General features: G+C 43.6%; 1 protein-coding gene and 1 long non-coding RNA gene across 10 annotated transcripts; one reads left to right on the forward strand and one right to left on the reverse strand.

Moving 5' to 3' along the window:
- Nucleotides 1-4,485: 4,485 nt before the first annotated feature.
- On the reverse strand, nucleotides 4,486-35,279 carry LOC128851831 (uncharacterized). Of its 7 annotated transcripts, none has more exons than XM_054063625.1 (10): nucleotides 34,978-35,279; nucleotides 24,311-24,370; nucleotides 22,630-22,720; nucleotides 21,116-21,184; nucleotides 19,059-19,274; nucleotides 16,084-17,818; nucleotides 9,509-9,615; nucleotides 8,696-8,815; nucleotides 7,139-7,268; nucleotides 4,486-6,687 (listed from the first exon to the last, which is right to left on the reverse strand). In XM_054063625.1, the coding sequence occupies exons 1-6, from the start codon at nucleotides 35,233-35,235 to the stop codon at nucleotides 17,676-17,678; spliced, it is 837 nt and encodes a 278-aa protein (XP_053919600.1). In that variant the 5' UTR covers nucleotides 35,236-35,279; the 3' UTR covers nucleotides 4,486-6,687; nucleotides 7,139-7,268; nucleotides 8,696-8,815; nucleotides 9,509-9,615; nucleotides 16,084-17,675. The 7 variants fall into 7 exon arrangements, with proteins under 7 accessions (XP_053919600.1, XP_053919599.1, XP_053919598.1 ...); XM_054063624.1 differs by having other exon boundaries at nucleotides 19,059-19,277; XM_054063623.1 differs by having other exon boundaries at nucleotides 21,110-21,184.
- Nucleotides 35,280-70,273: 34,994 nt separating this feature from the next.
- LOC128851881 (uncharacterized) lies at nucleotides 70,274-103,570 on the forward strand. Of its 3 annotated transcripts, none has more exons than XR_008449413.1 (3): nucleotides 70,274-70,662; nucleotides 75,695-75,817; nucleotides 103,378-103,570. It is a non-coding gene; the product is annotated as an uncharacterized LOC128851881 (long non-coding RNA). The 3 variants fall into 3 exon arrangements; XR_008449415.1 differs by lacking the exon at nucleotides 103,378-103,570 and adding an exon at nucleotides 84,696-85,212; XR_008449414.1 differs by lacking the exon at nucleotides 103,378-103,570 and adding an exon at nucleotides 76,771-78,412.
- The last annotated feature ends 29,021 nt before the right edge of the window (nucleotides 103,571-132,591 follow it).

The raw sequence follows: 132,591 nt of genomic DNA on the forward strand, positions 1-132,591 counted from the left end.
AGAAGCAGCTGCAAAAGAATGATTCAGACTCCTTTACTAGCATGACACTGAACTCTTTCCCTCTCAGCAGGTAGGGAAGGAAGGAGTTTCGGTACCATGGTGCTCCTCATTAACCAGACTAGTTAGGGCTTTCAAGATCCCTGTCTAGACAGAAGATTTGAATTTGTGTCTTGAGAAGACCTGGCAATGCTTTACCAAACCCAAATTAGTTTTGAATAATCATATTTGAAAATAATACATGTGATAGCAGAACATTTCAGGTCAGGTAAACGAGAGGCCAGGTTGCATTCTCCTTCAGCTTCTTCAAAAAATTAAGTCCAACACCTGCAGGAAGTCAAAACAATACAGCACCAAGACTGTTCCTTTGCCAATTTCTGTATTTCCACAGTCTCTCCCTTTTGTGCCGTTCTTCAGTCTATCCTTGGCTAAAAGATGTTGGGTTAGAGTGATTCTGTAATCGTTACTTCTCTGTATGAACTGTACTATTGCCAGGTTGTTTGTGAAAGACGAGGTGCCATTGTGCTTCAGCATTTGCTCTATGTGTGTGTGGGGAAACCTACAGACCGTGGGCTGCTAATTGTATGTAACCTTGACGGGCAGAGTTCATATCGCTTTGTAATGAACATGTTGTTATGTTTGGGGTTGGGAAGACTGAGGCACAAGGAGATGAACTGATTTAACCAACACCCCAAAGATTAGTAAAAGTGATAGGAACATCAAGTAAGCCCCTGTCTGGTAATTTCTTTGCCAGGGAATACAGGGACATTTTGGAGCTCTTCCATCCCCAATGGAAGGTGCTTGACTATGAAGGCAGTAACAAGCTACTTCTATAACTTTTTTTCCCATTATTTACTGTATGTGTTTCTGCTACTCTACATTATAGAATAAGAAAAAAAAAATAAGAGGAAAGCTGACTTTACTTCTTGGACTCAGTTGTTTTCCACACCAATGAACCATTTTAAAATTAAAAAGAAACCAGCAAAATTTTTCAAGATCCCAGAGAAATGAGTGTCTTCACTTAGATATCGCAGTACAGAAGACCAGACCCCTTCAACAGTTTTTAGAAAAATCCATGAAACTGGTGCAGAAGATTGGCCTTTTTTTTGGAGTAAAAGCAAAGCATTAACATATCAATGAGGCAGGAAAAGAACCATAAAATAAATTATTAAGGAAGGAAACTTCCCTACTGGTGACTCACAACAGTGAAATCCTAGATATCCTGAAGTTAGTAGTAATGAATTTTGTCAGCCTTTTTTTGCCCAGATGGATTCTGCTAGAAGAAAACATGCTAATCCAGAGATTTGGTGGCTTCCTGTAAAAGACATAAGAACGCAATAAGAATACATCAGGATGAGTTCTGTGGTTATCAGCTTTTACTTTTGTTTATTGAATTAATCAGCATCACTTTGGGATTCCTACCGTAATGTTCTAAGCATCTGTGCTTTTTGTTGTAGTTGATTGCTGTTAACACTGTGCGTTATCTTTTACCAGCAAGAGTCAATTTAACTCAGTTCCAAGTCTTTTAACTTATAACAGATGGATCAGAAAGTCAAGCCTAGAAAAGCAGCTACAAATATGACAGCGTGACGTAAAGCTTTTATGAGCAAAAGCCTGTGTCTCTGGGTTACTTGCTGTGCACTCAGGTTTTCCGAATATCAAACACTGAACAAAAATTCTTGTATTCATTTAGAGAATCTGCCAAAATAAAAGAGCAATGGTTCATTTATGTCAGCCTTCATACAGCTGAGGAGCTATAAAAATGTCTAAAAATAACATAATTTAAAATGGTGCTTGCAGTTTCAGATATCTTGGTACTTTCACATTTCCAGTGAGCGCTGGGAACAGGAAATGTCCTGAACTTATTGGCAGTCTCCCCCTCCAGCCCTCAGTCCAGACTTGTCTCTCCTCCAGTCTTGGCAAGGTGAACAGGAGGAGCCCAAGGACTTGAACAGGATCCTCTAAGGGGAGTAGGAGGACTTACCTTCTGGTAATTGTTTTCTTTACACATTGCCTCTTTGGGTGAGTTTGCAGTTTGGGAGGTTGGGCCAAGATTTCCAGGAGGAACACAGTGGCATGCAGCTGGTACTGCCAGAAGTGCTTGATAAAATAATTTATGATGTGTCTGTGTAACTTACAGTACTCAGGACCACCATGAAAGGAAAATAGTTAATGGATACAGAAATCAAAGTTTGACATAAAATAGTTTGCCAAGTTTCTAGTGATCTGTTGTTGGGACAGTACAAGGGTCAGTTATTGTTACAGTGGCTTTTTTCCAAGAAGACACAGGGAGTTTGTTTCTGAGACCACTGCATTACAGTGTCCTTTCAGCATGGGAGGATGCTTCCTTCGCAGATCAGAACATCTGCAGAGCTGAACATCAAATATGACACATAATGGAATGTTCAATTTCTCTTGAAAAGACCCCTGGGTCTGGTTCAGTACGATCACAGAAGAAAGGTAAGATCTTCTATGTCTCGTCTTTGTGGCCTGTGACTTAAAAACCCTCTCTTTTGACAAGGAACCAGCTATCCTTAGAAAATTTCCGGTATTACGGAGCAGGCCTGTGTTGTTAGCATAGCAAATATGTTATTTTCTGCCAAGCAATTAGCATGTCTACCTGATATTTGGCTCATGCAGATACGTTAGCTCTGCCACTGATCTGCAGATTGGGTGGAACCTTGATAATTATAGATAATTACAATGATCCATTACAGATAATTGTGGAACAGCAGGCCAAATTCCTCTCTGCAGTTGCTCCACTTAACCCTGATGGTGTTAACACCATGGTTTGAGTGTCAAGCGAAGCTTCAGCCTCTGTATCTGCATACTGCAGCCTGCTTGTGAGTAAACAAAACTTTCTAGGTCAGGAGTTCATCAGTTACGGCATCAACCACATCTTAGTGCTTGAGATACTCACGGACCCATTGCTCATGGATATGACCTCATTATTAGGGATGTAGCCAATCTTCCACCTTCAAAAGCTTCCCACAAGAAAGAACACCTTGACAAAAATAGAGCAGACTGTGTTTAGGAGAAAGTTGAAACTTAAAGCAGTGTATTTCGTCTTTTGCAGCTGCTGCTGTAACAGTTAATTGCTTGCTCCTAACCAGGTCATAGATGTTTTCCCAGCCACACTTCATCCCACCTGCCATGCCAAGGCTGCACCGGAGGCTTCATTTCCAGCCACTGGGCCGTCTGCAGGTGCAGGGAAAGCTTTAGCTGTTCCTGAGGCATGTGCCACTCAAGGGACTAGTAAATTGCTTAGGGAAAAGGCAGAGGGAGCCAGCTGGATCTGGCCAATAACTGGCAATTAGACTACTTAGGGTTGATTAATGAGAGAGAGGCTACTCTAGATTTACCTTTCTAAAGGATGAGTTACACCAAAGATAAAGCCATTCAGCTATAGCAGAAGCAACGCTGCAACCTGTTGGAGGGATGTTGAATCTCCTGTCTGAAGACTTACACTACTCTCCAGCTGGTAAAGATAAGAGACTAGGAGAAAGAGCTTATCAAATGCAGTCATTTAACACTTCTCGTGCCAAAAGCACCAGAGAAAGCTGATGATTTGCCCAGAATGGTTAATTCTCACAGAAGAGAAAGGGAGACACATCTTAATAGCATAGTAACCAGGGAATAGCCTGAACATGCAACGATGAAGGGAAGGGTGATTTCATTAGGAGCTCAAAGGTCTGCTTTGCAAGGGTGCTGGCCATCTGCAAAGACTGTTTCTTAAGCTGAGTGATATTTTTTCAGCCTCTGAGGACTAGGAAGTGAAAGAATGAAAGTTAGCAGCAGCTGCTGAGTGCTTTGTGTTTTAGTTTGGTTGGGTTTTTAAACTTGGTCCATTCACTGAAGAACCAGACCCTCTGCACATTTTCCCATCCCTGGGAGCCCGTGTAGCAGCAGCACTGGGGGATGCGGCACCAAAAGGCACCCAGCAACAGCCGTATTGACCAAATGGTACCCAACGTACCCTTCCAAAGTACTCACAGCAATGGTACCGATACAGCAGATGAATCACACAAACAGTACGGTGCCACAATTTGCCTTGAAGAGAGCTTTGCAATCATTCAGGAAAGGCTACAATCAACAGCATTTAGTTGTAGGAAGGTATTTTCTTTGCCTGCGTTAGGATGCGGTATTAAATAAGGTGCTGCTATGAACTACTGAGCTACTGCTGATGTCAGTAAGAGTGGGACTGATGAATTAGGCAGAAAAACTGTCATATAATTTGCTAACGCTTGTCATCAGCACCACAGTCAACTTGGCCGTGTTACAGGTCTTGATTGTTCTTTTATCAACAGTAGAAGAATGTCATGAGGATTTCCTAAACATAAAAGGGTTCAGATGAAGGAATTCTCTTAAAAATCATTTACAGTACCTCGAAGAAGCTTGAATATGAGATGGCTTTAGTCCAAACCATGTGCTTGTATCGACACACATACAAACAAATAAAACTGCTCATGAGTTCTGGGCTTTGGGCAAATGTTTTGATTTTTTATTATTAAAACAATGAACATTTGAAATACTGTAACACATTGAACTAAAACATAATTACACAGACATCAAAAAGTTTACAAGCAGATATAGAGAAAAAAGCAGAAGAAATCTGGAGTTTAACAGTCTTGTGAGCTTCCCTTACTCTCCTTCATTCTTCTTTTTTTTGGGGAGAGAGGATGACAGAGGTTATCTTCAATGCTAAACAAAGACCTGGGGCAACATGCTGGCCCCAGTGAGGTCAATGAATGTTTTTCAACAGCTTCAGAGACAGCAGAACTTCACTCGTTACCCACCTACTCATTAACACATCTTCTAAATCCTTGAACTTGCTGTACTTGTTTCTCCAGCGAAGCCATGTATTTTCTCATTATGCACCCGGTCCAGATCAGTTACTTTGCAGATAAAAGTAGCCCTTTTGGTCTATTCAGTCCATTCATAAACTGGCTATATTTCCCCTACACTGAGACACAAACACCAATTTGTACAGATTCCAGACAACGGGCTGCTGAGTGGTATCAGTTAAGATTACCCCTCACCTGTCTGTCTGAAACAATCTTGCTGTGCTAAATTTCCGGGCACACTCTATAGCTACCCCAAAAATCCCAGCACAAGAGAAATGTCCTTTAGCATATAAGTAGCTAGACTCCAAATGCAAATACATTGCTTCTCTGAAGGATACAGCTGCTTTGACAGCTATGCAACAGATGAAGGCTATCAGGTAAAAGTGTTGAGCTGCAGTTGAGGCTCAGATGAGCCAGCATCAAGGACTGGGTGGCTGCAGTGGCAGAAGCACAGAGCTCTCCTCTGGCTCAATGATGCAAACAGAAGTGCTGCTGTAGCAGTGTAAAGCCAATGACATCCCTGGTTACTCAGTGTTCTCTGTGAAATGAGTTTCCCAGCATCAGCCCGATGTTTATGAACACATACACGTTTAACATGCATTAGGAAGGTAATCTTCCTGTACAATATCCAAAGGCAAAATGCAGGTGGAGATTTGACAATCATTTTCTCATCCTTTGAGGCAGCACTTCTAGGATGGGTCCGGTGGAGGCACTGTCTCAGGACCATCTAAGAAGCCCTCACAGCTACCACCAGAGCTGCAGTTCCTCTAGGGATAAAGGGCTTCACCTTTAGTGGTGTCAGCTCAACGCTATTTATCAACCACAGTATTAAATCGTAACACATTCCCTCCTCCATACTATAGGCCCTCTGACAACAAGAAATACACACTCTTCAGTAAATACTAAAATGACATTTTTAAAAATTTCATTCACAAATTTAGTTGATATCAGAATATTTAAATAACAAAATGATAAAAAACTTCCAAACATCAGATTAAGAAAAATGATTTCAAAAAGTTACTTCAGTCTACTATAAATACAAATGCAACATGCTTTGGACATACAGACTTTAAACTTTAGCCCACCATGAAATCTGAGGAGAAAAAAAGGACTTAGACCCTCCTTCCCTAATAAGTTTAAAACCTCCTCTAGAAATTTTCCCTTGTGGAGCAAGCTAGCGTGACCAAGGGTGAAAAGTATAAATGCATCAGGGTGTGAGGCAAAAGTCTGATGTAGCAGCCAACAAGGATTTCAAAGGTTTAGGAGGTTTGAGAAAGATCTGTGTTATTCTCCCTGTCTCTGAACAGTGCTTCCTTCTGTAGATTAGTAGCCTGTTGATGAGCAGCTCTGCAAAAATGCCAGAGACCAGACCAAGCTGGTGGACCTGCCATAGAACTAAAGTACAATCACGGTCAGGTACCACCCGACCATCTCTACAATTGGCAAATAGCATTACAAGTTGACAAACAACATGACAGTGAAGAACCAAAAGGACTTAACGCAACCAGTCAAAATCCATTCAATAGCTTTTAATCAAGGGCAGCGATTTGTAATGAACAGCCACTCTGTTTCATTGCCACCTCCTGTGCACAGTGTGCTCATTCTCTCCGCTCTGTCACACACTCACTCTCTGTGGCTCACTGCTCCTCTTCTCCTCTTCCTCTCACTGGGAAGTCTCCTAGAGCCTCTCTACTTCGGGCTCAGCGCGGCATTGCAGAAAGCAGAATCCTTGCAGCTCATCGGCATGCCTGCCCCGTTGAGTTGTCACTGGCAGCTGCACAGCTCCCTCAAGTCTCTTTCTTCATTTTCTTCCTCTTCCTCCTCTCCTTTTTTCCAGGTACACCTGCTATAGAAACAACAGGGGCCAGTGCACAAACCTTCCAATCAAATCCCCGGGAACTGTTGGCTTTTCACCTGAAGAAGGGTATTTTGAGGTTTTTAGACACGTTTTATAAGGGCCACCTGCTCAGAAGGGTAATCCAAACTCACAGGGAGGGCTCTGAATGTTTTTAGTGGGCTCTGAGTCACACATACATTTGCTTCTGTTTCATGTTTTAAAGCGCTGTGCAAAAATTATTCCCACTAAAGGCAATAGCGCTTTTGTTCATTAACTCTGGCAGGAGCAGGAACAGGTATTTGTCACAGAAAGAAATATAACGGTCTCTCTAAGAAATAACACATGCAGCTAAAGGAAAAGCATTTTGCATATTCTCTTAAAATTGCATTTGTGAACACCTCTTAGATTATGCATTATTCTGAGTCCAAAATTCATCAGATGTTCAAAAACAATCACTTACTGTTATTGGGTGAATTATTCGCAACGTCCAAGGATTTTTTGAAGGAAGCACAGACAACATCACTGCTACATTTTGTAGATATCAAGTCCCTTGGGCCTTCTTCCAGTCCTGTTTTCAAACCTTGCTGGGGCTTAATTGAAACAATATGCTTCACTAAGCACATGAGTTAAACGAAGCATATGCAAGTACAAAATATGAGAGAAAATGTCATTATTGGAGGGAATTGGGGTATTTAAAGAAACTGCAGGACAAATTACTATTTAAATGGTTAGAATATTCTGGCATGTCATCTATCTACCTCCTGTTCATTTGTTTTAGAAGAGATTAAAGTACTGAAATTGTCTTTCATTATGATCTTTCCCCTCGTTTTCCCCCATGAATAGCAAGATATATTGAAGTGAAAATACTGCAATTGTATGGTAAGACTGAAGGCTGAGATGCGACTTGCAATTGCTAAGTGAAGACAGAAATCCTGGAGGCAGCACAGGGAGCATGATGAACAAATTTGTGTCTGGCTTTATAAGTAATTTCATTTTTTTATGTCCAGCTTTAAAGGATGCGCTTGTACATCAGCAGACACCAGCTCATGTACAGGCTGACCTGTAGCACAAACTTCTTTTGGTCCATCATAAACATCCCAGAGGAGTCTGAACAACACTATTAAGTTTATTCATTAAGGTATCCACAAAGCTAAAGCAACTAATTGGATGTGCCAGAGAGAGAGTGGCCTGGCAGCACTCCCGTAACTAATGGGCTGTCCTAATGACCATGTGGATTGTGGTCAGTGAGTTAGTTAAAAGCTTTTCCCTTAAAATGGGAGCATCAGGAGTTCAAGGAGCAAAATTGTCCCAAGAATCAGGAGAGACCGCAGTGGGTGTGAGGGGAAGATAAATGATACTACACAGCTGTACGAGTCCAGAACAACATATTCAGTGACAAGACACTGAAAAACAATTAAGACATTTTGGGGTTCTGCCCATCCCTTTCTTATTTCACTGAGCAGCAAGGATATCATAGGCAAGGACTGGTCCAAACCCTAGTCAACACTGTGTTCCTTTGTACTTCCCATCTCCAATGAGCTGACATTTTCCACAGCCTTTCTCTGTTGCACTATTTTTCTCTCATTAAGCTTTTCACTGGTATAAGACCGGTCTCTCTTTATCTTCACTGGCTTTTGGGAACCACCTTTGCACTATTATTCATATCTCCAGGTGGCCTTATGCCATAGATAAAACACAGCCTGGTTGTACAGTAAACTTGGATTGCATTTGTCTGAGAAAGCATTTTTTCTTCCATGATTAAAGCCATCTGCTCCTCTCTGCATCGCAAAATCAAACTGTTTAGTAAATGTGTTGGGGAATACCGTGTTGCAAAAATCCCCAGTCACTGGGCTCCCCCTTCCTTTATGGGAGGTCAGGGAGAAAGGAGAAGAGAAGAGGAAGCCAGAAGATGGAGGGGAAGAAAAGCCCCCATCTTAGGTCATGTCATCCTAATGAGAAGACATTCCCCTTTGCTCTTGGAAAACCGAACGCTACTCTGGGAATAAAAAATACTCACATGCCTCGGTCCCACTCCACTCCTTGTCTCCTTCACTTCAATTCTTTTCTTTTTCCGCTGTGTTTTGCTTTCGAGTCCAGAAAGGCAGAAATGAAGGCCTGTTTTGCTTTTTGTCAAGTCCTGAAAGCATGAGATTTTATAAGAGGAGGCCTGGCATGGCCAATTCATGTTTTTTTTGCAGGAAAACTGATTACCTCCAGGAGTGTGCTCTGACAGTGTGTCTCTCTGGATAGGGCGTGCACCTAGGTTTATGACAGCTATTTGCAAAAAGCTCAGGATGCTCTTCCCACTACTGCCAAAGAGGGACACTACCCTGGGCTTCTAGAAAGCATTTAAACAGCAAGCTTTCTGCTCCTGCCTCTCCACCACTGTACCATTATCAGCAAGCCCTCTCACTCGAATAAACACATCCCAGCCACCTCGGGTGGTGTGAAAGCTGGTGTCAAATATGGACTCTACAACTCTTTTAAGCCGCAGGTATTCAGGAAGGTCAGCAGGAGTAGAAAGAGTTCATTCACGAAGGGTGACAAACAGCCGATGTTTGCTGCTCAGGACAGCAATGCCATCCAGATGATGAACCCCAAGAACCAGCCAATTGCCCCAACCCACCTCATACATCCTGTAAATGTATTCCCCAGCTCCAGCTATCTCAGGCAGGTTGGGAGAGTGACCATGCCAAGCACCTCCTCGCCGCGTGAGAAAGCCCCTGTGGGTGGAGGAGCCCAACTCTAGGGCTGGACTGGATACCCCGGTCTGGCTAAGACTGACTCCAGTGAAGCTGGTTCTGCTCGGTCACCAACACTACTGCCTCACCTTCTCTTTCTCATCCTCTCTCTGGTGCTCCTCTTCTCCTGTCCAATTTCCCCACTCTTCCGTGGGAGCCTTCCAGTCAGAGTCAAGGTCAATCGCTGAAGGATCGTCTATTAGGACAAGCATATGAATGAGTTATGTTCTAACCCATACTACTTCCCAGGCTCATACTAGTAACCAAAACACTGCAAACCATATCTGTCATCTTCCTGCTTGCCAATGGGATGTCTGCGTGTGCGTGTATGCACATGCATCTTAAATATATATAAAAAAAGTCTACATTCCCAGCTAATTCCCAATTATTGACTGCACTCTTCAGGACAGGAGGAAAACTAAAGGAAGGCAGAAAAACAAATACAGGAACAAAAGGCCTTCCAGCCTGTGCTTCAGTAAAACAACCTTTACAAAACTAATAGCATGGTTTGGCAAATGTTTTCATTTAATTCCAGGGAGGAGGATTCAGGTGTATCCAGAAACAGTGGCAGTGACGGCAGGCACCCCCACTCGCTGCAACAGACCATCTTCAGGGCAATTATTTGTATGGGAGAATAATCTTAGCAAAGGATTTGTGCATTTGTTAATGCTCTCACTGACTTTTCTTTCCTGTAAAAAAAATAGTACCAAGTGCATTTTTTACTTCATCTCCTTCCATTTGCTTTTCGTGAATGTAAGCCAGAAAGGCACCAACATGACATAAATGTCCAAAGCTCTCTAACATACAACTCTAAATATGCATCAAACAGATAACACCTACCCTGCATCAATTCTGATCATTTCATGGGGTCTAGACAGAAAAATTTTGAAAAAATGTGTATCTGGCCACAAGCCCTCAGCTGCCCTCCACAAAGCACTGGCAAATGATCCTCAGGCAAAAAGGCAAAACAGACCAGCCTTAATTCTTTGCTGAAATTGAATGAGATGCAAAAAGGCAGATAAATCAGCATAAGATGTTGAAAGGACTACTTGATTATTTTTTAATGGTTTGAATGCAACAGTCTTAAGTCTTATCCTAACAGGGAGAAAGCCTTTCAAAACACAATATATAATAACAACTCTTAGCTGATTACATCTCTTAAAACAAAAAAAAAATATTAAAAAACCCAGGCTGGGTGGAAAAACTTCTAGTTGAAGCAGGGCCAAACTCAAAAGTATGCTAGGGGTGATAAATGAAAACTGTTTCCCAAAAAGTTGCTCTTTCCACTTTGCTGCCAAATGTCACAAACATGATTATAAACATTGCTTAAGTTTCTTGGTTTATAGTCCATGCCCTCCATAAAGACAATATTTCTTTCCTTCTTCAAAGGCTACAGGAACAAATATTTTCTCATGTATTCCCTAAAAATTCCAGTGTAGGTATTTCAGGTAAATAAATGGATCTATATTTGAGAGATGCACATTATACATGTGTTCTGTACTCCAGAACTGGAGTATCATGTCCAGTTCTGGAATCCCCAATGTAAGAAGGATATGGAACTGTCGGAATGGGTCCAGAGAAAGCCATGAAGATGACCCGGGGGCTGGAGCACCTCCCATACAGGCTGAAAGAGTTGGGGCTGTTCAGCCTGGAGAAGGGAAAGCTCCAGGGAGACCTTATAGCGACCTCCCAGTACCTGAAGGGGCTACAGGAAAGGGGGGGAGGGACTTTTTACAAGGGCATGGAGTGACAGGACGAGGGGGAATGGCTTTAAACTGAAGGGGAGAGGATTTAGATTAGACATTAGGAAGAAATTCTTCACGATGAGGGTGGTGAGGCACTGGCACAGGTTGCCCAGGGAAGCTGTGGCTGCCCCATCCCTGGAGGTGTTCAAGACCAGGTTGGATGGGGCTTGGAGCAGCCTGGTCCAGTGGGAGGTGTCCCTGCCCATGATTGAGGGTAGGAATTGGATGGGCTTTAAGGTCCCTTCCAAGCCAAACCATTCTATGAGCCTATGATTTACAACTCAGATGTCTGTAGAACAGTGTAAGCTGCAGCATGGGATAGCACCACCAAAAAAGCTTCTGCTGCTTCTCTCCAGTTAGGTTACATGAGGGTCTGGCTCACAAATTCTGGAGGATTTAGCTGTTGTGGTTGAAGACAATCCCAACCTGTGCTCTCCACCACATATCTATGCCTGAAGGCACATCAGGGTGAGGACACAGCAAGTCCCAGTTCTGCAGCCCATGCAGGCACACTGCCTCTCCACTAATATGCTACACATGTGCCATGACAGCAAAAAATATAGGCAAAACCAGGCTGCTCTTACTAGAGAGGAGGCAAATTCTGGCTGCCAGGAAAGTACACAGCATGATGCAGGGACTGGTGAAATGGCACTGAGACTTCAGGAATGACAGTCCCTTCTGAGCTGCCCAGCAGCAGCTCTGCCGATGGATGTTCTCATGGGTGTGCAAGCAGAATGGACTGTAACTTACAGAAGGCACGCTGGAAGCCACGACTATCGTTTTCACTAATTTAAGCTCCAGTCTCTTAAACAGTATATTTATGTACTTATTTTTAAGCTTGAAGATACTTTTAATGGCTAAATTTCTGCAATGGATTTATGTTCATGCTTCACCTCCACCACGCAGGTAGGCATGAAGCTCAGCCAGGTGGCGTGATTCTACCTTATCTCGGAATTTCTCTTCCCAAAGCATTATATCCCAGAGGTGTTAAAATCAACTATAAGTGCAATATAGAATTCTTTACAATTTGCTGGATTTTATGGGAAAATAGGATGAAATGTACTTATCCTAGAGCTTTCGTTTAAAACCTCTCCTGTTGCGTAGCGTGCAGCTGGGTGTAGGAGTCCCTCATTTGACACCTTCCCCTAGAATAATTCAGTAGATGAAAACATATCAACTAAGTCCCAGACTGAAGACTTTTTGAAAGAAGATGCTTATTCCCATGAAACAAAGGAATTAAAATTCATTTTAACCCCAGGACAGAAGAAAGGATGGGAGTCAGGAGACATGGGAGTTTTCTGAAGGTTCCAGGAAAGATTTGCATTGGCAATCAAGAAGGATTCATTGGGAAGATGCCAAGTCACAGGTAAAAAAAGCAGCACTCATGGTCATGAGATGCACTTCATTTGTGAAGCAGAACGTGGGTCTTCTGAGACTGGCGTGTGCTGCTGCCGAAACACAAGTACATTGCATTCAGAAGCAGATGCATGGGATAAAATTAGTATTTGGTTGCCTTGGAACCAGACGCAAGTGCTCTAAAACAGCCCGGCTTGCTGCATTGTGCAGGTTCCACATTTTGTAACAGCAAAACCAGCCACAGCCTATCACGCGTTTTGTGGAACAGCTAAGCATAAGTATATAAATAAAACCAAAGGGCAGCGGCAGACGTGTGGCAGAGGTGCACAAAAGTAGTATTGGGAAACACGTGCAAGCAGTAAAGCTGTTGAGGTACAGCACAGGAGGCAGAGCAGGAGGATCCAGAATAACTCTGCAGAACAAGCAAGAAAGGTGCCTGGAGAAGCTACAGCAGTTCCTGGGTTCAAAAATAAAGTGAATTATGTCAGAAGCAGAAGAGATCCACCCCTCTTTCTTTTCTCTTCGTGGCAGGGATGAAAAGTGTGCAAATACTAATGATGAGCAGGGAAAATGACGGTGAAATAAGTTGCCCATCTTGGGGCTCATGGAAGAGTCCCGACCACCTCAATCTCCCGGTGGGACCGAAGGGACTGCAGCCATTGGTACTAACCATGTGGCTTCAGCTGCAAGACAATGAATACCCTGGCTAATGAAGGCTTATGTTGCTAAGGATTAATTGTTTGAATATGCCGAGACAATGACTGATGACAGAATGAGGATTACAGAATCACTGAGGTTGGAAGGAGTCTTCGGGGGATCTGGTCTTATCCTGCTGCTCACAGCACGCTCAGCTACAGCAGGTTTCTCAGGGATGTAGCTGCCTGGGTTTTGAATATTTCCAAGGGTGGAGACTCCACAATCTCTCTGGGCAACCTCTTCCTCTGCCTAACAACCCTCGCCATAAAAAAAAAAAAAAGAAACCTTTTTCTTATTTATATGTGGAATTTCCTGTACTTCATTTCATACCCATTATCTATTGTCCACTCTCTGGGCAGACCGCAGGCGACCAATCCATCAGGTGTTCATACATGTAGATGGATTCTGCTGGTTCCATACCAGTACATCCATGCCCATCTTGTACTGCAGCACCCAGAAATCGTCACAGAACTCTTGATGTGACGATGATTAGGAATTAACCATCAGCAACATTTATCATTAATGAATGTCAGCCTCTCAGTGTGTTCATTTGAAACCAGCAGTTTATCAATCTTTTAAACACTCCCATATCACAGTGACTGTTTGGTTCCCTAACTTCTTCTCTCCCTATATATATATATGCTTATATATATATATATCTATACCTATATATGCTTTCGGTTGTGACAGCATTTAAGCCTCAAACCTTTTGTGAGTTAGGCTGTTATTATTACTAGTACTTCACAGAAAGATAATCCCAATGCAGAGCCGGGAGCCGGCTAAGGCTGCTCCGTGAGCTGTGGCGGAGGCAGGAGTCCAGCTCCTTCTTCTGCATCAGCCCATCACGGAACAAAGAGATTCATTATATGTACTGATCCAGATTTGATAAAGTGACCGCAGCTCATATTCAGGTTATGAATGGCATTTTTTTTCTTTGTAGTTCACAGGCCTACAAGATCTAACAGGCCTTGTTTAACTGTCAAAGAGCTCATTTTGCCTGCAGCGCAGACCTTAATGCCAACCATTACCTCATCTAAATTCAGGGAATACATGTTCGCGACACTCCCCTCTGCATCAATATCAAGGCTGATGATTCAAAGCGAAAAAAAACTACTACTGGTAAGAAGCAAGCTGTAAGGCAGGCAGAAATCCCTCCACTTCTGCTTTCAATCAAAATACGTCTGCTTCCACATTTGCAAAAGCAAGCTGCTGAATTTGCTCCTGTCTGTTCTGCTCTCAGACAGACGCGACACCGAAAAAAAGGAGAAGCTCTGCTCGGCTTTGCAACTGCAGATCAAACCCAGAGTGTGCCAAGTGTGACCTGTGCTGAGTGGGAAGCTACAGTGCCTCCCTCCTTCCCGCATGGGCGAGTCTGGGCTCAGACGTTACAAAGAGCCGGGCGCTCACCAGCAGCAACGTGGCGGTGAACAAACACCGCGCTAAGGGAGGAGAGTGCTTGAGGCTGAGTTTTTTGTTTGGTTTTGTTTTTTATAAAGCAAACTATGCTATTTATAAAAGCCTCTGAGGGCCGTGCTGATGCATCTGCTGTATCTCAGGGCAGAAAATGACTGCAGTCTTTTCTCCTCAATGCGTTCAACCGCTGCTGGTGCTCCTGTAGTGAAGGCAATCAGCAGCCAGAGCAGGAAGGGATCTGCTTGGCTTGTCAGACATCAGTCCTGCAAGAGCAGGGTAAGGCCTCCTAACAACAGGGATATAAATAGATACTTCACTTGATCCTGACCAAAAGTTCAAGAGCAAAGGCCATCTAACACCCGCACTTTTCGTGCCAAATTATTCCAGCCACTCAGGACTCACACTGGCCTTTCGAGCAGGTTTTACGTGCTAAAAAAAAAAGACAACAACATTATAAAATAATCATAAAAATAATAAAATCCTCTTTGCCACAGTTCACTGGTGCTGGATTCTGCACCTGGGGCTGGATATCACAGAGGAAATTTTAAGTTTGGCAAGGAAATCCCATGCTCTAGCAGCACCCTGTCCTGTCCTCCCCGTGGCTCTTCCCTGGCCACCCCACTGAGCCCAGGCTGGGGGCTGCCTGGAATGGGACCCCTCAGCTCCACCTTCTCCACTCGACAATGGTAGGAAGGGGAACACAATGCTTCAGTTACAAAAAACCAAACCCAACTTTGAATTCGTTTTGCAAATTTAGTAATCTGAGATGATTGCTAACACGTGGTTTTATTTGAAGGACAGAGACCATATTGTTGCCTCAGGCTCAGGAAGTCCCTGACCCACTCTCTGCTGGGTGTGGGGAGGGACGTGGCAGGGATTGCCCTGTGCTTGACCTGTATCTGTGCTTATCTGCCGGCAGCTCCTCGAGGGAGGACACTGGGCTATAGGAGCATTCCAACAGCCTCCCTACAGCTGACCTTGCAGCTCTAATTACGCTTTGCACAGCAGTATCGTAGAATCACAGAATGGTTTAGGCTGGAAAGGACCTTAAAGATCATCCAGTTCTGACACCTCACACTAGAATAGGCTGCTCAAGGCCCCATTCAACCTGATCTTGAGCACTACGGCTTCCCTGGGCAACCTCTTCCAGTGTCTCACCGCTCTCTGTGTATGTATGTGTTGAATAAGACTGCACCAATCACATCCCTTTTTTGTCGCCTTCTAAGTAAAAACATAAATAAATTGCATGTTCTCACCCTTTTCAAGGGTCCCCAAGCTCGCAGCAGCTTTGAGTACCTGCCCAAAACCAGACCCAAACTGAATTTCTCTCTTAGCTCTGCCAGCCTTGTGTCAGGTGGGAAGGGAACCCTGAGTTTTGAAGCTTAGAAAACAGACTGAAAAGGTTATTAGCATTAGTACACTTGTCTTTCAGTAGAAAATGAGCGGATACGTACCCTGCCCCTGCCATGCATCGTCTGCAGGGAGGAATGTCAAGCTGGTGTGCCAACAGCATCTGGAAGGACTGTCCTCAGATGATTTACTCTTCATGTTATCTGCATACAGAAAAATAATCTTTTTTAAAATAAAAAAAAACCCAAAACCAACCCCAAACCTAAAAGATAATCACATATGTATATTCACGTTATTAAAATCAATTAATCATGGCTTTATCTGCTTGCTATGTCACGATGCCTGGATGTTATGCAACTTAAGCCACGCATTAATCTATGCTGCTGGATTTATTAATGAGGGTTGGATGAGGACACTATATGCATAAATTACTAAAAACAACCCGCTCGGGAATGGCTACACTAACAACATTCAGAGATGTGACCTTCTGACACATCTCTGTTGGGGATGTAAGAAGGAGCTGTAGTTCCTGCAGAACAAAAGCTGCGTCCAGCGTATACAGCTCCAGCTCCTACTGACTTCAGTGAGAAAGCTTCTGCTCATTCTGACAGAAATCCATAATTACTGTATTAATAACTGCAAGAAACTGAGGGAAAAAGAAGAGTTAAAGTTTTTCTGATTATTATTTTCAACAACTGAAGCAACCCATCGGATTCCTATCTCCCTGAATGACTTCCCTTAGCGCCTTGCTAAGGTCTGTACATAACAGACCAGTGTTTTCTTCATTTCTTTCTCACACAACAGATTTTTTTTTCATCTCTCTGGTCTTTCCTTTCTGCTAAACAACTTCTTTGTTTACGTAGTTTGGCTTGATTTTGTGCTGTATCGATGCAGATGTTAAATATTTCTCACTGTCGAGTACTTGCAGGTTAGGAACTGCTTCAATCCACTGATGTAGTGTTGGAAAATAGATGATAAAATACGGCGTGTATTTTATTGACTACCCTGCCTGGCTATAGAAGTGAATTTCAGCGTTCTGGCGTACAATGCACATGCTGTTTTGTGAGCAGATGTCTATCTATATGTATCTATGCTTTCCTTTAGCATCTCTAAAAGATTCAGGACCAGAGTTTGCATTCAGCAGCCAGTTGTACCTCCAGAAATATTTGAGTTTCTGTTAGGCAGAGAGCGTATGAACCAGAAATGCTCAGAGCCAGGCAGTGAGAAGGACTGACAGGTGCATGGAGCAAAGGGAAAGCCAGAAACAAGGCTCAACTTCATGCAAAACCAGGAGATGTGCCATTCTTCCCAAGGTCGTGCAGAGAGAGGCTCAAGCTGGAAGTCCCTCACTGTGCTAGGCATCCTCTAAGAGGGCCTCTCAAACCTGGGCACTTGATCCCTCCCTAGATCTGAAATTCACTGAACTTGTTGGTCATCAGAACACAACAGAAATCTTCTGTGTGAATAAACCTAACAGAGAAGGAATTTGCTGGGGAGGCAATTTTTGGTTTTTTTTTTCATTTATTCCAAGATGAGACATGAGTTTGGAAAGTGCTCAATAAAACATTCTGAAGTCACTCCTTAAAACACTGGTAGTGCTGGAATACAGATGCAAGCAAGCTCTACAAGGGAGAGTGACTAATAAAAAGTGGCTGCTCCATAAGAAATGACCCGCATCTCAGCAATGAGAATACTTCTAAACCAAGCATCCAAGAAAGTGATAGCAGAATTCACATAGAAGAATTCCGAAGAGAGACCACTCACCTAACTCCCCAGACAGTTCTTGTAAAGTCCCAAAGGTCACAGGACAGGATTTTACTTCTGCAATGTCCCATGTTCCTGCATTTAAAAACCAAACAAGCTGTAAACTAAAATGCAACATCAGATTCACCGCTGGTGACTGCATTTTCTACCTGACACTCCCAATCTCATTACAACTCTCCCATGTTCTCTCCACCCCAAGCCTGTAGCCATTGTTGTTGCTGGAGAAGAATCAAGCAAGGAGAAATTATCTTCTGTGGACAGAGTCCAGCCCTGTTGTCATGTACACCACCTCAGCCCTTCAAAGTGCACACTATAGCAGCACGGCACTCCTTTGGACTTCATCAAATTCCTCACTCATCTGAACTGATGATCCCTTTATGCACCACTGGCAGAAGTTCTTATCATGCATCAGTTTGGAATTCAGCTTTTTGAAAGCCTTAGAGTGAAAATGGTACTAACATCCTCCTCCCATCAACCCTGTACTTTGCAAAAGAAGGACTCTAGTGGAGAAGGCACCTCGTGTAAGGGCGTCCTAACATCATTTTCTGAATCACCAGAGCACTAGATTACTGCTACTGAAGGTGAGGCATTGTACGGGCTCATATACCAATTAGTTCAGCCATCAAGCTCAATTAATTGGTGAGATTGAAAACCAAATGCTCTTGAAAATTAATCAGAAAGCGGTATTGACCACTTTAACTTTTAATTTGTAACTTCCCACCCCACCAAGAAGTCAGGAAGATAAATATAAAAGAGAGATATTAAAGGTCCAATTACCACCTAGTTTTTAATTATTGGTTTTGTTTTAGAATCTACCGTATCACCCACAGTAGCTCTAAAAGACCTTGCTTGGACACCAAAACGTGGCGAATCAGTTGAGAAGAAGATGGGCAACCTGGCACGAGCAGCACAGCACTGACATGGACAGACTACATCCAACTGTCAAAACCCAGAGTGATTTAAAAATTCCCTGCTTCATACTGCTTTGAAACACACAGATATACCCTGAAGGAAGCCTAACTCTGACCATCTGTGGGCACTCTTGGAAGGAAAGGCTTTGGTTGCAAAATAACCAAACACTAAATACCTGTGGGTAGAAAACAATTTGCACTCACAAGAGTCTGCAACACAGAAGAAATTTTTGCCCTGAAGACCCCTCTTTTCACATTGCTGGAAAATAAATGACTGCCAGCAGGGTTCAGAGAGGGCGGACAACACTGAGTGTGTGCAGGACAAATATCAGTAGGGCTGTACTCTGCTGGCCACTGTAATACATGAAGCTTTCCATCTGCAACGTTTGAATGTCGACACTCACCTATGTTGGAAAACACATCCTCTTCTGACTGAGAGCATGCTGATTCTTCCTGTATTGCTCCCAAGACGTTCAATGCAGTCCCATACTCTGCCTTGGCAATGAGAGAACCTTTTCCACTGCCACTGGTTTCCTCTCTGAGTGACCACACCGCTCCCTTCTCATCCCAGTCAAAGGCTGGCTCAGGTGTTGAGCTACCCAGAGTTGCTCTGCTGGGATCTTCTTGGGAATAAAGGTTATCATAGGGTCGTCATTATTTTTAATTACAATGAAGAATTTTTACAGAGGAAACAACAGAGCAAAGCCTGATCCCAACTCATCAGATGTAATGGCAATATTCCAAGTGACATTTTTTACAGATATGATGACAGTAAAGCAGAGCCCGTGGGATGTTCTACTGAAGCAGCAAATGTGAAGGCCATGTAAGAAGAAAGGCACCACCAAGACCAGCAATGAGTCCCACGGGAGATAATGCTGCATGGTAGAGGCCTTGGTCATCCCTCCTTGACTGCACGGGTAGCTCAAGGTCTCCAGAGTCCAGCTGGAAACGCAGAGCAGTAAAGGGACAGAAAGAGAACAGCAAGACCTGCCAGGAAAATAAAAGCAAGCCTCTTGGATGTTGTTAGTTCAAGGCTGCTAGAGACATCGGCAACAGGCATATGGATATTGTAAATAATGATAATTATCTCCGACATCTTTTGTTCCGAAGGACTCCTAAAGCATTTTATGACACCAGCCTTCAGAATGGCAATGCATTTTCCTGGGGATCTAGTGAGGGGGGGACCACTGCTGACATCAACCCCACCATCACACACCCTAATGCTGCTGCTTCTTTCCTGCTAGGAAACAGCAATCAATCGGCGCTTGGCTGCATCAGGGCTCCTTCACTGCTCTGTAACTATCCACAGTAAACAGGACCACCGTGATCACGTTCAGCCAGCTGCACAACCCAGCATCGCACCAAGGGCTTCTGCTGCTTCAACTGCGACTTGGTCTGCTGAGCTCCCTTCCCCTGGGTCGCCAAACCATTTAATGCCTGCATGGGCTTAGTGTTAAACACTACATTCTACACGCGCAGGTGGCACAGCTGGTGCCAACAGGCCACTTACTGTTAAATGGGGACCCATCTACTTTGCTGGAGGGCAAGTAGAAACCTCAGCACCTTAAGCCCTTAGAGACTGTCATGCAGCTATTTCATTCTTGATAATCCAAGAGTTAAAAATCCAAACTCTCGATATTTAATTCTATAAAATCCAAATGATAAAGTGCTCCCAAAATGTCTGTGTATTTTTAGATTAAAATTTTCTGTTCACTTGCCTTTCGACTTCAGTTGAGCATCTGAAAGCACTTTAGATAGTCTTATTGCAGACAGTGCACAAACACCCACATTTATCCAGCTATGTCTCCCAAATCCAAGCTTATATCGTAGCCTCTAAATTACTCTACTATATTAAACTTACAGGTTTTTCTATTATATTGATCATTTTATCACACATAGTTAAAACATTTCCAAATCCCTTCATTCCATGACCTACTTTCATATAGTGGTTATAATAATGTAATTAATAAAAATGTATTTACGTATAAGTGCATGGCAGTCACTTTGAAATCCCCAGAGGAAAAATGTGGAGTGAGCATAAAGCATTGTTTCATTTTATCTCATTAGGATAAGAGTACGTCGCTATTTTATAGTTGTTTACTCTGGGCAGCTTACATTAAAGAACGTGTTTGGAATTGAGCAAATAACACAGATTTTTATATATCCATTATAAGAAAACTTCTCCTGTCAAGTGACACTAAAGCAACAAATCCACACTACACCAAGCCTTTAGCATGTCTAACAGACATTTGCTTTCAAATTCCTATGGGTGAAAGCCTGGAGTAAAGGAGACGTTTCCAAGTAAAAGCTCCCAAAGCTGTCTTCCTAAGTAAACGCTCTAAATGGGTGTAAAGTTTTGCTGCCAGACGATGAACAGAGCAAACAGAAAGGCAAAATGGGAAATGAGGAGGGGTGGCAAGCCTAGCCAGATCAAGTGCATGAACTGAGCACGTACTTTTACCTTTTTGCTTCAACCTTTCCTTCCTTAAGTGTCTCTTTTCTCGGCTGCTGATCTTGGTCTGCCAGACTCCTACAACACAGAGTAAAGTTCATTTGAAGCTAACAAGAAACTTCCTTTACTGCCTTTATTGCTTAGCAGAAAGGTAAATAGCAATCTGATAGTTTGTAATGCTGTAAAAGTGGCATCAGGGCTGCAAGCGCTGCCCTTGTCTTGTGCAGCATCTTGCCTGTGCACAGCCTTTGCTGTCTCTGCAGAAACACATTACATAAGAAATCCCCACGATAAACCTGTCTGTCATGTGTCCTGACTCATGTAACTGCATGTATTCCTCTGTGCTTTGTTGTCAGCCTGCTGTGACACCCCTTTCCCTTGGGCGAGATGTCACAGCAAAGCATCAACCGCCTTGTACGTCTGACAGCAGAGAGAAGATCGTGAAAATCTTCACTGTCAAACAAGGCTTCAATTTACTGGCTTTCTCTAGCTCTGAACACACCCTAAGACTTGTTCTGCGATGTGGAGACCCTCTGCCATGCCGCTGATTTTCACATGCATTCATTCGCATCAACAGGGCCACGTTCTGCCTCCATTCATGCTCTCCATGACCATGGAGAGTCAGGAGAGGGATTGGCACAAACGGTTAACAAAGGAAAAAACACAGTCCCTGCCTTTCACCAAGACGAACTCTTTCTTTCTCTCAAGCATCCCTGAATAGTGTGTGAAACAGCTCAGCTCTTTCATCCGTTAAAAAAACTAAACATGAGTTTGAAGAAAGCCTGTGTTTCCCCTTCTCCTCTGGCAGCCTTGCTCCTGACACCAGGACCTACGGGGAGGACTCCGGTCCCACAGCAGCGAGGGCTTCTCTTGCTCTCACCACCACACTAATCACCTTATAATCTTTTAAGCCTGGAAAAGCTTAGATTGTGTTGTTTTCAACATGATTCTTGGTGGGGGAGGTGGAGAGGGACTCATGGGATGCGGTGTATTTTCCAGTGAAATTCTAGCTCTAGCTTTGCTCGCCTCTGCCAGATTTCTCAGCTTGTAACCAAAGAAAGATCTTGGCTCTGTTTACAGACATGCTAGAAATTGGCTGACCATTACACCAGCACCTTTAGCAGCCTCGGGCAGGGGCACAACAAAGTGCTGCCTGAGACGACCAGAGCTTCAGCTTCATATCAGCGTGGCAGAGCCCGCAGGATTAGAGTAAGAGCACGAAGACAGGACCCCGCAACCCAGTGGACCTCTGGCCACTTCAGAGATGTTTCCTTGTGCAGATTTGCCATCTCTGTGAATGCAGGAAGGACCTAAAGAAGTGTGGCAGGGGAGCACGTGGTCCTTCTCTGCGTAGTTACCCACAGGTAAGGAGCAGATGATGGAAATAGCTCTCACACTGGCAATTTTTCCCGATAACACAGAACACTGGAATCATATAGAAGACTTCCCTTTTGAAATATTTCATCTCCTGTTACTATTTGGTGACATAAATCAGATAACAGAAGAACCAGATCTTTTGTTACCTTCCTCCTCTTGCAGTTTGTCTTTTTCCACAGAAAGCAGGTCTTTGGGCACCTCCTTGTCTGAGCACTGGGCTTTCCTCTTCTTCTTAGGCTACGGCATACAGGAGATACACGGCAGAAAGATAAAACAGCTATTTGTTATGTTTCATCATGATAAAAAAAAGGGTCAGGGCAGTAGTTTTGAAATGGAGATGTGCAGTTAGACTCAGAGGGAGCATTAGGTCACTGGAGTGGGTGCAAAAGTCTTCCTGAGCAGATTTTATTGCACACTCCAAACAAATGAGCACGATAGCTTTTGGCCTACAAAATCTGACATATCTGCTAGGTTAGAAAGTTCACATTTTAATTCAGGCACTTGCTCTATGATAAGATTCGCATTCATAATTCCTAAGTCCTATTTTTTTCCTATAAAGGAGGAAAACCTAAAATGATTTATTCCCTTTACAATCAGCAATGCTCAAATCAAGAGTTAGGTCTCTGTCTGTGCTTAACCAGACAAAAAACATGTAGCAGTCTATTTTTTAATAAAGGTATCTGTAATTTACACTAATCTGAAAGGGCACAGTAGTGGCCAAGGCCACTGATGAAACAGCAGAGCTAGCCTCAAGCCTTCTATTTCAAATCTTTTAGTTTTAACACAACAGTTCTTGACTTCTCCAAGGTGGGATACCCCTGCCAGGAACACGCTTCCTGCCCAGGCTAGCGAGCTACTCCTCACTTGGAAGTGTCTGTAAAGCACAGGCTCTTTCCTCCACATCAATATACGTGCTTAATGCCCGTGACAAAACCCTTGCCCAGACCAAAAGAAATGTCGTTGCTCAGACAAAAGGAAATGTCTACAGGCTTGGGAAAGAGTGGCTGGAAAGCTGCCTGGTAGAAAAGGACCTGGGGGTGCTGGCGGACATCTGGCGGAACATGAGGCAGCCGTGTGTGCAAGTGGCCAAGAAGGCCAACAGCATCCTGGCTTGTATCAGAAATAGCATGGCCAGCAGGACCAAGGAAGTAATTTTTCCCCTGAATTCAGCATCGGTTGTAACTGGGGTTGTTTAGCCTAGAGAAAAGGAGGCTGAGGGGAGACCTTACCACTGCCTACAACTGCCTGAAAAGAGGTTGTAGTGAGGTGGGTGCTGGTCTCTTCCTCCAAGTAACAAGTGATAGGACGAGAGGAAATGGCCTCAAGCTGCATCAGGGGAGGTTCAGATTAGACATCAGGAAACATTTCTTCACTGAAAAGGTTATCAGGCACTTGAACAGACTACCTAGGGAAGTGGTTATGTCCCCATCCCTGGAGGTGTTTAAAAGACAGGTAGATGAGGTGCTCAGAGATATTGTTTAGTAGCGGACAGGTATTGTTGGACTCAATGAGCTCAAAGGTCTTCCCCAACCAAACGGTTCTATGATTCTATGATTTCTGTCATAGTCAGAGCTGGAACTGAAATGTGAGATCCCAGTCCCCATTTCTGGGCTTGGACCATGAAACCATCCCCCATACAGTAGTAGAGACAAGTATCATAGTGTGACTGTGCCAGAGAGTTACTTGATCTTATGTCCTTAAGTCAGCTTTTATATGCTCCAACAACAGGAACAATTTATCCTTAAAAAGGACTAACAAAATGCAAAAATTCTTGAAACAAATGTCTCTTGGAAGACAATATATAAACTCTTTAGTTTTTGCTGGTACCTTGAGGTTCTTTTTCTCTCTGATGTTGACTGATGTTATAAGTTGGCCATTCACTGGAACCTAGAAGATGTACAATAAAAAATGCGTTATGGAATATATGTGTGTGTGTGTGTGCACATGCAAATATACATATGAATACAGTTATTGCAATACCTTTCTATGACCCTCAATACAAATCTGGGCTAAAATTTGTGGCCTTGCTCCAAGATGAGTTAATTTATTCCAAATTAATTAGTGTTAGCTAAGCCCTTATGAATGTAAATCCAGAAACTCCACATAAACTCCAAAGCAAACGTATTAATGTTTTATGTTAAGATTCATCTATGATTAAAGTTGTTTTTCACATAGGGTAAGCCTGTCTTAAACTCAACATAGGCAAGAGAAGGCTTATTTTAATTCTTGTTTACTGGCTGAGGTGGACGTTATGTTGTTCCCTCTCCAGTCTAGCTGACCAACCGAAAGAATAGCTTCCATCCTTCCTAGATCCTGTGAAGTAAACCGTGAAAGTTCAAGGCGTTTTCAAATTGCAGTTTGGTTAAAGTCTTGTCTGTGTCAGAATTCACTGGCAACGGCCAACTACCACCTGTGGGACGGAGTAAATCTGCAGCTGAGACAGCAAGGGCTGTGCCAGCAAGGGCGAGCTGGTAATGAAGAGGCTTCAGGTGCCTGCAGTCCGCTTGAGGAAGGGCAGACTTCTGATGCTTTCCACTGTCTCCTCCTCCTCCCAACCCTCACAAGTCATCTCTGTCCCTGAAAGGCTATGGCAGAGTTTAGCCACACGGATGCTGGAAGACAAAGCCTGCTCTGATTCAGCTGCAGAGGACTGGTATCCACTCTGCACCCTCACAGATGGGTTAAGAATAATACGTGCAATTAATGAACAACAGAGATAGATAGAAATCAGCAATCTCCATTAAACACTGTACGGTAAATCAGAAAAGGTAAAACCTGGGTTGTTTTTAAAGAAAAAGGCTCACTGGGTGGCCACATCCCTTTAGGTGATGGGGGCACCATCCTAGATGTGAAAGGGGACACCACCCCAGATGTGAAAGGCAAAGCCTTCGAGCCACCTTGTGACGGGTGAGATTACAGCGCTCATGCGGACACACTGGGACGTAAGGAAACTCTTTGCTACTGAGCAACAAGTTTTGTGTGTTATCCCTAAGGCACTCCAAAACGTCATCAGGACTTGAAACAACTTCTTCCAAGAGATGAATCGGAGTTATTTCTTGAGCACCAAGAAAATAGTCTCTGCTGACGTTTGCAATGATTAGTGACCAGCAAATAAAATCCGGTGGGTGATTGCCCATGCCTGTCCCCAGCAAACCCAGTGGGGCTGCTGCCCTTCAGCCTGAGAACATTTAGTTCTTTGGTATTTTGAAGACATTTTAGAACTATTTTTCACAAGTCTCAGAAAGGTCTGATTTGAGGTGCATGTTTAAAGCAGCGCGACAGGCACCAGCACATTCGCAAACGCTTCACCCTTGGAGGTGCTTGCTTGTAAACACGGACCAGTTACAAGGTTGCGATGTACAAGGGTGTAGCATGGACCCAGCAGGATAGTGTTCTACCATTGTTCAGAGGAGGAGCCCCAAAATTGCAGACTTTACAATGTATGACTGTGAACATACAGGCAACACCGATTCTGTGTCTTCCAGTAAAATATCACAGTAACTGGAGCCAAAATCCTTCCCAGATTACATCAGTAATTCTACCATCTTCAAATTACAAGCTTAAACCCAGTGGTCCACGTATCTTTCGTCTTTATGAGCTGTCATTCGGTACGTTTGCAGTTATATTCTTCTGAACATTCACTAGCAAAATACTGACTTGTGTTGAAACAGCACCATTCTGGATTAGCAAGGCCATTGTTTTTCCCCCCAGGTAGTCTTCTCTCTTCTGAGACTCCCAGGTTCATTTACTAGAGGCACTCCATCAAAAAAGAGCCCATTTGCCCTGTCCTACACTTCTCAAAGAAAAAATCCCACTGTGCCTGCAGCAGGGAGGAAGGCAGCCTTTCCAATAGGATGGGAGACAGAAAATACAAAAGCAGGGGAGTATTAGTGAAAATTGGAACCATTTAGATAGGGAAGATCTTGAGCTCACATGATTATTTCTTTCTCAGCATATACTTCTGTCCAATTAAATGTCTGAAAATACAAATAGGTTATGTCTTAGTGAAAAACAATTCCTAAGCAATATAAAATGTTGCACGGGGGGTGGTGGTTTTCCACTTATATGACACAGGACCTCAGAAAAACTGAATTCTATAGCATGAATACACGAAGGGATAACTGGGAGATGCCACATAACATGTAAGTGCAATAATCCTCTTGAATCTTGACAAACCTTGGTGATTTCCAACCTCTCATATTGAAATCTTCATTGTTTTCTAAAGACTTTGTGAATGGTCGTCCCAAATTAAGGCACTTTCAGCGAGACTGTCACCATCAACATTAGAAATGGCAGCACCAGCCTCAGAGGCAAAGAGGAGGATGGTTTCTTGTCTTCTTTCAGACACACACAGAGGCGTAAAAATATCTCACCTCCTGTTCCCTTCTCTTTACTTCAAGATGCTCCTGCAAGCATGAGGGACTGCATGCAGAAACGAGGAGGTGTCAAGATTAAGGGCAGGCAACTGTCTTCCTCCTCCAGGCTGCCATAAGCAAACACAGCCTGAGGGTTTACTGAGCCCTCACAGAGGCAAGTAGACCTCCAGAGGGAAAATATTGAGTGAAACAGAGAATTAAGGAAGATGCAAAGTATACTGGCTCTGACAGACTCATCTCAGCTGGGGCAGGATCACGTTCCTGGACCTTCTCTCCATATAAATGACAGCAAGCAAGAAGAGGAAAAAGACTGCTGCACTTTGTTTTACTGCTATATACTTTTAGCAGACAAGCACAACATTTCCTACTTAAATTATATTTCATCTGCTAGGTAAAAAAATCCCACTCTCTCTCTCCATCACTAACTAAGAGGTTAAAAATATACTGTTGACAGCCATTCTCTGTACCTCAGGGTTCTTCATGCTGACTGACTGGCTATCCAGCCCTAAATACCCACCTGGGACTCCACAACCTTGTTACATCCTTCCTGATGAGCAGCTGAGTGCAAGAAAAACACCAAACCTGACCACTGGCTGTTGATCATCAAACATCCCACCACTCAGGTGATGCTCTTCCTTCAGTCCTGAAGTATCTGTTGCTTCTCCATCACCCTTCAGTAACAGCAGCAACTCCTTTCCTTTCATCACCAAGTATTTTTACTGAGTTCAACTTCCTTTCAGTGGAAAGGTATTATTCTATCTTGACCTTTTGTATTAAATCCTGCCTTTATCCAACCCCTTTTCAGGCAGCAAGACGGCTTTATGGCTGAGGAGCCCCACCCTACTCTATTCTTACCCTTCCAAGCCCTTAGGATACCGCATTAGTCATGCTTTTTTGTCATAGGTTCGGCAGTTCTGGAAAGGGAAAAGGAATTTTCATGATTTTATTGCACTAACCTAATGGACTCATTAAAAAGAAATTAATTTTGTCAGGGTAATTTTTTTCTTAATGAAAAATGTAGTTTGTACAGATAGAACACATCTAAACTCCCCTCATTAAGTGACTACATGAAGTCATCAATGCGATTCCAAATACATTAAATACATGCAGAGAAACAGAATCTGGACTTTTAGTAGAATCAGACTTCACGTATTAATTTCTACTTACATTCGGTGGAACAATAGAAAATTATTTTTAGTTCATGGCCATTTGGTTCGTGAGCCAGTGGAACAGGATTTCCCCCCCACCTCCTGCCTTTTTTTTTTCTTTTTATGTAACCTAAGGTTATATTTCTGATGATTGCTCTGAAACTTTTATTCTCTTGAGCTAGGGTTTAATTTATTTTGTGCTGTTATTATAGTTGCACATGAAGGCACAAAGAAAGAATGCAAAGTGATAGGTTTCCAGGTGTTAAAAAATACAGGATTTAGTCATTTATATGTATTCAAAGCCATAAAACCGCACCCGTAGACACCTACCTTTATGCATTTCAATAGTGTCGTAAGAGTAGTCGTTTTTGCAAAATCAAACACCTTTGTAAGTGTCTACAGATCAGGAAGTCTGCTTTCCAATCTCAGTGCCGACAACCGGTTAAAGGATTAATTAAAAATTACATGAACATTACCTTCAGGTTCACTAACTGCCCTTTGTCCCACTTGGGGAATGTGCTTAAAATTGCCTTCCTTAGGAAGGCATGCAAAGGTTTCCCCAGTAGAGGGATACAAGGACAAAATAAACTCAGCGCAGGAAACCCAACGGGTTTATATGCTTCACACACTGGAAATCAGGGAATTCACTTAAGAACATGAATAAAGATTCAGAAAATTGTTTTCCGCTACCACTTTCAGAAAACTCAAATTAAGTGGGTTTGACACTGGAAATGAAAGGAAGCAAAACTACCCTGTTCTGGCAGGGGGTCTGTGAACACAAAACCATTTCCAGATTTAAGAAATACTTCAATTAAATTGTTTCCTAGTGCTCATTTCCAGTGCAAAAACTGATTTTTTTTTTTCACCTTATGTTACACCACAAGATAAATGTGGTGGACTTGGGCCAAAAGCCTACACTGGTACAACAAAAGCAACACCAGTGTGCACTAAATTAAAAAGAAGAGGGGGGAGCGAGGGAGAGAAGAAAAGGACTTTTTACCATTGCATTAAAGAACCTCTGTGAAACATGGAAACATGTGGTGTTACTACTGAACAACATATCACTGCACTCTTTAGGTTTCTCAGTAGACTTTCAACAAGCTGAAAACTGAGCAGTAAATCACCTCTCTCAGTATCCTCTGGAATATCTGATCTTTGCTCCCTATGCTATGTACTATGAGTTGGATATTTGCAGTACCGCTTGCAGTCTACTGTTTGCTCTCTGAAGGTGGGTTCTTCTCTCTTGTGCATGGAAACAGGCTCAGCCACAGGGTAAGCAGAGCAGAGCTCTGCTGCCAGCCAACAGCTTGCATCGCTCATCAGCAGACAATGAGCAATCTGCATGACAAATGCGTTGAGAAATAAAGCAGCACACTGAGTTTCATTAATTCTGAATCAGATTTTCATAAATGAAAGCAGACATCCTGGCCAGTCTGACTTTGCCACATGGTCCTGGGCCGATGATGATGGACTTCAGCCTGGGAGACTTATTTTCCAAACCAATGGGAACCAGGTGAACATGAAAGGACAAGCTTGCATTTGTCAGAGGAGAAAGGACAGGGTTTAGGCAGAGCAAGAGTCCACTAGGGAGACAGGAAGGCACAGCTTCAAAGAAAATTACTCCTTCAGTCCAAATAGCTGGAGAAAGGATAACACAATGGCAATTTCCGCTAAGGTGACAATGAGAAGCCACGAAAACATTCTGTGCTTGTTAGCAAAGGAAGCAGGCTCTGCATGCACAGCAGAAGAATGGAAGGGCACTTCTTTGGGCCGTGCCCACTCACAACACTACACACATGTACCTGCAGAGGAACGGGGAAAAATAGCAGGATCCTGGTTTGTGACCAATATTGTAGATATTGATCACCCTTATTATAAATAGCTATTATTGGCATGCATTAATACAAAAGTTTCCCTGACAAAATCACTTCAGACCAATGTATTCCCAGTGGGGAAGAAGAGTCTGTTGGAAAGGAAAATGACATGAGAAACACGCACAATGAACAGACAGACTTATATGGGAAATACACATTGGGAATATCTGAAACTGTTTGCTTTGTTTAAGGCACCTGGCAGAGGAAAGAAGGAGGTGGTGCTCCCATCAAGTGGATGCTCCGAGAACCTCAGGAAAAGGATCTGAGCCATTGGGACAGAAAACCTGTTTCTCTACACATAAGCTGCCCATCGGAACCCTTTGAGCACTAACAGCTAACAAATACAGGGTGATGACGTGCAGAAGGAGGCAGAAGTGCAGTTGTAGCCATTCATATCTGAAGGAAATTCCAAGAGAATAATCAGAGAAAATGCTGCTGCCTACATTACGTATCCTCCACTGGTCAGCCTTCCCAGGATACGCGAGAGGCCAGCGGTAAACAGGGGAGCTGACAGGTACCTGCCTCAGCTCAGCTGCTCTTACCGTCTGATGAGACATCTGGGAAAAGAGTTTCCCCATTGTGAGTGAAATAAAAGCACTGTTGCAAGGAGGGATGAAGAAATCAGTTCCCTGGGATTTGCTATTCTAATTAATTAGAGCAGCATTGCAACAAGGGATCACGGCTCCATTTTAAGGACGCAATCATCAAACGCCAACACCTTCCAGGATATTTATGAAATCAATTCTCATCCAAGACAGCTGTATGAAAATATTTGTTTTGTACTGGCATGAAGATTATGGGATAACCAGAAAATGTAGGAAAAAAAAGTCTGTCGGTATACCTCTGGGGTTGGGGTGATTGATCTTTAGTTCTGGTGCTGTTAAGGAACCCCTGTAAGAGGCAAAAAGTATCTCCAGTTTATAAACACACTTCTGGAAAGCAAAAACCTTTCTTTTGGGATATATTAGATAATAAAGAGTTTTGCTTGTTTAGCCTAGAGAAAAGACGGTTCTGGGGAGATCTTAGAGCAGCCTTCCAGTATCTGAAGGAGACCTACAGGAAAGCTGGAAAGTGGCTCTTTATCAAGAATTGCAGAGACAGGATGAGGGGGAATGTTTATAAGCTAACAGAGAGCAGATTTAGATTAGATATTAGGAAGAAATTCTTCACTGTGAGCATGAGAAGGCCCTGGCCGAGTTTGCCGAGGGAAGTCGTGGCTGCCCTATCCCTGGAGGTGTTCAAGACCAGGTTTGATGGGGCTTTGAGCAACATGATCCACTGGGAGGTGTCCCTGCCCTTGGAAGGGGGGCTGGAACTGGATGATCTTTAAGGTCCCTTTAGACCCAAACCATTCTGTGATTTTATGAATACATATTTTTATAAGTTGCCTAGGGAAGATGGTGTCACTGCTTTTGTGCAAAAAGCTGTGATTTTGAACTGACCGATTTGGAAAAACATTGTATTAACACAAACCCCAAAACTCAACAGCACTGTTGATGAGATTGGTTGACTTCCAGCAAGTCTTGTTAGCAGTTTCCTAAAAGATTCTTTATTAGGGAAAAGGCCATCCTGAAAAAGACTCAACACCCTCCAGCATCATTTCTAGAGAGTTTTATGTGACAACAGTCAGAACGTACCTTGTTATGTGTGATGCATTATGAGATCACACTCAAAATGTGCTTGTATCATTGTGTTGAAGCCATGCATCCATTTGAACAAAGTTTGTTCAGCAGACTTACTTCACAACGGCTGTGAAAGCATTTCAAACTGGATCTTGCAGTGCACAGCTTGCTCTGAGACTAGTGACCTCTCCATCCTTCTACTCTACTGTACACAAAGTTAACAAGTAGCAAAATGAAGGGTCTGAAAGCTGCCCAGCAGCCGCACTGGCATTTGGAGAGACTAATATAGTCGTGAACCATTGCATTTTAGTGACTTAGACCTGGTAAGGGTTTAGATGGAGGTTCCTGGGAGGGTTGGGCTGTTGCTGGGAGCTGCAGGCTGGAAATGAGCCCGGCTGAGGGAATGCTGCACCCTCCAGCAAAGGCACGCTGGGCAGGCACTGCCTATTGCTCTGGGGGATAAGGGCATGCAGAGGAAGGGAGATAGTCCTACATCAGAGGAACTGCAGCCCTGAAAGAGCAGATTCCATGGGAAGGCAGACTCACAGCCCACCCATGGGGCAGCAGCTGGGAATCACCGGTAAACACACATTCCCAAACTGAAAAAAAAAATAAAAAAATTTAAAAAAATAATTAAACGCCTAGTTTCTTTTAATTAAGATCTTGACTTATCCACCACTCCAGGATATGCAGATGTTTGGCTGCTGGGATGTATCAACACACCTGAGCACTGGAGGCGATTCGTCTCTTGGCTTCGTACCTCAGCAAGCAGCAGAGAGGAGCTCCCGGGCTGTAATACCTGCACATCCCATCTTATGCCATTGGCCTTGTCTACAAGTGGAAGACTTTGCTATTAATGATATCTCCAATGCTGCCTTGGTAGAGATTTTCATATGTGAATTGCGGCATATCAAAGGTGTTCTGCTGTTCTGGCATTCTTGCATCAGCTAAGTGCCAAAGCGGCATGCAGCGTTTTACACTTACGTAAGGAGATAAAGTTTTTGCCTCAAGGATATGATGTTCTAAAGACAGAGATAACATGATGGGAAATGACAAGGAGCAGTGGAGAAGGGGGGGGGGGGGGAGTAGGGAAAAGAAAACAAAAGAAACAAATAGATAAGAGAAAGGGCAGGGAGGACAAGCCTGATTTTTTCATTTCAGCACGTAAGATGTTTTCTCCAGGTTATCTTTCTATAGGATCTTTTAAGTTATTTTTCTTGATCATCCTCTTCTCATCCTCCACCTCCTTAGGACATGTTTTGCCTCCTCTGCATTTACAGAATAATCAGTGGGTCTGATGTAGCGGATTGATGCTACTCTGTGTAAATACGACTGCTAGAGTCCAGCCCCTAAAGAGCAGAAATCGGCTCAGTGCAGCAAAAGATGAGATTAAAGATGGAAACTGCAGATGACTGTAAACAAATTTATCCCTTCTGTTTATCTCTTTCTTCTCTTCTTTGGTTTCTGTTAGTCAGGCCTGTGAGGTACAGCATCTCGGACCAGAAAATACCTACTCGAACCAGCATCTCCAGCTTGAACTAATAACCCTGTCAGTGTTACAGCACCAAACCTGCCTCGGACAAGGTGGGCATGCACCCCTTGCTGTCCCACGCTGCCTCTGATAACGGCTCTGCAAAACTGTAATTCGTTCTGCAGCCAAGTTATGCACTATTGATGATTGTAAAGCTATAACAAAATTATTACTGAAATCCCTCTTCATCCCTTGACATGGGCAGTTCTGTGTGGATTGCTGTTGTTCTTCTCTTATTCTGGGACATCTGTGCTGTCGGGTTGAGATTCTGCTCTCACTGATGAAAGAGAAAATACCCTAAAGTGGAACAGCTCGTTAAAATATAATTATAATGTAAGTAAAAGTTAAAACTTCCATGACAAAACAATGAAACTCTGAAAACTAGTGTTGTGATGGAAAGCCTTATAGAATTGTGGAATTGCATTAATGAAGAATAAAGCCACTTATTTTGTAGCCTAACCCCCATGTAAATTGAGTTTGTCTGTCTCAGAAATGAAAACTAGGAGACAGCAGTAACAGATGAAAAGGTTCAGAAATGCTCAATGTATAAATTTTAAGTACATACTTAATGATGTTCAGTATGTTCTCATGAAAGCTTTACTTTCCATTTTGCAATAACTTCATTGAAACTGTTTTCAGTAATTTATGCTGAGATTTTCTGCTACAGACACTTTACAGCAAGTCAGAGTGACACAATAATAGTGTCATATGGAAACTTCATCTCAGTGCATCGTAACAAACTCACAACATTTATTCGACAAAGTGGCCACGGTCATCAGCTCACAACTTCTACCACTTTTTAATGCAATAATAACAAAGCTTTGATTCAGAGGAAATGTACATAATTAGCACATTGTATTCACACAGAAGCAGAGATCTTATACATGGGTTCTCCTTGTTAGTATGACAGACATTAACTGGAGTGTTCTTAAATCCCTGCAAACAGGATCAAGCCCATATGGAGTTATGGTGTTAGACAAACCGGCAGAAGAAAGGCCAATACCAGCAATCCCAGACTAGGTGCTCTAGCAACCTGCTGCCTTCCACTGTAATGTTGATGCCACCGCGAGGCTCAGAGAGGAATGTGGAACCCCCTGACACCCAAGGAGAGGTGTGAGATGCGGCATATCTAGGTAGGACAGGTTGCCCTGCATGCGGGATTCAATGGGATGCAATAGGATGGGATAAGATGGCTGTAGCCCAATGGGGCTGGGAGCAAGGGCTACATCCCACGTTGCTCTGTCACATAGGATGCAATGGGATGCAGTAGCATGGGATAGGATGGCTGTAGCCCATCAGGTTTGGAAACAGGGGCTGCATCCCCAGTTTCCCATGTATGTAGGGTGCAATGGGATGCAATAGGGTGGGATAGGATGGCTGTAGCTCATTGGGGCTGGGAACAGGGGCTGCATCCCAGATTTCCCAGTCACATAGGATGTGATGGGATGCGGTAGCATGGGATAGGATGGCTGTAGCACATCGGGGTTGGAAACAAGAGGCTGCATCCCAGGTGTCTCACATGTGTAGGATGCAATAGGATGGGATAGGATGGCTGTAGCTCATTGGGGCTGGGAACAAGAGCTGCATCCCAGGTTTCCCAGGCATGTAGGATGCGATGGGATGTGGTAGCATGGGACAGGATGGCTGTAGCTCAGCAGGGCTGGGAACAAGGGCTGCATCCCAGCTTGCCAAGGCATGCAGGATGCAATGAGGATGCGATAGGATGGGGACGACTGTAGCCCATCGGGGCTAAAAGCAGGGGCTGCATCCCGGGCTGCATCCCAGGGCGCCCGGCGGGGCCGCGGAGGGCAAGACAGGCACGAGGAAAAGACTCTGGAGAGGAGAACGGGAAGGATGCTCCTCCGAGGGAAACCCCGGTGCCGGGGGGGGGGGGGGGGGGGGGGGGCGAGCAGAAAGACAGCCGCCCTCCCCGCCGCCCTTACCTGCGCTGTGAGCCTTTGTTCCTCCCGCTGCGGCGCCGGCAGCGCGCCGGTCCCCGCTGGAGCATCCCCATCTCCATCCTCCTCTTCCTCCTGCATCCCTCCCCGGGCGCGGCGCCGCGGACCCGGTCCCGCTCGGCCCCGCCGCAGCAGGACGAGCAGCGCAGCTGCTCCCAGCACCAGTGCCGGCCAGAGCAGGGCCAGCAGCCGGCCCGGCAGGTCCCCGGCCCCCGGAGCCAGCCGCCCCGCCGGCCCCAGCATCGCCCCGCCGCCAGGGATGCTCCGCGCCGCTCCCCGAGCCGGTGCCGCAGCCGGCGGGCGGGGGGACACGGGCAGGGCACGTGATGGTGGCGAAAACCACGGGGAATAAACTCCCTAAGACTCGGGTTTGGAGTTTTAGAAAGCGAGCATCCTTCATCAGGCCTGGGCGGCACGAGGGAGGGATCTCCATCCATGGTGTGCAGCCAGACACGGGCTGGGGACAGGATGCATTTCCCACTCACGTGCGGATAAGAAATTCTCCCAGAAATCTTATGCGTATTCTATTGCTTTCCAAGGACTAATTTTAACGCTCCTATGAACTTCACAACAGTCAAAACTCTTGCTAATTTGGAGCTGGCTCCAGCTCTCTGCTTGACTTTGCATTTGAGATAGAGAGAGACTCCAAACAGAGGTGCGTTTTCTTTGTTTCAGCCAGACTTTAGAATTGGAAGAGGACTTTGAGATCATCAAGCCCAATCGTACCTGTCCACTACTAAACCGTACCTCTGAGCACCTCATCTACCCATCTTTTTAACACCTCCAGGCGTGGGGACTCCACCACCTCCCTGGGCAGCAGTTCCAGTGTCTGAGAATCCTTACGGTGAAGAAATTTTTCCTGATGTCCAGTCTGAACCTCCCCTGGTGCCACTTCAGACCACTTCCTCTCATCCCGTCACATCAGAGGAGAGGCCAACAACCTCCTCTCTACAACCTCTTTCCATGCATCTGTAGACGGTGATAAGGTATCCCCTCAGCCTCCTTTTCTCCTGGCTAAACAACCCCAGCTCCCTCACAGCTGGTTGGAACTGGAAGATCTTTAAGGTCCCTTCTGATGCACACCGTTCTGTGATTCTATGATCAGTATTAATTTGAGAGCAGCTGTTTGGTTGAGGATCGGGATATGTAAGGAAGTTTTCAAGTGATGCGTTTGTGCAAATTCCTCGCGTCTAGACAGAAGAGGTTTTAGGAAGTGCCATCTGTTCCCAGGCATGGTTACAAATATGTCATTATCCAGCAACATCCCTGTGGTGATGACAAGAATTGCCTGTGTAATGCAGCACAAGATGTGCTCTCATCTAGTGCTGCTGATCCTCAGAGAAATAACACTTTATCACCACTAGCTGAACGCTAAGCGCACTGCTTCAAACCACAAACCTCTCTGCTTTGCTGGATGGAAAATTTCTCCACCCACCTGATGAGTAAGTGCAGGTGATGCTCTCGGGAAGTCTTTTTTTGCAAAGTGGTAGAGTTTCTTTTAAAGTGACAAGATGTATTTTATCTTGGCTGATCCAGAGGGCCAACCTGTAAGAAATAAGGAGTGAGTAGCCATGAAGGGAAGGAACAAGCCCCTAATTGAGAAGTGTGTCTCAGCATGGCCCTGCCTTGTGCAAACTCTGTGGGACTCAACAAGGCTAGTGAGCATTGCTACAAGGAAGGCAGTGTGAAAGAGTGGTCAAGCATTGGAAAAGTGGGTCAAGCATTCCTTCCACAGAGGTGTTAAAAGAAAGTATAGACATGGCACTTTGTGACACGGTTTAGTAGGCACAGTGGTGTTGGGCTGAAGGTTGGACTGGATGAGCTTAGAAGTCTTTTCCAACATTAGTGTTTCTATGTTCTATGATTCTAAGTAAAGTCTATTTGACTAGAAGAGCATAAAAAGTCGTATTGATTGTAAACCCAGTGCAGAGAAGGGGTTGGTAAGGTTCATCTGTCTTGGCTTTATTTTACAACCAGTGGGACTGCTCACTCGTGTGTGGATGAGCACTGGAGCTCAAACCCAAACACATACCGGTGCAGAAGACAGCAATGGGGAAGGCTCATTATCCATCCTTTCATTGGATTACCAGCTCTTCAGGGATGAAAGAGTTATTATTCCTGTGTCCTGGTTCTAATTCCAGTTCATCCTGGCATTCCGATTCATCCTAAATTCCAGTTCATCAACTAGGTTTTGAAAGTACAATAAGATGTCATAGCACTCTGGAAATTTCCAGACAAAACACAGGGAGATTGTCAATGAAGTGGTGTGCTGAATGGTTTTATGGGAAAAAGAGGGTTTTAGGGAGGGAGAAATGCTTAATACATAGAAGAGAGCTGCAGAGGATATGATGGCACTTCGAATGCTGTTGTTGGGATGGGAAGCTTCCATTTAAACGTGGGTCACACAAATTGGCTGTCTTCTGTCTGCCAGTTTCATCTTGCCTGTCTTCTACAGTTCAGCATTTGTGGTCTTGTGGTCTGAAACCTCAGAAATTTCCTAGCCCCGATACTGGTTTCTTATGAGAATGTGCCTACCTTGTACTTATCTGAAGCCCTGAGCTGGTGAGTAGTCGTGTGCAAATGTCAAAGACAGTGGGGCTTCCCCTGGGGTTAAAAGATATCAATTATGTGATTAGTTTTATGACATTTTAATCTGATGCTTGTCTTAGACTTTTTTTCTCTGCCTTGATTTCTCTGTTCATAAAATGAAGATGCCTTTCTCCAGATCTGAGCAGTTTAAAAGCATAGAATCTATATCTCAGACCATATATAAATATCACTGCTTTCAACTCATCTAAATTAGTTTACTTTTCCTAGGGAAACACAAGCTGAAAAACATTTCAGGACTCAATATTACTTAATTGACTATGGGATTACTGCTTTGCACTATTCATTTCTATTTCTTTTTTTTTTCCTCCACAAAAGAAAGGCAATTACTGTGACTGTTCTGAAATGGCCTTTATTTTCAGAGATAAGAATCACCATATTAGATCTTTTTCTGATATTAATACAGGCTTATTTAACAGCATATCACTTACAGCATTGATCTATGAAAATAGCACAAATTGTTATGATGTCACAGTACGTGGAGAGCCTGAAATTTTATTGCAAGCCTGAGAAGATGTTTTTCTATTTATGTGTGACATAAACTAATAAATTAATAGGGAATGGTTCACCATTCGGACTCAGAAAACAAGTCCAAAAATCACAAGCTGGAAACATCTGTTTGTTGCAGATCAAAATGTAGTTAATGTACAATGACAACATAGTGCTGTCGCTAACGCCTGATGGGCTGTATTTGAAGCTGTCTGCTTCTGCATGCAGTCAGTCTTTTGAGGAGCTGAAATGATGAAGGTAGGCTTTGGGAGTGTTTCTGGGGAAAACATCCAGTCTTATTAATGTTTAAATGTTTCATGAAAACGGTTTGATTTTGACAAAACCAGATCATAATCAGAGAAAAAAAACAAAAAAAGCAAAAAACTTCATTTGAGCTGTTTTCATGCTAAAAGCAAAGTGGAGTTTCTAGCTGAAATCAAAACATAAGCCTCTATTTTCTATTGAATTGTAAAAGAACCCCAGATTTTTCTGAAAAAAAATTAGGGAACAAAATAGAATCATAGAACATCCTGAGTTGGAAAGAACCCACAAGAATAATGGAGTCCAACCGCTGCCCTTGCACAGGACAACCCCAACATTCACACCAGGTGTCTGAGGGCGTTGTCCAAATGCTTCTGGAATATAGCCATGACTACTTCCCTGGGGAGATGTTCCAGTGCTCCACCACCCTCTGAGTGAAGAATCTTTTCATAATATCCAACTTAACCTGCCTCTGGCACATCTTCCTGCCATTCCCTTGGGTCCTACCATTGGTCACCAGAGTGAAGAGACCAGCGTCTGCTTCTCCTCCTTCCCTTGTGAGGAAGCAGGAAAGTGCAATGAGGTCACCCCTCAGTCTTGTCTTCTCCGAGCTGAACAGACCAAGTGACTTCAGCTGCTCCTCATACGGCTTCCCCTCTAAACCCTTCAACAACTTCACGGCCCTCCTCTGGATGCCCTCCAGTAGCTTGATAGCCTTTTTGTATCATAGCACCCAAAACAGTAGCTTTTCACAGAAACTATAAGATCTGATGTATTAGCAGTAGACGTAAGGACCCACCCTCAGAAGATAAGAGAAGCGCCCTACAATGACTGAATTATCTGCAGCCTTCCTTGCGCTTAATCAACAGCCGCAAAGGTGACAGAAAAATCAGTGATTTCGCGCAAGTCAGAGAGGTAGAAAGGAAACTTTTAAACTGCCTCAGCAAAAATGAGGGGTAGCGAGAAAACCTCTTGGCAGTGCTTAATACTATTTAATCTGCCTCGCTGCCAGTTCAGAAAGCTGTATCTGGAACTGGCAGGTGAGTTTTGTTTCTAACCGCTGCTCAGAAAACCTTGAGGAGGAGGAGAGAATGACCTGTCTCTTCCCTACTAAAGCAGGCGCTGCCTATCACGGCGTTCAGAACAGACCCTTCTCATAAAATTACAAGGTGTCACCCTTCACTCTCTGAGACTATGGGAATTTGAAGTGACTGCGTGGAAAACAATGGGGTTTTGCACCAGTTTAAGCAACATGGAGCAGCTCTCCTTTCGGTAGCTGGTTTCTGAGCCCTCGGCTGGGATTTGTTTCTGGCAAGCACAGCGCAGACACAGGGCCGAGGATGTTTGGACGTGACCGAGATCAAAGCGTGGGTCTCCATTTCAGGCATTCGTGCGTAATGAAACACAGAGCAAGGACGTGTCCCCCAGGCAACGGCTCCTGCCGCGGGGCCCTGCTCCCGGCTGTGACCCTCTTGCTCGGCTGTAATGAAGCTAATTTACAGGCTGAGATGATGTCACAACCCGCTGCTTATTTATGGGCTCAAAGGGATGTTTGCATTGACTCCTGAGATTCTTCTGCTGATGTGCAGATGTAATCATAACTTTTGCCACCATTTCTCCTGTCTGAAGCCCTGCTGCACCAGTGACTTTACGTGGACACGTGAAGATGATGAACTACAGAGCTTGTTTAGCTTATCAGCAAGGAAACGGAGGCACATGCTAGCTGTATGCCTTGGCAGAAGTGTGTCAATAACCAGTAATGAGACAGGAATGTTCCATCTAGTCAGACTGTTCAGCTCTTTGTACGGCTGCCCACGTGGCCAGGTATTTGCCATTAAATAAGATGATTAATTCCTTGACAAGTTGATATCTGGCCTAGCAGTCTGGCATTTCCTTTCAGCATCTGTGGCTGCTTTGAGGAATGCAGCTTTATAGATTTTTTACTAATTATCTAATAGCTTTTCAATCTCTTGTTTCAGTATGTGGAGCTGGTGTTAATTAATAACAGATCTTCGGCATACCATTCCGAACTGATTCCCCTAGTAAATATGTTTAACACTTGCCTTGGTTTCCTGTACATGATTCATTCAGTTGGTAAGTGATCCATCTTTGTTTGCTGTCAAAGTCTCCGAGTTGGAAGAGGACTTTAATCATGTTACTTGGCTTTTCTGAATAGGAAGAAGAAATGGAGTCAAATAAGCATGGAATGGTAATGCAGTCAAAGACGAACCATGGCCTCGCCTTCTTTCACCCAGAAAAAAATTGTGCAAGTTTCAATTTCCCTTTCATTTTCATAAAGAACATACTGGAAACATCTATTCAGCCAAAGACATGAAAACAAAGAAACAAAAATATCTTGAAAGGAGGAAAGAAGGCACTTTCCCAGCTTATGTGTTAATTAAGACCAGTCAAAGAAAACTGCTTCAAAAGAAAGGAGGAAGCCAGCGGTCAGCACGGCTGCAACTGCTTTTAATAGGCTATAGGAATGACATGCATGGCAGACAAAGTCATAGCAGGCATTAATGCAACAATGTCAGTTCAAAGGGTGCAGCGAAAAAGTTGGAGGCAAAAATGAAGTTACTGAATAGTAAAATTGTTTCACTAGCAGATTTGTAAGCAACAGTATGGGACAAAGGAACTCATTTAGCCAAACAGAGTCGTCTTGAGAGCAATAAACACTGCTGGTTTAAAGATAAAATCAAAGGCTTTGGTAGCAAAGCAGAGGAAGACATAAGCTTATGCGTAGCTGTATTTTCTGAAGGCGAAGAGGTTTGCAACCCTGTCAAACAATTGAGAAAAAAGAAAAAGCTGTTAAGTGCCCCAGGTCACTCTCGCACCCTTAGCACCCACTCTTCCCCTGGATGAAAGCCTGTGCAGAGCTGCATGAATATGCAGCAGCTCTGGTAGGTGTTCCGCACGTCCCATCAGCCGTGGAGATCTGGGAATCTCACAGGAGAATTTATTTACTTCCTCTCTACAAAAAAAAGCTGAATGCAACCTACAACACACCATTATAAATATTTTACACAATAAAAGAATGGATTTGTCTAGCAGTAGAAGACAGGACTGTTATTATGTTCTTTACATATATATTTGTTCTCGGTGCAGATCAGCCTGTCCCTCTGATCCAGCTGGCTGGGAAACCAGCTGGTAATTTTCTATTTCTCTTCACAGGCAGTTCAAGTTCTTGCTGTAGAACCTTCCTGGATCCCTTCATCAGCGATCAGCAGTACACATGCATTTTTTTCAAGATAATGATGACTACACTACAAGGCACTCTCCTAAAATCAAGTGTCTGTCCTTGCTTTATTCCAAACTGACAAACTACACAGTGAACACAGACGAAATTAGTCATGACACACCATTTATTGCTATCAAACCCAGCGTTCAGAGATGCAGTTGACACACTGCAGGGAAACTGTCATCACCCTTAAGGAGGCTTTAGCATCAAAAACGTATAAACACCCATCCACTGATAAATGTGCGGTTTACGCTACAGTGTTCAGACAATATCATACTCTTGTGTGATCTAGGTATCAAAGGCCACAAAGTTCCCTCAGATAGGCTCTGTATGTGAAAAGGATTTTCCACCTGGAGACAAAAAGCTCTGGAAAACGTACCACATCCTTGGGGGTTCTTCTCATGTTTAGGCATTCTCCATGTGAAAACCCATAGATCTTGTTGTTAACTTAATGTTATGTAGTTTCAGTGTCCCACCAGTGATTTCTGTGACTGCCTCTGAAAGAGGTATCTTCACAGATGCTGTATTTTTCCTGAGAAGGTGCTTCACTGTCACAAGCACGTTGCCTCTTAAACTCACTTCTAATATATAACAGATATTAAATCTCTTTATAGTTCTCACCAAGAGGCATGTCTATCAGGTCTCATGCTATTTTTGGAGAATCATAGTTTGCACACGCCCTTGACATCCTTTTTCTGCATCGTCACATGGAGAGGTAATATTCAGCCTTTTGAACCTATTCACTTGTACCTAGCATATATATTGTGGGATCATTTTAGCTCTGCTTTCCACACCAACGCATTAAGGGATCCAGTGGAGCTGCCTGCTCCTGTCTTTCCTGCTTCATAGCCAGTTCACTAGTTTCTATTAAAAATATTTATTGGATTTCTAGAGTAAATGGCATCTACAAACTAGCAGGACTTGTTGGTTGCCAGCAGGTAAGTGCCTTGTGCTTGGTTCTTTCTTCTGCAAAGGTGAAATAATGTTTCTACAGCAGTTAATCTGTCTTGTCAGCTAAGGCTAATCTCATTACAGCACTGGGAAGAAGTTGTTTAATGTTTTCGTGATTAACAGGGAATCTGGAGCACTTAAATATAGACCTTTATGAAGATATGAAGAGATTTATGGTGGTTGCATAGGCTGGTAGCCTTGTTCAAGATGACATTAGCAAGAGAAAACCCTGATGCATCCGCATTGCTTTCAATGGTCTATCCTAGCGTATCTCTATTTCAGGTGTGGTCGGTGGATCAAAATTTGCTTCTGCACTCTTTGCAGCACCACTTTCTGTAATGAAGAATTATTATAAATGCATTTAATTTCTTATATTCCTCACGTACCTTCTGAGAGAAAAGTAGTTTACAGAGCCTGTATTTCCATGGTGCTCTGTAAGTACATGTCTTTTCTGCCCACAGTATAGATGCAACTGTTTACTCAGACATGGTTTGCATCCAGTGTTTTCACACTGGAGGCAGAGAAATTGAGAGTTCACCCGTAAAAGGCCATAGCCAAGTACCCACATCTTGGAACTAGTGCTGCAGAGGGATGGCCAGAAAAGCAGAGGCAAATCATCTCAGCATGAGGAGTCAGCCCTGAGACTTACGGGGTCCCAAGATGTAACCTGGTTGTAGATGACTTATTGCTTTGATTGTCTTCCTTTAATCCCAGGTATCCTTGTACCCGAAGGAGGTCATCCTTCTTGGGCATTACTGTTGAGACTAGCCCCAAAAATTCAGACATTGCTGACTGCTGTGGTCTTTTCAACCCACAGAAATGAGTGCTCAGTCCCTAAATGTCCTGCGAGTGACGCCCGTATGCCCGTGGAGGTCACTGCTCTTTGTGTAAGAGAAAACGCGTGATCCTGGTTTCTTCAAAGGAGACATCATAGCAAAGGGCTGAGTCTCCTCCACGGTCAGTAGTTGCCTGGGATGCAAGTTTTAGCAGAAAGGTTTGTTTTATCGAAGGCTCTGTCCTGTTAGCAGCCAGCTTGAAGGCCTGGAGTCATCACGAAGAAGCTTTTGAATCTGGCTCTGCAGGAGAAATGTCCATTAAAGACTAAGCCCTGAGGTTTTTCAGACTCCTGTTTTGTCTAGATTCCAGGCTCACGTCCCTGAGTTGTGCCCTGAGGATCCAGCCACAGTCAGATCAACCTGCAAGATTTGTTGGGGTTGCTGCTCCTCGGCTCACCTTGCCCCAAAAACACAGCCTTTTGGGATGAAACAAACATATTTTGTTTCCTTCTGTAACCCAGGGGGCCACAATTTCACCATAAAGCATGTGACAAAGCAAGCAATGATGGCAAAGTTTTCCCACTTTATAATTGCCATGGCAACTACATTGTAACTTAGACTGGCAACATTTAATTTTTAGCGTTATCGTTCTTATATCATGACATAATTTAGCATTCAAAGCCATCCCACCATTCTGTTGTTGCATCCACCTGCCGGCCGTGCCACACACACACATTTTGTTGCAATGGCGCTATTGGAGGCTGACATGCATAGGGTTACTTGTTCGTGCACATTTCTTCCCAAACAATACCACTTTTTGGAAGGGAGGGCTGTGTTTGGCAGGTGGTTTTCAGAAAGGAGTATTTTGTAGCTTTCTGAACCTCTGTAGGAGGGTGTCCTTAAGCCTAGCTCGAGTCTTTTAGATGTTCCCTACACTCCAGGTTCCTTAAATATAATATTTTCCTGAATTTAGAATATTGAGATTAAATTTGCTGCATAAGGCATCTCCGAAGGCGAGGTGTCTCTTTTCTCAGCTATCAATAACTGCACTACCCACAGCTTACTGTGGTCTTTAGATACCATGCAAACCGTGCAATTCAACCCATGTAAAGCAGGGAACTACAATCCAATCATCCAGCATGGATCAGAGGCAGTCCTGGCTTTGAGCCTAGCTCAGGAATGAGGGTAGCAAAGTATCTCAGGAGGAAGAAATCCAGGCTGCAAATGGTAGGAAGCCACAGCAAGGCAGGACAACCTTTTTTGCCTGAGCTGTGCCGCTGCCGGGCAGAGCTGTGGTCGCCTCGGGACGGGCAGGAGAGGGGCAAGCAACACCATGCCTGGGTCTAATTGCTGAAGAGAAATAAGAAGCACCAGCTGGACCTCAAGGCCTCTCTCCAGTCATTGTTTGTTCTGGCTGAAGCCCTCTTGGTCAAAAAGTCATAGCTAATTCTGTCTCTTGCCTTCAGCCCTCCTGTTTCACTTGTAGTCCTGTTGTTGATCCAAGGTCTGCTCTGAAACCTCCTAAAGTCAGGGGAACTGGGAAAGGGCTTCAGCATCACATAACCTCTTAACAACTCTCCTCTAATTAGCCTCAGGTTACAGGCAGTGCTGAGGAAGGCATCTCCCATAGAAAAAGGAGCTGGAGCGGATGGTATGTCCTGTGGGAAAAGCTCAAGTCTTGAAAGGAAATGCTGGCCGTCGTTATGTCAAGGGTCTCTGCTGACACTTCATCATGTTTCTATCTGAAAATGAATCATTTGCTGTTACAAGCAAGTTCTAAGCTGATTAAATGAAGCAGAGGAAAGACAGCAATATTAGCCACATTTTCAGTCTGCAAAAGGGATTTCTTTTTATGTTTTTCATATTTTCCATTTTACTTCTGAGCTAGAAACATAGCCTTCTGGTTTACATGCCACTGGGGGTCATGTTCACTGCCCGGCTCTGCCAGGTAACTCTGGCCAAGACATTTCATCTCAGGAGTTAGTGGCTTCACTTTCACATCCTTCATCTGCTTTTCTCCTCAGATCAGCATTCTCTAAACTCCACCAGCCCATGAGCTACAAGAGGCAAGAAGTTTTACAGGCGACACCATATTTTGCTCTCCCTGTGAGCTTCAGTTTTAACTTCTGAATTTCTGAGTAGCATCACTGCAGGTTCCCACAGCCACGCGCTAGCGTGGCCAGCAGGGTGATGTTTCAGTGCAGCAGCTGTTGATGTTAGGATGGGTACCTAAAGCCCCGGGGCCAGTTTTTTGGAGGAGCACTGATGTCATGTCAATGGTGAGTATTAATGACGCTTATCCATCTGGGAGCTCTTCCTGCTGTAGAGAGAAAAATGGGCCTTAAAAACTGCCTAAATCCTGAAGCAGTCCAGAGTTTAAGGCATATGTGTCATAGTATTTCTAATCAGCTTGTTTAAAGAGCATGTTGTGCGGTGTGTTGACCTTTCTCGGTTTGACACTTAGGCGTATACTGCGCCCTCATCATCCAGTCTGGGTGCCAAAGATGTCAAGCCCTACAGCTCTCATTAACTGTTAATGTATTTCCATGTCTAAGGTATAAAACATTTTATTTCCTAATAAATTCACTAGACAAATACGCTGGTGATGTGAGGCTTATAATTATAACAGAAACCAGCAGTGAGATTAAAAAATTCCAGGTCAGTTATGTCTCTTGAAATATGACTTTTTGCCCCTGGAGAGCCCACATGAGCTGGGTGCAGTGCTTCTGCTCCCTGCCACAGATAGGTATGGAGTGCAGAGTGCCTGTTCCGCGGCGACTGCCAGGAAGACGCCCTTTCTTTACATTTTTATATTGAAAATACATTTGGAATGATTTCTCTGACCAGTCCTTCCAGGCAGACCTTTGAGGCCAGAAAGGCTCCTGCTGAGGATGTGGGTTACCCTTGTGAGGAGTCTCACTACCCAAACGCACAGTCGTTTTCAGTTTTCCCAAAGTGGTGTTGCTTTTATGTTGTCAGACAAGAGATACTTGTGGTTAGCAGCGTAATGCAGTTTCAATAATAAATATCTCTACAATTCAGTCTAGTTTTTAATAGCTCTGGGATCCCAGTAGCATATAAACAATGGGAACTAAAGTATAATATAAGGCAGTGGTCAGAGTTCATTCCTTGTTCTCAATCCTCTCATTCTCGTGCACAAGCAGCCACTCTGAGATGCCGATCTACAAATGAGGAGATTCTTCAGCAAGCCCCAAGAACAGAAACTACTACTTTATCTCAATTCTCAGCAGCTAACTTTCAGATTCATTTATCACACTGCTGACCAAAATCATCACTGCTGAGTTAGCACTTAGGGAAGGGCACTTGGATGTGGTGGAGATGGCACCAATCTAAGCCCCAACTAAGGTAACACTCACCTAAGCAGAGTGTTTATTCCAAGAACTAATCTAATTTTGAGCTTTGCTAGTACTTTTTTACTGGGAATTCAGCATGCTCTGATGGTCCTGTCCTGCTGTGTGCTGGCTGTGGCCAAGCCCTGATAAAAATGCTGGTGAAGGACATTTGGTGCTATGTGATTCATTGCCAGTTAAAGCTATTACAGCTTGCTCCAAAAGTACAGATGTGTGGTCTACGCAGGAGAGTGAAATTCTGCCCTGAGATGGTGGACTTGTACTCCTTACTGTACAACTGTACCAGCTCTGCACAATATATACCCCAATTCACTCTGCCTTCCAACAGGACCAGTTAGGCTATTTGTAGCATTATGGTGATGTGTCTGTGTTGTTCCTAGATCAAAAAATTGCTTGTTTGGTGCTAGCCAAGTGGTGCTCTGTGCCGTGTGAAGACACCTACAAACAGTACTGTGTGAGCCTTAGGGACCAGGCATCTCATGTATCAATACATGGCTCTGTGTGAAAATGGACAAATGAGGGGCTGGGGCATCACAGGCTCTTAAGATGCCTTTGCAAGAGTCTGGAAATAACTCTTTGCAAGATCAGACCTTAAATGCAGAGCATTGCCCACAACCTCAGACTTGTTGCCCAGCACAACCCTAAGTCAGATGAAAATTTTGGGGTTCTGAGCACAGGACCTAAAAGAATCAATCTGTGGTCTTAGAAATGTAGCTGGAATAACTGTGTTATTAACTCACGCACCGGTGTGGCTTCCAGGCAAAAGCAGACAGGGATAATGCAGACCAGAGGGCCATATTTTCCACTACCTCGGGAAGACACTGTGAAAAATTGACTTTCTTGAGTCTCAGGGATGGCAGTAGCCCAGCCATGAGGATCAGGTGGAGGCACTGACAGACTAAGCCATAGGACATCCTGGGACGTGTCTTGGTTCTAAGACACTTCTTGAGACCCAGCATGCCCATGCTTCTGAGGGATGCTCCCCCTTTCCCTTGAGAAGCTGTGGTGCCCTTTGCTCCTCATTTGTGGGGTCAGCTTCCAGCATGTGTTTTCCATTCCCCCTCAACTCACCTGGAGCTACAGCCTCACTGCACAACAATCGCAATGGCACGTAGAGCTAGGGGAGGCACTGGCACAGGTTGTCCAGAGAAGTCATGGATATCCCATCCGTGGAGGTTTTCAAGGCCAGAATGGATGAAGCTTTAAGCAACATGATCCAGTGGAAGGTTTCCCTGCCCATCGCAGTGGGGTCAGAACTGGATTATCTTCAAGGTCCCTTGCAACACAAAGCATTCCATGATTCTATGCTGGGAAGCTGAAATTGCACATTCCTTAGTTGCCTGTGCATCTTCTCTGCTCATGGAACTGAGGAGCAAAAAGGAGTTCAAATTTTCTGCTAAAACATTGCAGAATATGACTCTGCATCCCATGCGTGTCGTACCACCTCTGATAAAATTACTTTGAGCAAGAGGGAGAAAGAGAGGCCCTCACATGTCTGTGCTAAAGTAGAGTCCTTCAAAACAGTGGACTAAACAGTTCTGGGAATGTTGAAGCCTCTGACATGGGGCAACAGTCAGAATCGCTCTACAACATCTGTCCCTCACATGGGAACAAATCGCGCACGGACAGACTGTCCGAGCTGGTGGTTGCAGGCTGTGCAGACACAGGCAAATTTGCAATTCCAACGGCAGATGGCACAGTCCTATAGCTAAAATCAGCCTGCGAGGCGGTCACAGGGAAACACTGCCTAGGCTACGAATCTGAAAGCTACTGCAAAAGGATCCTGGGGAATAAGTCTACTGATTTGTCGACATAAATACACCATTTCTGAACATAGTGTATTTTCTCTTCAGAAGACATAGTTTATAGAAGAAACTGCACGTATGGGACAACCTGGTAGCAGTGGAGTTTTAAATTGTTTAAGACTCTAAAGTGCTGCTGACAGCTTAAATGTAATTATACGGTTTTTTGGCATCCATGCCTCATAAAGCGCTCTTTTAATTATCCTTATATGATCTTGAAACAATTTATAGTGGCCTTAGATACAAAGAAATTCTATTTACTGGAAAGAAACTGAAATTCCAAGATGATTTAATTGAACAGCAATGTCTTGAATTTGCTTTCATGCAGACCTAATCCTTTTGTGTTTCTTAGACATCATCCAGGGTCTCACAGAATTAGGCATAAAAACGTGTTCTGTTATGCTTGGAATGTTATAAGTGAGATTTTTGAGAACATCAGCCCCAAGGCCTCCAGTCCTGTACGTTTAAGAAAGGCACTGCAGCAGACTTGGCATTTTGATTCCATTAGCATCCACAAGATTGTTGGGCAAATTGTCCTATTTTGGCACTTTTTCTTTGACCTTGCAGAATAAAACCTAGAGATCTTCCCTCAATGGACCATATGGTAAACCTGAGCATATCATCGAGGACATCCATTTCATGATGTTTAAGGAATTAAGAAATTGATCCATCCTTTTGCTGCACTAAGGTATTGCTTGAGGAATCGTCTAGTGGTTAGTTCAGGAAACTGTGAGTCAAGGCGTCTGTTCCCCTCTTTGTCAGTGAATCATTTCCTCCCACAAAACACCCAGACAGAATCTGTCCCCAAGTAAAATAAACCCTTTATCAGACCTGGTCCCCATGTCTACCCTATGTGTGTTAGAATCAGAAAACTTTAAATGTCAAAAGAAGAAAGATGCATTGTGGTCCAGTACGTGAAATTTCCCTCTGCAGGTTTCACAGAGCCCAGAGCTCTGTTATCAGCTGCCCTGTGATAACTCGTAGAAGCAACAGTCTCAGCATGGCCCTTATTTTGGTAGACTTTGTAGAAATACAGAGAAAAAGACTTTCCCTGTACTAAGCAGGGTGTCATTTAGATTTGTAATGTTTAAGAACTGGACTATGCACTTTAGTTAAGTATCTGGTGACTTTCTTGCAGTTAGAAAGAGGCTGCTGTGTTCAGATACTGATTTAACTCACATATTTCAAAATTTATTGTTGGGACAGAATTAATTGTTTTCTGGAGCTGCCTGTCTTCCTCCACTCCTCACTTACTGCCTCAGTTCGGTGCTTGTATGGGCATCCTTGACTCCTGATGTAGGCAGTAGATGACATGAAGCACCAACACCAAGCACCGACTCTTTAAGTTTAACTAAATATATTTGCTACTGTTGGACTTCCAACAACTACAGTTGCTGCTGTTTTGTTGTTGCCACACTTTCCCTGACTCCCACCCTAGTGCACACCAAGGACTGCTGCTGCGCTTCTGTTTGGGGGTGTTTGCCCGGGAACCAGCATCTTCCCAGAAGCAGCTTGCAGCCGGCAAACATAAACAGTGCGATGCTTTACTGCCCAACACGCTAATCAGTCATCCTCTCCCACTGCTAGTCAAGAAAACAAAAGTATGCGCTCTCAGAGATAACAAGGATTAAAGGTTTTGCAGCTATTTCCCACAGGGATTCCAGGCATTCCCATAATTGCAGAAGTTTATGTCCCAGTTGCCCATACAGGGACAGCAATGGTCTTCAATGTTCAGAGAAACAGGAGTTCTGAGTCAAATAACTCTGCAGTAATGTCTTGAATGTTTAGGATTCCTTCTCCAAAAATATCTTTCTGACACAAGAGGAGTTTAATTCTACCTAGCTGCAGCTTTCTAGAAGTTAGACTGACGAGCAGGAGCCCTCAGAAACCAACGGAGGCAAAGGAGCAATTCCAGACAAGGAAAGTATGAAAGAAATAATGCCTTAAACAAGGAATTCACGGTGGTCTATTCTTTCCTCCCCCACCCCACTGTTTGTCTTAAAAAACAATTAAAATCGTAGCTTTCTCACAAAAAAAATATTTTGGTTTCATTTCTCTGTAAAAAATCAGTTTGCTTTTGCCTGATGCTTTTCAATTGGTATATTTTTCTACTTATCTATCATCAGAGGTTGTTGTGGTTCAGGTATCTGGATTGTAAATGTCCAAATCTGATCTCGCTATTTTAAGCGCTGCTAACAAACATTTCTACTGAATGGTATTTCTCATTCTAAGGCAGAGTAAGCCTAATGAACAGCACCTCAGAAATGCTTGTTTCTCTCCACTAATAATAAGAACAGCCTGCAGTCACTCTCTCTAGTATAGGTATCTGCACTGCAAGCATCTAAAATTAGGTGGGATAAATTTCATGCAACGAGGCTGATACTTTAAGCCCCCGTTCAGCAAAGCACTTACTGACAGCATAAAATGAAGCCTGAGATTAAATGCTTTGCTGAACTGAAGCCTCAATTACTTAAGGAATGAGAAAAGAGTCATAGGGGATCATAGCAGTTAGACTTGCACGAGGCTTATGTTGGATTTTCACCATGCAGTCCTACATACCATTCCAGTCCCCTACAGAAAACACTTTTCTTCCTTCAGTTTCCTCCTCCAAACACATTTCTTTCTGACCTCTCCCAGCGTTCACTCTCCCTGGCTGAGTCATACGGGCAGTGTAACCCAAAACGGGGACAGGCAACCAAGGAGCACCGCAGACTCTTAGCTACTGGTTCTTATCCTTTTATTTTTGTTTCAGTGCTTAGCATCAAATTCTTCACCATTTGGCTGAAAACTTAGCTCCAGAGTAGCAAGAAGGCTTGAGTATGTCGTGGTGAAATGAGTGAGCTTCACATAATTTTGGGCTTAGTTTTTAAACTACTGGAGGCTGATAACCAGGGCTGAAAACCTGGCCTCGTCAGGCGTGTTTGCACTAGCAAACTCCACGCTTGCAGGGTGCAAGTCCAAACATAGGCACCAGCGCCCACTGGTAACTACATCCCACTGCACCATCCAGCCACAAAGTGTGCCATCCGGCCACAAATGCCCTCTGCATCCTGCCACCACCGGGCTACCAGGAGAACCTCGCTTCAGGGGTAATCCTTGAAGATATACCAATTACTTTTTGTAGTTATCTTGTGTCTTTGAAGCAGAGACCTAATAATCACTTCTATGCACAAAAGAAATCACTACGTCCATTTCCTGAGTGTGGCTGAGATGGAGAGGAGAGGAGAGGAGAGGAGAGGAGAGGAGAGGAGAGGAGAGGAGAGGAGAGGAGAGGAGAGGAGAGGAGAGGAGAGGAGAGGAGAGGAGAGAAGAGAAGAGAAGAGAAGAGAAGAGAAGAGAAGAGAAGAGAAGAGAAGAGAAGAGAAGAGAAGAGAAGAGAAGAGAAGAGAAGAGAAGAGAAGAGAAGAGAAGAGAAAAGATATCTACTCCAACTGCCTGACAACCTCAAGGCTGACCAAAATTAAAGCATATTAAGGGCATTGTCAAAATGCCTCTCAAACAGTGACAGTTTGAGTGTAAATAATAAGTAAAGATGCTGTAAAGATGTTAGAGGACATGTCAAGATACTCTAATCAAATTGACGTGCTTTGTTTGTATGCGCCATCTCAGTGCTACATGAGAAGTGGAGAAGTGACATTACTAAACTGAGATCAGCCATCAGCAAGAATTGTTGCAGCTCTGAAGATGTGCAGAGTACAGACTAACTGGAAATCTATAACTAAAAATACAGGAACACCAATGTAATACATTTTTTACCCTGTCACCATAATTTAGGCTCTGTAGTCCCTGCTAGTCAATAAAATTGATGGAAAAGTAGTGCTTCCTATTGCAATATTGGTATTGATAATGAGAGACACCTGAATTCCACGCTTCATTTCAGAGGACTAGTTAACTACCTAATGATCCAAACAGGTAAAATAAACCCAACAGCAGCAACACAAATGTCATTGAGAATACAGTTAAGTCTAGTGACTGTCACTGCCATGGACAAGGTTTCTGTGTCAAGGGATGAGGGAGTCTGGAGTCGGCATTGCTTGAAATGACTTTTCTGTGCTAAAGTGCATTGTGTTTCGTTCTGTATCTCCCCAGATCTGACTTCCTTTTTTTTTTTTTTGTCAAGTGCTTATGCCATGTTTGCAAGTGGAAGGATGAGTCATTACCAAATGCATTTTCACTTGTTTTTCTTCTGGTGTTTTCTATAAAATGAATGTTTGCAGATGTCCCTGAAAAAAAAATCAAATCATTGTGTCTTTCACTCCATTAACACTGAACAGCTTTTAGTGATAATGAGGCATACTTAAGTTTCTGGTTTTCCCTCTTGAAGACATATTTATGAATTTTTAAACTTAAAAAAATAGCTTTTTCTTTCAATTAATCCTCGTGTCAAGTTTGTATTATTTTTTTATACATTTAGCAATAAATATGCTTTTATATTTTCCCCACCTTTTATTTGCAAGAAACTCTGCCAGTACTTCCAGTAAATTGCAGGCTGGAAAATAGAAGTGCGTGTGTGTTATAACTTTCTGAAATGCATTTTAGCAACATGAATAAATACATTAAGGGTTTTTCGAAGTGGGAGAAGCTTTCTAGAAGAAGTAAAAATGCTGTTACGTGATTGTTGAGAAATGTTTATTTAATGTTCGACAAATTTTCAGGAAGAAGTGAGTGAATGTTTCTTTTTCTCTTTCAGTATATTATGTATGAATCAAAATAATACTATAAAATAACCTGTACAACTATGTTTAATTTTCCATTAGTCCGAAAGCAGTATCAAGGACAAATTTACCTGCAGTTCCTATTTCTGATTTTCAAGCGCTCAAAATGTAATGAGTAATTAAAATCTACTAGCTGTGCAAAAAGATCTATAAATTCAATGAAAGTAATTAAACTCCCTCCTTGCATAATTCACGAGGTTTCACAATTCTCTAGCATTTCTCTTTTATATGAGACAACAACTGAGTCAGAGACTTTGACACATTTTGTTATAAGCTCATTTGTACACAGTCCTTGTTTGCTTTCTGATCATGGTCATGAGATGATCTACATCCAATTAAATCTCTCAGTCTATTAATTAGATATTTATTACACACCCTTGATGACTGTGTACAGCAGAATTGCACAATGTCTTCATAAATCCTATTTGAATGAATGAGTCGTTGAATTAAAAAATGATGTAAAGCTTAGTCCTGCCCTTTCTTATGTTATACTTCACTACACACTTCTGAGAATTAGCAGTTCTGCTTTGCCCATGACATCCAGGAGGTAACGACCGAACACTCAGGGTCATACTCTGACTCAGTAGTTATTATACAAGGAACGTATCGGTTAAGGAGCCAAAATTTAGGCTGTTTATATTGAAACCTGTATTCCCTTGACATTTGTTTTAGTTTCACAGTATTTATTTTGGGGGCAATAAGGTTTCTATTCACAGAAAGGAACTGTTGCAAAATCTAAAAATATAATCTTATGCGAGGCAACATCCTGGCCCCATAAATATAAGGAAAGACTATTTTTGGTGTGAATTCATGGCACAGGCACTGGCTGTGAAACCATAGTTCCTATGTGCATCAGTCCATTGAAAACCATCACGCCTGATGCTGAGACTATGCAAAACTTTTTGTTTCAAGGATACTGTAGAGGCGGGAGTGAGGTTTTGATGAAGTAACTGTGCTTCTTCATGCTAGTCTAAATATCAGGCCCAGGAAATACCTGCAGAGTGCCGTACCACATCGCCGCATTACATAAAAATCTCAGCTCCAGTGTTTCTCAGTACATTTCCAAGGGAAGTCAAAATAATGCTCACTGACCTGCATTTGGGTGTGAACTGTGCTGAAAGCAGTTACAGCTGTTGACAATGAGCCATCGAAAACCTATCCCACTCAAAAACCTGTCCCTCGCTTTTCACAAGAGTGAACAGGCAGAATAGATAAGGGCAGCGATTTTGGCTCGCCTCGCTCTGAGTCTGCAGGAGTGGTGAGATAGTCATAATCCAGCTGATACTACCCACGACAGTGTAACCGATATCCTACTCAAGAAATTAAACATGCATTTACCTACAGGGACATGCCCTGGTACTTAGTTCACCAAAAATTATTCATTAGTGGTTTTTTTCCCTTTCCTTGGACAGTAAGAGCCTCAATCCTCGAGGATAATTTCATCTTGTTTTCCTCTGGAATTAGTCCACAAGAGACTGTGCCACCGTCTTAGATCATTACTCTGCCACCTCTTTCTCTGTCAGCAGCCTGGTGAGATGCCAGAAGACTGGGAACTGCATGTCGGCTTGCTGGCAGTGTTCCCATCCATAAACCACTCCCATGTGTTGGTCAGGCATTTAATGGAAAAATAGGTTTGCAATGGAGTTCATCCCTCCAGGGAGACAGAGCATAGCCTGGCAAGAACTCTGACCAAAAAACTGATAATCTTGTTTCACCACAGGAAGAAAGCACTATTTCCAGAGATTAAAATGCGTATGAGAGAGGGAGAAGCCTCTCCCCTACTCCAGCACAGCCAGATGGTCAAGGTCCTTATTTCAGATGTGGAGAGAGGATGTGGAAGCTTTTTACATTTAATTTTACAAACATTACTTTTTTTTTTTTTTTTTTTTTTCTGAACATATCCCCACCTTTAGAAAGACCAAATCGATTTACAGGTCTGGGTTAAGTTTGGCCAAAAATATCGACACTCAAAATGGAGTTCTATTTAAAAAAAAATCACTTTAATAATTCTTCCTGGCATTTGCCAAACATAACTTTCCACTTTTCGTTGCAGAAAGGCATTTTAAATTTTAAATTTACCCTAAATTTAGAAGAGAAAACTTTGGAGACTTAAGCTCTTCCCTGAGAGTCTTGAAATATTTTGGTTTAGATCAAAGATATCTTAAATGGTAGCAAAAGTATTTTCCTTCTTCAGAAACCCCAAATTTCTGTTTCTTGGTTCAAATGAAGCGAAAATTTCCCCTCTGACTGTTCATTCATCCTCTGACTAAACAGGAAATGGCTTTTTAATATTCATTTCTAGGTGGCAGACTTAAGGCTGAGTCTCTGTCCTCATGTCCAGCTATTTGTAGAGAGGACTTTTAAACTCTGCTCTAAGCAGAGGTCCCTGACACTGACCTGTTATTTACCTTTCTGGAATAAATTTATCCTGTTTTAAGCAAAAAATCTCTCCCTTTTATCCTCCTTCAAAGTGGATACACATGTCCTAGAAAATAATTTTGGTTCATATTAACCAAAATCTTCTGATACAGAAGGTTTCTGGAGGAAACTTCTAACCCTCCCAAACTGCCAGGGTACTTGTGGGGTGAATTCCTTTCACATTTAACTAAGGGAAGAAGCTGCACAGATGTGGTAAATGAAGAAATTACAGAATCAGAGAGAAAGAATAATTTAGGTTGGAAAAGACCTTTAAGATCGTGGAGTCCAACTGTAAACCTAACACTGCCAAGTTCACCACTAATCATGTCCATTTAGTGTCACATCTACACATCCTTTAACTGTCTCCAGGGATGGTGACTAAACCACTTCCTTGTGCTGCCATTCCAGTGCTTGACAACCTTTACGCCAAGTAATATTTCCTCATATCTTGTTCAAACCTCCCCTGGCACAGCTTGAGGCCATTTCCTCTCATCCTATCACTTGTTACTTGGGAGAAGAGACCAGCGCCCACCTCACTACAACCTCCTTTCAGGTTTCTGCTCAAAGTGCAGCCTCGCTGGGACAGGCAGGATTCAAACCACCTTGAACCCACTGGAAGGGGACAGAAGGACAACCTCAGCAGGGACAACACACCATCCATCCATCCTCACAGCAATGCAACCAGGGCGGGCAGGGAGCAGGGCTGCCTATATAAATTCAAAAAAACACTTGACGTAATAAGTGTCACCATGGGAGCATTTTCCAGTGGTAACACAACGTGGGAGTTAGGAAGCCCATGCGGTGATAATACGCTATATTTCTCAAAGGTTTTGAGAAGCAGCGGGAGATGCAGAAGACAACCTGGGTAGAAGTTAAACCATTTATGGCAAAACACCCTTGCAATTAGAAAGAGAAATTAATTGCCTCACAGCCATAAAGGATGAGGAAGAGATCGCTTGTTTTCCTCCCATGTAGGTAACAAAAAGAAATCGGGAAATGAGAACCTGAGAAAGAAATGGCTAAAATGCTGATTTTTTTTTCACTGACTTATTTGTTACTACCTTTAAGCAATGCAAATCCAGCACACGAGTGAGCTCATCAGTCATTTACCAAAGGAAGAGAGGTAGGGTTTGCCCAGAGTGGTTCTTCTAGTAATAGAGAAGCAGATTTAAATAGGATTTATTTAATGAAGAAGCTGCAGTGAAACAGGAGCCCAAACTGCCGGATTGATATTGCAAAGTACCAAAATCTCATCTCCACTTGAGGGAACCCCTTTTGCCACATATCCAGGTAGTTCTGGGGGTTGTTTGTTGTTTTTTTTATTAAAAAAAAAAAAAAGCTTTATCTTTGATGAATTCTTGGGTGCTTTACCCTTCCCTATAAGGTAGGGATGAGTAAAGATCAGCTGTGTGTGGGGCAGAGGGGACAGACAATGGGAAAACAAGGACAAGACATCCTTCCATTTGTGCCTAAGCACAAAATGACTGATACCTCTTTACCATGAGAAGGGCTGCTAAAAAATCATGCAGAAGTCATAACATCAGGCAGGAGACTGATTTTTTTTTCTTTTTCTTTTTTTTTTTTTAATGTGCAAAGTCCATTTCATCCTCACTGTTAACTGCAGGGAATACAACACTCTTGCTGTCTCCTGATGGACCTCAGGCTGACAGCACATCCCAAGCCTGAGGACGGTCTCTCCCAGTGGTGTGTGTTGAGGCCTTTTGTTCTCCTTCTCATCCCTTGTTGTCCTCAGAACTGCTCGGTTGTTTCTCTTCACCAGTGAAACAATGCTGGTTGTTTCCTTGCTCCGAGGAATGCATAGCATACGTGAGCTGAGCTGCCTGCAGGACATGAAGCCAACCCATTTTTTGTTGCGATGGGCGTGGGGTGGAAGTCAAATATTTCACATTTCCCTTGATTACAGTAGTTCCGTGAATCACATCATCAGAAGTGAGGCAGCCTGGTTTGGGGGGGCACTGGGAGACAAGAGCTCTCCGGGTCCTGCTGCCTCTCACAACCATTCTCATACCCAACAGAGACATTTCTCTACACCTGGACAGAGTCAGCATCAGTGCCTGCAAATCAGCTGCAGCTCCAACCAAGTCAGATGAGCCCAAACTTCGTACCCTGTCACTCACATCTGCCACCCACAGCGCGCTCCGGTTCTGCACCTCCACCTAGGAGGAAACATGCTGAAAGCTATGATGCCCATGGCCCATTTTTCACAAACTCAAATGCTGTGAAGAGCTCAGTTAACCCTCTGCATGCTGCTCTGTGTGCATGGGGAAGGGAGACGGCTTGAAGGGATTTTCTGTAACACGTGATAAAAGGGAGAATATATCCTGGGATGTGGTAGACAGGTGTTGGAGAGATACAAATGTGGATTACAATACTGCTTGTCAAACCTGAACTAAACGCAATTCATAAGGACCTTCAAGACTAATATCAGTGCCAAAGCACATTGAAGGAGGAGGAGGAGATGTACTTGGAAGAATTTCCAGGCTTTTTTGGATATCGCTAAGGCTGATGCCATTGTGACCATCCAGGTATCCCGATCTGCGGTCCCGAGGACACTGCATGTGGTGGGAGTGAAGACCTGAAGGAGGCGAAGGAAGAAGGGCAGTATCCTCAGGGAAGATAGAACATTGTAGATAGGAAACAGCTGTAACCTGTCTCAGATCAGCTGTTTCTCTGACTCAGCCTGCTCTTCTGCGTTGTCTCACATCATGTGCTCTGCTCATATGTTTTCCTCCTTGTTCTCTGTGTTTCCTTTCCTTACCCCCCGTTGGCATTACGCTTCCCCTGTACCTGAGCACACATCCCTCTTCTCAGGTATCACTGGGGTGATGGTTATCAAGCATGTTTTCCATCATGAAGACACCAGTGCTTCAATATTTCACTACCTATGCTATTATTCTTTTCAGCTCACCTCCCTTGTTTGCACTCCCACCACTTCTTCCATTTGGTAGAGTTACAATCCTCTCACGGACCATGTAGCATTGTATTATTGAAACCATCGTTGTTACTTACGTTAGTAATAGCTAGAAGCTTTATATTTTTTTGCCTTGCTACAATGAAAACACATAGTAGGAGAGAATTGCTGAGTTCAGAAACTTGTAAACACGATGGCTGGGCATCTTAAAAGTTGTGGCCTAGTTGGTGAACCTGGAGAAGAGCCACACGCAGCTTTCCGTCGGAGCACCAGGTGAATACCAGCATGGTGACAGCTCTGACAAGGCGAGGAGGCAGTCTGAGAGAGTGGTGGCTGCAGACAGAAGCAAGTCCCCAGCTATAAGCAAGGCGGTGTAGTGCTGAGCTGCAGGGCTCCTGTGGCAGAACCCATGGCGTGGATGCTCCTGGGCACCAGTCTGCAGCAAATGAGATTATCTCCTTAGCCTGAGTGCTGCATGGGGACATAATTCAATGGCAGCGAGGCTGGGATCATTGTCTGTGGGAAAAATCGCAGCCCTGGAAATAGCCTGATCAACTGCTACACTGAACCACCCTGAGCATGGACACATTGCAGGGGAAGTGCAAGCAGTGAGGAGGGCAGCAATCGTCACTTCGGCACCGTCACAGCTGCAGGCAGAAAGCTGAGTCCAGGCTAATTCCTTAATAACCACTCTGAGGAGCAAGGCTGGGGCTTGCTGACTGTTAATTCAGGTTTCCCAGACTAATGCTTCCTTCTGTTTCCTTCCTTATTTTCAACACTTTGTTAAATCATGCTGCTGTGACCGGGAAAACACAGTGCCATCTGGGGTGCACAGCGTTAATTAGCCTCCAAAGTTTCTGAACATGAGGTTGCATCAAGGTTGCTACAGTTTAAAGGAGATGTAGCTCAAAATCAGACCAAATTTAGCGGCACATGCTGAATGTGTTACAAAAGCAAGCAGATGAGATCAAAACAAAAAGGATGACGACCAGCAGAGGCACAAAGAGGTGAGGGGTTGTCCCAGAATGCAGCAGATGCTCAGCAACCGAGTGGAGATCTCTGAGTCAGGCTCCTCTACCAACGTCTATCACAAGACTGAGCATATAGTGGACATGCACACGCCCTGACAAATGCCAGATCCTGTATTTGGGCTCAGTTTGACAAGTCTGAATATGCCCAGGAAAGTCTCTTATCCTGCTATTTGCCAAGCCTTGCTCTTCTTGCTAATGCCCTTCCATTTCTTCTGTTGGAAGTTCTCACATTGCAGCATGCCCTGAGAAGATTCTGTCACTGTTGCGGAGAGGGCAGTAACAGGCAAGATGTGACCTGGGAATTTATTACCACCTTTGCTTTCTATGCTTTATAAAATGTTAGAGACCAGTTCTGCATGCACAGACACGATCCATCCATGACATTCTCAGAGATCTCCACTCAGTTGCTGAGCATCTGCAATACCATGTCACATAAACCAAATTTTAGTACCTAGTATGGCAGAACGCAGAGTAATACAAAGTATGGAAATCAGCACTGGTAGCTCTTGATATCTATACCTCTTAGTAGCCTTATTTCTTCTTTATAACAAGCTTAATTAAGACCAATACATGTTTTTATTTGTCTGTCTTTTTAAATTCATGAAATTTGTTATGAATTTAAAGGTTAATCCTTTAGAAAATTGGGGTAGGTTTCAGCTCTGTATTAAGACACCTCAACGTGCAAATCATGTCTACTATGTGTGTTACATATGAGAGCATCACTGTCAGTGGAGAGCTTCTCAGTGCAGCCAATGAAGCCCAGTGAGCAACTCAGGCCACCAGTCCCCAGAGCTACGGGCTCAGCTTGGTTGCCCAGAAAAATAACCTAGGATATAAAAGATATTTATGTGGTGCTATGAGAAATGATACAGCACAGAAAAGACCCAAAGTCTGTTTTCCCAAAGCCAGACAGGGCACCAAAAAGGTCTCAGACAGTAAAAGCCGAACTGCTCCCTTGCCTCACATTTTGACACCTAGATGTAGATACTTTGGCTTCATGTCCTAAATTGAATCTTGGCTCTTTTATAGTACTCACTGCCTCTTCACTGCTAAGTCTTGATGTCTTAAGTGCTTCCGAGAGCCTCATTTGCACTTGTTCTCTCATTTCCTTGCAATGTAAGTTCTAAAATGACACCATCGTGAATAAGAGACTGCTCAAGGACTGCCTTCTGCCGCACGGTCTAGAGTCGTGGAGTGCCTGAAGTGAATGCAGGGAAACAAACTGTTCCCCCAGAACTCTGTGGCCACATCTAAAATGCCTATTGGCCACAGTCCTGTTCCTGAAGCATGCCTGGGCTCTCTATGTGAGGGTGCAAGCTGGCCCAGGTCGGGGATGAGCGATGGCCAGCCCATGGGCTTCTCTACACATTGCTAGTATAATTGTATCCTTTGCTTCTATATCTGTTTTTTTGTGACAACGTCTTTTTTTAAGGCCGGGATGAAATGTGACTGAAATTTTCTAACATATGGGTGTTCTGTATAACAAAGGGAAAATCACCACCACAGCGCTGCTCCAATTCAACCAGAAGCTTTTCACAGATACCCTGCAAATGACAACTTTACTCAACTAAGGCAAACTTGCAAAGCCCAGGAGTGCCAGGTTTTCTGAGAGCTGACTGGGGTTTGCCCTTTCATCCCACCTTGGCTTCACATTGTAAAAATGCAGATGCTTAGGAAATTGCCTCCAGGTGTTGAGTGATCCGATTTTCACAAAAATAATAAACCTTGATCTGAGATAGATGACCTTGTTGTCAGCATAGGATCTTTAGTCTTACAGAAGATAAATTAAAAGGGTCTTTTCGTATTTCCTTGCTGTAGCTGTAGAGCTCTTTCAATGACTCTCAGAGAGACTCAAATTTGCTCAGGTTTTCTTGGGCAAGAAAGTCTTAGGCTGGTTTGGGTGTTTTGTGGAGATACCTGAACTAATGCTTAATGCCGTCATTCAGATACTGTCTGTTAAGTTTGTCCTGGCTCTGTGGCACTCAGCATGGAGGAAATCATCTGGTTTGGAGGTATGCAACTCTCATAAAACTACATAGTATCTCTGCACAGTGACCTGCAATGAAGAACTGCCCTTTGGTTCCCTTTGGATGTTGTGTAAGCCAGAAGTACCCAGACTATCTGTCTTGATTTCTTCAACTAGAAGAAAGGATAACACTTTTTTTTGTTTTCTTTTGGGGATTGTGTTGATTGATTTATGGATGGAGATGGAGTCTAAACTCTTTACGTAGAGGCTTACTGTAATGCCAGTCTTTTTTCCTATGTCTCCCAGCAGACCAAACTCTGCATTAGGGAACTCTGATGTGCGCAGTGGTGGCCCAGCAGCTACTATGCCACTGCCTTTAAGGCCCATACAGTATTTACTGTGCTGCCAGGTTCAGCGATGCTGGAAAACATGCATAGTAGATGCAATTTCACTACAGAAATTGTTTAGAGCCTGCAAAATCTTTAGTCAGAGTATGCAGAATTTCTTCTTCTACAAAACCCCCGAGGGTGAGTATCTGTTTAACATTCAGGAGGCAAGAAATGCTTCCAGTATTTGGAAACAGTGAAAAGCATCATTCTGGGATCCCTGAGATGAGATACTAAATCTTGTAATGAACTTGCATTCCTTGTTTTTCTATTACAGCAGACATCGAAGGTTTGCAGTTGGGTTCCTGTACATCGTCACTGTCAGCAAGAAAACATATTAACTCAATATTGCTAATGAGCACACAGTGAGCATTGGACTAGGAAGCTATGTTGACATATAAAAGATCCGAGTTATCACGCTCTATATTGCCTAATTGTGAGGGTTGTGTGGGAAGCACTGCTTCAACGTCTCCATCTAGTATGAACATGACCAACAAGAATACAGTACTCCTATGGAATGTCAGTTACTGCAGGAAACAATTACCCTTTCTGAATATTTAAAATATGTCAAAACATTCTTCCTTTTTCCCTTTTAGGGCTCATCAAAGCTGTGAGCGTGTCAACATCATTCCACCTACTCGGAGGTGGTTCTGGAATGTCTGATCCACAGATGTTTCTCTTGCTCGACGTTGAACCTTGTGCAGCCGTAGCCGACTCAAGTCTTTGCACATAACACAGTCAAACACAGATTTTCCCAATCAAAGCATGGTCTGGTCAGCATGTAGCACCATCGCATTCTTTTCCTCTCCAAAACGGGGCGCCCATGTCTAAATTTCCTATAGCCCTGGACTAGACTGTGCTAAGTGTGTCTGGGTGATAGCTAGTTGTGCCAGGCGAGCAGCATGTAAGGGACTATCCTAACAGTTTAATAGCATAGGAGATCCTGTTCTGGAGTCTGGGTCTGGGTCCTGACACTTTAATTTACTAGCAGAGGTAGAGCAAGTGAGTAGTAACAACAGGATCATCCAGTCAAGTGGTCTGATGGTATACCATGGACTATTATGTCTCACCTTGCTTCCCTTTCATAGGGGTTTGCCTGCGGCATCTCTACTAGGAAGACATCCAATCTTGATCTGAAAACATCAAGAGACGGAGAATCCAACCCTACTTTTGGTAAGTAGTTCCCAGGATTAATTGCTCTTACTATTAATAATGCATGCCTGGGTTTCTTTGTATGAATTTGTTTGGCTTCAGCTTCTAGCCGTTGATTCCTGCTATGGTTTCTCCACTAGATGAAGGCGATCTTTTGCATATGGTATTATCTTGTTGTGGTGGTACTTGTACACTTTGATCAAGTCATGTCTCCATCTGTTTGATAAGGTAAACAAAGATATTCCTTCCAGACTTTCACTAGAGAGACACATTTTCTCTCATCCTCTCTTTGACCTGTCTCCAATTTTTCCCATTTAAAATATGGGCACCAGAACTTTCTGCACTATGCCAATATTGGTCTTACTAGAGCAGTGGGGAGAGATAAGATCAGTTCCCAACTCCTACTCACTATTTTCTTGTTCATACATCCATGAATCACATTATCCCCTTTTTCTTTACACTGGGAGATCATGTTGCCGCCCTTCAATTCAGTCCACGGTCCTTGATTTCCATGGCTGCCTGCTATCCACAATAGGCTCCATTCCCTGTTCCTGTAGGAGTACATTTACTAAGATATATCTTTAAAATCAGGCCTTCTGCACTGTCTAGGAGCACGTTGCAAATTTATATCCCTGAGCTATTCAGGTAAGATTCTTTGGTATGGAATAAAGAAAATAAATAGTATTGTTCCTTAAAAAATGAACGACAAAGTTCCCCTTAATGTCAATAGGAGTGTGATCAGGTCATGGCATTTACTCACCAGTATGAACCTGTAACTAAATTTTCCAGGTCTACAAAAGGTAAAACCTATGCTGTTCTAAACCTTTTTTCATATACAAAATCTTATAACTGCTGTAACCATTGAACACACATCAACTCCTTCCCGCTGCTACTGACAGTATTTTCTCATCTTAAAAAAAAATAAAATCAAGTCTAACCTGTCTTTCCCACAAAGACTTTCTGCTCATTAAAATCTGAGAACTGCTGCATGGATTTCAGCTTGATAGGCAGAAAGAATCTCATTCGTCCCAAAGGCAAGTGCAGTCTATGTGGCTAAGCCAGCATTATGATTTTTTTTAAGTCAAATCAGAGCTATTCTTTGAAGCACTGCGATTGTGCAATCATCAAGGCATTTTTTTTTCGTGCTGGCAAGAAAAGACACAAAGCAAACTGATCTGATGCATTTTTAACAAGCATTTTTTAGATATGTAGATTGAAAGAACAGCCCTGAAACTTTTACTTGAGTGAGCCTTACATCTGTGGTCCTACTGATTTTGATGAGAGTTTCTGCTCAGGAAAGGATTTCAGGATGTAACTTGTGCTGCTGTTTTCTGCCCGTGCTTTTTTTCCCATGTAAATATGAGGTCGCATTGATGTCTGAACACCAAAAAATCAGTCTTGTGCACTCATTAACAGGGGACGAGCACCTAAAAGTCTACAGGTTTTTGTGGCTAGCCAAGGATTACACTACAAACCCAACTGTAATACATGCCAACGCTTGAAAGAAGAAAGTACATCTGAGTTCATGTCACGCTGTCGATTCCAGTGCACAATACACTTTATATTTCAGTGCAAGAGCTCAAAACTCTACCATTTTAACAGGACTTGGCAATCCTGAAGAACGCTACAATTTATGTCTGAAACTACTTTTAGAGACTACCTGTGATTAGTGTCAGATGTTCACATGAAATTATATGATTAATATTTCCGAACAGCCAGGATGTGCCCCGCGGCGCTTGGGAGGAGGGATGCTTCCCGAAGTCCCATGAGGATGACTGTCAGTGAGGGCTGTGCACAAGGTCGGGATGTTTGTAGAAACTTGTACCTCTGCAACATGCATCTCACTGTGGTTGATTTGTGCTGTCCCAGGCCCTTGCAGCACACCCATCACGGTAGTATGAGAACGCTTCTCAGTGATCTATTAAACTAACTGACAACCTGTCATCTGCATTTTGGATGCATGTTTGAGTCAAAGAGAACTCATCTCTCGTTGATAGCCAGTCCAGCATGTTCCCATGCAGGCACATTCTCTCTGCACTTGCTAAAAGTTTAAAACAAGCAAAAAAATGTTGATTATTTTATATGTGAATGCAGCAAAAACATGAATATGACAATCTGTGTTAATAATATTGTGGCCACAATGTATTCTTAAAAGCAAAAGGCGAGTATTTTTCTGTCAATGCAGTCATAGCTGTCCTGGTGGCTGGGTGGCAGTAAGGTGTGTTAGCCCGTGGGAAACCTAACCTGGGGCATTCCCAGGTGATGCTACCGGGGTATCTGGTTAGAGGACTGGTCATATACCTCACTCCACCAAATACTATTTTCCAAAGTGCTGGTGTCTGCTCAGGGTTTGGAAAACAGTTAGAAATAGTGGTTGGATTCCTCAGTTGCTTAAAAACTTGGTGTAATTCCTCCACTGAGAATGGAACCGAAATAGTTATATGCAAAATATCCCCTACCAGCCTCACCTATGCCAGGGAAGGCGGTGCATAATGTTCTGTAAATTAATTATGTAAAGAGACTAGAAAAACCTGGCCAGCAGAAGTCAGATATGGATTTGAACAGTTTGAGAGCAAAAGTTGTTCAAAGATATTAATTTGTCTTGATATAGTCTCTCGGTATTTGGAAATGGAGTGTTGTTTGGTGCTACTCTGCAGAGCTGGTCTGCCTGCTCTTGAGCTAGTTCAGTTGACAGCTGCTTGTGATTATATTTCCATCATAATGGTATTTGCCGTGTTTCACTTTCTAAGAATATTTTTTAGCTTAAATCTCGCATTTTGATTCAGTGATAAAAGTTTGGCTACACAGAAAATCATAATTTATCAACAAGATGTATAAATTTCCCTTCCTTCCTCCCTTCCTCCCTTCCTCCCTCTTTCACTCTTTCTCTCTCTTTCTCTCTCTCTTTCTTTCTCTCTCCCTCTTTCTCTCTTTCTCTTTCTTTCTTTCTTTCTTTCTTTCTTTCTTTCTTTCTTTCTTTCTTTCTTTCTCTCCTTCTCTCCTTCCTTCTCTCCTTCCATCCTTTTCTTTGATCTTTGTTTTTGTTTCTCTATCTGTCTTTCCTTCCTCTCTCCTCTCTCTTCTCTCCTCTCTCCTCTCTCCCCTCCTCTCTCTTTTCTTCTCTCTGTCTCTCTCTTTCTCTGCCCTATTTCTCAGGCTTATAGGCCTGTTTGGTGAACACCCACGGATTCACTCTCCCTAAAAACATTCACAGCTGGACTTGCCGCTGCATGTTTCTCTTCTTTCTGAGGCTGAACAAACTTCACAGAAAGAACTGGAACAACTTAGTTTCCCTTTCTAGCATCTCTTGGCTGCCACAATAACTGATCACGAGTTATTCTTGACTTGCAGATGCAGAGACTGACACACGCTGCACATAACTGGGATGGGTTAATCACAAGTGATAAGTAACAGGTGGCTGTTCCAGAGGGACCATGTACCAAACTGGGTGATGCTGGAATTTTACAGGAGAAGAGTAGTCAGGCCAGGCAAGAGAGCAAAGCCCTGGGTGAGGGACTGCCCTTGAGAGCCATTTACAGTTTTCAGCATGAGCATCCTAACAGGAAAGATATTTGTTCAATCTAAGTTCTTGCTTTAAACCATGTTTTGTTTGTGTTGTATCATTTCCTGGTATAATTTCCTGATCTCAAGAATTAGAAGAATTAGGAGGAATTAGTCTGGAAGAGTAAGCCTCCTGTGAGTTTTTTTTCTGCCGTGAGTCACGCTTCCAGAGAGAAACTGCTCAGATTTTTATCTCTTAGAAAGGAACATTGAACACAACAAGGAATATCATATCCTGAAATTATAGAGCCATCGTAAGATCAGGGTGAGAGGAGGAAAAAGGATGAAAAAACTGTTGGCTCCTGGTAGATGGGTAAGCAGCTCTCATTGCAGGGAGCTCGAAGAGGAAAGACAGGTAATTCCACTTCCAAATGTCTTATTATTCCTCGGCAAATGTTATATATGGATGTGTTAGAGTACTGTCTGTGGACCTCAGACCTTGGGGCTATTTTGTGTAAGTGAATGAGGAAGAAACCTTTGTCTAGAGAGTTTGCAGTCATAGAATCATAGAATAGTTAGGGTTGGAAGGGGCCTTAAAGATCATCTAGTTCCAACCCCCTGCCACGAGCAGGGACATCCCACTAACTCAGGCTGCCCAAGACCCCATCCAACCTGGCCAGTCCAGGTAGATGGATGAAGGCTCAGAGAGGAAGCAAGGCAATAGTCAGCTAGGACAGCCCTGTTCTTCTGCACTTCCAGGCTGGTGTTCTGTAGGCCAAGCCTGAAGAACACGTGAGGTCCAATGGATCTGGCTAGTAAGAAACATCTCCTGGTTGCATGTGAAGGTCTGAAAATCGCATTTCTAAAAAATGTTTGAGTTGCTGGCTTTACTAATCCTTTACAGCATTTTAAGCATAGATTGAATATTTCAGCACGGTTTATGATAGACCTTATACCTCCAATAACAAAGGCTGTAAGTATGTGTGAAAAATAGGTAATATAATTTGCAGAGAGAAACATGTCAGTGAAAGCCTAATTATACCATTTAAACTGTCCTTGATGGAGCCCTGGGCTATATTTTGCTGTTTGAATTTCTGTAAATCCTTGATATTACAGCTGCTTAAATTCATGCCAGGAGCAACACTGGATCTGTCAACCAGAGACAGAGACTTCGTTGTCCAAAATTAAAGATGCGTGAAGCTTTAGTTAGCCTTTCACTTTCGGCTGTTCAGCTTTGGTGTTGGACACTCTGTGCGAGAGATCCAAATCTCAGCTGTAGGATGACACCCTTTACTTGTACGATATGTATGATAAGTATCACTAGTACAACACGTCTGGGGCTTATGGGGACAGAAAGAGCCAACCTACTTGTGATTTTCTTCATGCTTTGAGGGGTCTGGAGCCAGTCCCACACCCTGAACAAATCAGCGAAGCCCTGCTAGCCCAGGCCAGTGTCTGAGTTCCTGCTAAATTCATTGCAGAAGTTTCCAGTACGATGCTAGATGTGTTATTTGTATAATCATCTCATTTGCCTTTGCAGTGCACTTCTCAACATAGTTCCGGCTCTTTAACACTGCTAAAAAACCAACTTCTTTCTATGATTAAATAAATGCTCCTATAGTATCTTTAAGCTGGATATATTTTCCTGGAAATAATCACATGGGAATGGCCATTCCACCTTGTTTTGGGAGAAAGAAATTTGGTTGCAGAGAGGGTGATCAAGTCATGTGTCAAAAAGAGAGTGAAAAATAGGCATAAACAAAAGGAATTTTTCCTAGATAACCACACGAACTCTTTCACTTTCTCTGCATTTTTAGAGAAATTAGTAAAAAAATAAAATTGTGAACATGTTTTTTTTGGTACTTCCATTAAATGATGCTTTCTTAGTCAAAACACTCGGTTGTTCTCAAGTTATCAAAACTGAGTTGAAAAGTAGATATTGCTCCTTCCGTAATACTCACAATGGTGAGTGAGAAAACAAAGAAGATAAATATGTTTGGTTGCTAAATATACCTTTATGTATTTTTGTCAGAAAAGATACAGTATTTTAGGGATGCAAAGTAATTTCAACTGTCTTCCTAGAATTCCTCGCAGATGGAGAGTGATGATAAATCTCTCAACCTTCTTGCATGGTTTAGGGTTGCTGCATGCTGTTTGAACAGCTGCACTTGTCCCATCCCTGAACGTGGCTGCGGAGAAGCAAGGAGTCCAAGCATATATCATTCAAAAGTGACAGAGAGGATGAGTTATTGGGTTTTTTTCCCACTGATAAATCCTTATTTCTGTTAGCGATACTGAACACGCTGTCATGACTGAGGAGTTCCAGCAGCTCATCATAGTGCTCAGCGCATCTGCCATGTAACAGAAAGGTTTTCCTTGCTGTCCCAGCTCAAATTTCCTAACACACAAATCTCTCTAAACTCCCTTTAAATCCCCAAAGACATATCACATGGACAAAACCCCACAGCTCTGTGGCTTGGGTAACTTACTACTTACAACTTTTCTGCAGGTACCTAACTGGAGAATTCCTGTAAAATCATTCAGTAAATATGTGAAATGAAGCCCCTTCTTAGAGGGCTTACACAGAATAAAAGCTGTACAGTTGTAATTTCCCCCTCATATTTAGTATCCTAAAGGGGGTGATGTTCAAAGCCATTATTTATTGGCAAACTCCTCAAGTGATCCAAGAACGCATGGTTTCTTCCAAAGAGGGAAGTCATGGTTTCTTCCAGAGAGGGAAGGCTTTTCAGGCTACCTTTGTGTTGCTACAAGACTGAAGTCTAGGTAATTCCCTGCACAGTGAGCACAACTCCTTGCAGAGGAACCTCGAAAATACACCACTTGTTTGCTCCAGGGGACCTTTCTGATGGACAGCCTCTGTGGAACTGCATTTGATTCAGTCCTTGACTGGCATATGACAGTGAATTTAAGCAAGTTTGGTTCTGTCTGTGGTAGTGCCACCAAGCTGGTCAGCATCCCCAAATCTTGACGCCTCACAGCCCACTCTGCTGAATCTCAGTTCACTGCTCACTGGCTTTAAGTTTTGCTGTGCCCCACCAGCACCCCTCCTGGGGGACTCCTCAGCCACAGGCTCCAGGTGGAATCACATCCATGTAATTTCAATATCTTAAAAGTTGGGTTTAGGCTCTCTCTACCATCTGTGGTGTCAAAGGAACACTCAGAGGAGGTATTTTTCCTGTGTAAAGGGAAACATCAAAGTTAAATTAGAAGAAAAGTTTCTTGCAGGTTCCTGTTTTTCCTCTAATGACTGTAAAAGATGCCCAGAAAAGCAACTGAGACAGGTCATAATTTTACATACTTGAATTTAAGTGATATGATACCCATCATCTCTGTCTCAGTCCTTCACAGAAGCAACGACCCACAAACCCATTGCTCCTGGCCCTTAAGATACTCACAGCTCCCAGGTAGGACATCTTGATCATTTAAACACACTGAGCGTTATCCAGGGAAGGTGGTGAGTTTGTGGAGCACCTCTACAGGAGCATATGGCAAGTTAGGACTTACAGACAGAGACAGACATCTTTTGCATGGGTTTCTTGGATTTTCATCTCAAAGTTTAAAAAACCAAAACAAAACAAAACAAAAAGAGGTTCAGATGGTTTAGGAAACAATAAATTTCATGAATATTTTACTATTTTCACCAGGTCATCTACTGGAGGCCAGTGGATACAACAGTCCCAGATGACAGCAGTTTCTGTTGTTTCCTCTCTGCCTTCTCCCTGATCAGTTCAAGAGGAAACCACAACCTCTTCCCTCCCAGTTCCCTCTCAGAAGTTCACATCTGAAGAAGTATTTTGCACCAGGCAGGGAACAACTTTTCTCTCGCTGCCCTTTTTTTAAAACCACAGAGGGTCAGCAATCCTCTGTGGCTGGTCCTGTGCCATCACACTTTCCCTCCTTGTGGAAATCTAACTCAAAATTGAGCCTAAAAAATGGCAAAACCTCCCTTTCCCTTGCACTTATAAAGCAACATTTGTGATGCAGAGAATCTGTAAGCTTCAAGACGATTTCCACCAGCAGAAGGAACAGAGGGAACTGCACCGGGGGAAGGTGAGTTAGAGGGATAGACATCGTATCGGTGTTTGTTGTCTCCTCGGGGCAATACAGATTATCGAGTCCTGAGTTTAATATGGTTGCCCAAAAACCTGCAGAAAAGTCATTTTTCTGTAAAATGCCTTTGGTCAAATAGAAACTGAATTTCCTACATATATTGTATTTCTTCAGTATAAAGAAACTGTGAGTGTGTTGGCTGCGCAGGAAGACGTGCAGAGGCTTTACCCGAAAACTTACTGAAGGGTCACCCAAAAAAGGAAAATTCTAATTTTAAGAAAAACTAATTAAAATAAGGTAACAATAAAACTGTGCATTTCACTGTGTTTTACAGTGTATTTCAGATATTTTCGGAGTCTGTGATAGCCTAAGTCTCAAAAGGCTTCAAAGCCATCCATAGTGTACCCTGGTAAGCACTGGCAGTATAAATATTATGGATATTTAGTTCCTGGTGCAATAATTTGGATAATAGATCTTAAATGAATGAAAATGTTAAATCAAACTCCTTAATTGAATCACATCTACATTTCAAAGATGTTTTAAAATCTGAATCTGGATTCACATCTGAGGTATGCCACTATACAGCCAGAGTGGACTTGCTACAGCTCCTATCATAAATGCCACATACACTTTGGAAAATATTGTGATTTAAATCAGCAACTAGAAAGCAAAACAAAGGGTATTTCTCAACTGACTAACGTAGATAGATTTGATGCATTTTATATGTAGAGATAAATCCTTTTATCCTATTTTGCAATATTTCATTTATTTAACAAGTAAAAGGCTGCTTTGCATCATAAAAGAAAGCTAAAAAGACAAAACTAACCAGAGCTGACCAAAGCTGAAAAACAGGAAAGCCGCTGGGGAAAGAGAAAAAAGGAATTCTAGTTATTTTACATAACAGATGGCAGCATAACAGAAAGCAGCTGATGTTGGTGGCCTAAGGGAGTTTTCCCGAGTCAGAAGAAAAATAAAATATAGGATATACAGAACTCCCCATTAAATGAGCTGCATAAAAAGAGTGTTTTATTTACATATATGCACATAGATATATAGATGTATGCGAACTTGCACATGGTTGTATAGACATCTGTATTTGGAGGGAAAAGAGACTAAAAATTACGACAATTACATTTTCCTTACCTGCTACACAGTGTTTATTGCTCTTTTCTTTGGAGCATCTCGTTGCTGTCCTTCTCTACCCAGTTGAGCTGCTCCCTTCTCCCATCCAGGGCTCTCTGTATTTTCATCTATATATTCACTAGTTTCCTGTACTTTCTCTCTTCTACACCTCCACTTTTTTCTGCCACCGAATCCTGTGTCTCACTTATGTTGCACCCTTCCGCTGCTCTCCTTCTAAAAACTTTTTCCATGTTGCTCTCCTGTCTGGAAATACAGCTTGCCCTGGAAAGCAAATCTCACCCAGCGTGCAGATCCCACCGAGTTTGTTAGGGCAAACCCATCAAACGAGAAGGGCTGCACCTCACCTCTCCGAGCTGCCTCTACGTGCACAGGGAGCTTTCAGGGTGATTTGTGTTTTCTATTCAGACCAGAGATACTTAATGTATGACCTTTGGCATCTGTATATCTTGCCCGGTCAATTCATCCACTTTATGGCTCACTCTCAGTGACTTCTTTTCCCATGAACGGTGGATGAAACATTCTCAGCAGTGGCATTCCTCTCCTATTCCGCGTGTTCCCAACTGCCTTATCCCACTACCCCCACACCCACCCATCACACTAGGCTTAAGGTTTATGGCAGGGATAAACAACTAAGGCAAGAAACAACATTTACCTCACCAGAAGGTCCTATGGGAGTTAAGTTCCTTAAAAGCTGACTAAGATATCCAAATCTGAATGTTGTATCTGAACACAATATTAATGTACTGAGGGAAATAAGTTGCAGTGAGAAGCCCTGAAAAAGGACAGCATAGAAGAGAGAAAGGAGAACATGAATAATCTCATGGAAGAGCATGAGAGCTGCTTGGAGATTGAGGGGCTTCAGTCATTTTGGGCGACACGCACATGAATGTCTGTCCCTCTGTGCAAGGGATTTGTAGGCTGCTACTTGGAGCATAAAGGAAAAAAAGCTGCTGTGCCGGTGTCACTTCACCTAACACTGGACATCTGTAACTATTGTAACTGCTAATATAATGAGTAGAAATTATTTTTCTTGAGTGCATCATTGCACCAAAAGAGAAACCTTGATTATTATTAACTAGATTCATTATTCACTAAAGGCTACATGGAGGAATTTTCTGTGCACCAGCTTCACTCTGCTCCTATTGAAATCGATGTTATTTTTTATCCCCATGGATTCGACTAGAAGCAAATGTAAACCTGAGATCTTTGGAAAAAGCCAGCTGAAGAAGGAAGATTTGCCTTATTCTCAATAACTTTTGTGAGACTGAAACAGATGAATTTTTATCAGCCTGAGAAGGAAATAGATGGGATTGGAATAAAAATCTTAATGTCAACACTCCTAAATAAGAAATTCTTCCATTCAAGTCCCAGGAAGTAGAAGTCTGTTAATGCTCCAGTCGGCATCATTTTATTCCCCGAAGAGGTTTCTGCTGTACAGTTCTCGTCCCAGATCTCACCCATTACTGAGATAAGTTAAGGGCGTAAGTGTCTGTTGTAGCTGGCCATTTCCAGGTAGAAATGCTCTGTTGTGATGATGCCTGGCTGCAGTTTTTCCTCCTTTACAATTACAAGGTTACATTGGCTCAAAGCTGATGTAGCAGAGCGGAAAACCTGTCAACGATTTTATAGTGGGATTTTTTTATAGTGGGATTTTTTTATAGTGGGATTTTTTAAGCGTTGATGCTTAGTTTTTCCACTCACTTTTCTCCCCTTTTATTACACCTCTTTACTCTGTCATTTTGGTTTGGTTATTTTCCGTTCAACTGATGTTAATGGAAAACCACTTGGAAACAACCTTTTGGTTGTTTTGAAACTATATTGCTGTGTTTATCCTGGAAACTAGCAATTTCACTAAATCTTACGCAATAAGTAGCTTGTGAGCACCAAAGTGATGCTATACAGCATCGTATACATGTCTCAGGGATTTTAAAAATGTTCACTGTATTGCAAAGAGAGCTAAAATCACTTTGACACATTGTACCTAAATGTACATTTCCAACTATTTTTTTATTCTTACTGCCCCCACAACATCTTCCTCAAGGCATTTCCATAATTGAGACAAAGAAGAGATCTAAGGAAGCTCTGTGAAGACCACCAATCCCATTCGGTGCAAGATACTTGGGCTGTGGGGCTCCAGCACCGTGTTAGGCTGTCTGAGCCACTGAATCGCTCAGTAATGCACGGGAACCAACCTCTGGAATAGACATAACTAAAGCCTTTCTAAGCTTGGACACAGGTTTTGGGTATGTAGGCTAATACCTACACAGAGTCAGCTCCGCATTTGGTTTGAGCCTGTGCAGGCAGAGATCATGGCTATAGAGCCAAATTTTTTCAAGGCACTGTGACGTTTAGGTTACGTTTTTCTTTCACTCCCACTTCCACAAAGATACTGAGGATGTGACTTCTGTATAGGAATGGATCAGATGCTGATCATTTTAACAGCAAACATGACTGGAAATGAGACCCGCAGCCAGTTCCGCAGATCTGCTCACCCTGATCTGCCAACACAAACCACAGCACAGAGCACAGGCCACTGCAAAATGCAGCGATAAGCTGGCGAGTACCTTTCTTTATTTACTTTTTCTCATGATCAGAAGATTGAAACATCCCCTTACACATCCGATCAGAGTGAACCAGGCCAGCTGAGCAAGTTTAGTCTAGCAAACACCATTCACTGTGGATCCTAAAGAAAATCTCCTCTAACGTATCTTGAAGAGCTCCATAAATAAATGTGGTAAAGGCTGCCATCTGGCCATAGTGACCCACATGTGTGTGCTTGAATGGGATGGGAAAACAATGAATATTGTTTTCTTTGGTCACTGCAGAAGCTTTAAGCAGAGTTTTAGTTCTCGTTTCGTACACTCCAGCTGCCATCGCGGCTGCGGTGCAGCATCTGTAGCATCATCAGTCACAAGCAATCACAAACATTCCCTGAAATGGGGAGCACTGTAAATCAAGCCAGCTCTAGAAAGCATTCAAAACATGGTAATCCTGCCTACTCTACACAGATATTAATAAAACCATGTGGGACAGCAGTTTGTGCAGCTGTGGAGGAGCTGGTGTCTGCGATACTGGTGGACATATGGGGAAAACAAAGAAGCAAGAATATTAAGTAAAAGAGCAAACAAGTAAGGAACACCTTCCAGCTGGGAAGGTGTTTGAGGGTGATGGCTTCCAAACACAGTCCGCAGATCGCCAACAGTTTACAGAACTATCTAATAAAGTCAACTTAACCAAATGGTCTTGATCTTATTTTTCAGTAAAAGGCCTGATGGGAAGATTGTTGTGAAATGGTGACGGCTGACTCTGCTAAGTCAATGCAGTACAGCTGGAGCCTGTTTTAGGGGTAATGAACTGAGAAATGGCAAAGACAGAAACTGTGTCCGGCTGATGCAACAACAGCTCTTTCTCTTCTTCTGCTGTATCATCTTCTTCTTGACTTCTGTTTCCTTTCCCTTTGCTCAGCCTTAATGAGTGATGCTGAATTATTTCCACTATGTCACAACTGTCACGGGTGGTGTCTTCCAGTTTGCTTCTCTTTTCTGTTATTATAGCCATTACTAACATGCATTAAATGGCTGCTCAGATAAAAGTCTTGCAGCAAACTTCTGTATAGACTGGATGCTAAACTCCTTACTTTATTTAACAGGTTTAGGCATATCTGTGATCCTTAAATATATATTACCTGCTTCCTGATGAATCACACTACAAATTTTAATCTCCAAGTGAAAGGTCTATCCATCATATTAAGCAAATAACAATGAAAGAAGTGAAAATTGGAGGGACTGAATTTGTCCTGCTTAGAAAGTGGAGAGGGTGAACTAACTGCCCTTTAAGATTTCGAATTCTAATGTAAAATCTGAATTCTCAATTGATATCTCATTTCCAGTGCTCCTCATTTGGGGACTGTTCTCAGAAAAAAAGGATGTACTGGCAGAAAAATGGAGAAGACAAACATCTTGATTTCAAAATTTCGTAAACATCTGGAAAACACCCCACAGACGAGCAAAAAGTAGGTATTGTTCCCCCTGTGACCATAATTTCTTTGCTCTGATATTGTCTTATTAAAGCATACTCACCAGCTGCCACCGGTGGTGCTAAAATCCCTTGGGAATGGACAATTCCATCTGGTAGCTTTTCTGCTGTCTTTTGGGGTTATTTACTTGATCATCTCGTATTGGACCTCTCTGTGGCCAGTGGCCTAATGCCAAAATCTCCAAATTTATAGTTTAAGCTTGTATTTCACTCTGCACTTTAACCATTTGAGACATCCTGTGGCGTTTAAGCTGGGATGAGTAACTCGGATGCCTCTGCATCCTGCCTCTGCTTTGGCACAGTGTTTATGAAAACATCCCTCCTCTCAGAAGACATTGCCCTGGGTCATGTACAGCCTGAGGACAGCAGTTCTGGCATGCTGGCAGGATAACTGGAGTTCCCCCATGTAAGCATGGCTGAGTCACATTGCCCTTCCTCCAAGAAGGGCAAGAAGTTGAACCCACTCATTTTTGAGCTGCAAGGTGTTAAGGCAAAACATGAGAAAGTCTGATCATCTCTTAAAACCATACAGCTTCGTGTTGTGTGGTTTATTCCCAGCCAAGAGCAAGAGGTAGGCGAAGCTACATCTCGAACACATAGGTTCAACTTTGTATTTGAATGCAAGCCTACCCAGTCATTTTGCTACCAGTCAGGTAATCAGTACCTCCTTCTAGCTTCTACCAGAGACTTGCTAAAGTCCCTCTTGATGGGCTTCTCCTTTCCTCTCTTCCCTGTTCTTCCTGCTTTTTTATGCACTGCTTTGCTATTTCAAGGCCTTGCATGGAGGTTTGCTTTGAGCAGTTGCACTTCATTACTGGTTTTGTTGGGATAACACCAAAACTGGTTTTGTTGGGATAACACCCAAACTATGTGACACCATAGACAAGGTCTCTGCTGTCACAAACCACCTCACTGGTTTTTCATTTCCAGGATTCATCTGGGTGCTGGGGGTGGTGAATGAGCTGCAGAATTTCTGAAGGAAACATAGTCATAAACCCCAGGACAACATCAGCCTTTTCGGTATTTTGCGCAAGCTTCATAAAAGCCACGTCAAACAAAATTATTTATAGTACTGGGCACTGCTCACTTCTGCTTTGGATTCAGTCCTTCCAGTTTGCCTCTGCCATGAGGTTTGGTGGTTTGAGGACAGTTTAAAAACCAGAGATTTCCGATCTCAGCTGCCCTACTAACCCCTTGTGTGGCTCTGGGCGAAGCAATGAACCTCTCGGTGTGCCAGCCTCCCCATCTGCAAATTGGAGTTTCTAGTTTCTGCTCATCTCTGTCCTCTGGGTATTGAAAAGACCAATTGATTTACATGTGTGAAGAGCTTTTGATTCACAGAGTGTTTTATAAATGCTAAGTGCAATTGGGATGATTAAGACCATCTACAGAGCTTGTGCATGAGGTTGTTACATGAAAGATAAAAAGGCAACACAGCAAAAGGCAACTTCTTCTTGGAAAAAGAAATAAAAAGGCAGATTGAGAGAAGGAGAACTTCCTCAGGGCAACGACTAAGCTGGAAGTGCCATTTGGGAGCCTTTCAGCCCCAAGACTGCCTAACTCACAGGCTCTGAGCATGAACATGGAAGCTTGCCCAGGTACAAATGACCCGTGTGGTTAAGAAGCCTGAGCAGTAACTGAAGAGGCTCTCGGGCTGGTCCAGGGTGTACGAGCATACCTGGATGGGGGGATGGTGTGCACCCCTTGCCTGTGGCAGAGCGGCAGACTCAGATTTCATGGAAGCTATAATTTTGCCTGCTGCCACTGCTAGATCCTAATAACCAAACCAAGAAGGGAATTTTTACGCCATCGGAGGCATTCCTGATCCCCCTCCGCATCTAGTGAAAACTTAATAGCGTGAGAAAATGCCTTCCTGTAGCGTATTGTAAACCACATGCAGAACAGGAGCAGACGGAAGGGGCTTGTCCTCCACCCAACCAAGGGGCTCTGCCAAGATGCTCCCTGCCAAAGGATGGAAGCAGAAAGAAACAGCACCTTTGCAGAATGCAGTTTTTAGTCAATGAAAGCAGTAGAAATTGCTGAGGCTGCGGAGTAATAATTCTTGGTGCTTAGCAGAAGATAAGTAAAGGGAGAGGGAGAGTTGCTTTTTCAAAGCCTTTTCCCCCCAGTACAGATGGTAGCAGTTAAGATTCCTGCAGGCGCTGCAAAGTTAACACATCTGGAAGTTTCCTGATGCCTGAAGTCAGGCCGTGGCAAACAATGCTCGCTGGGCTGAGCAGGCTCTGCTCGGGTGCTTTTATTGCACTTGGACTGATTTCAAGCTCTGCTCCGTGATTAATTACACTTTTAAAAATAAAGTTCAAAACACTTCCCAGGAAGTTTGGGAAAGGCAGAGTGCTTCAGTGGCACCAGAAGCTCTGTGCAGTTCTCATTACAGGCGTCCCAGATACAGCTTGCATTAGCAACAGTATAATTTGACTTAGAATCTTGCAATCCCATATTATTGCCGAGAAACTAGGGAATGATACTGTGTCTCTCTTTTTTCCAAAGCTCTCCGATGTCTGCCGATCCTTGGCCAGGGTCTCTCCTCCCATCTTTCTTGTGCAGTTAAGTCTGGGGCCAGGCCAAGGCTATAACTCTCTGCCCCATGGAAATTGTGGTAAGGAAGAGCCTTGCACCTTCCTAGTGTGCTCTTGCCCGCCTGGCCCAGGGCCAGCCTCACGCTGACCCACAAGTGAAAAAAGATGAGACTCTTTCAGAGGAAGGCCAAAAAACATTTCAGAGGGCTGGAGCTACAATTAGAGAGGCTTTTGTTGTCTTGTAACAACGGTGGAGAGGCCAGAGGTAAAACTGAGAAAAGGAGGATGGTGGGTACGTTTTATCTTCATAGTAGGATGGAAGAAGGCTTGATCTCTTTGCTATAAAACCAAATATATAATTGTGGGAGATGTGCTGTTACTAATGTTGGGGGTGAGGAAAATTACAATGGAAGAGAGGAACTGGTGTGAAATGAGCAAAGACCTGGAAATCAGGGTCACGGTAACTCATTAACACGTAATGAAAGGGTCTGTGAAGGGCTGTTGCACATTCCTTACAGTGCCTCTGGGGCATCTGCATGAGACAGAATCATAGAATCATGGAATGGTTTGGGTTGGAAGGGACCTTAAAGATCATTTAATTCCAACTCCACTGACAAGGGCAGGGACACCTCCCACTGGCCCAGGCTGCTCCAAACCCCATCCAACCTGGCCTTGAACACCTCCAGGGATGGGGCAGCCACAGCTTCTCTGGGCAACCTGTGCCAGTGCATCACCAATCTCATTGTGAAGAATTTCTTCCTAATGCCTAGTCTAATCTTCTCCTCTCCAACTTAAATCCATTCCTCCTCGTTCTGTCACACCATGCCCTTGTAAATAAGATAGCGTGGACTAAAACTCACACCTCCACAAAAAAGTCCACCTGTAACCAATCACTCACATGCTCAAGGCGTACACAAGGCACTTTAACACTGTTAGCACCCAAAGGTGATGTACCTGGCTCACAATGGTAGCTCTGTGCTGGCATTCTCTTCACTGCGAAAGACAGAGTTTGTTTTTTGTACAAAGGTCAGCAGATAAACAACAGAAGATATGCTGAACAACTGGAAAATATCGCAGGCAAGCGGCAAGCAGGGGAGCAGGGGGCTGCGGGCACCACGTGCTTGTCTTGGCAGTCTCAGCACAGCACACACAGCCTTCTGGGTTGGGTCATGCGATGCAACACAAAACCCGCTGAGCTCTGCCGCCGCGAGAAAATGCTGCACACCTCACACTGAACTGGAAAAGAGGTTGCAAATACATGAGAACCAGACAGCATATTCATCATCCTACGGGCCTGTGGTGGGCTCTTGGTATCCCTGGGCTTCTGGCATGTACCTCCTCTATCTGGTATGTCTGAAAAACACTGAGATCAGTAACCATCAAGGCGGGTATGCACTTGGTTTATTTTATAACATATCCAGAGTGCTGCTCCCTTTCTCCTCCAACCCCTTCACTTCCTCCACTAGATTGCCTTTGCATCTTGTCTCAAGTTAGGACCTGACTAGGCAATAATTTAACTACTTGCTAAATTTTAATACACTGCGAGTCATTGTGTTGCAATCACAGCTCGCTGTATGTAAAGTTCATCACGTGTGCCGACACTGGCAGAAGGGCTGCGTGTGCTGAAATGCTGGGACAGAGACCATACCTCCCCTGCAGGAGCTGGTTGAGAGGGATCTCTTCCAATCTGCTGCCTCCAATGCTTTTTTGGCTACAACACCACGGAGCGAATGATTCAGCTGGGGGAGCTCTGGGCTACTGTTTGCAGCAGCACTAGTGTATTATTTCAGGGTTTGTTTGCAACTTCCATCTCCTCGGTAAACTCAGCTTGGCTCTTTGCTTCCTCTGGCAGCTCTTTGCTCTGTTTTTACAGGGCACCAAGCATCCCAGGGCTCAGCGGAGGGTCAGTGTCCCAACGGGTAACTGTAGGTCCGTGCAGCTGACTGGAATGTCATCAGAGAGCAGGACCGAATGGCACAGCATGCATGGCAGGCTGTGCAGTCACTGCTTGCAACTAATAGTTTCCTCATCATAGAGCAGTTTATTTTTAGCTATTTATCCATCATGCACAGATGCCTTATGGAGATGAGGTCTGGAGAGTACGGGCCCTTGGATGGACAGCACTCCTTCAGACCCGTTCTGCTGCAGAGGATCCAGACGAGGGTATTCATAGAAGGACTTACCCAATTCAATGCCTCTGAAGGGCCTGGCTCCCATTTTTCTTCTCTGAAAACCCCTAGGCTGGAGTTTCGAGTGCTTGTCCAGCAGCAGGACTGCACCGCTGAGGGATGCCCACCAGCAGGTACAGCACCACGCACAGCTGAGCCTGTGGGTGCTACCATAGTGCTGGTAATCACCGCAAAAATAACACCAGTGACTGCTATGAAACCAGGGTGCTCAGCTGTTAGCTTCTTTCTCTCTCTAGTTCATCCCTTGTGCACTCTTTCCTTTACCCACAGCCCTGAAGGGTTGAGTGTCTGTGGATTAAGGCTATATTGTATGCTGCTTTACATATATATCAAATAATAAATTAACAAGGAAGGGATTTTCCTGAGACAGATCAAGCTTCTTACCACAGGGATATATCAGAAATCACTGTACACATGTAAAATTGCAGGTGGAGCAAGCCCGCACATGGTAATACCGCTCTTCTCAGGCAAGAAATTACCATATTACCACGCTGTTGGTTTTTTGTTGTTTTCTTTTCTGTTTCCTCCTAGGAATTTCTTTCTGCTTCCATGCTTTAACTTCTGACCAAATTTCATAGTATATGGAGTAGAGGAATGTGCGTGGGAAATACTGGACTGGCTGTGCTCCTGGCTCCACCGCATGCCCTCCCCTCCCACCACCCCAGCGTGAAGCCCTTCCCACTGCTCACCAAAGTCGTTGTCACACGTTTCACCTGTGAGTCACTAATATGCTTGGCTCTTCGTGTTGTGGCTTGTAAGTGATTCGTGTTTGTTCAGAGAGCTCTTTTTTCCCTTTCCCCAGCTCCTTCTGATTCAGCTGATTTAGGTGGCCGATAGCTTCCTTGCTTGCTCACGCTGTGGTTAGTCACATCCCTGCTGTTAGTTCACCATCCTTCCAGGAGTGGGGAAAGCACGAGCGAATGGAGGCGAGTGTCTGGTAATCAGGGACAGGCAAGTTGCTTTGGGGAGAGTCAATCACCGTGTGATTTCATGATGCTTCAGAAGGGAGCTCAAGACCTGCTGGTACCATCTGCCTAAGCATTTCACACAGGAGGCACTGTAAAGGGATCCTGGAGATTTAGGAATAAGCATGAGTTGTAAGCGAGCATCTACATCACAGGGAAACAGGCTGTGCTGGCTGTCTTGGAAGGTGAGCTGCTACCGAGCAGGTTCATGCAGGTCTTTGAGAAATAATGTTCTGCCTCTCAGCTTGGCTGGAAAGAGCTGGTTTCTCTTGCCATCAAATGCGTGGGGCTGGTGTGGCTGTGGGTATCCATGGCACAGGAAGGTACGGTTCCTGGTGTGTTTGCTAAGGACTGACTGCTGCAGAGAGAAAACAGGCAGCGAGCCTTGTTCGGTCTCTCTCTGAGGTTTGCTCGGTCTCTCTCTGAGGTTTGGCTTGTCTCTCACTGGGGCTTGTATGGCCAGACCCCCGGCACAGCAGAAGAGGTCATTGTATGACCACACTGCAAAAGGTGGCATTCCCTTCTCTAGCTGGGACCAGATCACCCAGGGGAGAGTCCAAGAATGCAGCAAACAGGCAATATTACCCATTGCAAATCCCTTGGACTCACCATGTCATGGGCGAGTTTTTCTGTATTCAAGTTCAGGGCATTCAGGATCTCTGCCTTCAGCAGCGGGAACCGCCTTCATGCCTACACAGGCCACGCTGGGAGTTGACCAATGCTGACCCTAAAAAAAACCCCTTGACAGCCATGAAAGTTTTTCTTGTCTCCTGTTTTCAGGAAGGTCTGCTGCCTTCTTACCGACAGCAATAAGAGACCTTCCACCGCAGCACAAAGAAACGAGATACCCTAACCAGGCGCTTACATTATTTTTCTGGATGTTTACCTAGGATTGCAGCCAGATGGGCACTGAAAACTGGTTTCTGAGACTGGAATTTGGGACAGCAATAATCTAATCTGACCTCCTGTGTAACCCAGGTCAGGGAGTTTAACGTGGTAATTCCTGCAAGAGAAGGAATTAGTCTTCCTGGCTGTGCTGTGAACACTGCTCAGCCCAGCAATTTGTGGTTGAATTAGGTATATTCAGTCTCAGGTCTGAAGCAATGAGTTTTCCTCTCCCTTGGTGGATAAAGGTCTGTTTTGTCACATTAGATTTTCTCTCCAGCTACCTTCCAGAGATGCTCGACAGTTAAATTACATTAGAGGAACTATACTCCACATTATAGAGGTATAATTCAGATGTGTACAAATAAACCATGCCACTAACAGTTTAATCCTGCAAATTCTTGAGTTAAAAAAGATGGTGATTACAATTGTGGTGATTTCCTGAAGATGACTGTGAGTTATTTGTGCACACAGTGGTGATTCAGAGGCTGTAGGAGTGCAGTGCAAATAATAGAAAAGGAAGTTTATGACTTGCTACTCCACTTTAGCCCTCCAACCTAGCTTCTCTCCTGCCTCCAATTCTGATATTATTTTCATGGTATGAAGACTGATGAGAGGATGCTGCCTACATTTCATAGAGTATCCACTTCTGAAAACCGAATAGTGTTCTCCCCAAATACCTGTTTTTACTGGAGTACCTGATCTTTTGCATAGTGTGAGAAAGAAAAGCTAACAGATTGTAGAAAGAAGAAGACTAAATGTTCAAAGCCTCAGAGACCTCAGGCTGACTCCACCACTTGTTAAATGACCATAGGGAGATCACTCTTGGCTGGAGTCTTTCCAGCAGAAAGCTGCTCCACAGACTTCACCTTGCCTGCCTCTCAAAATAAATGTATTGATATGGAAATATATCACCTTGAATATACAGCCGTATGTGCATGTTTTGTTTATATTTACATGCATATTTACTTGAATATTATATACAAACAGATCCCTGCATATACCCAAGCTATTTCAGTTTGAAGTAAGACCCGTCAGTGCTTCATATCTCCCAGTAGATGTGATATGTTTGTATACGTACACACACATACACATACATGCATCAGCTTTCTCTGTTTAGCCTGCCAAAGACAGGGATTCCTCCAAGGACAGGGATCCCCGTGGTGCTTAGGGAAATGTTGCAGCAATGGAGTTGACAGTGCTAGGTTAGGAGTTGGACTTGATGATCTTAAGGTCTTTTCCAACCTAAACAATTCTATGATTCTATGCCTGGTGACTCTAAGCAGCACAGAACAAGCTTTTCCACCAGTTGGGGCTGGATAGACCAGAGAGAGGGAGGCAGACACAAACCAAAGCTATCCTGACTTGGAAGGAGGAAAAAAATCTCTAATTAAGCAAATATACACACGGCCTGATACTGCCCTTAGTACAGCTGTGCTCTCTTTTTGCCTTGCTGGCAGAATATGGTCCACAGAGTGAGCTGGTGTATTTTCTTCTGGTCTTTTCTAGTTGTAGATTCAGTCATTTACCTGCACATAACTCATCTTTGTTCTGTGAAATAGAAAAAGGCTTCATTTTCCCTGGTAGGTCAGCAGTGCTCCATCTGTGGCCTTCGGCATCTGTGCAAACATCTGAGAAAACAACCCCATTATCAGTTAGTTTAAATTGCAAAAGCAGAATTTTTCCCTCCACCAAGGCCAGTGAGCTGAAAAGGGCTGAATCCATCCAGAGTGGTTTTAAACTTACAGGTCAAAGAGAGCTGGAGAAACAGCCTACAACAAAAGCCGGGTGAGGAGTGAATGGTGCCTTCTGCCATCACATTTGTCCTCTTGCTCCTTCTTCTAATTGATCTCATTTCCTCGTCCATGGGAAAATGGGGTGAGTGGGTCTCAGGTTGCCTTTGTCTAATGGAATACGAGGAAATCCTGTTGCGAAGTGTATTGCTTATGCTATATTTTGGTCGTGTAAGCTTTGCGACATTCAAAAGAGGAAGCTTTGGTTTACTGACAGATGAAAGGTCCTAAATGAAACCAGGCTGTGTTTTCCCCCTTTGTGGCTCACTTAAAGCCCTCCTTAAAATGACAAACTCCACCTGGAGATTACTGATCAGCTGGGATGGGTAGAAATAAAAACAAGGCTGTCATTTTGGGGTAGTTTTTTTCCTTGGCACCTGATGAATTTGCCCCTGTATAGAATAAATTTGGAGCCAAGATCTTTTTTTCCAGAGTTCTGAGATCACTACTTTGTCTCTTCATACATTTTGTTTTTCTTAACAGGGTTTTATTTTTCGTGATATCAAATCAATAAGTGAGGAGCTTGTGGAGACCTGCTCACACGCTGAACCTGGAGAACGGAGGGGAAAACCCAAACCAGTATTACTGCATCATTAATGTTGCAGAGGCTCAGATAACAACTGTGGCTGGTAGATATTTAGGCTCTGCATTTAACCCACCTTTCCTGGCTCCCTTTACAGCTCACGTTTAAACAACAAGCACTTTCTCTTTCCCAAGGCTTTTCCTTAATTGGATTTTTGTTGTGACTTTTTTTTTTTTCCTTCTCATCTGTGGTTTAAGAAACCATAAAAAAATAGCTTGGAGGAACCAAAAAGAACCAGCACTCCAGAGAATTTCAGGCAGGAATTACACAGCTTTCCTAAAAAGCCATTTTACCTCTTACGAATGGAATGGAGAGGTGAGACGGGAGGCATTTTGTTCTGCAGGAGTTGGTGATTAGCATGAAATGCAAGTTTAAATCAGGAATTGGGGCCAGTTTCCTTGATGAAACAAGCACCCTGGGAGATGGGTCAATATTGATATCCTAGCTTTATATATGGATATGTAATAAAGCATTTATGATGAAGGGAAGGGCTTTGGGAGGGGGCGGACTATTATCTGTTTGTCCTATAACTTGTTTCTCCTGGGGCCTTGCTGCTCCCACAGGGTAGCAGAGCTTCAACTGGCACAGAGGCTTCTTGATTCCAGTTCCCGTTGCCAGGGGCTGAGCCATCATTGTCCCCAATAACTCCACTAATGTGGCTCAGACTGTTCTTCACACCAGGCTGTGTAGCTCTTTATCTCATGAACAGTCGTGTCTCCTGAAGCAGTGGGCACTGCCCTGCTCAAAAAGGGAGTGTAAGCACATTGGTGACTAAAACCCCCTTAATGCAGCACCTCTTCTCCTCGTCAACCCATACCTGTTTTATACCCAGTCAAAAGGAGGAAAAAAAATGAAAGGGTCATTACCTGGCATGTTTCCTTCAGCAACAAACCAGAGGTAGAAGTTCCTGCCCCATCACCCTCAGACTCCTATTTCTTCATCTTTGCTGTCTCCTCTGGGTTGGCAGCCCAGCTGCGCGGCTGTGCTTATCCACTGGAAATAAAATCATCCTGTTCTGCATCAGGCGCAGCCGATGGGTTGGTGAGCTGCAGCAGAAGATGAGGGCAAATAGGGTGGGATGCACACGAAGGAAGACCTTTCTGCAGCCCAGCAAACAATGCATAGGTGCTCGCAGCAGTTGCAGTAGATCCCTGTGATAACACCTCAGTCCAGAAATGCATTTCAAATAATACAGCGGGCAACTGGATATTGGACGTGAGGAAATGGGAGGATATTTTGCAGCTCATTGCATAGCGAGATTTCTCACCACAGATCTCCAAGGGGGAGCTGTAAACTCTTCAAACTCTGCACATTAGCAATACCCATGGCTGTGTATCTTACAGATGTCCTTCAATAAAATTAAGGATTTAGCCTTCCCCAAGAGAACTGCTGACAGGCACTGTGTATGGTCTCACCACTCCAAGATTTTCACAGTCCCATGTCTCATAGGCTCACAAATGCGTACGTATATTGATCCTCATTGTACTAATGCTTCCGAAAAATCAAGAGCAATGCTTTTTCTGCTGTCATATAGTTTTGCCACTTTTCAAAATGCACTGGGCACCAATTGCCAACTTTTTTGAAGAAGCATCCGCTCATGGGCGTTGAGTCAGAAACACTGCAGATGCACTGGTAAAGGGATGGTGAGATTTTTCTCAAGCCATGCCAGTCACTATGATGGCAGCTGGAATCAGGCTGGTCTGGAGGCTGCAGCAGCATCTCTCTGTATGAATAACAGTAACTCTGCAGGCATCCCGAAGTCATGGAGTGCTAGAGGGCTTTCCTCTTCTCTCTTTCCAGAAGACGGCAGCATCAGTGTGTGCTCGCAGCCCAGGAGGCCAATCATGTCCTGGGCTGCAACAAAAGAAGGGTGGCCAGCAGGGCGAGGGAGGGGGTTCTGCCCCTCTCTTCCTCTCTTCTGAGACCTCACCTGGAGTATTTTGTCCAGTTCTGGAGTTCTTAGCACAGGAAGGAGGTGAATCTGTCAGAGTAGAGTCCAGAAGAAGCCACGAAGACGATTCGAGGGCTGGAGCACCTCCCATACAAGAAAAGGCTGATAGAGCTGTGTTTGTTCAGCCTGGAGAAGAGAAGGCTGCAGGGAGAACTTAGAGCAGCTTCCAGCACCTGAAACAGGATACAAGAAAGCTGGGGAGGGACTGTTCACAAAGGTTTGTAGTGAAAGGACAAGGGGCAATGGGTATAAACTAGAGAGGGACAGAGTTAGACTGGACATAAGGAAGAATTTCTACACTGTGAGAGCGGTGAGGCCCTGGCCCAGGTTGCCCAGGGCAGTTGTGGCTGCCCCATCCCTGGAGGTGTTCAAGGCCAGGTTGGATGGGCCCTGGGCAGCCTGAGCCAGTGGGATGTCCCTGCCCATGGCAGGGGGTGGAACTGGATGATCTTTGAGGTTCCTTCCAACCCAAACCATTCTGTGATTCTACAATTCTACCATTGTATCGCAGCTGCAGCCACTGGCACCAAATAGGGACAGGACTGCCACCAGAGATCAGGAGACACGATCACTTCCACTCTGATTTTCTGGACTTTGCTACCTTATAAAAGAAGCAATCAGCTTTCTTGCAAGAGAACAGAGCTTTGCATTATTGCAGCATTTTTTACTTCCAAATCACTTTACAAACATCAAGCGGTGCGTGCATCCTCACAATACACCTCCAGGGGGCTGCGGGGATGTTTTATCTTAATTTTATAGTTGGATTTAATCAAGCAAACAGGAAACTAGTTTCTCATCAAATCTTCATTTTCTGGCCCTCAGGTTAGACCCATAGGCACAGTCCAATCTTCCGTCTGACTTGGACTCGGTCTCTAATCAGTCTACAGAAAAACAGCCCAGAGAATAATGCGGGGGCAAGTTGCAAATGCCGGCACCAGGCTGCAGAGTGGCTGCATGGCATAGTTTTACCTTGAAATGTAAATCTTTAAGCTCATGGGCATTTGGAACCTTCCTCTCTCAGCCTGTTGTACACAGTGCATGACACTCTGCAACTGTAGCTCATCTTTTCTGACTGAATGACTTATTTTAAAGTCATCTATTACCTCTAGCTTATAGCCACTCAGGCCAAAAGAAGATGGCCTGGTGATAAAACGTGATCAAATCAATCTCTCCCAAAGTCTATTTTCAGGCTTGATTGAACCATGAAAAACAGGTATAGACATCAGGGAAGGGGCAGCAGAATAGCTGAACTGGCACCCTGGCTCTGGAGAAGAGCAAAATGCCCTGAGCACTGCCAGGCTGCTTCTGGGAGCCTGGTGCTCCTATTCATTCATCCAGGGTAGATTTCACACCCCTGAGAGGATCTAAATAATTTTTGATGTCTTCTCACTTACCCATCCCACATCAGTGTGTCCACATATGCAAAATTTTTTCTTACTTACACTTCTTTTCATTTTAGTGAGTAAAATACAGCTGTCCAACCACTGTTTGAAGCTCCCAAATAACCATTATCTGTGAGCAAGAGCACTCACTTTTTACATTATTCTGCACTGTGATTTTCATGGTTGTTAGAAATGTAGATGGATCACCAAGGCTACAGCTTTGAGTCCCATCCTGGGTGTCCATACCTCCTGGTCAGGAGCAGCAACACACATGGGGCTCATTTTCATATTGCATTTCGTAGCGGCTGCAAAAGCCCCCTGACTGTTCCCAATGCTTTCATGAGGGCAAAGCCCACAAAGCCAGACTGCTTGTGCTCTGTCCCTTGCGTGCCGACAGCCTTATAAGGTGAGATTTTGAAAAAGGCCAATGATTCTTTTTAAAGGACACCCTCATCGCCATGGAATGGTAGTTCCTGATTGTCAAAGACCCTTTAATCTGAATACCGTGGTGCATCTGCTGAGAGCTTAAATCCATGAACGCTATTTCATGTCTGAAAACATGACACTACTGTTGTCCTTGCTCCTGTAGCAGCCTACACAATTAACAAATACACCCATATGTGTTTGTACAGAACATAAGACAAATAAAAACTGAATTTCTCAAACTGCAGCCGCAGAGGAGTCAATGAACTCATAAACATCAATGGAAAACTTCTCCACATCAGTGGATTCCTTTCTTATGGAAGACCACTTGTATGTCTGGATTTCCTACTACTATTTAGAATTATGGGTGTAATCCTACATGAATTGGTTTTCAGTGTTTTAACTGCAGCTAAGCCTTAAGCAGGCAAGATAGCGCAAGCCGTGTGGACTGAGCTAGTCTGTGAGCTCACTTCATTACACAATAGTTTTAGGAGCCTCAGTGGTGTAACATTGCACAGAACAAGCTCCAAGGAGTTTGAGGGGGGTTAGAGACAGTCATGAGGAATTATTTTATGTCATGGGAGAGAAAAATGGGAATGAAGGGGACTTCAAAGTCCAGATTACTATAAGGCCAGCGAAACACATTCCTATAGCCTGCAAGTGTGTGAAGACATCATACTTGGCTCATTTCCTTTTCTCTTGCCTGTAGCAGCCACAGCTTTGGTCTTGCTTTATTTGCACTACATCAATGTCTCAATAAAATGTGACTGCAGGGCCTTATCCTCACCTAGCAGGCAGCTCCCCTGAAGCTGGCGCATCTGTGTGAATGCCAGCCAGGGCAGCTCTCTCCTGAGCAGCGAACACTGTTTCCATTACATTATCTCTTCTGTTTATTGACTTTTTTTCCTCCCTCAAAGGCGTTTACATTTCAACCATAAAATATGCTCAGATTCAAACTTGTTCTGGAGGTGGTTTCCTCACCAAAAAAAATCGTATTTTAAGCTTCAATTCAATTTTTCCATAAAATAGATATGTCTGTTTGTAGGGAAGCACTGTGAAGAGCAGGCTGGGCTTAACTCTGCCAGGCTGAGTTTGGGTTTATATCAGCACCGAACGCCTGCTGGGGTTGAGGCAATGGCAGGCTGAAGGCTGCGGGAAGAATCCAGGACCTGGAGGAGATGGGGATGACACAAAAGAGCAAGGCAGAAAACAAGGATTTGCAAAATGGGGTTTCCACCCAAATAAAAAGAAGGTGTAGAAAGGAACAGTACTGTTATCCTCCCCCTCTCAGGAATTGCTACCCAAGACACACAGAAGATATTTTGCCTTCCAAGCCTTTGTCAGTCTTTTTGTTTCAGAGCTCCTCGGCCGTTTCTGCGCTGACCCTTGGGTCTCTCTCTGCTGCTGAGGATGGGGCTGACTCGGATGCCCTGGCTGATGTCTGCTGCCTCTGTTATGAGGACTAACCCACTGATCAGGAGCAAAGCTCATTGTAAACCAATCAAGAGACCACACATATTTTTCCTACCAAAACTGTTGCCCAGCATTTTAAGCAATTGCCATTTCTGCATCCAATAAGCTATAATTAGAGATTGCTTTCATCAATTACTGCATAGTACCTGCATTTTTCCCTGCTGTTTGACTGGATTTTTGATGATGTCTCATATTTTTACTGGGCTTGGCCCTCTGGTGTGGTGAGCACAGTCTTTAATGGAGACCTCACTACCATCTGCATGCTCAGTGCTTTGCAGAGCTTTCGTGTTTACCAGAATGTATCCTAAGGTCTCTTCTGTACCTCCCCGGGAGCCTTCGTGCAGCAGCCTCTTGCGGTAAGTTTTAGTTATCTGTATACTTTTCTCCTTGAATCAGATGACTTCTCCCTTCCTAGAAAGATTACACAAACTGTTCCCTCTCCAGACACTGTGAGACTTTCCACCCCCAGAAATTGCCACACAGCTCCTTGCTGAGCCTCTCTTTCCATAAATAACACATGCCCAGATTTCATAAATTCTTGGTCATCCTCCTTGATTCAGATGTCAATGACCTCTGTTATGACACTGATGTCATTTTAAACAACTACATTTGCAGCTGGAATGCCATTTAATTACTTTTTTCTTATTATGTGAATAGAAATATATACTGTAGTCCTTTGTAGGTGGAGCAGTGAAATTGCCACAATAATTTTTGTGTCCTGTTAGCATCTCTGGCCTGATTTAGTGCAGGCAAGCTCACATAGCCTCTTACTCAGTGTTTTCCATGGATGGGGTGCAGGGCAAAGCACGTACGTGGAGCTTCTAGGTTTGTGTCATGTGTGAGGAGGCAGGGAGAGGATGGAAAGGAATTCATGCCACCTAGCTGAGGTGCTGTAGTTATAAGCATAATTACCCAGTCTCTTTTTTTAATCACTGCTTACCATAATTCCCTTCCCTCTGTCAGAGGGACAAGTTCATTTTTCCCACGTCTTTCCCTGGAACTCTGGTACAAGAATAGATTCACCGTAAGTGTGACTCAAGAGAAGGCCGAGTATACGGGATCATGTAGAGATCATCTTTGAGGGTGTGGTAACAAAAATGAGATTCTTGTGCTCAGCTCAATGAAATTCAGTGGAAACGATGAGATCAGGAACAGAAGAACATGAGATCCATTCCAATTTTACCAGTAAATCCTCAGTTACTGAGTTAAGAGTGTTCAGCTTTCTCCGCAGAACATTTTTTCAGAAGATGATCTTCTTGATGTCCATAACGATGTTGTTTTCACAATGTCTCTTTCCCTGTAAAAAGGCAGACTGTCTTGTGCTGCTTTATATGGCCAAAAATATCCTTAAGAAGGCAGATAAACTTTTCACAATTCTTCTGCCCTTACTGGGTGTGAGGACTGAAGCCTCCTCCCTGTGCTATGATGGATGTTACAGCTGCAACACAGTCCTGCAGCGGTTAGAACCAGGGGTGGCTGCTTTCCCACATCTCTGTTTTCTGGATTTCTGCCGTTGTCCCATGCCCTGACCTGCTTGCTCTGCTCCCACACGCATGAGTGTCCTCCTTCACCCATCCTCTCTGTGTGGGTAGCTCAAGGCCCTGCCCCACTCCAGTGTTTGTCTTGCAAGTTGCGTAGTTCACAGACTCACAGGAGTGCCCAGGGTGGAAAGAATCTTGAAAGACCATCTGGTTCAATTTTGGTAGGAAAGATAACCTAAATGAGATCATCTAGCACCCCATCCAATAGCATCTGGAAAACTTTCAGTGATGGGGACTCTACTACGTCCATGGGAATTTGTTCCAGTGATTGATTGTTCTCGTTGTAAAAGATTTCTTTCTTATATTGTGATGAAACCTCTCCTGGTGCAACTTGCACACTTCACCCCTTTCCTTTTCCACGTGGCTCTTTGTGAAGAGAGACTCCCATCCTTTTTTTAGCCACTCTATAAGTACCAGCATACTGTGATAAGATCCTCCCTGAGTCTTCTCTTCTCCAGGGAGAAGGGACCTAACTCCTTCAGTATTTTTGCAAAACCCCTGTGCTCCCAGTGTCTCCTGCTAGACATACCATCTTTATAAACGATTTCTTTGCACAGCCCATATTTACTGCCCGTGACCCTGCTACTCTCCCACGTCTATATTCCGTGGCCCGTATTTACATCCTGTGACATCTGAGGCCCTGCTGCCTGTTCGTGTTTTTGTCTTCCAACATCTGTTGCTCAGTGTACCTTTGCTCTTGGATTCAAAGTTTAAAATGAAATGTAGTCATAAGCGGAAGACAGAAAAAACACAAATGAAACAAGACACCTATATCCTCGCGTACTTCTGCCGATGTCCTTGATATGAATTGATCTTTCCATCCCTCTTGATACGCAACCAGTGGACCCTTTGTACTGTGTGGGATGCAGAGATGAAAACAAGCACATCTAATGAGCTCATTTCTAACAATATTGTGAAGTTGTCATTTTCTAGTGTATCTCTTAAATTTTCTCCGGCTATACTTTGCATTTTTCTCATTAGAAACATGCTCTTCCAGTCAGGCTGCTGACATTGCAGAGAAATTTGCTGCCCTCAATTGGAAGCTGAAACATAATTTGAGGTGCACATTTCACATTCACACACAGAGTTAAATATACTCTCAAACATACATTGACCTTTTTAACCTAAGCAGCTCACCAAAATTCAGGATCTTGTAAAACATTTCAGTTCCACGGAGAAAACTGAAGATGGGTTCAAACATTTTTACACCATCTGGTTTTCTGCAAGAAAGGACAAAGGAAAAATAAGTTACTGCTCATGCACTTTATTTGAAACACAGTTCCCAAACTATGTGAGCTCTTCCCAGGTTTTCTCTCCTGTGCCCTTTCCCCAGCAGCACTTGGCTGTGATTTCTCAGGCTGCCTGCCTGGCTTTTCTACAGCTTCAGAGTTAAGGCTCTCTGCTGCTCACTCGGGCTCATCCATTTCTCTGTTAGCACACCCAGAGTCCAAATAAGCCCTGGAAAAAAAAATTTCACTGGGCTCTATCAAATTCCCATGTTATCAGTAACTTTCTCTGTGCTTACATTGGGCTTTTGAGGCTCCTGGTTTCCTAAAAGGCTTTAATGGCATCTCAAAGTTAAATTAAACAAAGGCTGGGGAGGATGCGTTGGCTGGGAGGTTTTGCTCAGCCTCCATCACAACATTCTAGTTTCACAGCTGAGCTGTGCAGTGCTGTCTCCTTCTCCATGCTGGGGACCTGCTGGAGAGGTGTAGCCAAGTCTCCTCCAGTATCCCATCACCCCATAGTTGGTGCCAAACCTCTCAGAGCTGCCGGAGCAGGCTTTCCTATCCCGGCTTCCCCTGCTATTTCCCCTGAAGGCAGAGATGCTATTTGAATGATCTCCCTCTGGATAGTTGAGGGGCTGAGAGAGGGTAGATATTATTTGCACAAGAGGCAGATCTGACACGAGCCTCCCACAATGGTCACCGTAGTGGCTGGGTGGGATGCCCACAGCCTCAAGCACTCGGCGAGCAGAAGACGCTGGGTTTCAATCAAACCTGAGCTGGGGCTGTAATGAGGATAATGGCTCATACTTAAAGAGCTTGAATTCATCAACATTTGGAGTGTGCTGTGCCTGTCAGACTCAATTATTATTGTTACGCATCGTCCTGCTATTCGACCTAACTCACAAACTGTTTCTTTCCACCCTGCAATGACTTGCAGCTAGAAATAAGTTTCATGAGTGCATGAAGACTGCATGCTCAGACCGTGATGCACACCAAGGGTCACACATATCCTGTGCCATCACTCACGTATCCCTCCTTAGAGCTCTTCAGCTCACATGTGGCTGCGAGGTGCGTAGTGCCCATTGGGCATACACCACAGATTGTTATTTCCAAGGCTGTTAGAAATATGCCTTTTGTTTCCCTAAAATTCACCAGGATACAGTGTGCAGTCATGCCTTTTAGTATCCCTTTTTTTTTTCACATTGCATTTTTTTGCAAAACAAATACATGTACTGTCACTGGATTCACTTGGTTTTGATAATTTTAGGAGATTGAGCCTGTATTTCTCATTGGAATTGGGTTTTTTTAATCAGCCAATTCCCCTGACACATTTCTTGACTTCTCCAGTTTGCCAGTGTACTCTAAAAAGAACACCAGAACTGCAAGAATTTTTCCAGGTTCAGCTTTAGGGAATTTTCCAGGAAAAGATGTCTTTTCTGTCCCTCCTAAACAACTTCCTTGTTTGTACAGGTGAAAATCGCTTTATTCTCTTCTGTCTGCTTGGGAGCTCATGTTGTGTTTCTTGTCAGAGGGGATCCCTAAATCCTTCCAGCATTACTGCTTTTCAGAGGCAGCATCATTCCACAGGTGGTCATCTCTCTTGCTATGACATCTCCAATGTTCCATCTCCCTGATTTAAAACAGAGCTCAATTTAGCTCTCTCTCCACGTCATTCTGGATGACAGCCTTATCTTCATCATTATTTATCAGTCTATCAAACTTTGTGTCGTCTACAGTAAATTAGCTCAGCAGTGTTTCTTACATTTTCTTCTAGAACGATGCAGAAAATGTTGACCAGCATTGAGTATATAACGAACCCTGCTGTTCATCATTAGATGATTCCCCATTGACAGTCACTTTTTGAGACCTATCAATTAGCATGCTCATGATCCAATTAGTGTGTGCTTTATTGGCACTGTATGGTATTCTTTTTAATTGCAATGCTGCAGGAATACGAAGCTCTAAAAAGGCCTCTTTACCATCACCACTCAACTCTGCAGTCCTCCTAATAATGAAATCAAAGTGGTCTGAAAAAGACAGCGAGCCGTGCATCTGTCATTAATTATGTTCTTACTGTTTCCTTCTTTGACAACCGAATCTTGCTAATGGAAGTATTCCCGTTACCTTGTCTGAGAGTGGACATGGGTAACGGGCCTGTAGCTATATAAATGATCTTGATTTCCATGTGTGTCAGCCTTCACATGGGCCCAATTCCAGCCCTCTTAAACTTTCCAGCGTTTCCAATATTGATCAGCAATGTGCCGAGTTTCCTTCTCCTAACTCCTTTATGGCTCTTGAGTTCAAGTTACCTGGACCTGCTGATTCTCAAATGTGTTCGCTGTTGCACTGTTAATGGACTGAGAAGCCACAGAAACCCACTAGTCTCTTTGTTGCCAATACAGAAATATTTACTGAATGTTTTCACTTTCCTCTGTGGAGCTCCTTAAAGGAGGTTTCTGATTGCAATTTTACAAGGAAGTTACGAAGTCTGGTCCCTGTGCCAAGTTCACGTACGGTGTTTTTGTCTGGCTCAGCCCTATCCGGATATAAGCATGTTGGCAAATAAGACTGGCAAAGACTTGCTGTGATATAATCTTCTGGCCTTATGATATAATCCCTTTCAAAAACTGTATAAAATTAAAAGTGACTGGATTGTTTGTATCTCTGGGAAAGGCTCAGAGAACCTCATTCCTCTAGAAAGAACATCTTTCTAGTTTCCAGCCTAAGCTTATTCATTTTCCTTTTTCTTAAGTACCTTTTCCATCCCTCACACGTACTCCTGTGTTGTATAACAGTCATATTATACAATGCATTCTTTGATGTGGTCGGTTAGAGAGTCAAGGTGTTTTGGTTTCTCCACGTCTAATAGACTCCCTGTTCTTCCAACCATTAGAGCTATTCTTCTCTGAACTTGCTCCAGTTTGAGTTGTTCTTTCCTGACTTTAGGATGACCAAATGAGGTCTTATCAAGGCTTTGCATAACAGTACTGATATTTCCATATTTTTGCTGGCAGTGCTTCACTCAATGCATCCCACTTCTCTCTCTTAAATGCTCTATTACATGTATTTTTCTTCCTTCTTATGGGATGGAGACACTAAGGAGATGGCAAGAGAATTAAATATACAAATATTTATAAAATAAATTGAGAATTAAAAATACAAATATTTATAAAATAAATCATAGACCTCATTTTCCAAAATTTTCGTGGTATCTTAGGGACCTAGTCTCACTTTCATGGATGTTTCAGCCTTACTGCAGTTTTCCATAGCACTTAAAAATGTGATGTCGATGTCGCCCTTAAATTCAAGTTCTCGTATGATTGTATCTGCATCTTTAGGTCCATAAGACACCTGACCTGAAGCACACGGAGTACTTCTTGAAAAGGACTTCAGCTTGTAGGTCATTTAAACGTTTTTTAAACTAACCCCTTAGAGGTCATACAGTGGGCATGGTGTGCAGCTCTAAGAGCATTGCAAATGGGATGCATCAATAGTGACTAATCATGACTGTTTGGAAAGTCTTCCAAGTATTTGACTAATAAAAACAACAGCAGAATTTTCCTTACATAGTCTTATACCAGGAAAAATCTACCAGGAGTTTTCCATTGAAGACTGAAGGACAGCTCACCGACAACCCTTGTATACAGAAAAGGAACATGTGTAGTATTTTTACAGAGTTGGCTTTCTTTTTCTTTATGTCATGCTTATCACCTTGCATAAAATTGTCCTGTCTCAAGTTTCACAAGGATTCTGGTTCTCACACACAGAAAGGAAACACCCAAGAATGCCAGCAGGGATGAGTGGAGGCAGAAGATGATGTCTGCATGAGGAAGTCCTATGCGTGACTCAATTGATCTGCCAGGGGAGGCGACTGAAGGCAACTGAATGTCTGTAAAATCACAAAGAAAGGGTCAACTGAGAATTGTCTGCTTTACCGTCAATGCAAGTTCAAAACAAAATACAAGGCATGCAAATTCAAAGCAAACAGAAGTAAATACTTCTTTACACTGCACCTGAGTCCCTAAGTTATAGCCATGTGTAGGCTGATAGATTACATACAGTAGGTGTCAGAGTACACTTGCATTTTCCTTATCTTTTTCTCTAGATGTCCTTTTTTGGTCCCTGTTGGAAATTCAGTTATGTGCCAGCTGAGCCTCTGGTTGGAGCTGGCACCAATATTTTCTGGGTTTGTGTGGTGTAAGCCACCATTGCTCAGTTTTGGCTGTGGTGTAAGCCATCAAACAAGGGGTGTTGACCTACTTCTAGTACTACATGAACAGAGAAACACAAAAGAGATTTCGGTAGAGCCATTGTTGTACCTGGCTCCTGTCCGTGGCAAAGCAGTATCATGGCAGGTCACTGACATCAGCTGCATTTCTGGTCACAACCAGTTCAGGTTTCCATTAATTACTTACTCTTTGCTTTGCTCTAATGTGCCACAGTGGCTGCTGAGTTCTCCTCATCCCTGACAGCATAGCTTCATGTTAAGAATAAGCCCGTATGGGAAGTTGTTGATATATAAAATGGTGCTCTTTCTTGGCTTCATCCATCCTTGGCTGCACTGTTTCTCTCCTACTCTGGTGCTTTCCAGACTCTACAATACGCTTGTTCAGGGATTCAGTCCCTCAGAAATTACTCCTTATTTTGTGGGGTTACTGTTCCCATAGTTTGGCATCATGAGGGGCTCACAATGAGGTCAGATTACTGTTACTGGTTCAAGGGAAACAGTAGGAGGGGATGGGAAAAGGAAAAAGGAGCACACTTCTCAGAACTTTTGATGATGAACCCTCATCCCAGAAAACTCTGGATCTGTCTGCATGGAGAATTAACATCTCTGTCCATACCACTTTACTGTGGGGTGATGTTTGCTTCATACAGTCCCTTGAAAGATGACTTTGAAAAGAAGATGAATCTGTTCCTGTGATTTCAGCTCAGGCATTCATTTCTTAGAAACAAAGACCATTGTTAGTTATGTCTGCATAGAAGACATAGAGAAACCGATATTATTTTAACATATGACTATTATTAAAGTAATGGGGATAAGATAATTAACCAGTCTGTAATGAACTTTATGGTAATATTCTTCAAAGCAGGCAATCAAACCTTGACTATGCTCGCATTAAAATATTGATATAAAGCTTCTGCTCTAATAATACTACATATCTAATAGAGATTTGAAGCATTTAATTAGATTAGTTCTTCAGGTTAATAGATCAACTTGCACTTCAAATTATCTTTTCGCTCTTTAAAAATAGCAATCAATGAAGCCTTATGTTATTCCTGCTAAGTAATTTAACAGTACTATGCCAGTCAAATGAGGTCCAAAAGGGTTTGACAGCTTTCCCCTCCCATCATTCTTCCCTGAGGAGTCAAAGGTAGCTGTGTTCCAACCTCGTGCACCTCTGCCTGGTGCTGAAAGTTAGGTGACAGGGACCTGGGCCCAGGAGTAAGGTGCTCAAATTATGATAAAAGGGTCAATGATGACAAGCTCAGTGTGCTTGGACTCAAAGCAAGAAATAGGCTGGGACCATTTATACTGGGGAATCCAGTCACCTGCAGGTAAACACTGCTGGGACCCTAACGCATTTTAGAAACACTTTAGTACTTACTTTTAACTGGTGTAAGACAGGAAAGGGGAGTAAGATCAAATAGCACGAGGCAAGGTCCAGACTGCTGGCTTTGTTGTCTGTGATGGGCTTGGGCAGGACCTGGGTGTTCAGATCTGGCAAGTAGCTGCCAGCGTGCCAGCCTGGTGTGGGCACCAACACGGTGCTCTGCTCCTGGACGCTCCTCCTCCCTGCACACCTATTCCCTTGCCAGATATGAAAATCTTTATATGGCATTATGGACATTATGACCTGTGCATTCTCTTAACTTCAATAATTTCTCCCGCCACATCCTGTGTTTTCCCTCATGCTGTTCAGTTACCCTCCTCTCAAGCCATGGTCTACTGAAGGGTCTAGTCACTTGTCTGCAGCCCTAACACAAGGCACAAAGACCAGGAGATAGAAGGCCATCTTCAACGTGATCTAGCTGGAGATGTCCCTGCTCATTGCAGGTGGATTGGACTTGATGACCTTTAAAGGGCTCTTCCAACCCAAACAACCATTCCATGATTCGATAATTCTATGAGCCAGTCCAGGGAAACCACACCACAGCATCGGCAGCTTCCTCAACGTCTGAGTGAGTGCAGAAACACCACAGTTTAGGGAGGAGCCAGCAGCGCTCTCAGCAAGGGGAAAGCTAGTCCATGTCCGACCTTGACCTCACCATGAACAGATGGAAACACGTCTTTCCCTTGCCAGGAGTGTTTTATATCATCCCAGCATTAGGCAAAGCATACAGCAAGACCAGAAAGGCAAACCCAGGTGTCCTTGCCTGTAGCTGTGTGTCCTACAGTGTCCAGCTGTTGCTAACTCATTTCTTCCTCCTCCCAGCAAGACACCTCCTGTCTGACAGCAGTGGGTTGCTGTACGTTTGAGACACCTCCAGGGAGGAGGGTGGGGAAGCCTCAGTCTTTTGGCCGGTTGCTGTCAAGCAAAACAACTCTCACTCCCAGTTTCTCCAACGCCTACATTTTAAGCAGCATTATCCCTGTTCTGCTAGTCATCCATGTCCAGGGGAGTGCCTTGCTCTGAAACCTGAATGCACAAAGGCCTTTGAAGGTCAAAGCTCAATATCTTCCACCATACGAATCCTATGCTGGTTTGGGATAGGGATAAAGAAGTCTGAATCATGCAGTTTTGAGCCCCTAAAGAATCTTCTTGATCTCTTCCAGCACCTGTAAGCAGTTGACTTTCTGCTTTGCCAAATCACTCTGTGATTCGGTTGCAACACTGCTGCCTGACCTTGCCGAAGTGGCATGGGATGTAATGAATGCTTGCAAAAACTACAAAAATGATTTGATGGAAGGCACTTAAGAAGTCTAAAGTGATACATAACCTGCAAAACAAGTTTAATGAAATGTTTTAAATTGCTGTGAGTTATGTAACCACATTAAAATGTAGCATCAACAACAAAACACTGAACAGAAGCTATGATTTTCCAAGAGGCAATAGTCAAAAAGTGCTAAGAATTCAACCTCCTCACCTATGTCACTGCATTTGAGAAGACAAATTTGTTGATTGTTCTGGTAAAACAGTCACTACAGTTTGCTAATTACTCTGTGTGTTGCTATTTATCTCAGCAAGGTGCACCAGACTCCCTGGGGTATGATTCTCCAATTTTTCTGCATCACAGAGAGGAGGAAGAGGCTGGAGGCAGGTACCGTCCCTTGCCTTATTGACCTACCTGAGCCAGAGCTTCCTCTCCTCCTGTGAATGAGGGATTGAATCACCCATATCGTATGAGTGATTCCCAACAGCTGTCCCAGGTGACCTACACTTCTCTAATGAGAACTCCTCCCAGCTTGCAAAGTCCCTTTTGCAATCTGTTCATCTCAACAGTATAATTTTTCTCTATTCAGATTAGACTGATTTGCATTGACAAGATGAGATGATGGAGATTTTTTAAATATCTTTTTCAGGAATAACTTTCCGACACAGGTAATTGACCAAACTCTGACCTTGAACGCCTCCAGTGCTGGGACACCCACAACTTCTCTGGACAGCCTGTGCCAGTGCCTCACCAACCTCAGAGTAAAAAGATTCTTCCTCATGTCTAATCTAAACCTGCCCTCTTTAAGCTTAAAACCATTACCCCCCACTTTATTACTACACTCCCTGATAAAGAGCCCCTCCCCAGCTTTCCCCTGGGCCCCTTTAATACTGGAAGGCTTCTCTAATGTCTCCCTGGAGTCTTCTCTAGGCTAAACAAGCCCAACTCTCTCAGCCTGCCCTCATATATTTTTAGATAAAGTGATATAACTGAAAAAGAAGACAGCACAGTCTCAGACCCCCTTTGCTGCACCTCTTGAGGAGTCTCTGAGACCGAAAGTCTGGCCCTCCTTGCTTGTTAAAAGGGGTTATTTAAAAGGCAGTGACCACTATGTGGCTCAGACAACAGATAGAGGATGACATTTATGTGGCCAAGGCACATTTGGGCTGCAGACTTGGCCTGGGCAATTCCTGTCTGCAGCTCAGCACTCAGATTATCCTCCCATTCATGTGAGCTACGGCACTGCAAAGCAACAAACTGTTTACTGGGGCCATTTTGGTGCTAACTGAGGCCATTGTGGTGCTCTCAGGGATGCATTTCATGTCTGCAGTGGTCATCGGCGCTGCTGCATCATGGGAAGAGTCATCGGGCACTGGAACAGCTGCCCAGGGAGGTGGTCAAGTCACCTTCCCTGGAGGTGTTCAAGGAACGGGTCGATGAAGTGCTGAGGGACATGGCTTAAGGGAGTGTTAGGAATGGTTGGACTCAATGATCCAGTGGGTCCTTTCCAACCTGGTGGTGATTCTATGATCACCTGTTGGGGCTGAGTGCTGGGTGTGAGTTGGGGAAGCAGATGGGGGACAGCCAGTTCCTCAGCTCAGCCCGTGGGTGGGCACAGGACATGGGGATCTGACCCTTGTGCTTCAATCTTCTGCTCCACATGGAGCAGCTAAATTCAGACTTCCCTTGGTCAAGGGTTACAGTGTGGACGTAGAAGCTGATAACAGCAATATCCAGCAATCCCTGTCATGATGGGATGTTTTACTGCTACTGTCATGGAGAACCAGGCTGGCAGTCCTTCCTGTAGCATTTACTGCTCTTTATTTACCTGGAAAGGTCCTAATCCTTGGTTAGATGTGAATACGCATCACCTCAATGTTGGGAAGCGTTTAGGATTTTGAAACATCACTTTAGGGTTGTTACAGGAACCGGGCAGAATGTGGGTGCACAAACCTACGTTTAAGTTGCCCAGAAGACATGACCCTGCTTTCCAGAGTGCCATTTATAGGGGTTTTCCAGGCACTGACAGCTCAGGCCTTTCAGTGACTCCATTCATTACAACATTTCTGACAGTTAAATTTATTTTATCCGAGTGCCTTGAATAAGAATGCAGGAGTGTAGGTTTTGGTCCTGGAGTTTGGAATTCCACCCAGTCGCAACATTTTCTTGCTCCTTGGCTCTTGTTCCAGGGCTTTATGCATTAAACTTACATTATTTACTTTCTAAGGAGACTAAGTTCTGATATCTTTTTGGTGTTACCCTGCAGATATTTTTATAAGATTTTATTTAGTTATAACTATGGAGTGTTTTCACAATGAATTCAAGAAAACAAAAATTAGGAGTTTAATTTCTTTGCACAGAGATTATAGTCACTCAGTAATTCTTTGTCTCCTTACGAGCCAGTGAATGGGAATGGGATGTTTTCGATTGCTACCCAGAGGTGGTTGACTGCCTCTGGTTCACTGCATGCAGTTTTACTTACAGCCGCTGAAATACTCTGAGTCACAAGGTGAGGCAAAGCAGCTGACAAGGAGAGGTAATCACACAAAGAACATTACAACCATCAGGGCACTTTAGCCTCAGCTCCTGGTGGACAGCAGAAGTGGGGCACAAATATATCTGTGTAAATCTTAATTAGCTACAAGAAGTGGCTACATCTCTTTTTTTTCTCTCTTCTCCCTCTTATTTCCCAGACCACAACCCAAATCTTCAGTAGGTATAAACTGGCACAGGCTCTTTGACTTCAAAGAAGCTGCATCAGTTTGAACCAACAGAGATTCTGGCACCATATGGCCCTAATTATGTTAATGTGAGGCCCAAAGGATGCAGTGCAATAATAAAAAGGAAACACTATGCCATCCATCATAGCTTTGGCACTCAAGGCAAGACTTTCAAAGGTATTTAGGCACCAAAAGAAGCAGACAGGTGAACAGATTTTCTGTGTTCCACTTCCCCACGATAAAAATTTATTTCCTTTCTATCTCAAAGCAGGCTTGAGAGTCCTCGCAAAGGGGAGAAACCGCTCACCCAAAGTGAGCAAGGAGAAATAGTTTATTTTTATCATCAGAGGTATTTTTCCAAGGTGGACCTCTTAACTACTTTGTCGTTAGACTTACAACCTCTCTGAGTGCTCAGCAGGGTCCTGGTGCTTGCAGCGCACGCTAGCACTGTGCCAGCACCTGCTGACACCTATGAAGGTACAGGTAACGTGTTGCAAGGCACAGCTGGAGCGAAACTTGGGCAGAAGTGCTTGTAGTGCCATCCCGACCCATGGAGCTGCAGAAGGATACTAGGAGGGCAAGTGAAATATATTCCTGTTCTCAGCAGACGGAAACCTGCCGCACCCTGAGTTCCCCCAGGCCCATTGGTATGGAACCCTTCAACAGCATGGAAACTTCCTTTGATTTTAAGTCCATACAAATAACTGCTTTTATTCTGGCACATTTATATTACATTTTCCTCATATTTTCCATGTCATGGATGATTAAAAACAAATTGTTGCATTAAGGTGTTTGTAGTTAGGATGTTCTGTGAAGCACTTGGTTTGTTTCTAAGTCCTTATTGGGAATTTCCTGCTGGTCTGGTTTTAAGTTGTCTTTACCCAAAACGAATATTCACCGGGGACTGAAATAGTACCTAAACAATTTAAAACGGGTTGTCCCATCTCTGGCTGTTTTCTAAAAGCCTTGTAATCTTTTTCTTGCCAGGTAATGAAGCAAGATTGCTGAAAGCGTACTCACATTGCCCTAAAGGAGTGGGAAACAGATTGCTTAACACTGCAAGAGCTGCATCCCACATAGTAAAATTCACTGTCATTTTTCATTGTTCTAATGCCTTTATACTGGTGCTCTCTTCTACTTAGGAATGATGCAACTCTGATGTGTAATAACCTGGTAGGCAGCTGGATAAATTCTCTTTATATATAAAAAAATGAGACCATTTTTCTTGCATTTTGCATTATTTTGTTCTTTGGATACATTATTGTTGGGAAGTCAGACGCAATACCGGTGCATGGATGTACTCACTGGGCAGTGCCGCTGCCCTTCTGAAGAGCCTATACTGGATGCTTTTGCTTTAATTCCCAGCATGTGCTAATGTATCAGAAGTACACACTATCCTTGGGACTAGAATATGTGGAAAAGAATATGTGAAAAGTGAAGAGTAAAGTAAACCAGTCAGGTTGTTCTCCCTATTTGTGTGAGAATAAGGTTTAAGTATCCACTCCGCTCCAGCCAAACCAGCTAATGGAAACAGGGCTCCTGAAAGCTGGCAAATGCTTGTCTGCTCTGCTACTCTGCAATGGGTCTCTCTACATTTAATCAGAATTTTTTTTTTTTTTTGACTGCTAAAGTGGGTTTGATCAAAACCAAAACATTTCTGAAAGATAGCAGATTTTGTGTTTTGATATTTCCTGGTGAGGAGGCTTTTGTTGTTGAGTTCCCAGATCACAGAATCATAGAATGGTTTGGGTCAGAAGGGTCATTAAAGATCATCCACTTCCCCCTTGCCATGGATATCTCCCACTGGCTCAGGCGGCTCAAGGCCCCATCCAACCTGGCCTTGAACACTTCCAGGGATGGGACAGCCACGACTTCCCTGGGCAACCTGTGCCAGCATCTCACCACCCTCATCAGGAAGAATTTCTTCCTAATGTCTAATCCAAATCTTCCGCTTTCCAATTTAAAGCCATTGTCCCTCATCCCATCACTGCACTTGTAAAAAGTCCCTCTCCATCGTTCCTGCAGCCCCTTCAGGTACTGGAAGCTGCAATAAGGTCTCCCCTGAGCCACCTTTTCTCCAGGCTGAACAACCCAAACTCTCTCAGCCTGTCCTCATAGCAGAGGTGCTCCAGCACTCTGAACATCTTTGTAGCCTCCTCTGGAAGGGAAAGAGGCTGAGTCAGACAGGTTAATTCTTCATGTAGAAGGTACAAATAGTCCTGCCACTTGGTTGCAATAGAGCCTCTTCAATAATAAGCCCTTAAATTACTGATGGTGCCCTTATGAGATAAAATATCCTAAATTAAATTGCCAAAATATACACTGTTAATAGAATTGTGACCTCTTACGATTTTAATTTCAGCAGGTGAACATTTACAAGGTGAAACCCTTGTCCTGAACATTTTTGTGATTGTAACTAATGTTACACATTTAAGCAATATTTCCCCTTCAAGTCACTTTATTTATTGGCATAAATATTTGCAAGATCAGAACATTAACACCTAACTAACACAGTTTAGGAAAAAATAGCTACAAATTATATGCAGGTCTCTGTAGATTCTGAATATTTCTATAAAGTACTTGAAGTTCCTATATACTGTGCAGCAGGGAGTAACACATGTTGCTCCCACATCTGCCTTTAAAAATTCACAGGGCTTGGTGACTCAACTGGGAAAAAATGTGAAAAGAAATGTTTTTATAGCAAATTCCTCAAATACTTACCAGGTGAGGCATCAATAACATGACCTTAAATAGACTCTTAATTCCACAATGAGGTATTTAAATAGTGCTTTGATTTTCAAAAAATGCTGGACAACAGCACTGCTTATTGACATCTTTCCTGAAGAGCAAACCACAGACTTATATTGCTGCTACAGAACAAAACCTTATATTTAGGCGTTCCTTTGGAAACTTTTCATTGCTACTTTCCTATGTGACATTTCATCCTTGTGTTTGGATAGAGGATGCTCATCTAATTAGCACCAATGCTTTGCAACGCCCAGCTATTGTATTCTGTTGTGCTGTTGCAGACAAATATTGCACTGAACATTTACTTGGGGACCTGGACAATGCCAGTCCATTGTTACAGACCAGAAGTGTACGTCAAACTCTCTTGTGCATTTCCCATATTTTGCAACCATTTTCTTTCCCTTTTCTTATGTCATAATCTCTGCAGAGAACTCTGTGATGAAATCCTTAGTATAATTAAATTAAAGGATTCAGTATGATTCATCCAGAATAGGGATAACTGTGTGCACTTAGATCAGAAGGCTTTTCCCTAGCATAGGCTTTCACCAAAAATGAGAAGTTACCTCTCCCTTTGCATCAGGGCTCCTGAGAACTCTAAACTGTGTGGACAAGTGTGGGCCAAATTTCAGGTACCCCTAATCTCAGTATGAGACTGAGATTGAATCCAGACGAAACATGGGAGTCTCACTTTTGGCCCTGCTCCTGGAAAATACAGGTTTATGAGCTTTTATTTGATACCACATGGACCACATCTTCAAATCTGACACTTGGAAAATGGTAAGGGCTTTGGCTGAAGTGAGAAGAAAAGGGCTGGAAGGAGTCAAAAACATAGGCAAATCCAAGATCCCGGTTGTAGTTTCCACATAATGTAATTTCCCTTAAAAACGTATTCATTTTCTTGTTAATATCAGCTAAGTTTTTGCCCCCCACGGTCAAACTGGCACAGCACAAGTGAGCTTAAGGATGGCTGCACACAACCAGATCGGATCGGACATCCACTCAGTGCAGTGTACTATTGTTGTCGCTGTCCCCATTCGGTCTAGGCAGGCAATGGGATCAGGACAAGCATGCAGCCTGCCTGCCCCACAGTGGTCTCCCAGCCCCTCTCATGGCAGAAGTAGAGAAGACTCATGGCATGGGGTCTCCTGCACCAGAAGTAGTGAATTTGTATTTAATATCTACTGTGGACTTCTTTCTTGTATTAATTGGTTCAGCTACTTTTTGAAAATCATATAAAGGCTTAACATCCATAAGAACCCATGGAAATGATTTTTTTGTTTGCTTAAAAGCATCTTGTTCAACTATGTGCTGAGGGCCCCATTCACCTCTACAGTGTTCCTGAAAAAAAATCAGGAAAGCTCTTCTTTGTGGATACCAAGGGGGCATTTTTAAAGCTTCAAGCCATGATTTGTACATTTATGAGCCCCATGGAATAGATAAAAATAATCCAAGTGTTGGAGGGAAAATGCAGAGCTCCGTGAGAAGCCTGCTTGATGCCACCACATGAAGATGCCAGGAGCTCCTGGAAAAGCAGACACCGTTCAGGTCACTTGCTCCAGGTGAGTTGACACTGGTAGAGGTGCAGCACCAGCCGAGATGGCTGCTCAGGAAAAGGAGAGACCTGCCAGATGGATGACAACAGCAGAACTTCTCAAATGGAGCAAATCAAAGGCTTGGAGAGGTCAGGAGGATTTATTTATGCTGAGGTGGAATGTTGGCTGGAGAATAATTACTTTCAGACTGCTTTTGGACAATCCCTTTCTGGCTGCTCTTAAACCGTTGCTTTTAGGTTGACCTCTCTGGGTTCATCTGGTGTTGTTCTGCCTCTTTATTAGTCACTATTAGTAATTGTAGACTGCAGCTATGGGGCGAAGGAGCACAGGGGAGAAATAAAACATGGGAAGAGGTAGACAGGGAAGGGCTCTGCTCAGGAGGGTCTGTTGCAACATGGCCTCTGCCAAATCATGGCTCATCCCATCCCTCTCTGCAGTGATGTTGCAGGCTGACCTGTGGTTGTACCCAGACCTGAGACTGCCAAGATGACAGTGAGGTGGTGGAGGTTCACCATAAGCTGATTCACCATTCACCAAGGGTAAACTGAGGTGGTGGAGGTAGTTTAGGAGAGTAAACAGAAGCTTTGGGGAACTCAGAGGACTCAGAGCTGAGGGAGCAGCAACTGAGAGTCTTCTATGGTTGCTTCTGCTGGGCTAGAGGTAAAACCCTGGTGCACATGCTGGTGACAGGCAGTAGACTGGACATTCCTCAACAAATTTCAGCCTGTTTTCAACTTTCAGACTCATTATTTGTATGTTGCCAAGTGGCAAACGTCACCAAGATGGGCATGTCATTTGTTTTCCCATATGTCTGCATATTTTTGTGGGGAACCTCTAGGCAGTTGGGCCTGGCTTGTCTGGATTGGGAAACAACCTCTGCCAGGAGGATTTCAACATTTGGAGTTATTTGATGTGCCGATGTGTGGCACTGATGCATTTTAGCAATGAAATCAGACACACGCTTCTACTACAAAAACTCTGCTGGGAGAGGCTGATGCTGTCCCCAGGAGTTCACTCTGCTCCTGCTGCTGGACACTGTGGCTCCTGCTGGGCTGCTGGCACACACAGTCCCTTGAGCTCCCCAAATATGTGTGTTTGGTGGCAGACAGGTGTCATAGAATCATAGAAGAGTTTGGGTTCAAAGGGATCTTAAAGATCATCCAGTTCCAACCCCTCCGCCATGGGCAGGGACATGTGCCACTACATGAGACTGCCCAAAGCCCCATCCAACCTGGCCTTGAACACCTCCAGGGATGGAGCAGCCACAGCTTCCCTGGGCAACCTGGGCCAGGGCCTCACCACCCTGTCATGGTGAAGAAATTCTTCCTAATGTCCAGTCTAAATCTGCCCCTCTTCAGCTGGTCCTATCCCCACAAGCCTTTATGAATAGCCCCTCTCCAGCTTTCCTGTAGCCCCTTCAGATACTGGAAGGTCGCTATAAGATCTCCTCTGAGCCTTCTCTTCTCCGGGCTGAACAAGCCCAGCTGTCAGCCTGTCCTCATGTCACGAGCTTGTGTGGCCAGCTTTACCAGAAAGGGGTGAGGCAGCTCTCACATGGCTCTTCAGGGACTCTAAAAGGCTCCTAACTCTTCCTTATAGAATGGGATACACTGGAGGTTTGCCAAGCCACATTGTGGGGCAGTCAGTGATGGATCGCTGGCTGTGTCTTTGAGCACAAGTGGGGGACCTAATGCACAGGAGCTAGATTCAAAACAGGTAAAGAATTTTTGGACTTAGTGATTAGCAGATGCATGACTCTCCTTCCCAAGAGGTGCTGTAGGTTCGGGGAGGTTGTGAGGCTTCGTGAAGAAGAGCTTTGCTGAACGGGCCCCCAAAAACCCTGATTTTGGAGTAGCTGGGGGCTGGAAAGTAGTCAGAGAAGCACTATATACGCTTATCCAGTTTTTGCTCTTTCCTAAGTGTCTGTTTAAGACCATCATTCTTATTTTTAATTTAATAAAACAGAAAAGTGAGGAGGGAGGGAGCAGGGGGTGGTGGTGGTGGTGGTGGAATACAAGACCATCAGTCTCCCCCATACGCACCCTGAAATTCCTCCATGGTGGGCCATATAGTGAGGTGTAGTGGAAAACCTGGGGACAGTCTTGACCCCGGGGTCCTTGGCTGGGCTGCCGAGGAGAGGGTGACACCTCCACACTGACAGAAAAAGAGGGGCAGAAGCAGCAGTCCTCCAGCAGCGGTGTCAAGCCCCAGCTGGATCTAGAACACCCCTGTGGTCAACTGAAAGGTGGTAAGGTTGTCTCAGCAGGCTCCTTCCTTGCTAACTAGAGGCATCAGGGGATGATATTTGCCTCTGGATGGGATAAAGAAATGTAGTGGAATTTCCAGGGTGGACTCTCTTCTCACTACTTCTGCAATTTACCTGAAAAGATCTTCCCAGTCTCGTTAATACAAGATGCAAGCACTGCCATAAAGAAAAGTGGCACTGCTTTTGCTACAGGGACAGTGCCTTGACATTACATTCTTTGCTCCAGCACGCAACGCATACGCTGTTTAAGACTTTGCCAAAACACAACTCAAGCAAAACAGAGTCTCATTTTTCTACATGTGGGTTTCTATAGCTACAGCAGTAGCAACTTAAATAGGATGTGTGTACACATGTGTGTTTCTATGCTTGCACACATGAGTCTCTAAAACTTATTTTTAAATCTTCCTATGTGAAAGAACTTTTATTTGCGCCTGGATGTGAAAAAAAATGAGGTCATTTATTTACTGAACTTGTAATGGTTGTAGTTCCCAGGGAGACGAGCACAGACACTTTTTAGAGGGTTCCTGAATCAAATTGCTTAGCAGTTTTTTTCATGCTTTCTAATTGCCCCATGCAGCTGGTTTTATTTAAGAAGTTAGTATTTTAAAGTTGAAATGAGGACATATTGCAAACTTTACCACCACCACCCCCATCAGTTCTCTGTACTATATAATATTCACAGCAGCTCAGACTGTTAATCATAGGTAAAGGTTAAAAAGATGAATTGATGCAACTGCAGAGAGATCTATAAGGATGTGGCCAGATGGAGCAGCTTTAAACTCTAAACAAACTGTCCCAATGAAGGACGTACCTATTGCAAGATGTGTTTTCTCAGTGCGTCCCTTTGCACCGCAGTAAATGAAGAATCCTGCTGCAGGTAAGGAAACTCTCTACCACCATCAAGACCACAAGGTCAACTTACTTGCTCTGTCTTGGGAAAGATCTGGATAGGAGCTTCACACAGGGTCAGAAAGCCTCCACTCTCAATCCTGGTTTGGTGCTACAGGAGTGTCACCGGAGCAGGCACTGAACACATAACCCTCAACCTTCCCGGGGCTGTTTCCAGGCAGCGATCCTGCCCGCAGTAAATGTATTGCATGTGTAGGTACTCAGGCACAGAGGTGTCTAAGCGGCTTGGGGTTAGTGGAGAGCCGATCTATGCTCCCAGATGGGATGCTTAATGGTCCAAATATAATCCAAACAATATGGATGCATACAATACCTTGAGAAAAAAATAGGAAATCACCTTTCCAGCTTCAGATTATGGATCAGATGGCACCAAATGCCAGATACTTTGGGGTTTGTTTTTTTTTTTTTTTGTTTTTCTCTGACTCCTGTTATTTCTGGGAAATATAATACATTTAACAGAAGAGTCATTCCACAACAATAAAGTTTTGATACAGCTTTCCCTTCACGTCCCCTCCTTCCCACACACTTTTGGAAATCGTGCAAACGCATTAACAGATTACAGGGTTACAACAAAAATAAACAATTTGTCCTTCATCAAGGCAGTTCATATTGTAGATGATCTAGGCGTGGCATAATAAGGCTGCTACAAGACAGCCTGAATCCAAAACAATTTCACCAGTTCAGCCAGTCGTGCTCGCTTGCGTTGAAGGTGGTAGCGTTCCTATCGCTTGCAAACGGGCTGCTTGGCTCTTGGGAAAGTGGTACATCAGGAGGACCAAGAGTGTGCATTCTGCTGTGTTTAGCTTTGCCCAAGGAACTGGTAATGGAAAAGGAATGCAAGGAATCAGTGTCTTCTGTTAGAATTAATCCCTTGAGGATTTCTATTCCATAAGCAAGGTCTGGCTGGGCTGTATAGGAGGCAAATGCAAGCGCTTAGCTGGGAGAACTGAAACTTATGTTAAGAACAAAAACCTTTCATTCTGGTTGCTTGCAAACAGAAAAAAAAATGTGGTGGTGGGAAGCTTACCTTGGGAATTTAGAACAAGAATCAGCTATAAATTGAAGTATGCCAATTTTTTCCAAGCCTCAAGGAGCTGAAAGACTAAGTACTCTCCACCAAATATGTTTCCCACTGTTTTCAGTGAAAGTGCAAGGTAATCAAATTCAGGGGGGGAAAAAAAACCCAGAATAATTTAGTTAAAAATCCAATTTTCTGCTTGAAGTGTCTTGAGGGGAAGTTGTCACTGCTGAACGTGATTGTAAATTACATTGTCAAAAATGGTTGTTAGCAGACACCGGGGGAGGAGTGTTACACATATTTAGCATCTGGCCTGTAAAATAAATTCGTATCAAAAATGTTTTCTCTCCTGCCCAAAGCTGAGGGAGAGAAAGGTGTTCATGGTTGCTACTCCCCACAGCAGAGATGTGGAATAAAGGATCCTGAAAAGGCTCTTGCTGCCCTCTGAGAAAGGAGCTGGACTGACCCAATTCTGACATCTTAAGGGACATCCCAAAGAAGAGGTGCCACCTCTTAACCTTTTCTAGTATTAAAAATATCTTTTTGAATTAACACCATTACCACATTCTAATGGTGGCCACTTTACATATGCTTGCAAAAGAGTCTCTTGGATCACCTGAGACAGCAAACAGCTTGAAAAGTCCACCTGCCCTTTGCAGAAAATCAGATAAATATCAGACTTTGGATCTTAACGCAGTTCTAGTTTTCCTACTACGCTTCACTCCATCAGCAATCTCAACAGGAATAATCCTCCCCTTTCCCAAGGGGCAAAGTGGTACGACTCCAGTCTCACAAAGTCACTATATGAGAAAAAAAAATTGGCTTTTGATTGTACCAATATAGCAATCAGAGGTTATATCCTAGAGGTTGGAGGGGGCTGACAGAGAGGGTTGGGGTCATGCTATCACTTATTCCTCCCCAGGCCACCTGCAGAATTTGGGCAAGGATTGCTGCTCCACCCTTCACTTTCTTTCCTTAGCACTCACAAATTACTGATAAACCTGCCTCTGTATAGTGACTTTTTCTGGTGATATTTCTTGCAGTTTGCTCACTCTAGATATCCACAAAAACTCATTAATTAAGCATCATATCTGAGAGGCTGGTTCCAGACTCCAACACATGCTTAATGTGATTTATGCTCATGACCAGTAAAAGCAACGACACCTTAGGCATTACATTTTTTTTTTTCAATAAGATATTTGGGAGTGTAACAGGAGTTAAATCAGCAGCAGGATCACACTCTCTCTTCAGTGAATACACGTCTAGGTAAAACATTAATTCCAGAAATCAAATGCAAGGGTTAGGCAGTTCAAACAAAGCCCGCTTCCTGGTTCAAAGCCGAGTTCAGACCTTGATCTATAAGCCTCCAGAATTTGTTAAAAGATTAGACTTTATTTTATCAGTTATGACTGGATGTCATAGAAAAGAAAGTGTTGATAGAGTATTTTAAATAGATGTTGAGCATTTCCAGCTAGCGAAGGTGTTTGTTGCTAAAAAGCAGGATGAATCTGACACTCACCATCAGATTTTCTAATCAAAATGCAATCTTTAGCAAGTGAAATACTGCTTCATTACAATATATCTTCTATGGAAGATTTTAAAAGAATCCAAACCTGCTACAGATTATGACTGGCAAGGTTCTACTCTTAGATATATCGGTGTGAACCTGATAATAACACTACTGCTAGTAAGGTTACTCCAAAATTGCACTGATGCAACTTGAGACAGACGGACTGGAAACATTTGAAGTAAACATGCCCTATGATTTCAAATACCCTTTAGCACTTATCTGCGCAAACTGCCATCATAAGAAAACAGACATGCTACTTTGAAACGAAAAAGAAAGCCCCTTACACTAAAATAATAAAACAAATACATTAGCAAAAGGTATTTTAATATGTTCTTAATGTTCCCCCAAATCTGCTGACAGAAATCTCGTGCTTTCCTCTGAGAAGGAAGGACTTTTCTATGACCATACTAATAGCTGTCTTTTTTAAATGCTTCCAATGTTTTAGAAGAAATACATTATATGAGTTGTATGATGTAATTTCTATCATAAAACCTCCATTTATAGCCTGCCTCACCAAGTACTGTTTGTTGTTTATTAGTAGCCTTGTCTTTGTAGACGTGAGATTTAAGAACACGTGCAGCAAGAATTCCAGGGAGAGGAGATTGCTTTTATTGGAAAAAACGCACGTCTCGATGGAACAGAAGAGAGGCTTTCAAGCAACAGCTTTGACCTGAAGAAGAGCTTTTGTGCCTGAAAGCTTGTCAGCTGTTTCCCTATTTATCATTAGGTTTTATAAAAGAATACCTTTGTGCACAAAACTTGCACATATTATTTATTAAGCAAGTGCTTTGAATGGCCGGGACATTATGCAAATGTTTAACAGGAAAAAAACAAGACATAATAATATAATAGTATAATAATATAGTATAATAGTGTAATAGTATAATATAATACAATAATAAAATATTATAATAATATAGAAAAGACACAAAAGAGAGGTCTATCCCCGAGTCTTGGTGTCAGTAAGTCACACTGATCACCTCCATGCTGCGGATGAGGTGGTTCCGCAGAAGGGTCAGTGTTTGCTTCTTGGTTTTATGGTAAGGAAAGCATTTGAAGCTGGCTGTAAAAGCAGATGGTATGACTATAGAGGAACTACGTACTCAGCCTTGCGAAAAAGCTGTGAAGAAAAAAGTTTCTCCCCTTACCCTGGTGTCATAATCTAAACTTTGCCAGTCCGTACCTTAGAGCAACAGTAGAGCTCTTTGTCTGCCTTAGCTGAGTCACACAATTATCTCAATAACAGCGAGTACCTAGCAACAGCCTCAATAAACACCCATTTATTTGATTAATCAGCCATTTTGGAACAGGTTTGGTAAACATCACCCTTTCACTTTTGGATTACATTATTAACAAGGCTGCCCGCTGAAGCTGCACCCCGTGCTATGAATAACCACACAAAACCACAGATGTCCTGCCCAGCTTGGCACTTCTCGGCCACGCTGAAGCACAGAAAGCAGGTAGGGATCAGCACAGGATCTACCATAGGTCTTCTAGCCATGAATTCACAATAAAACTCTTGATGTTAATTAGCGCTATCAATAATCAATAACTGCACGGTGGCTGTGAGACCGAGCCAGGAAGAAAGAAGCAGCAGGAATTCAGTTTACATAAATGTAAACATCCGCATATGATGTTTAAGGCTAACTTACAGTGGCTGGTATGTGCTTCAAGTGCTGAAAGGGTTTTGAGTACTCAGAGGCTGAAAGAAGTGTTTGCAGTGGGTTGGAATCTGGGAATAAATGGAATTTTTGGTTATCATGGAAGATATAAAGGTTATTTCCAAAGTAACCTTCAATGCACTCCTGTGCTGTGGAGTCTATTTGGAGAGAATATGGAGAGCATATATATATACATATAAATATATATGTAAACGTATACTTATATATGCATGCATAAATGAATTGGGAGTGCGCTCCTCATGGGAATGCTGAGATGGCAGCTGTTTACTGCTTTTTCCAGGCTCTCCAAACAATGCTGTGCCTGTCTTTTGTGCAGAGAGAAGGATGATGTGGATCCAACACAGTGTGAAAAGAGTTCATCCAGCATTTCTTTTCATCCACTTCCACTTACATATGGATTAATTTTCATCAATATATCTGTATTATCCCCAGTATTAAAATACCATAGAGCGGCAGAGTTTATTCACTTTCCTGCTGATCTTTAATGTACAAAGAAATAAACTTTTATAACTGTGTTCACAGCCCAGGGATTGTGCCTGTCATTAAAGCATTCAGATAAGATCAAAATCTAACCTTGTTCAGCAGAAAGGAAGAATAGATCTCTCTCCTGCAAAACAGCACCCATCTGCTGGGTGGGGGAGAAGTTCTCAGCTGCCTCCTGATCTCCCAGCTTATCTCAACCACTCATCACACCTCTTCATGTTTTTCATGTGTCTACCTTTGTGCCACGTCAACAGAGCGCAATACAGCACAATTCTGTAAAAGCACAAAACCAAGAATTTAAAGTAAAAAAAAAACCACATTGCACCAGAAATAAAGTACACATAAGGCTTAAGCAATTACATATTTTCCAAATATTTATCTGGGATCATCTCAGAATCATTATTTTTTTCCTCTAGAGCCTGCAACCTGGATAATCTGAAGCATTGTGGAGTCTCTGTTTTCAGAGACTTTTAAAATTTATCTGGACAAACCCTCTGAGCAATCTCATCTAACTCTGAAGCCAACCCTGCCCTTAGAATGATTGGGCTAAATATCTCCAGAGTTTCCTTCCATGTTATTTTTTTCTATAATTCGCTGAAAATCTGATTGCAAGATTGACATCCGCTGCATCACAGAAGACAACATTCACCCCACAATTTAGAGTGTGCTCTGTTATACCACAAAGACACCTTTAATGGGTTTATCTCCTCCAAAAGTGGGGGGAAAAAAGCCTTTCGGAACATGAATTGTGGCTATTACACCTGAATTCATGTAAAGCTCAATGTAATGCATAAGGAAGGACAAACAGTGACTACCTATTTATATGCAATTCTATTATTTACATTTAACAATACAGGAGGGACAAGTGTAATTATTTGCTCTTTATGGGGTTTTTTTTGTTTATATTTTTATGTTTTATTTTGCATAATATCTGGCAAGTTGTAAACAGCACCAATTTCCTAGCCTCTTCCATGCTGCCAAGTTAAGGTTCTTCACCCGTCCATCCACAAGATGGATGAATTCAAGAGCTATTACACAAGGCTGATTGCAACAGAAAGGGAGAATAAATGCATCAGCTTTCACAGATGCACATAGATAATTCACGTGTCCTGTTTCTCTAAAGAGTGAAAACCTTCCCTTGGGAAGGGTATTTCTGTAGATGACATATCGCTACATGAATAAACTCATTGTGCCAAAGCACACGCAGGAAAATAAATGTGTGTGGATATATTCTGGTTGGGATGAAGCGCAAATCAAAGGTGACTATGGTGCAGGAATTTACTTGTTCCATTTGTTGCCCCGGGTACAGAGGATGTTTGCAAGCAGGTAGTCATAGAGACATACGGAAATTAGAAGGCAGAGATGGGTATGTGATCTGTTTTCCTAAAAGCAGTCAAAGGATTTTACTCTATGAAATTTAAAAGATAAATAAAGATAATAAGTCAGAGGAAGCCAGAATTCTCTTATTGACAACTGAAAAGCTTTCCTTTTCTTGACCACGTTTCACTTCAGAAACACAACACATTTTAACAGCTCCCTCACTGAAGATGGTTGTTCAAAGCATTGAGTAGATTATGCAAGTCAGGACAGATGTGAAGCGCTGTAGAGCTTTGAGAAGTAACACTTTAGTATTACACTTTCATCATGGCATTTCTTCATGAAAAAAAACCTAACTAAAAACATACCACACTGAAATAAAAGTTTTGCTTTTGTTCTGCCTAAAGAAATTATGATTGAATCCTGATTAAGTCAAACTTCAAATTAAGCTCTCCGAGGGAGCTTGGAAAATAATGCATCAAAATTCCAGGGTGAAAAGTTTCTAAACCATAGGAACTAGCCAGAACTTGTTACGTTCCTGACTGATAAACACACAGTTCAGCTGATCATTCACGGAAAATATATAGTAAATTTCCCTTCTGGGGGTTATATTTACTCAGTCTTTTCAGGCTGCATTATAACTCACTGTGATGTATTTAACTTCCATTCATGAGTCACTCTGACATATACTGCTTTTCAGCTATGCAAGCAGTATAAAAACTGATTTCCTAGCCACAAATAAGGAAGGAATTATGAATATTTTTTTTATCAATGATATTTATTGACACGTGATTATATTGATGTTAAGATTTGCATTGAAGTTACGAAGAATACGAGCAGGCCAATATTCGATGATCATTTCACCAATGCACTGCATGATCTCTGAAGACAAAGTCCTAAGAGACTTTGAACACAAGTAATTCTACCAACCTGCAGCATCTTTAATAATTGGCCATGACACAAATTCCATCATAAAATGCCTATGCTAGTACACTAAAACACATTTTAAAGATAAGCATGGTGTATATAGTACACGGGAATGTAATATATACCTTATTAAAAATGTTTCACCATTGTTTAAAGTTGGAAATAAAACAGTCATGTAGTGCTCATTTATATTACAGACAGTATTATTATAAGCAATAAATATTTTATTAAAGTTGAAGCATCAAAGAAGTGTAACACATTGAACTGAGAATTAAAGTGAGCCACATTTATACACTGTGAAGTTGGAATGTGAGTTTGGGAGTCACAAACTCCCATTGTTGAGTTCTTCCACCATTATATAGGCAGTAAAGTCTTTCTAAAAGATGTAGTTCAGATACATAGTCCTGAGGTGTCGGATTTCCTGAGATAATCAAAGCTATCAAATAGTAGATTGGGTCTGGTTCAGAACCTGATCTTCAGTACAGTCTGAGATGTGGTGTCACAAGTTCTTCTGCATGAGATCCCAGGCTTTTTACTGGATTTTGAAGGGTTGGTAGGCACACGCATCCCATGGTTCCTTCCACACCTGGATTCAGCACAGCTCTTCTTGGTGAATGATTCTTGGGAAAAATATCTGGCTGATTTCAGCAAAACTTAAACAAGTCACCCTGGTTACGTGGAATGGTCAGGGTTAGCTGGGGTGGGGGAAGGGAATTTGGCTGTTTGTCTTTGTCAGTAATGAGCTCATAAACCATGAAAATGCGCTGTTTTGCCAAAGGGAAAGTTTTAGGAATGAAACATGAAAATTATACCCAAGTGCTGTGGGTGTGAGAGTACCTATGCCTTTTTTTTTTTGCACCAGGAAAACTTGATTAAGGTTTCTTCCTAGTGCCCAGCTGGGTCCTTGCATGCAGCATGCTCCGTTCCTCCTGCAGTTCCAGGTAAATGAGATATTTATTACTTCCTCTCCTGAACTGCTAGGAGCCTGATTATACTTTGCCAATGTTTGCTCTTTCATTTCAGGCCTTGGCTGCATTTCAGAAAGGGATGTTGTTTCTTAAGGGTCAAACTGATTTCTGCTGTCAATGGATATACACTGCTAGAAACAAAGCAGCAGTGAGGTAGAGATTTATTGATCTGCAAGTGAGATGGGGAGCTTGGAAGTCCTACCTCAATCCTGCCTCCACACATATCATAAAATACAGTATATTAAAATAATGTAGTCTGTACGTTGAGAGAATGCCATTCATTATATTCCTGGCACCCTTCGCTCTCTAAAGTCTTGAAAAAAATCACTGTGTAAACCTGTGTGTAAAGCGAAAAATCACTGACCAAATCCATTAGCAGCTCATTATCCCACTATCCCAGACAAAGAGTAGGTTAGGAATAAACACATGACAAATATTAAGCTGTTATTTGTTGTTTTGACACCAGATGTCATTTCTGAGAGGTGTTCACTCCGTGCCATGTTCAGCGTATTAGATGAAAGGAGGAGGGGGAGGACTTGCCCTCTGCTCTGCCTTTGAGCGCAGAGGCAAAGAGCCCTCTGTGGTGCTGCTTCAGGCTGTGGGACCACCTCGGCTGGCAGAGATGGGGCAGTGTTCCCAAGATAATTGCTCATAAGCTGTAAAGTTTTAGGCGTAAAGTTCTAGGCATAAAGTTTTTGTGTCATTCTCTCTCAGGTATTGCCGCACCTTCGGTGCAAACTCACCGGTGACGGCAAAAGGAGCAGATTCAAGGACAGAGACTTTGCAAAATCTCATGTCTTACACCACTCATGGATCATCTCCAAAAGCCTTTAAAGGAAGCACTTGGGCTGCCTGAGGCCCAGGGACTCACCCACCTTCACAGGCAGGTTTTGCAGCTCCCTGGGAAAAAAAAAGCTCTGCCAAGGCTGGGTGGTTATTGACATCCACTCTGGAAGCCCTTTGGGCAAACTGGCCTGGCAGCAGCACAGCATTTCAAGGGTATGAACCCCACTGGAATTAGACAAAGATCCACAGTTTGGCCCAGGAAACAGCACAGGACATGCTGCCCAAGGTGATCTCAGATCTCCAATCCTCCTCCCTTCTTCTGCATGGTGGTTTGGAACCTTGACTTGGACTTTTACACGAACACTCCTGCATATTGATACCCCAGTGTCCCAGGCCCCACTACTTCACATGCAGCAATGCATAAAGACCCATTGCCTGTCCCAAGCCTTCCTGTTCCTCATTGCATGGACCACAAACACCCCCCCTGGGGAACCAGCTTCTCCACTCCTGCCCTGAGCACCACCCCATCCTCATGGCTGAGGTCCCAGCAGGAGAAAAAGGGAGAGTAGTGATCCCAGGAAACCATTTCTCACTGAGGCAGAGAGAGATAGAATTGCATGAAGAACGAGTAAACTATTTTCTTCCCTCTTCACTGCCTCAGTAAAACTGCCTGGCTGAACATTTCACCCCTCAGGCTTTTTGTCACTCCTTTTCTGATGTTCTCAGTCTTCCCACCCGCTAAACACCTATCTATCTGCTGGCACGATACAGACTGATGGCACATCTTTTTGTAGTTGCTCATATGGAGGGAAAAAAAAAAAACTCGCTTCGTTGAAAGATGCTTAATTGAAAGTTGTTCAACAGAGTTTTGTGAAGGAAAATCCTCTTCTGAATAATGCTGCTGGAAAGAAGAGGTTTGCATTTATTACAGAAGAGGTAAGGGCACATAAGCTGGCCCAGCATGTCTTTGCAGACTGACTGCTGTATTAAAATGCGACAAAAAAAGCCCCTCCACAGGCACCACAAAAGCCAGCAGACGATCTTTTTATGAAAATTTACCTTTCCTTTAAAAAAATCACTCAATGGTCCCTTGATCACTCTTGGCTTCAGGTAGGCAGGTGAAGTCAGCGATGCTCCTGAATGTGGATGTGTCTTGGAAACAGCCTGGTTTCCACAGCAAGGAAAGGCACTGAGGACCCCAGTGGGGAGCTGTGCCACCGTCCAGCTGTTGCTCCATCACCACAGCAGTGGACAGGACACTTCAGTGCACCACAACCTACTCCAGCTTCCATGAAGTTAGCCACAAAACAACCGGATGACTCTGGAGCTTTTTGTTCTCAACTTTTACCTGTGCTGTGTTTGTCCTCTGCCAAAACGATGAAGGGTCTACAGAACAAGTCTTGTGAGAAGCAGCTGAGGAAACTGGAGTTGTTTAGCCTGGAGAAGACGAGGCTGAGGGAAGACCTTATTGCTCTCTACAACTACCTGAAATGAAGTTGTAGTGAGGAGGGTGTTGGTCCATTCTCCCAAGTAACAAATGATAGGAGGAGATGAAATGGCCTCAAGCTGCACCAAGGGAGTTTTAGGTTGACTATTAGGAAAAATGTCATTACTGAAATTGTGACCAAACATTGGAACAAGCTGCCCAGGAAAGTGGTGGAGTCTCCTTCCCTGGAGGTGTTCAAAAAAACATGTAGGTATGGCACTTCAGGACATGTTTTAGTAGGCACGGTGGTGGTGGGATGACAGTTGGACTGGATGATCCTAGGGGTCTTTTCTACCCTTAATGAGTCTATGATTCTATGAAAACGTGCACAAGTGCATCCACTTAGCTCCTCCATCACATCCATAGGGCAGAAACAATTTACAATTAACATTTTTTAATAGCCCATTTTCACATTTACGAATGTAAAGATCTACTTCATTATTTGTATGCATTTGTATGTCTTAAACGTCTGTCTGGATGCAAGGTTGCTTGTGCTTGGGGCTTTGAGCAGCTTGGCAGCAGCAGAGGACAAGGCACTGCCCTCCCCTCTTTGTGTCATGTGTGTCCCTGTCCCATGTCCATCCGCCACGGTTGGGCTCCCAGTGTGCACTGAGCTGTCCTGGGCTGCTGTGGCACAAGCAGCAGCTATTGAACTGCAAGTGCAAGAGCTTTCCTGAAGGAACTTCTGCACATGCACCAATTCCAGAACTTTCCAAGCAGTAGTAGGGCACAGGCACAGAAAGACCCCACCTCCTATGTGAATACTAACTGCGCTCCTCTATAAAAGCCCATGCCCATCTGCCTGACCCGTGTTAATGAACACCCTTAAGAGCCTCTGATTCTGTTAAATTTGTCCAATCGATTAACACCTAGAGGAGCTTGAAAGCTCTTCTAAGATGCCTGATGATTAAACTATTAGATTACATGCATATTTGACTTGAATTGTGCTTTACATTCTGACACGTGAGTTTGAAACTCCTGAGTTTTACAAAGAGCTGCTTTTTACTGCGTGCAGAAAAGCGAGGGCAGCTGTGGGGCTTTGGACCACGTCAGTGCACTTCAAACCAATGCACGTGGCTGTGCAGGGTGGGGAGGCTCTGCTGTCCTCCTGCCCTGCTGGAGACTGGTAGATGAATAAGCTTTTGGATTCAGCAGTAGCTTCCATTTTCTTGAGTGGCCAAAGGCGTAAATTCTCACTGTTAGACTGTGCTGAATTTGGTCCAGCTGTGCTGGCACTTCTGCAGTGCTCGAGTGACTGTTGCCTCCCTCAGATCATCAGGGAGGGTCACTTGTCCCCACATCACAATTGTTGCCATGGCTGAGTGCCGGTAACACCAAACAGAGAAAGGGTAACAGCTTGTGTAACGCCTAAATCACAACAGGACCAGGTGGCACCGTGTTGGGTTGAGCTGGGAAGGAAGATCACATGGACTGCTAGCTGAGTCTGGCTGTTCTTCAAGCTCTCCTTGGCTGTTTCTGCAGCACATTGCAGGCATGTCTGCCATGGCCTGGGACTTAAAGAGTCTCCTCAACCCTTACCACTGTTCTTTACTGCTGCTGATGCTGGTGATGCCTGTTTACAACTTCGTGAAGCCCCCAGCCAAGTCTCAGGTAGGAGGCAACACTGGACCTGAGCTCAGCCTTGGCAGGTGGGACAGGGGTCAGCAGGAGCCTGGGAGCATCCTCAGGGATGGTCTGGAGCCTGGCAGGAGAGGTTGTTTCCCAGCCGGACCCTGGCCAAGAGGCTCAGGGGAGGCGCAGGTCTAGTGTTGGCCGGGCTCTTCTTGTTTCGCGGTGCTGCCAAGGTGGCAGTGAGCTTTCCCCTCTCTCCCACTGCTTTCCTTTCCCATGCAGGAAGGAAGGCAGAGGCACGGAGGCAAGGAGGGAAATGCCAGAGGTAAGCAGCGCTGGGCAAGGCTTGATGTCCTGCAGAGACGGGCCTGCACCCACGTGCTTCCTGCCCCACCAGGGGATGCCTCTTCCATTCACTTGTCTCCTCTGCCTGCAGCCTTTGTCATCCTGGAGCCTTTACAACCCTTGAAGACCACCCCGTAAGTGAATCTGTTCCTCCTGGGGCATGACAGCCCTCTCTGGGATCCCCCACTGAAGAAGGTCCCACTAATGTTGTCCTCTGCCCCTCTGCAGATGCTCCGTGACCCCCAAGATGGATCCCGTCTATGAAGCAGCCAATCAGTTCAACACCACCATCGAGGAGCTGACAAGATGGCTGGACATGTGAGGCCACTGAGGAGGGCGTGGGGACAGGGGGCACAGCTTGAGGCCACTGATCAGGGAGGGCACAGGGAAATCCATGGGTCTAAAATGGAAGGGATGATAACTTTACAGAGGGATAGTGCAGAGCTGGCAATTTCCATCCTTTTCCTGGGGCAGACTGAGATACTGTGGGATCTCCAGCAAACATTGGGTGAGCCCCACAGCAATGACACAGCCTGCCACCTACTTTGGGGAAGGAGTGAGAGCCCCAGCGTGCTCAGGAGTGCTGGACTCCGACGTCCCCTTCTCATCCTGCTGTTCACACAGGCTCAACTGGCAGATGTCTGAGGCCAGTGACAACTCCTGAAATTCCATCACAGCCACTGAAGATGAGTCCTCCTCAAGGAGCTTTCTGACCCTTTCAAGAGAAGATTCTCACAATTCCGTCATGGCATGGGAATCCAGCTCCTCTGAGATGCCTCTGTCCCCTTCAAGTAAAAGCTCCTAGACTACCATCACAGCCAATGAAGACGAGTCCTCTTCAAGCGGCTCTCTGATCCCTTTGAGAGAGGATTCACGCACTTTTCTATATCTGTGAAAGATAATAAAACATCTTTCTACAAATACATTAACAAGAAAAGGAGAACTAGGGAGAATATTCAGTCCCTATTGGATGTAGAAAGAAAAACAGTGACAAGGGATGAGGACAAGGCTGAGGTACTTAATGCCTTCTTTGCCTCAGTCTTTAATAGTAAGGGAAGTTGTTCCCTTGCCCAGCTAGACACCCACAAGTCTATGGGGCCGGATGGGATCCACCCAAGAGTATTAAAGGAGCTGGCGGATTTCTTTTCCAAACCCTTTTCCATCATCTTCCAGCAGTCCTGGCTGACTGGGGAAGTTCCACTGGACTGGAGGCTGGCTGATGTTGTGCCCATCTACAAGAAGGGTTGAAGGGAGGATCCAGGAGACGCCAGGCCTGTCAGTCTCACCTCAGTGCCGGGGAAAGTCATGGAACAGGTGATCTTGTGTGCTATCATGAAGCACATGCAAAAAAACTGAGTGATCAGGCCAGAAGTCCAGCAGTCCATGAGTTATGTCATTCTCACTCTGCACTATGAAGTGATTGCAAATGTCTCACACAAATGATAGTTACGTATGCCATGGTGACTGGGAACAGGAGGCAGCTTTCCAGGAGAATCATAGAATCATAGAATGGTTTGGGTCGGAAGGCACCTTAAAGATCAGCCAGGTCCAACCCCTCTGCCATGGGCAGGGACACCGCCCACTGGCTCAGGCTGCCCAAGGTCCATCCAACCTGGCCTTGAACACCTCCAGGGATGAGACAGCCATAGCTTCCCTGGGCAACCTGGGCCAGTGCCTCACCACCCTCAACGTGAAGCACTTCTTACCAATGTCTAATCTAAATCTTCCCCCCTCCAATTTATAGGCATTCCCGCTTGTCCTGTCACTCCATGCCCTTGTAAAAAGTCCCTCCCCAGATTTCCTGTAGCCCCTTCAGGTACTGGGAGGCTGCTATAAGATATCAGCTGAGCCCTCTCTTCTCCAGGTTGAACAGCTCTAACTCTCTCGGCCTGTCCAAATAGCAGAGGTGTTCCAGAGGTGTTCCAGCCTTCTGATCGGCTCCACATCCTCTGGACCTGTTCCAATGTTTCCACAACCTTCTTATGCTGGAGATTCCAGAACTGGACACAATACTCCAGGTGGAGTCTCATGAGAACAGAGTAGAGGGGGAGAATCCCCTGACTTGCCCTGCTGGCCACACGCCTTTTGATGCAGCCCAGGATACGGTTGGCCTTCTGGGCTGTGAGCATGCATTGCTAATTTATGTTGAGCTTCTCAGCAATCAGCCTCTCCAAGTACTTCTCCGCAGGGTCTGCTCAACGTATTGACCCTGCATTCCCCTCAGCAGGAGTTCCTACAATTATGACTAGCCATTTCTTCCTCATGGCAATTGTAGTAATATGGGGGGAGGATGGCTTGTTCTGGTCTTGGCCCGTTCTCTGATGTAGATGGCTCGGCACCCACATTGTCCACTGTCGGGCCATCCACAGCTAGAGCTGTGTATCTGTTGTGCAGATGCACCTGGGGAGGCTTCGGCAAGGAGGCTGTGGGACTGACCATCAGATTCTGCTCTCTGGAAGAGCTTCACACAGCCCTCACTGAATGCTCCAGGGCCAGCAAAGCTGCTCAAGACCTGCAGAACCAGCTGCTGGCTTCTCATCTGAAGAAGTCCCCAGAAACTGCAGGTTGCATATTCTGAAGCTGGCAGCGCAGCTCTCCTGTTCCTTACAGAGACGGCGTAAGGGCACTGAGCCATGCTTGCCAAGTGTGATTGTTTGTTTGTTTTCTTTCCTGATGAGCTCGTAAAAGAAAAAGTTTTATAGACAGAGTATGTTGTCTTGTAAAACCAAGACTCAAACAGACTGTCACTTGACATTGGGACCCCAGAGATGACACTGGACAATGGGTGCCACAGGGATGACCTGTGCCTGCAAAAATGCAGCTTGTTCTTTTACTGCCTTTGAATTAACACCTTCCAGTTCTCTTAAAACAGCTTTGTTTCTGTTTTGTGAGCCACGTCTCAGCTCTCAAAGCACCCTTCTCTGCCATGCAAGGTGTAGCCGAGCCCCTTGGGACTGCCCACAGCCACTGCCCCAGGGAGATGCCTTCACAGCCAGGGTGCAACCGATGCTGTGGAAACCTTGAGGGCTTCTGCCACATGCCATTGCTGCCCTGTGAGAGGGAGTGAGGCTTTGGTATCAGCTAACAGAGGGGTGGAAGGGTGTGTGGAGCCATGCACTGATCCTGCAGTTTCCTCCTGGGAAGGAATTCGTTTCACATGGATGAATGCAATGGAATACTGCTCGAAGACTTACGGGAATTCAAGCAAACTTCTCAAAGGGCAGTTGTAAAACGACATGCTAAGATTCGATGATCCAGTCGGTCCTTTCCAACCTGGTGATTCTATGATTCTATGATTCTAACTGGCCAGAGGAATTGTTGTGCAGTATATTTCCCATTTAGGAAACTCTAGATCATTGTAGGAACTCATTACACGGGATAATTTCAAATCTCCTTTTTCTCTGAAGGATCTTCTAGATAAATAGCAATGCCTCCTTACTCAAGGCGAAGTTGGAGTTTATGTTGCCCCATGCAAATAAAATGTGAGAGCCAGAAGCAACCTTTTATTACTCACTGCAGATAGGGAAGGATGGTCTGAAACATGTGCCACTGGTGTAACAGGAAAACAAATGGTGCTTGGTAAGAAGGAAAATGAGCCTAACGCACAGAAAACGTGCTCTTTCTCAGAGCAATTCAGCTTTTCATATTATGGTAATATTTAAGTTCCTGCCCCAGCCTAAATTGCCTTTCCCAGGCAGGATCCAAGGCAAGGACATGGCATCAGAAAGTGAAATGGAACCACAGAAGCTGGCTGAGGATTTCCACCTTCAGTCCCTAAATACAGGGGATAAATACCAGAAAGCTGCACTGCCTTTTCTCAATGTTCAGTTCACTCAGATGTACTCAACCAACATCTTAAGCCTAAAAAAACCCTCTCCTATTTATATGAAAGAGACTTTGTTGGGTGCTGACTTGCAATGGGCCATGTGACACAGGCCCAGTGCAGATCAGTAAATTCAGAGGCCAGAGTAACATATAAAGGAAGTATTTTCTCTTGAGAAGGCAAGGCTGGGGCAGAGGATGTGGCAATTTCATGTTCTTCATGACTGCTGCTTTTCTTCCTTTGCCCAAAGCAGCTCTGAGGAAAGCATTCCTATTTGTGTATCCCTCATCTGCACTACATTTTGCTCCCCAAGTAATAATCAAATTAAGAAAGTTTCAGTGGAATTCAACAGCTGTGGAGGGATAACAGAATCTGTCATTCATTTATGATGATTGTCGACCCGCTCCTGGAAGCCCTGAAGTGTGGACTGCAGCACCAACAGTTGTAAGAGGCCAAGGCTCAATGCTGTGGCCCTACCGAGTCACATATTCCTAGGGGGAATGAGGTCCTCTTTCTCCTTCCCCTCTAAGCTCTTCAGCTTTACTACCTCTGAGAAGACATGGAGGGGAGGACTTGGAAATTGTTCAAGGATGGGTTGGATGAGGCCTTGAGCAGCCTGGGCTAGTGGGAGGTGCCCCTGTCCATGGCAGGGGGCTGGAACTGGATGATCTTTAAGGTCCCTTCCAACCTAAACCACTCTATGATTCTATGAAATCAAGTGAAGGATCCATACTTTGCTGAAGGACTATGCAGAATGAGGTGCAGGAGCATGTAAAGAGCAGGATGACAGCCATGAATGGTGGTTTTCTATTGAGTAAAAAGAAAGAGAACTGGCCAGAGCCTTTAGCTGTCATCTTGGCAATGAGCAAGAGTGTCCTTGCTCCTCCTCCTGAGCCTACAGTTGTTATAATCACAGAGCCCTAAGTCATCATTTGGTGTCACCTGCTTTGCCTTAGGTAGAAATGAAACAGTGTGAGTGCTCCTCCTCCTCCTGCCAAGACCTGCTGGTTTAGAAATATTCCCTGACTCAGCTCTACCTGTAAGACCTCGGAAGACCATGGTCCATGGAAGTTGGGGAGGGAGAAGACTGTCAAAGGAAAAGCTATGATGCAACATGATAGCAAAGTAAATAGGCCCAGATGTATGTAGCAGAATGCTGAAGAAAAATGGAACAGAAACCCACCTCCTTGGTAATAAGCAGCAGACTCAAAGGCACTCAGTGTTTGGATGTGTTTTTCCCATAGATGTGTTTTTATAGCTGTGGTTAATGTGTGACTAATCCTTACTGTGGAGTAGCCACACAACCACTCCTTAGAGCTGTGCACGCACACGTAGCTGCGCTTCAGCAGCAGGGGTTTTGTTTGAAAGTAGAAATGGTAACGTCCAAGAAGAATACATAAAACCAAGACTTTTGAACAGCGCTCTAATCATTTGTGCCATGCCCAAGAAACTTGCAGCTAGGCTCCAGTTGACATATATAACAAGAAAGACAAACCACCTCCCAAGAACAATAAACAGTTCAAAGGCTTCTGGTTTTAGGCGGCTACTATCAAACATTAACAGCGGTATTTAAGCATGAAAAGCAGACTCAGCCAACATTTTCAAGAGCATATGCAAACTGTCTGTCTCTTTAGTAGCACATTAATAGCAATTCTAAAGCAGCCACATTTTCAGTCTGTATAAAAGCCAGGTAATGTATCTCCAAAACAACCATATTTTCCCCTTTGCTGCCCTGAAAACAATAAAACTCCAAGAAAACCTTCCTGACCCATTGCTTTAGGGAATGAAGATTGACAATTCAATTGCTATTTTAAGTTATTCATAAAGTTGACTTCAGGTCTGGGTATATTGAGTGAGAAAGGATTGGTTCTTCAGCAGCGCTCTGTGCCGAATGCAGCTGCATGTGCAGCTCTACTCCCTTCATGTGACAGTCCCTGAAGGGCTTGCCAAACCCTGGTGTCCACTTAGAGCTGGGCTGTGAAGGCCTCTGACCATAGAGGATGGATGTTTATGATAATTTGTTTTTCAGATATCCTCCAGGTATGGACGGATAAATAATTAGTTGGGCCATTCACTCAGTTGTGATACGTACAAACTTTCTATTTTATGCACTCTCCGCTTTATTTTGATGGCTTCTAATTTGTGGGTTTTTTGAAGAGACAATAATGTTCTTTTATGGCCTTTTAAAATTATTTCAGCCTTAATCCCAGTTCATTTGGGTTTGTTCCAAACAATATATTAAGACTTTTAAGCTTTCCTCAGTTAAAGCTTTGTATGAGGAAATCGGGGTCTATCTGTCAGAACAACAAAAAAGCTACATGATTCCTTTAGGTCACACATTGTGTGGCCTCACGCAGGGTGGAATGGTATCCAGCACATCGCCTAAGCAGGGCAGCAGCAGGTTTATGAACAGCATATGCTCATGCTTAGGGTCCCAGAGCAACACAGAGCATCTCCGAGAGGGGCAAACCCTCGCTCTCAGCACCTGCTGATTCCAAATGTGATGGAAGTCAGGAGCCACTGCCATGCAGAAAAGAAAGATATCTTGTTCTGAAGCTACATTTCTCAGGTTACTGCTGAGTTTCTGCTGGCATTAAGACCCTCTCCTTTCGGAAAGAAATGCAACCTGTTTTATCACCCTAGGAAAACAGAGAGCCAATCACATAAGACACAAATTTCCCAACTTTGTTTAAAGGGAGAAGTGCACTGGTGACCTCAGCAGAAGTTTCTTCCATGCTGTCCTTTCCTCAGCATCCCCCTCCACCCTTATCATCTGCAGCAGCTCCTCAGCTCGATGTATAGAAGGAGGGATCTAGCTGGCTCCTGACTGGTGCTTCCAGAGATAAGGCAGGTGTGACAGGTTTTGATGATGGATTTTCAGAGATTTGGGTTTTTTTTTCGTGCATACTGTTTGGAAATACATTGCATACCACAGTGACAAGTGTACCACAGTGTGGGGACCTCTGGACTGGTGGTGCATCTTAAGCACACAGGTTCTCAGGGGTCAGGAATGCTTTGATGGTTGGCTCAGCCAAGTAGGGAATCATGCTGAGGACCTTTCTGTACAAAAAAAAGAAGTCACATGGCTTTAGTTAAACTGGAACAGCTTCACTTTGAGATCGATCAGGTTCTAATCTTTGTTTATTTTTCTTACCTACTTATTCTTTGCTTTATGTCATTTTGAAGTAGGATTTTTTACTTCTAAAAGCGCTTCAGATATTCTGACTTTTTAAAAATTTAGTCATTGCCCTTAGCTAGTTCTTGCTTTGATGTATAGTTGGCACAGACGTGTGCATGCACATCCACACCCATAAGCACATTGATTCCAATGATATTCTGTGATCATCTCAAAGAATGGTCCAGAATACTGCTCAGTTGCTTTTCCCATGCTAAAGCACACCAGGGGAAGGAGAGTAGTAAACTAGAGTAAATAAAATACATGGTAAATAAGAGCAGGCCATCGGCACTAGGGAGAGATGAGATTGTCTCTGTGTAAGAACAACAGAGCAATTCATAAACCCAGGGTTGATGCCTGAAGAAGCATAATGGTCCAGATGGCTTCATGACGCATCATTCTCCCTCTCTGTCCCTTTCCTCTTGCATTTGCTCCTTTTATGTTAGTGGGGCTAAATCCTGCCAGAATCCCAGCATGGCTTATTGACGCTTTGCTGTAAGCGATGGTAGGTGTACAAACGTGATGGTTTAAAGTTTGAATGAAGATATTTTTTGGGCAGTGTTTGCAGAGAGGTGGCATTTGCAAAGTTTAATGATAGATAGTTTGAGGAAAACCTGTTTTGTATTTTTTCCTACTAGGAATAACAGTGGCTTGCCTAATCAGTCTAGTAACTTAAAAGAGGTTACTTTCCAGAAATTCCCACCTGGAAGCGTGGCTCAGCTGGTGTTGTCTGTATTATACAATGAACTTCCTTCTCAGCTTGGCTTGAAACACCCCAGTCTTGGTCTAGAGACTGTTCGAAGGTAGAAGTGGATTAGAGAAGAAGCATTTTTAACTGGCCTCTGTATTCTTTGCATAGACTATTGGCTGAAAGACACCCTACTGGCTGAAGAACATTTCATACCATACTATCCCTGAACCTCTCTTTTCCTGAACAAACTTTCTACACAATCCATTTTGATGGAAGGTCAGCAACCTTCTGGTACCTGAAAGGAGCCCAGAAAGAAAGCTGGAGAGGGACTATTCACAAAGGCTTGTAGTGATAAGACTAGCGGCAATGGGTATAAACCGGAGAGAGGAAGATTTATACAAGACATTAGGAAGAATTTCTTCACCATGAGAGTGTTGAGGCACTGGAATAGGTTGCCAAAGTAAGTTCTGGCTGCCCCATCCTTGGAGGTGTCCAAGGCCAGGGTGGATGGGGCCTTGGGCAGCCTGATCCAGTGGGAGGTGTCCCTGGCCATGGCAGAGGGTTGGAACTGGAATCTTTAATGTCCCTTCCAACCCTAACTATTCTATGATCTTTGGCCCCCACTATTAATGGAAGGATTCTCGAGGTTTTTAATCATTTCAATGTATATACTTGCCAGTTGCTTCTTTTATTTTTCACTCCCATATTATTCTTTAGCCTAAATTGCTCATCTTCACCTTTTGTATTGTCCTGTACGATGTACAACTGTGAGGACAGCAACTGCAGAACCTGTCAATCTCTGTTTTCCCAAGCTGAACAAACCAAACACTGTTACTTTACTGCGGGAAGAGTCTCTGTGCTTGCATGTCATTTTAATATTATTCCTTACTTCCTTCTCAGCATGAATTAATCCCAGAGCATGGTAACCAAAGGGTACAATAGTTCTCTGTATAATGATACCCACAATGCTGAAAATTCACTCTATTTGCTGGAAATGCCTTGGTTACTACATCCTATATTTATTTATGCAGTCTTTTCTACCAGCTGCATCACACAGGATTATTCTAAAATTAGTCACCTACCCCTTTCTTCCCCTCTCTTATTTCCAGGTCAGAGCAGAAGTTCCTGTTGTTACCCCCTCCAACGCCTGACCTTGTGCTATTGAAATTGATCCTAATTGTTACTTGTCAGAACATTAAAATATCCCACTCTTGATATTCCACGCTGTTGAAGCTGCCCAAATCACCAACAGCAAATGTAATTCTGCGTATTTCCTTCCATTTCGGACAATATTTAGAAAAAGGTCACTAAAATGAGGTGTTTCTTCCTCCTGACTCCCCATCTTGCAGCCTGCCGCAGGCTCCTCTTCAGTCCATTCCTCATCACTTTACTGTTCTTCCACTAATCCTCACCTTCCCCCTTTTGATTATTCACTTTCTGTGGCACCGAGAAATTGCTTTACTAAAGTTCAATGAGATAAATTGCCTTTGACTAAAAAAAAAAAGTTATCAAAAAAAGCAAGTGATCCGATTAGCCTGGCACAATCTACTTTTGGTGAATCTGTTTTATATTTTACCCCCTGTATCAGCATCCTATCTTTTAATGATTCTGTCCATCATATCCTTTTGTAAAATGCTGTGGACTGCTGAGGCCATACCTTTTCTCCACTCTTTCCTTAGTGCAGACACTGCACTGCCTTTTCTGCAGTGAAATTGCTGTCCTCTAATTTGACGAGCTTATTAAAAATGCCGTCCATCAGGCTTTCAGTTTCGTGTGCTAAACACCAGCCCAGAATTCCAAGTAACTATTTGGATTTGAGTCTCTACTTCATTTCCTGTATATTTAAAGGGGTTTAGGGTTTTCCTGCTACCTCAAATGGAGCAAATTTCACTGTGCACCTTTATTCCACAGCTCATTTTCATCAATCTACATACTAGCCGTGATGAAGACTCAGATAAGGCACTTATGAAATGTCAGAAATAGTTTTTTCTTCTTTTTCTCTACAGTACCGCTGCAGACTGGCCCTCTTTTTTTTTTTTTTTCCTGTTCTCTATTTCCATTACAAGATTGTACAGCCTTTTCGATTTGTTTTAGCTTCGTTTGTAGAGTCTAACGCAACCTGACAAAGTGAGAATTGTGACAAAACCCTCCTTCTCTCGTAGTTTGCTTTCCTTGACATTTGCTGCACTTACACCCTCCAGCTCAATTTTCCAGAACAAAAAAGGGGTCAGATTTTCTGCCAGCCACATTCTTTGCATCTCACTTGAGAACAAGAGCAAATGTGATAATTGCTCCAGCATGGATGAAGAAGAAAGTCAGGAAGCGCAGTGAATAGAATCAGGACTCAGCTACCCTGTGCCGGAATAAAGGCAGGCCATCACTTCTATAGATTATTCTCTCCTAATACAACAAAGTTTCTCTCAAGTGCACACTGAGGATCGGACACTCGTGTTTCACTTGTAAGGGTTTTCACACCGAAATTTCCCCACTTTCCTCAGAAATTCATTTTTCCCATATTATTACCAACTAGACAAGTGGAAGCAAAAGTCTTGGGAACCCCTAAAGAGGAGAATTCATAGCAGGTAAGAAATTACTATGCAAAATAGTCAACTCTGATCATACGTAAGCTTTTTACCTAGTTTAAGGGACTGGCAAAGTTGGCATGCACTTAGAAAGCCCTTTCCACCTTTGTTTAGCTATGGAAGCAGTCTTCTAAACTCAATCCTTTGATCTCTTTGCCTGATCTCAAAGCCTTCTGATGACCAAGATTCCTCCAAAAACTTTCTGATAGGAAACACACAACCCACATGGTTCCAGCGTAAGCAAGGAGATAATAAACTAAAAACACAGTGGCTATTTTCCAGAACAAAGAAAGTAAGTTT

The sequence above is a fragment of the Cuculus canorus genome, chromosome 3, assembly GCF_017976375.1.
Source record: "Cuculus canorus isolate bCucCan1 chromosome 3, bCucCan1.pri, whole genome shotgun sequence".
NCBI classification, from domain to species: domain Eukaryota; kingdom Metazoa; phylum Chordata; class Aves; order Cuculiformes; family Cuculidae; genus Cuculus; species Cuculus canorus.

What these genes read in the sequence shown, in the direction of transcription:
- LOC128851831 (XM_054063622.1), bottom strand. Translation starts at nt 35,235, where the DNA reads ATGCTGGGGCCGGCGGGGCGGCTGGCTCCGGGGGCCGGGGACCTGCCG. An exon ending in AACAAAGGCTCACAGCGCAG is followed by an intron (nt 24,371 to 34,977) that starts GTAAGGGCGGCG and finishes TACATCTTCTAG; the next exon opens with GTTCCAGTGAATGGCCAACT. An exon ending in GGATGTGTTTTCCAACATAG is followed by an intron (nt 17,819 to 19,058) that starts GTGAGTGTCGAC and finishes TTTTAAATGCAG; the next exon opens with GAACATGGGACATTGCAGAA.